The sequence below is a fragment of the Oncorhynchus gorbuscha genome, linkage group LG16 (genome assembly GCF_021184085.1).
Source record: "Oncorhynchus gorbuscha isolate QuinsamMale2020 ecotype Even-year linkage group LG16, OgorEven_v1.0, whole genome shotgun sequence".
In the NCBI taxonomy this organism is placed as follows: domain Eukaryota; kingdom Metazoa; phylum Chordata; class Actinopteri; order Salmoniformes; family Salmonidae; genus Oncorhynchus; species Oncorhynchus gorbuscha.
In genome coordinates, this window is record NC_060188.1 from 74961573 (window position 1) to 75105751 (window position 144179).

At 42.9% G+C, this 144179-nt stretch overlaps 3 protein-coding genes across 11 annotated transcripts; 2 read left to right on the forward strand and 1 right to left on the reverse strand.

Moving 5' to 3' along the window:
• Positions 1-11507: 11507 nt before the first annotated feature.
• Positions 11508-62415, reverse strand: LOC123999124 (AP2-associated protein kinase 1-like). Of its 8 annotated transcripts, none has more exons than XM_046304551.1 (21): positions 61446-62415; positions 41491-41609; positions 41121-41229; positions 38657-38799; positions 38004-38125; positions 36181-36262; positions 35672-35804; positions 31445-31548; positions 30580-30674; positions 26311-26471; positions 25374-25513; positions 24087-24482; positions 23468-23604; positions 22959-23182; positions 22669-22770; positions 20232-20324; positions 17969-18073; positions 17619-17720; positions 15933-16088; positions 15389-15490; positions 11508-14979 (listed from the first exon to the last, which is right to left on the reverse strand). In XM_046304551.1, exons 1-21 carry the CDS (start codon positions 61603-61605, stop codon positions 14879-14881), a joined length of 2886 nt encoding a protein of 961 aa, XP_046160507.1. In that variant the 5' UTR covers positions 61606-62415; the 3' UTR covers positions 11508-14878. The 8 variants fall into 8 exon arrangements, 6 of the variants coding, with proteins under 6 accessions (XP_046160507.1, XP_046160509.1, XP_046160510.1 ...); XM_046304553.1 differs by having other exon boundaries at positions 17619-17717; positions 20232-20327; XM_046304554.1 differs by having other exon boundaries at positions 11508-14058; positions 20232-20327.
• A 4752-nt stretch (positions 62416-67167) lies between these two features.
• On the forward strand, positions 67168-86055 carry LOC123999936 (annexin A4-like). Of its 2 annotated transcripts, none has more exons than XM_046305981.1 (13): positions 67168-67264; positions 68988-69032; positions 69792-69879; positions 74449-74543; positions 76245-76358; positions 78099-78189; positions 80474-80553; positions 80800-80856; positions 82531-82624; positions 82937-83032; positions 83758-83816; positions 85572-85694; positions 85799-86055. In XM_046305981.1, the coding sequence occupies exons 2-13, from the start codon at positions 69024-69026 to the stop codon at positions 85850-85852; spliced, it is 960 nt and encodes a 319-aa protein (XP_046161937.1). In that variant the 5' UTR covers positions 67168-67264; positions 68988-69023; the 3' UTR covers positions 85853-86055. The 2 variants fall into 2 exon arrangements, with proteins under 2 accessions (XP_046161937.1, XP_046161938.1); XM_046305982.1 differs by lacking the exon at positions 67168-67264 and adding an exon at positions 67324-67556.
• A 136-nt stretch (positions 86056-86191) lies between these two features.
• LOC123999935 (beta-1 adrenergic receptor-like) lies at positions 86192-90694 on the forward strand. The gene is made up of 2 exons (XM_046305980.1): positions 86192-88264; positions 88928-90694. The coding sequence occupies exon 2, from the start codon at positions 88965-88967 to the stop codon at positions 90372-90374; it is 1410 nt and encodes a 469-aa protein (XP_046161936.1). The 5' UTR covers positions 86192-88264; positions 88928-88964; the 3' UTR covers positions 90375-90694.
• Positions 90695-144179: the final 53485 nt, after the last annotated feature.

A 144179-nucleotide genomic window follows, 5' to 3' on the forward strand; every position in this document is an offset into this window, starting at 1 on the left:
ACTCCAATCAAGTTGTAGAAACATCTTAAGGGGAAAGCTGAGCTCAATTTTGCGTCTCATAACAAAGGGTCTGAATCAATACTACCCGCCAACGTGCAATCATTGGACAATAAACTTGAGGTGATGGATGAATGACAAGACAATGGGAGGTATCGATCACAATAAAATGCAAATATCCTACCAACGGGACATCCAAAACTATAATATTGTAAGGGTTAGGGTTAGGGTTAGGGTTAACCCTAATCCTCTTCTGAGGAGGAGTAGGAAATATCAGACCAATGCGCAACGTGGAAAGTGTCCATGTTGTTTATTATACCCGGAACACTGAAACAAAAACAAAAGTAGAATAAAATGCAACAGTTCTGTCAGGTACTCACACAAAACAGAAAACAAATCGCCCACAACTCAAAATGGGAAAACAGGCTGCCTAAGTATGGTTCTCAATTGCCAGCTGCCTCTGATTGGGAACCATACCAGGCCAAACACAGAGATAGAAAACATAGAACATAAAACATAGAATGCCCAACCCAACCAAACTAAAATAGAGACATAAAAAAGGAACTAAGGTCAGGACGTGACAAATATCCTATGTTTCACGGAATCGTGGCTGAATGACGTCATGGATATTCAGCTCGCGGGATATAAGCTGCACCGGCAAGATAGAACAGCACACTCCGGTAAGATGAGGGGGGGGGGGTTCTGTGCATATTTGTAAACAACAGCCAGCTGGTGTACGAAATCTAAGACAGTCTCTAGATTTTGCCTGCCTGAAGTAGAGTATATTGTGATAAATTGCAGGCCACACTACTTGCCTAGAGAGTTCTCAGCTATACTTTTTGTGGCTGTTTATTTACCACCACAGACAGATGCTGGCACTAAGACCGCACTCAGTCAGCTGTATAAAGAAATAAGCAAACAGGAAACCACTCATCCAGAGACGACGCTCCTAGTAGCCGGACACTTAAATGCAGGGAAACTTAATTTAGTTCTACCAAATTTCCACCAACACGTTAAATGTGCAACCAGAGAAAAAAAAAATCTAGATCTAAATCATCTGTACTCCAAACACAGAGACGCGTACAAAGCTCTCCCTCGCCCTCCATTTGATAAATCCGACCACAACTCTATCCTCCTGACTCCTGCTTACAACAAAAATTAAAGCAGGGATCACCAGTGACTTGGTCTATAAAAAAGTGGTCAGATAAAGCAGATGCTAAACTACAGGACTGTTTTGCTACCACAGACTGGAACATGTTCCGGGATTCTTCCGATGGCATTGAGGAGTACAGCACATCAGTCACTGGCTTTACCAATAAGTGCATTGAGGACATCATCCCCACAGTGACTGCAATTACATACCCCAACCAGAAGCCATGGATTACAGTCAACATTCACACTCAGCTAAAGGGTAGAGCTGCCGCTTTCAAGGTCTGGGACTCTAACCCGGAAGCTTACAAGAAATCCTGCCCTGCGACGAACCATCAAACAGGCAAAGCGTCAATACAGGGCTAAGATTGAATCATACTAGAGTGTGATCACTGGGAAGCACAGCCGCGAGCTGCCCAGTGACACAAGCCTACCAGACGAGCTAAATCCCTTCTATGCTCACTTTGAAGCAAGCAACACTGAGGCATGCATGAGAGCATCAGCTGTTCTGGACGACTGTGTGATCACACTCTCCGTAGCCGATGTGAGTAAGAGCTTTAAACAGGTCAATATACACAAGGCTGCGGTGCCAGACTGATTACCAGGACGTGTGCTCCGGGCATGTGCTGACCAAATGGCAGGTGTCTTCACTGACATTTTCAACATGTCCCTGATTTAGTCTGTAATACCAACATGTTTCAAGCAGACCACCATAGTCCCTGTGCCCAAGAACATAAAGGCAACCTGCCTAAATGACTACAGACCCATAGCTCTCACGTCCGTAGCAATGAAGTGCTTTGAAAGGTTGGTAATGGCTCACATCAACACCATTATCCCAGAAACCCTAGACCCACTCCAATTTGCATACCACCCAAACATATCCACAGATGATGCAATCTGTATTGCACTCCACACTGCCCTTTCCCACCTGGACAAAAGGAACACTTATGTGAGAATGATGTTCATTGACTACAGCTCAGCACCAACACCATAGTACCCTCAAAGCTCATCACTAAGCTAAGGATCCTGGGACTAAACACCTCCCTCTGCAACTGGATCCTGGACTTCCTGACAGACCGCCCCCAGGTGGTGAGGGTAGGTAGCAAAACATCTGCCACTCTGATCCTCAACACCGGAGCTCCCCAGGGGTGTGTGCTCAGTCCCCTCCTGTACTCCCTGTTCACCCACAACTGCATGGCCAGGCATGACTCCCAACACCATCATTAAGTTTGCTGAAGACACAACAGTGGTAGGCCTGATCACCGACAACGAGGAGACAGCCTATAGGGAGGAAGTCAGAGACCTGGCAGGGTGACCTATCCCTCAACGTAACCAAGACTAAGGAGATGATTGTAGACTTCAGGAAAAGGAGGATCGAGCACGCCCCAATTCTCATCGACGGGCTGTAGTGGAGCAGGTTGAAAGCTTCAAGTTCCTTGGTGTCCACATCAACAACAAACTAGAATGGTCCAAACACACCAAGACAGTCGTGAAGAGGGCACGATAAATCCTATTCTACCTCAGGAACTCAAAAGATTCTACAGCTGCAACATTGAGAGCATCCTGACTGGTTGCATCACTGCCTGGTACGGCAATTGCTCGGCCTCTGAATGCAAGGCCCTACAGAGGGTAGTGCGTAGGGCCCAGTATATCACTGGGGCTAAGCTGCCTGCCATCCAGGACCTCTACACCAGGCGGTGTCAGAGGAAGGCCCTAAAAATTGTCAAAGACCCCAGCCACCCCAGTCATAGACTGTTCTCTCTACTACCGCATGGAAAGCGGTACCGGAGTGCCAAGTTTAGGACAAAAAGGCTTCTCAACAGTTTTACCCCCAAGCCATAAGACTCCTGAACAGGTAATCAAACAGCTACCCAGACTATTTGCATTGTGTGCCCCCTCCCAGCCCCTCTTTTTACACTGCTGCTACTATCTGTTTATCATAGATGCATGGTCACTTTAACTATACATTCATGTCCATACTACCTCAGTTTGGCTGACCAACCACTGCTCCCGCACATTGGCTAACCGGGCTATCTGCATTGTGTCCCACCCACCAACTGCCAACCCCTCTTTTACGCTACTGCTACTCTCTGTTCATTACACATGCATAGTCACTTTAACCATATCTACATGTACATACTACCTCAATCAGCCTGAATAACCAGTGTCTGTATGCAGCCTTGCTACTTTTATAGCCTCACTACTGTATATAGCCTGTCTTTTTACTGTTGTTTTATTTCTTTACCTACCGTGGTGGCATTTTTCTGCTTTACCAAATGAGGAGAGTTACAAACTACACACCAGTCAGAGTTATCCTTAAATTACATTTTTAATAATAAGAGCTTTGCAATAGCCTTTTTTGGCTTTCAATGATGCACTATCTCTAATGAACCATTGAAAAGTGACTACAGAAAAATACAAAGATCTTTTATAGCCAAGATACACCCCTCTCAATTTACATGACGAACCACAGATCTTAGGAACTGTTCACAAAGAAATATTTTTTCTTGAGAAAGGAGTATCCCTTAGCCAGATAACATTCGCTATTAATTATCGTTGAGTTTGGTCCCTCGGACGAGGTTCTAATTTTGTTCCTGTTACTTCATAGTACAAAACCATTACCTCATCCAATCTGGAATGCTCTTTAGGTTTTATCACCCAAAGACATTGTAAATCTCCTCTGTCAGTGCTATATCATAGAGGCCCATCCTCAGTGGAACACACACACAATAATATATTCTGTCGAATAAAACAACCATTACAATGCAATACAAACATTATAACATAATCTTGCAATTTTCCGCGACACTACCTATTGTTCACCTTTTACCTTTTTTTCACTATTGGTTAGAGCCTGAATGTAAGAATTTCACTGTAAGGTCTACACCTGTTGTATTCAGCGCACGTGACAAACTTTGATTTGATAATAGAGTAGGCTTTTATTGTCCCCAACACAAGGTGTAATGATCATCTTCTTGATATGCCACACCTGTCAGGTGGATTATCTTGGCAAAGGAGAAATTTGATTCTTTGTCTTGAGGACAGCTTTGCACACACTTGGCATTCTCTCAGCCATTCGATCCAGCAACCTTTTGGTTACTCGCCCAACACTCTAACCACTAGGCTAGCTAGCACATGAAGTGCTCTCATTTCTAAATGATAAAGCAGATACTGTTGGTATGAAAACACCCTCAAATAAAAGCTGACATTCTGTACTGTCGCCTAATACGAAACATTCTATCTTAAATTGAAGATGCTGGAGTATAGAGCCAAAAGTATAATGCTGTCATATAATAACACTTTGAGAAGCAGACACAGCCACAATCCTGTGGAGGGAGAACTGAAGCGTGCCATGTGGCCAAACACAGAGCCAACTGTAACTACTAGCTGAGTTTGGTGGCAGAGGGATTGGAGGCAGTAAAAGAAAAGGCCCAACCATGATGACATAACCTCCTCTGCCAGGGCTACGAACCAGGCACACATACTCAAGGGAGAGCTGAGGTTCTGTGATCTGCCCCTCGATCAACTCCTTAAGTCTGATAGACAAGTAGATCACTCCACTACAGCTATTTCTGTTGCAATTTCAAAATGATGAGGGGGATGCTGAGGACACGCTTGCTCGCATTAGATTAATCACCCATATAAGACTCTTCAATTCCATTCTGTATTAAGCCTACATTTGTTAAAATACCCTTCTGACTGATTACTCTGGGATCCAAACAATAATCCAATCAACTGATTCATTAGAGGTAAGAAAGCCACTTGACAAATGATGTCTAAATAAGCATATTGTTAAAATGAATGTTCAAATCAGATTGGTAGACATGTCAAGTGACTGAATACATTATCAGTAATAGGCCTACTACAGCATTGCATGAAAAATCATTTTTAGATTATTTTTTTTTTTCTAAATCAAATTTAGAACCAGGAACAGATATATCCCTTGGTTCTCCCCAGACCTGACTGCCCTTAACCAACACAAAAACATCCTATGGCGTTCTGCATTAGCATCGAACAGCCCCCGTGATATGCAGCTGTTCAGGGAAGCTAGAAACCGTTATAAACAGGCAGTTAGAAAAGCCAAGGCTAGCTTTTTCAAGCAGAAATTTGCTTCCTGCAAAACGAACTCCAGAAAGTTCTGGGACACTGTAAATTCCATGGAGAATAAGAACACCTCCTCCCAGCTGCCCACTGCACTGAAGATAGGAAACACTGTCACCACTGATAAATCCACCATAATTGAGAATTTCAATAAGCATTTTTCTACGGCTTGCCATGCTTTCCACCTGGCTACTCCTACCCCGGTCAACAGCACTGCACCCCCAACAGCAACTCGCCCAAGCCTTCCCCATTTCTCCTTCTCCCAAATCCATTCAGCTGATGTTCTGAAAGAGCTGAAAAATCTGGACCCCTACAAATCAGCCGGGCTAGACAATCTGGACCCTTTCTTTCTAAAATGATCTGCCAAAATTGTTGCCACCCCTATTACTAGCCTGTTCAACCTCTCTTTCGTGTCGTCTGAGATTCCCAAAGATTGGAATGCAGCTGCGGTCATCCCCCTCTTCAAAGGGGGGGACACTCTTGACCCAAACTGCTACAGACCTATATCTATCCTACCATGCCTTTCTAAGGTCTTCGAAAGCCAAGTCAACAAACAGATTACCGACCATTTCGAATCTCACCATACCTTCTTCTGCTATGCAATCTGGTTTCAGAGCTGGTCATGGGTGCACCTCAGCCAAGCTCAAGGTCCTAAACGATATCTTAACCGCCATCGATAAGAAACATTACTGTGCAGCCGTATTCATTGATCTGGCCAAGGCTTTCAACTCTGTCAACCACCACATCCTCATCGGCAGACTCGACAGCCTTGGTTTCTCAAATGATTGCCTCGCCTGGTTCACCAACTACTTCTCTGATAGAGTTCAGTGTGTCAAATCGGAGGGTCTGCTGTCCGGACCTCTGGCAGTCTCTATGGGGGTGCCACAGGGTTCAATTCTTGGACCGACTCTCTTCTCTGTATACATCAATGAGGTCGCTCTTGCTGCTGGTGAGTCTCTGATCCACCTCTACGCAGACGACACCATTCTGTATACTTCCGGCCCTTCTTTGGACACTGTGTTAACAACCCTCCAGGCAAGCTTCAATGCCATACAACTCTCCTTCCGTGGCCTCCAATTGCTCTTAAATATAAGGAAAACTAAATGCATGCTCTTCAACCGATCGCTACCTGCACCTACCCGCCTGTCCAACATTACTACTCTGGACGGCTCTGACTTAGAATACGTGGACAACTACACATACTTAGGTGTCTGCTTAGACTGTAAACTCTCCTTCCAGACCCATATCAAACATCTCCAACCCAAAGTCAAATCTAGAATTGGCTTCCTATTTCGCAACAAAGCATCCTTCACTCATGCTGCCAAACATACCCTTGTAAAACTGACCATCCTACCAATCCTCGACTTTGGCGATGTCATTTACAAAATAGCCTCCAATACCCTACTCAACAAATTGGATGCAGTCTATCACAGTGCAATCCGTTTTGTCACCAAACCCCATATACTACCCACCATTGCAACCTGTACACTCTCGTTGGCTGGCCCTCGCTTCATACTCGTCGCCAAACCCACTGGCTCCATGTCATCTACAAGACCCTGCTAGGTAAAGTCCCCCCTTATCTCAGCTCGCTGGTCACCATAGCATCTCCCACCTGTAGCACACGCTCCAGCAGATATATCTCTCTAGTCACCCCCAAAACCAATTATTTCTTTGGCCGCCTCTCCTTCCAGTTCTCTGCTGCCAATGACTGGAACGAACTCCAAAAATCTCTGAAACTGGAAACACTTATCTCCCTCACTAGCTTTAAGCACCAACTGTCAGAGCATCTTACAGATTACTGCACCTGTACATAGCCCACCTATAATTTAGCCCAAACAACTACCTCTTTCTCAACTGTATTTAATTAATTGATTTATTTTGCTCCTTTGCACCCCATTATTTTTATTTCTACTTTGCACATTCTTCCATTGCAAAACTACCATTCTAGTGTTTTACTTGCTATATTGTATTTACTTTGCCACCATGGCCTTTTTGCCTTTACCTCCCTTCTCACCTAATTTGCTCACATTGTATATAGACTTGTTTATACTGTATGTTTGTTTTACTCCATGTGTAACTCTGTGTCGTTGTATCTGTCGAACTGCTTTGCTTTATCTTGGCCTGGTCGCAATTGTAAAAGAGAACTTGTTCTCAACTTGCCTACCTGGTTAAATAAAGGTGAAATAAAATTTAGTTTACAGCAGTGTGGCTGTTAAGAAAACATTGAACAGCAAGGTTGTTGTAGGGAACGGTAATCCTAGATTAGAGCACCAGACTGCTGTGCTTTCCTCAATGAATGGATTCATAGATCAATGCCAGGAATATGGATACATAGAGGGAGGGGTAACATGAAAGCATATTACATCTATACAGCATTCCTACAACATGACACATACTGAGTGAGAAAAAGGCAAATATGCCAGGATGTCACATCCATACAGCATTCATCTGAGGTGGATCCTTTGGAAAATGATAGGTCAGAGAGGTTCCTAATCTGTTTTGTCACAAGGCTCAACCTAAACTTGAAAGTATTACTTAAGTCGTTTTTTGGGGTATCTGTACTTTACTATTCATATTTTTGACTACTTTTACTCAACCACATTCCTAAAGAAAAGTATGTACTTTTTACTCCATACAGGAACATTGCCTAATTCACACACTTACTGTATAAGAAAACATCCCTGGTCATCCCTACTGCTTCTGATCTGGCAGAATCACTATACACATGCTTTGTTTGTAAATTATATTTGAGTGTTGGAACGTGTCCCTGGCTATCAATAAATAAATAAAAACAAGAAAATGGTGCCGTCTGGTTTGCTTAAAAGGAATTTTAAATTATTTATCAATTGACTTTTCATACTTAAGTATATTACATGTACTTTGATATATATATATATATATTATCAAAGTACAAGTATATTTAAAACCAAATACTTTTACTCAAGTAGAATTTTACTGGGGGACTTCCACTTTTACTTGAATCATTTTCTATTAAGGTATTTTTACTTTTACTAAAGTATGACCATTGGGTAATTTTTCCACCACTGGGCTCAACAAGTAAACTTTAATTTACTTTACAGGGACATACTGTAGTATTACATATTAATCCCTATTTAGGTAGCAGCCTTTGGGTGGTACATCGAGACCCATGTCTTTTCCTATGGTCTGTAGGTTGAAAAGGTTTTAGAATCATTGCTGTAGGTAGGTTATTTTGTATTATAGGTAAATAGGCATACAATACAAAGCTGCAGTCTGTTGGGCTCAACATAATGTTCCTCCTATATGTTAGAGTGCATTTTTATACATAGTCACTAAGACATAAAATTCAATATAGAGGCTGCTGCTATGGTTATGGACCAAACTTGAGTATCCTTTAAGATAAAGCCTTTCAAAGTCCTCTGTCTTTTGACAACATGTCTTTTTATTAGGACTGTCAAAATATAAAAACAATTAATTGATTTAATCACAGGGTTTGCTGTGATTATTCGTGATTCATTGCACATTAGAAATCTGCTCAAATTAAGATTTTTCATTTTGAAAAAACCTTTCATGAATATTGACATCTTGATTTTGTCTAAAGTAATGGTTTGCAAAATTTGGTGAATTGAGAAAGCACACTTTCTTTAATCTTAATGTCAACATTGCATTGTTGTTTTTAGCTGTATAGATGTATTGGGATGTTTTTAGTGTATTTTGACCGCTTTAAGACAATGCGATTAATCACCATTTAAAAAATGTGAACTCAAATTACAAAAAGTTAACTTGAGTAAACTGATTAACTCTGACAGCCCTACTTCTTATAAAACTGTTCCATGTTGACCTTTGAAGAAAGAAACTGCATAAAACAACGGTTACAATGTAAGGAATAGTAGATGTAGATTACATACGTTTCACACAGAGGTCAAATGTCACATGCTAATCAGGAAAATACTCAACTGATGTAATTTAGTACTTCAATAGTATATCAAGTCTAACCATATAAAAGCAGTGTAATTTACACAACATTAGTATATTATTAACATGGTGTTAAAAACAATGTGACAAAATTATATCAACATTTTAAATTAAAACCATTCAACAAAAAAACGTATTTCCCTTGAGCTCTACTTTACATGGGAGACGTCTCTAATTCAGAAAATGTAGATTACTATCAGTACTTTTAGAGTAAAACAATCCTGGACAATCTTCGGTTTCAAAATAGTTTAAATCGGTTCGATGTGTCCTGAAAATCCTAATGTATTGCAAATAAAGTGCCGCAATGCTTCATCTGAAGGTGAATCAGAAAGCTGAGGCAGAACAAGGGTGTAGCAAAACAGGTAGAATATGGGCAAGATAGAGCAAGTCATTGTTAATACTGCAATTGTACAGAAATACAGTCAGTCTACCTATAGTATCACATCCTCACCAGAGGGAGACAGAGCAATCTAGATTGCACACTGGTACTTGGATATGACCTCTACAGGTGGATATAGAGCAGGGCTGGCCTGGGCCAGGCTTCAACAGATCAATGGTCCAGGAGTGCAGGGGCCCCACAGTCACCGAGCCCACAGCAGCCTGCTGCCCCACACTGGAGACCACGCGGTGGGCTGCGACAGGCTGCTGGAACAGGGGGGCCTCGCGATCACCAGGAGTACCTGGGCTGGGCCTGCCATAACATGATGCAGCCACAAACCATGCTTGAAAATATGAAGAGTGGTACTCAGTGATGTGTTGACCCCAAACTTAACACTTTGTATTCAGGACATAAAATTAATTTCTTTGCCATATTTTTTTCAGTTGTACTTTAGTGCCTTATTGCAAACATGATGCATGTTTTGGAATATTGTTATTCTGTATGAGCTTCCTTATTTTCACTTAGTATTGTGGAGTAACTACAATGTTGAGCCATCCTCAGTTTTATCCCATGACAGCCATTAAACTCTAACTGTTTTAAAGTCACCATTGGCCTCATGGTGAGATCCCTGAGTGGTTTCCTTCCTCTCCAGCAACTGAGTTAGGAAGGATGCCTGTATCTTTGTAGTGACTGGGTGTATTGATACACCATCCAAAGTGTAATGAATAACTTCACCATGCTCAAAGGGATATTCAAGGTCTGTTACCAATAGGTGCCCTTCTTTGCAAGGCATTGGAAAACCTCCCTGGTCTTTATGGTTGAATTGGTGTTTGAAATTCACTGCTCGACTGAGGGAACTTAAAGATAATTATATTCAAAAATCATGTTAAACTCTATTATTAGACACTGAGTATATGGAACTTGTTAAAGCACTTTTTTAATTTACTCCTGAACTTATTTAGGCTTGCCATAACAAAGGGGTTGAATACTTATTGACTCAAGACATTTCAGCTTTTCAATTGTATTAAGTTGTAAAAATACATAATTCCACTTTGACATTATGGGGTATTGTGTGCAGGCCAATGACAAAAATAATCTGAAGTCAATCTTTTTCTTTTTTTGTGTGTGCAAAGCTATCATCAAGGCAAAGGGTGGCTACTTTGAAGAAACTCAAATATAAAATATAGTTGGATTTGTTTAATACTTTTTTGGTTACTACATGATTCCATAAGTTTTGATGTCTTCAATATTATTCTACAATGTAGAAGATCGTAAAAATAAATACAAATTTTAAAAAAACTTGAATGAGTAGGTGTGCCCAAACTTTTGACTGGTACTGTAAGTGCATGTGACAGATGGGAGCAATAATAAATATGCTATGTTGCAGTTGGCTCACCTTTCCTATATTAAATGGACTTTAAAAAGTATGTGATAGATTGCTTACTTTATTGAGATGAAATTTGCAGCTGAAATCTGGTCATAGAATGAATGACCAAAAAATACATATTTTCACCCTCTGTAAATTACGTCATTTCATTTTTCATTCAGAACCTAAAATTGACCTAACTTCAACGTTTGGAAAACACTTTTTTTCAACATCATTTTGCATAATGAGTATGAAATCTACTCAATGTCATCCCCCAAATGTAATTAAACCTCTGCGCATATGTAAATAAGATGATAATAAGTTGTGATTAATTCACAGTACATGATTTAATTGATTGTGCTTGAGTATTTGTATTTATTAAGGATCCCCATTAGTAGAAGTGAGTGTCTAAAAGATAACAGCTAGCTAAATGTGTCGCCCCTCTCCATCTGAATCAATCTGTCTACCAATAAATCACGTTAACCACATGACTACCATGACAGGGTCAAATTCTCAGTAATCAACTCCCTTCAGTCACTCAATCAATAGTCAAAACAAAAGTACATTGACATGTATATGTTTATTCAACATCCCTTTCTTTGTAATTCTTTAGTTATCTCACAAAAATAGAAGGTGCACACAGAAATGACTGCGCTGACGCAGGATTAGGTGTCATATAGACGGACAGAGATCCAGAACATTCAGAGGGATTAGGTGTCATATAGACGGACAGAGATCCAGAACATTCAGAGGGATTAGGTGTCATATAGACGGACAGAGATCCAGAACATTCAGAGGGATTAGGTGTCATATAGACGGACAGAGATCCAGAACATTCAGAGGGATTAGGTGTCATATAGACGGACAGAGATCCAGAACATTCAGAGGGATTAGGTGTCATATAGACGGACAGAGATCCAGAACATTCAGAGGGATTAGGTGTCATATAGACGGACAGAGATCCAGAACATTCAGAGGGATTAGGTGTCATATAGACGGACAGAGATCCAGAACATTCAGAGGGATTAGGTGTCATATAGACGGACAGAGATCCAGAACATTCAGAGGGATTAGGTGTCATATAGACGGACAGAGATCCAGAACATTCAGAGGGATTAGGTGTCATATAGACGGACAGAGATCCAGAACAATCAGGAGAACAATGGTCATCAGAAACAGCTTTTTCCACTTTTGGCAAAAACAACTGGGCAACATGAAGGATCTCTTTTTCACAACAACACAAGTTGAACTACCTGGAGGGCAAGACCTTTACCAAGAACAACAGCACAGTGTTGTCTACAGGAAGAAGCAAAGATTGCATAGGTCAATAGCCTCATGAGTATCTGCAGATGACTAGACTGTACAGTAGTGGAAGGGATAAGATGTGAACTTCAGCTTGAGATAGATGTGACACAACATTGAATTTTAGAATACTGCCAATAAGTGCTGTTGCTTGGCATGCATTGTTTGGAAAACTGCAGTAGAACAATTATCTGTAATTCCTTGAAATGTACAGTGAGCATTCCTATCTTCATAGGATCTGACGTGTATGTTGTCATAGTGTTGAAGCCTGTGTAGTGCTTGCCCCTCTCTGTCTGATAACCAATATATTCCTTTCCTCTAATTCAGTCAGATCACTGAGTCTAGTGGTCCACTCAGAGAGACACTGATGTGCTCTCAAAAACAGTGACTTCCTCTATGGGCAACAGAGTGAACTCAGCGCTATTTAATTAAGAGGGCCTGTGCTTTTCAAATGTGATGAAGTCAACACAAACATCATTGTAGATGTCACTTATTGCAGCGAGGTTAGACAACAACACAACCGCATCACATCCAACGAGTCAGACTGTATGTTCACACATTCACACACCGATGATAACACTGTCTACCAACACAACAGAACATTCAACAACACGGTCATGCTTCGATATGCATCTTTTTGATACTATAAAATCTGCGTGGAGAAAGCATGGCTTTGTAGAGCACTATTTCAACAACGACTGTAGTTCTCTGCCTTTTGTACAGCGTGATTAAGTATGGTACAGTATAAGACATGGTAAAGCTCCCTGGGTTGTGGTCCCAATGTACAACAAACTACTTTGTTTGCAATAAAACCCTCCTTAGGTCAAGGCAAGTTAATAGACACTACTTGAAGGAGAAATCCTACCCAACCCTCAACAACAGATCAAAGCTAAGATTGTCACAACTGTATGTTATGATAATGTCACAATAGGAATCTGGGGAGAAATATGGTGGACAAAACACAGCTGCACAGGAAAAACAAAGTATTTGTCTATAATAGTCATCTTAAGAATTATATTTAAATATATTAATCTTTATTTATAATGATATTAATGTCATACATTCATTCTCTAACACTCTATTCATATTCACATTTATTATTAGCTATATATGAAATCAACTTTTCTATATATTTTTTTCACAATGTAAGCTATGACGACCGATGAGTAACAGAGGACATACATGTTTTGTAACTTTATACACGAGAGGAACCACACGTATGATCACTGGATCAGAGTATGTGGGTATTGCAGATATAAATACATTCACACTATGTAGGGCTGATAAATTACTGGAATATAGGATCTATGTACAAGTAGGAATGGACTTTCTGTGGGAATGCATGTTTGAATAGAATGAAAGGATTGCGTGGGCACAAACAGGCTGAAATGAAAGGGATGATATTGACCGACGGTCTGTATAGTCAGGCTAAGGAGAGGTCAACGAGAGGAAAACAAGCAAATGCTTTAGAAAAGCATCAATGTTGTCAATGTGCAGCTGAGTCCCGAGCCAAGCTGGTGTTTTTAAATCTTAGCTTCTTCCTTTGGGATTGTTAGCTCCATATTTATGTTAATGTAGGCTTTAAAAAGTCTTAAGATATGTTGGTGCTAACTTACAACTTTTTTGAATAACTTCCTAGCTCATTTTGACCATAGACAGGTAACATGCCTGGTGGCTCTTACAGTGCTCTGCTAATGGCAGCTGGGAGGATGTGTCCACGGGGAGGCTCAATCTCTGGACCAGCTGGTGGAGTAATCAGTCCTTTTTGATAGTGACATCTATCCCATCACGCCGGCTATGATACCTCACGCTAAGGGTTAAAACACAATCCCTGAAAACTCAGCCACTGAAGTGTGGCAAACTAAATTGGCAGACAGACAACCATTTTTTCAACGTTCTACAGTACAACTCAAGATGTTTAGAAGAAATCAATGTTGTGATATTGTTGTTACCGAATGTGCGCAAATAATAATCCAAGTGAAATATAAATATAACCCTGGAGAAAGGCAGGAGACAAAACATCTACTTGTCCACCATAACAACATCTACTAACAACAAGACTGGAATTATCTGGGCTGCTTACAGGACAAGACTGACCAGAGAGAGAGGATTGAAACATGGTGAAACATTTGACCCTGGTCTACAGAAAGAAGAACTCTTGGATCAAGTTAGAGGGACAAATACAAAAGCTAGAAAAAGTTAGTGTGTCGTGAAAGCAAAAGTTATATTGTTAGGGTGCCATGAACGCAAAAGCTAGAAGCAGTGTGCCATGAACTTGTTTGCCATGATGACCGCAGAAGGCAACAGAACATAGGCCTAAATGCTGTGAGAGCATGAAATGAGAGGGCAAGAGGGGGGAAGAAGAAAAGTGGTGGACATGACGGGAATCAATATCAGAGGCATGATGGGACAAACACAGACAGGACAATGATTATGGATCTAGAACTCTATCGCCCAGTGCGTTCGGAATGACAGCAGGAGTTCCCATGGAACAAACGTTGGTGATGAATGGTGTAGGGGTGTAACGACTAACGGTGGGGTCTATTTTCCTCTCCAGCATCAATACTTCTACCTCGTCTCTCCATCCCCCCACTCCCCCTCTCTTTAGTGTCCCGGCTCCCCACCGGCCTCTACAGGTCGATGAGCTGGTCCACCATGAGCAGGGAGCGGGCCAGGCTGGGAAGGCTGGACTCAGAGCTGCCACTGTTACTTCGAGAGTGGCCTCCTGAAACTGTCCGGACAGAGAGGAGTGCGGTAGGGAGGTGGGCCAAGGCGAAGCAGGGGGGACACGGGGGAAAAGCAAGGGAGGTAAGTAAGAAAGAACAGGTGCCAGGGAAAAGAGGGAGAGAAGATAAGGTTACAGAAGACAGAGAAAGACAGGAAGAGGAATTTCTCTCCAGATACAATCTAAGAATGTTACGGAATAACTACACAAAGGATGCGAGGATGGCTACTCAGTTGAATCTACAAGGGTAAGAGGGAACAGGGTTTAATACACTACTGAGGACATTGACCGGAATCAAATCCCAGAGTTCCTCTGAACCTGGTTGAGGTATGAATGGCAATCTTAGTGGGACAGGACAGAGACTCCCTGCCTGTCCCTGCCTCTGGTCTGAAGGCTGGAAGCCCACTGGGCTTACCTTGGGAGGAGGCCATGACAGGGATGGGGTCAAACTCATCCTCGTTGGCTGTCTCTGCACTGGGTGGAGGCTCAAAGCCTGGGATCAGGAGATCAGAAGAGTCTGCAGAAGATGGAGCCGAGAAAGGAGGAAGGGGAGGTTAAGGTGTTTGGGAGAAGCATTGAATAAAGCAAGCAGCACAACCAAGAGTATAAAGGAAGAATAAGAAATGTCAGAAAGGGAGAGAGATAGAGGAGGAAGCAGATAAGGTGAGTTACAGAGCAGTGTGCCACACAACTACAGAGGGTTAGAGTTAGACTGCAAGTCAGTAGCCTGCTAGTGTAGTTGTCTCTCTTCACATGGAGAAGAACTAGCTTCCTAACAGGCAGAACAGCTAGCTTCCTAACAGGGAGAACAGCTAACTTCCTAACAGGGAGAACCAAACCATTTGTTCCTACGGTACACATCAAGTATAAGTGGCAGCACTTCTGCCTCTCCAATTGTGGGACTAAGTGGTCCAGTTTGGGCTTGTTATGGACGTGTGATTTTGGAAACAGAGCCTTACCTGACAGAAACTGGGTGGAACCCCCAGATGCCAGGTCAAACTCTTCCAGAACAGACCTAAAGCCAGCAGAAGCGGGAGCAGAGGAGAGAGAGGAGGCTCTAGAAGGGGGAGAGATGAGAGAGCAACCCAGCAGAGAGTCCTCCCCAAGCAGGGGATCTGTGGGAGGGAGGGCAGAGGAGTGGGAGGGGGGGCAAGGGTTAGACTGGAATGTTTAGTTCAGGATATCTCCAGGATATGGCCAAAATATATTACTGTATCATGTATAATATAATGGGGTGGCAGGGAAGCCTAGTGGTTAGAGCGTTGGACTAATAACCAAAAGGTTGCAAGTTCATATCCCCGAGCTGACAAGGTACAAATCGGCCGTTCTGCCCCTGAACAGGCAGTTAACCCACTGTTCCTTGGCCGTCATTGAAAATAAGAATTTGTTCTTAACTGACTTGCCTAGTTAAATAAAGGTAAATAATAGCTAGATTGTAAGCGCCAAGGAAAAGGGATGAAAAAGAATGTGTGTTCCTAATAGCTCTCAATGTCATGCTATAGTATATAATGTATGGTCATAGAGGCACTAAACATCAAAGCATCCAACCGTAAGTAGGGGTATGGGGAGGTTTCCTTTGAAACCATAAAAAATTGAAGTAACCATCTGCATCAGCTTTTTCAGTACTTCCAACATGAGGTATTCTTTTGGTGTTTCACAAACACTAATATGAAGTCCAGCATAAAAAAATGACTTAGCTTCAACTTCCTTTTATCAATTCCAAAACTGTTATTATTCGGTAGATCTACTTGAACGTTTGATTAGTTACTTTCAGTGATCATGTCTTATTGTTTTACATTGCTTTGTGGTTTTGATTATTAGCCATTTGAAACCACTTTCGCAGGCATTGTTGTGCACAGTGCTCAATCTACTAGCAGTAGCCTAAGTGGAGGTTGATCTGCACGCAATGGGCCTCAATGGGCTTGGCAACAGTAACAAGGCGTGATGTGTAACAAAAACATTTTTGGGAGGAGAATGTTTCTTTGGGACCATCAGGCAACGTCCTGACAACTGATACACAGGAATGTTTTTGCAACGTTCTCATGAAACGTGTTTAGAACATGAATATGGTATATTCTGAAAACAAGGCAACCACGTTCTGTGTATGTTTGATGTGATGTTGATGGAATATTCTCCTAAACCTGAGAAAACTGGACACAAATGTTCTTGCAACGTTCCATAAAACGCATCTAGAACGTTGTAGAATATTCTGAGAACATTGTAACCACATTCTAGACATTAAGGGAATGTTCTCCTAACTTTCACACCAAAATACGTTAAAAAGGTTGACAGAAGGTTTTTGCTAACATAGATAGAATGTTCCCCTAACGGAAAACTGGACACACATATGGGGAACATTACGGGTAACATTACATTCAATCTCCCTAGAACTGTTAGCTGGGTAGACAGACACTCAAAATATCAATCAGACAGTCTCGTTGTACTCAATGGGCTGGCTCCACTCCGTCCTCTGAAAACCTTATACAATGATCAAAGACCAGTGTCGAGGCAGGTGGTATTATCAGTAATAACAGAAACCAAAACATTTTGGTTTCGTCAGATCTAAATTATCTTCTTCCACTGTGGCATTCAATTTTGGAAGCATCTAGATTGTGTGTCGCATTGCCTGTGAGACAGAAACTAACCATGAAGCAGTGTAGAATCTGTCTCAGACTGGGACACAGGAGCCTCCAGACCAGGGATCAGAGAGTCCAGACTCAAAAGAGAGTTCTCTGCTGGACCCACTACTGTACATGTAGAGAGAGGGAGGAAGAGACAAAGACGAGGAGAGGGGGAAGCAGAGAGAGGGAGATGGGGAGGAAGAGAACGAGAAATGGAAGCAGAGAGAGGGAGAGAGGAAGAAAGGGTCCACTGAGGGCAGACAGAGGATATTGCGATGGAGCATTCCACGGTAAAACATTTACATTGGGAAAAACAAATGTAACAAAGTGTGTACAGCAATGAAATCTCCAGGAGTGAAAGTATTTTACTATACCATTAACAGCCTCCACCACCGTTCTGCCAAAGGGATCAGCCATGGACAGGAGGTCAGGGAGCAGGTGGTGTGTATCTGGGGACTTCAATCCCTCAATAAGCTTCTCTAAAGGCCCAGAGAGAAATGAAGAGCGAGGAAGAGTAAATGGAAAGGGAGAGAACAGTAAGAAAAAGTGAGTGGCAGCAACACTCTAGCTAGCAAATACTGCATTTGACATGGTCAAGCAATTAAGGAATTTGTAAGGATGGAGATAAGGGGTGAGGAAAGGAAGAGAGAGAAGGTGAAGGACAAATAATAAATAGGACTGAGGGCAAGGGAACTAGGCAATAGGGAATGTGAGAGGATGGAGATAAGGGGTGAAGAAAGGAAGAGAGAGAAGGTGAAGGACAAATAATAAATAGGACTGAGGGCAAGGGAACTAGGCAATAGGGAATGTGAGAGGATGGAGATAAGGGGTGAAGAAAGGAAGAGAGAGAAGGTGAAGGACAAATAATAAATAGGACTGAGGGCAAGGGAACTAGGCAATAGGGAATGTGAGAGGATGGGTGTTTAATGCAGGAACATGATGGTACAGCTGAGCCTCCAGCACATAATGTGATGCAAGGACAGAGACCACAATATCCTATACATTTTCATAAATATAGGCCTATATAGATAAGCTAATGTACATTTTTTGGAACTAATATGCACTCCATGGATGGACTCAGCTGCACGTCCTCCAAGCCTGTGTCATCTATTACTTTCAGAGAATGTACAGAACGTCCTTATTTATCGCTTACATATAGGCCTATACAGATAAGCTGTTGTACTACAACTATAACCACTCAACCCACTCATGTCGTTAAGGCCCGTTTCCTAGTTCATGGGGAGCAAACATTAAACATTGCTGATTAATTTATATTTACTGGCCAATTGTGTATCCTAGTTCCAAATAACCTGATACGGCTGAGATGTATTGTTTGTTTATCAAGTGCAGCTTTCCAGTCAGAAGTGATTTGACAGCCCCCATGGAGATAACCTGCCATGGTATTTACATTATCACCATTGATATTATTTTCATCAATAGGAGCCTGAAGGAACTGGAACGGTATTCAATTGTTTAATGAAGCTATTGACCTTTACATTAGCTTTCAAGGGTTTTGTAATCAATAATATAAGAAATGCAACTAAAACCATAGATTTGTTTTTTTTTACGTACCAGTAGCTTAAACAAAACAGAGATGGAGGGAATGAGAAAATTGGGAAATGAAAGAGGTTGGGGATAAATTAATGAATTACAGATGAATAAGACAAAGATAATAACAGAATGGCTGAAGAATGACATGAAGACAAAGAATTTGAGAGAGACACATTAGAATATAGCTAAATAAAGAAAATAATAGCGCCCTACAGATGAATGAAAGGTTCACCTCAAGCAGAGAAACTGTTTGCAGTGGAACCGTTCTCTTTGAAGAAAAGTGATAAAAAACCAACAAGGTCAACTTCCCATCACATTCCAACAAGCCAGTTAACAAGCGATTAGAATATCTTGCATACATCGAGACGTTTGTTCACACAGCCACCAAACCCGGAACGTTATTTTCACACCAGATGCATAACACAGTTACACAGACAGAGCCGTCTAGTAGCTACATCCACTATCTCGGGTTCCCCCTAAAGACCACTCTACACACCAGGTCATCTCTCAACACAACACATGCACACATCTGCTCTCTTCCTGCCTCTCCACTCTGTACTTACAGTTAAGTCATGGACCAAGGCACAGCACAAGTCCACTCTAGCCCCTTTAACTTGGGAAAGAGAGCACTGTACATCACTGCTAGCAACATGATTACCAGTACTTTGGCTTTCTTAGAGCAATATCCCACACGTTACAACATGAAGTACTGCATTATTTTGAGCTCCATTTTTGACTTAATTAAAAGAAGATTAGGCTTGGAATGGTTTTTGACAACCACTTGCTAAAACAGCCAAATGTTGCCATGACCACTAAGGAACAGTAATTGTGTGTGGATTCCAAGGGTGCGTTTGTTTTTCAGCCTGATGTTTACTGGCACCTGTCAAAAACAACAGGCATGACATGTTTTCGTAAATGCATCAGTTATTCTGCACTCTGGCACTCTCAAACCTGAGTGCTCTGAACTCGGAGTAGATTTCCAGAGTGGATTTACGAATGCAGCATCTCAGTATGTCGTGTTGATGCTCTATGTGGGGTAAGTGATTTGAAGTGTACTTTTAGAAATAAAAAGGGACACAACCTTACCTGGAGTGTCTGAGAGTGCTAGGGTGCTGAAAGGGACCAGAACAGTCAACAAAGACTCTCCTGTATCCAGTCCAAGGATGTCTTCAGATTGCTCTACTGGTGCAGCAGAGAAAAGACAACAAAACAGACGTAGACTAATGAACACTGCAGAGATACACAAAGCATGGCATGTTGTCCATCTGCATCTGATAAGTAGAGATGATTGGGCATGGATAGTTCAAGGCAAAGACACAGTGTTTTCTTGGCCAGTTATTCAGCGAAGACATCCCATTAAATGGCCAGCTAGCTAAGGATGTTGAGCTCGTTGAGTTAATGAAAGCTTTCAGAAAGGGATTTCTGCTGAGCTTAGAGTTCAGATTGCAACTGATGAGGTCACAGAGGACCATTCACTCAGCAGGAAAAAATATGCACTTTTATGAACTTCTCCTGTCCTCCAAGAGTTGCTGAACTTTCTCTTCATTTCAGTAGCTCCTCAGTTCCTCAGTTCCTACTTCCACCTTGGTTGGAGAGTGGAGGAGTAACAGAGTTCCCTTCATAAGTCCATAGTATGACATAGAATAGTGAATTATAGGATTTCTATGGGTGTGTCACTGGAGATTATTGTAATGGAGAATGGAGGATCTGATTGCTAAAGGAAGAACAAAGGAAGGGGAGCTATGGGAATATCTGAGAGATACAGCGTATTAGGAAAGTATTCAGACACTGACTTTTTGTTACATGACAGTCTTACTCTAAAATTGATTCATTTTTTTCCCCTAATTAAACTACACACAATAGCCAACATAACATTTGTTTTATTGTATATACAGTAAAAAAAAAACAGAAATATCTTATTTACATCAATAAGTATTCAGAGCCTTTGCTATGAGACTCTAAAATTAATCTCAGGGGCATCCTGTTTCTATTGATCATCCTTGAGATGTTTCTACAACTTCATTGGAGTATACCTGGGGACAATTCAATTGATTGGACATGATTTGGAAAGGCACACACCTGGAGTGCCAATAGTCGATGAGGAAATAAAAAAAGTGTGTGAACCTACAGTCAGAAGTTTACATACAACTTAGCCAAATACAGTTAAACTCAGTTTTTCACAACTCCTGACATTTAATCCAAGTAAAAATTCCCTGTCTTAGGTCAGTTAGGATCACCACTTTATTTTAAGAATGTGAAGTGTCAGAATAATATTAGCGAGAATTATTTATTTGGGCTTATATTTCTTTCATCACATTCCCAGTGGGTAAGAAGTTTACATACACTCAATTAGTATTTGGTAGCATTGCCTTTAAATTGTTTAACTTGGGTCAAACTTTCTGGTAGCCTTCCACAAGCTTCCCACAATAAGGTGGGTGAATTTTGTCCCATTCCTCCTGACAGAGCTGGTGTAACTGAGTCAGGTTTGTAAGGCCTCCTTACTCGCACACGCTTTTTCAGTTCTGCCCACATATTTTCTATAGGATTGAGGTCACGGCTTTGTGATGGCCACTCCAATACCTTGACTTTGATGTCCTTAAGCCATTTTGCAACAACTTTGGAAGTATGCTTGGGGTCATTGTCCATTTGGAAGACCCATTTGAGACCAAGCTTTAACTTCCTGACTGATGTCTTGAGATGTTGCTTCAATATATCCATATAATTTTCCTGCCTCATGATGCCATCTATTTTGTTTAGTGCACCAGTCCCTCCTGCAGCAAATCACCCCCACACCATGATGTTGCCACCCCCGTGCTTCACGATTGGGATTTTGTTCTTCGGCTTGCAAGCCCCCTCCCCCCCTTTTCCTCCAAACATAACAATGGTCATAATGGCGAAACAGTTCTATTTTTGCTTCATCAGACCAGAGGACATTTCTCCAAAAAGTATGATCTTTGTCCCCGTGTGCAGACACAAACCGTAGTCTGGTTTTTATATGGCGGTTTTGGAGCAGTGGCTTCTTCCTTGCTGAGTGGGCTTTCAAATTATGTCGATATAGGACTCGTTTTACTGTGGATATAGATACTTTCGTACCTGTTTCCTCCAGCATCTTCACACGGTCCTACGGTGTTGTTCTGGGATTGATTTGCACTTTTCGCACCAAAGTACGTTCATCTCTAGGCGACAGAACGCGTCTCCTTCCTGAGTGGTATGACGGCTGTGTGGTCTGCAAAAACTATCAAGCCATCGACTTTAATACATTTTTAGGCTGTAACATTAACAAAATGTGGAAATGGTCAAAGGGTCTGAATACTTTACGAATGCACTGTATACTGTAGGAAGATTAATATAATATTAATATATGCCATTTTTCAGACGCTTCAATCCAAAGTGACTTAGTCGTGCATGGGTGGCCCCAGTGGGAATTGAACCCACAACCCTTGGCGTTGCAAGCACCAGTCTCTACTGACTGAGCCAGAGAGGACTGAACCCCTATGAGTGATGGAGATGAGAAGGGTCTCACCAGCAGGTTGGGGGGTTGTTTCCCCAGGGGAGGAGACCTCCAGCAGGCCAGGTATCAGTTCCTCTGTGGGGGCCGTCTCCACCTCTGCTTCTGCAGCCACGTCTAATAGCGATAAGGTCAAAGTGAATGATACAGCTTTATCTGATTGGAAATACGATTACAACAGAGGATATGTCAGAAATGAGGTCTACGGGTGTATTTTTTGCACCTATCTCTTCACCTAGCTGAAAACACACGGTATTCCGTTGTGTGTGCAACACACACATGTCCACACACACAAACAGCCTCACCATCAGCCTGTTCATCAACCAGGTCTTTGTTAATCAGTTGCTCTGCACTGAGATTGGAGGAGTCATCATCACCAAAAGGGTTCCAGGCGGGCTGCGTGGGGGAACCCGTGGCAGGGCCAGGGGTAGGGGAATGGGCAAAGGCAGAAAAGTTGCTGTCTTGCGCTGGTTCACACACACTCTGCTGAAGGGACCGGGTGGAATTGGGTGGAGATGTACCGACAGATCTGGAAAAACACATAAATGCCGGAAGAGGTCAACTTGTTGTTACACACTGAAGCAGTGATGCCAAAATGTTGGTGGTTTACCCAATTCAATACTAGGAGTTGATATATAGAGTGTGCGACTCTATTTATTTTTATAGTTTACAGTTTATTCGTTGTTCGTCCGCAACTCTACACAAAACAATTTTCAGTGGGTGTGCGCCAGCTCATGATTTTTATTACACATTGAAAACTAGACATATTTATCTAAGGATGATATTTCTGGTGATGATGTCATGCATATCTTACATTAACTGATTGAGGTCATCCTCTGCTGTGGCCTCTTGCAGTAGTAGGCTGAAGTCACTTCCAGGTAGCCCACCGACTGCATTCTGGGTAACGTTACTCGGGGTGAGCTCTGCTGTCTTTGGAGAGTGGTGCGGAGTCTTGGACAGAGGGACAGAGAAAGAGAGAGGAAATAGAAGAAAAAATATAATATAAACAATACAGATCTCACAGTCTAACTGAAGGGAGAAGAATTCAACAGGACGACTCATGAAAAATAACAAATCCCAATAACACTCACTAATGATTCACTTTCAATGGCAAATACAAATACATACAACACTAAAGAAAATGAGGGAAACAAAGTAAAATGAAGTGAAAAACAGACAGGGAAAAAAAGGCTATCACACACAGAAATGAGGGTCATTCAAACATTCACATTGATGCAGAGTTTTTCAAGTTACTGAGAGAACAACACTAACAAGCAAAACTGAAAGACAGCAAAATGATGAAGGCTGATGGCATTGGCATGACGATAGATGGCTGGGTGGAACAATGGATGGCCTGATGTCATTTTCAAGCAGGCTTTGAGTGTGTCTGACAGCTCAGGGAGCAGACGTGGTGCAGGCTGCAGGTATGTTACCGTCTCAGTCTCAGCTGTGTTGTGACTGGTCTCGGCAGGAGTGGACTGGGTCTTGACAGGTGGATGCTGGGCCGCTTCTGTCTGAGCTACTGGTTGCTGGGCAACTGGTTGTTGAGGAACTGGTTGCTGCCGAGCTGTAGGCTGCTGTGCAGCTGAAGGATGGGCTGGAGTAGGCTGAGCAGATGGTTGCCGCTGGGTCTGGCTCTGGCTGGCCTGCTTACGACGTGCTGGGGCTTTGGGTGGGGCTGGGCTGGACAGAGCCTGGGCCTTCTGAGGGGAAGGACAGGCCACCGGGGGAGGCAAGGCCTGTTGAGGGGTGCTCGGGGCCTCCGCCATGGTCTGCATAGGTGGGACTCCTCCCACTGCTTCGATAGGCTGCTGCTGCAACTGTCCTGGCTACCACATAAAGACGTAGGACAGCACACATTGTCAAAAAACCGAGACAACGAAAACAAAGCTGCTTCACACACAGACAACACAGTGTGCCACTAAGAACGCATGTGGCTGTTATCATGGGTTCACCTGCATAACACTTCACTTTTTCACACAAAATGATATACCGGTATACCGTAAAACTGTCATACCTACCTAAAAACTAAGGACCAATTGTTGCAATAGGAGGAGACTGTAAAAAATGTAATCCCAGGAAAATATAATGGGGTGCAATTGTGTGGTAATGTTTTTTCCATCCAATTTCCTCCCTAATGCACATTTCTTCTCTGTTTGGTCAAGAGTTTCCTGCACTTCAATGACCTACTTATCTAAGCTTGTTCCATGATGACAGTCTATACAAAGGTTGGCTGAACAATAACACAACCCTGAGGCAGCAGCTTGTCACACAGATGGCACTTTACAGCTGGCATAAGTGGCTTTGTCACTAAGCAACAAAATCCTATGAAATAAATTAGCTATATTTCTTTGAAATACATTTTACCAGACCCGTTAGAGGGTAAAGAGGAACATTTTCTTTAGAATTTTTTTGTTGTTGTTGCTAATAACCATAATTATATTAACCCACTTAAATCCCTTTTTTTTAACTTGCAGGGTTTTGTACTGTAATTGATTAGATTCATTAAACGCTTCCAGATGCTCAGAAGATACGTCATCCACCTCCACCTGGTGATGGCAGTTATTTTTGCAGCAGAAACCTAGATCAGCACTCCTATTCTGAGACGCATGATACAAACAACCCCTGGTCGCCCATCCAAGGATTCAGAGAGAAGCCAGGAGTGGGAGGCAGGGTAGTATGGCTGTGGGTTTGGGTGTTAGCTGGCTGCCTGAGTTTACCTGCTTCTGCTGAGCACCACCCAGCTGGGGTGTTGCCTCACTGGGAGGGTTATGTGATTGGCCGGTCGCTGGCTGAAGTGCCTTCTGTGCCTTCTGTGATTGGAGGGCTGCCGCTTGCTGGGCAAGGTTTAAGTTCACTCCTGCAAGGAATACAGTATATGGTTACTATACAAGCCATGAAACTAAGAAAATATATTGCATGCTATATACATCACTGGCAAGACCTCATTAGATGAAACTGTTGAGAGACATTCTAAGCATACCAGTCATTTGTTTCTAAAGAGAGCCATATAATGTTTGACTAAATATAACTAAGATCAAATTTTTGTAATAATTCAACCAAATTTGGCTGGTATGTTCTGAACAGTTTGCACCCAAAGAGGCATTTCTTTGAGTTACCGAGAAAAGAGGGCAAAACAACTGTTTTAGGTCAGTGCAGGTCCAGCTCGATGTCAACTAGCTAGCTTATTTGGGTACATGCCCACTTAGGCATACATTTATTTATCATGGCTAGTGCCCACTGTCCGCCATCTTAATTTACTTCCATTTTCTCCAACTTAGCTATTGCCATTAGGGTAGAGAATCTACCTCAGTCACTTCTGTTTATCTCTTGAGTAGCTACAGTGCCTTCAGAAAGTATTCACACACTTAGATTTTTTCCAAATGCTATTGTGTTACAACTGACCTACACAATATGCCATAATGTCAGTGGAAATACATTATTTATTTATTTATTTGTATTAATAAAAAATGAAAACCTGAAATGTCTTGAGTCAGTAAGTATTCAACCTCTTTGTTAAGGCAAGCCTAAATAAGTTCAGAAGTACAAAGTGTTATGTTTGGGACAAATCTAATACAACACATTACTGAGTACCACTCTCCATATTTTCAAGCATAGTAGTTGCAGTAAATAGGCAGAGTGAGGGTGGGTACATACCAAGAGGAAGGGCCCCCCCGGCAGGTAGGTTGGCCCGTTTGCGAGGGGTGAGGGCAGCCGGCTGGATGGGTAGGATTCCAGCGCTGGGCTGGGCATGGCCCGCTTTGGGCCTCTGCCGGGGCGTGATGGAGGTCTCAGTGGTGGGGATGGGGTCTGTCAGTCTGGGGGGAAAAAGGTGAGAGTTGGTGAGACTTGTAGATAACCTGTAGCCAGTGGGTTTGGCCACGAGTATGAAGAGAGGGCCAACCAACGAGAGCGTACAGGTCGCAATGGTGGGTAGCGTATGGGGCTTTGGTGACAAAACGGATGGCACTGTGATAGACTGCATCCAGTTTGTTGAGTAGAGTGTTGGAGGCTATTTTATAGATGACATCACCAAAGTCGAGGATCAGTAGGATGGTCAGTTTTACGAGGGTTTGGCAGCATGAGTGAAGGATGCTTTGTTGCGATATAGGAAGCAAATTCTAGATTTCATTTTGGATTGTAGATGCTTAATGTGAGTCTGGAAGGAGAGTTTACAGTCTAACCAGAAACCTAGGTATTTGTAGTTGTCCACGTATTCTAAGTCAGAGCCGTCCAGAGTAGTGATGCTGGACGGGCGAGCAGGTGCAGGCAGTGATCGGTTGAATAGCATGCATTTAGTTTTACTTGCATTTAAGAGCAGTTGGAGGCCATGGAGGGAGAGTTGTCATTGGCATTTAAGCATTTAAGCTGGTCTGGAGGTTAGTTAACACAGTGTCCAAAGAGAGGCCAGAAGTATACAGAATGGTGTCGTCTGCGTTTGAGGTGTACTGGAGAATCACCAGCAGCAAGAGCAACATCATCGATGTATACAGAGAAGAGAGTTGGCCCGAGGATTGAACCCTGTGGCACCCCCATAGAGACTGCCAGAGGTCCGGACAACAGGCCCTCCGATCTGACACAGTGAACTCTATCAGAGAAGTAGTTGGTAAACCAGGCGAGGCAATCATTTGAGAAACCAAGGCTGTCAAGTCTGCGAATAATAATGTGGTGACTGACAGAGTCGAAAGCCTTGGCCAGGTCGATGAATACGGCTGCACAGTAATGTCTCTTATGGATGGCAGTTATGATGCTGTTTAGAACCTTGAGCGTGGCTGAGATGCACCCATGACCAGCTCTGAAACCAGATTGCATAGCGGAGAAGGTACGGTGGGATTCGAAATGGTCGGTGATCTGTCTCTTAACTTGGCTTTTCGAAGACCTTAGAAAGACAGGGTAGGATAGATATAGGTCTGTAGCAGTTTGGGTCTAGAGTGTCACCCCCTTTGAAGAGGGGGATGACCGCTGCAGCTATCCAATCTTTGGGAATCTCAGACGATACAAAAGAGAGGTTTAACAGGCTAGTACTAGGGGTTGCAACAATTTCGGCAGATCATTTTAGAAAGAGAGGGTCCAGATTGTCTAGCCCGGCTGATTTGTAGTGGTTCAGATTTTGCAGCTCTTTCAGAACATCAGCTATCTGGATTTGGCAGGTTGCTGTAGAGGGTGCCAGGCAGTTGACCGGGGTAGGAGTAGCCAGCTGGAAAGCATGGCCAGCCGTAGAGAAATGCTTATTGAAATTCTCCATTATAGTGGATTTATCGGTGGTGACAGTGTTTCCTAGCTTCAGAGCAGTGGGCAGCTGGGACTTTACAGTGTCCCAATACTTTTTTGAGTTAGTACTACAGGATGCAAATTTCTGTTTGAAAAAGCTAGCCTTAGCTTTCCGAACTGCCTGTGTATATTTGTTCCTAACTTCCCTGAAAAGTTGCATATTACGAGGGCTATTCGATGCTAATGCAGAACGCCACAGGATGTTTTTGTGCTGGTCATGGGCAGACAGGTCTGGAGTGAACCAAGGACTATATCTATTCCTAGTTCTAAATATTTTGGATGGGGCATGCTTATTTAAGATGGTGAGGAAGGCACTTTTAAAGAATAGCCAGGTATCATCTACTGACGGGATGAGGTCAATGTCATTCCAGGTTACCCCGGCCAGGTCAATTAGAAAGGCCTGCACGCAAAAGTGTTTTAGGGAGCATTTGACAGTGATGAGGGGTGGTCGTTTGGTCGCAGACCCATTACGGATGCAGGCAATGAGGCAGTGATCGCTGAGATCTTGATTGAAAACAGCAGAGGTGTATTTGGAGGGCGAGTTAGTTAGGATAACATCTATGAGGGTGCCCGTGTTTACGGATTTGGAGTTGTACCTGGTAGGTTCATTGATAATTTATGTGAGATTGAGGGCATCAAGCTTGGATTGTAGGATGACCGGGGTGTTAAGCATGTCCCAGTTTAGGTGACCTAGTAGCACGAGCTCAGAAGATAGATGGGGGGTAATCAATTCACATATGGTATCCAGGGCACAGCAGGGGGCAGAGGGAGGTCTATAGCAAGCAGCAACAGTGAGAGACTTGTTTCTGGAAAGGTGAATTTTTAGAAGTAGAAGCGCGACTTGTTTGGGTACAGACTTGGATAGTAATAGAGAACTCTGCAGGTTATCTTTTCAGTAGATTGCAACACCACCCCCTTTGGAGGTTCTATCTTGGCTGAAAATGTTATAGTTAGCGATGGAGATTAAGGTTTTTGGTGGTTTTCCTAAGCCAGGATTCAGACACGACTAAGACATCCAGGTTGGCAGAGTGTGCTAAAGCAGTGAGTAAAACAAACTTAGAGAGTAGGCTTCTAATGTTAACATGCATGAAACCAAGGCTTTTACGGTTACATTAGTCAACAAATGAGAGCACCTGGGGAGTGGAGCTAGGCACTGCAGGACCTGGATTAACCTCTACATCACCAGAGGAACAGACGGGAAGTAGGATAAGGGTACGGCTAAATGCTATACGAACTGGCCGTCTAGTACGTTCGTCACAGAGAGTAAAAGGATCAGGTTTCTGGGCACGATAGCATAGATTCAAGGCATAGTGTACAGATAGAGTTATGGTAGGATGTGAGTACATTGGAGGTAAACCTAGGCATTGAGAAATGATGAGAGAGATATAGTCTCTAGAGATGTTTAAACCAGGTGATGTCATTGCATATGTAAGAGGTGTGACAACATGGTTGGCTAAGGCATATTGAGCAGGGCTAGAGGCTCTACAGTGAAATAAGACATTAATCACTAACCAGGACAGTAATGGACGAGGAATATTGATATTAGAGAGAGGCATGCATAGCCAAGTGAACATATGGGTCCAGTGAATGGTTGGGCTGAATGGGAACACGGCGATTCAGACAGTTAGCAGGCCGATGCTAACACGATAACAGTTAGTAGGCCGAGGCTAAACAAGCTAGCAGTTAGCAGACCGGGGCAGGCAAGCTAGCAGTTAGTAGACCGGGGGACGTTGCGATGGGGGTAAGTCTGTTTTTGCCTCTTTGTGCGGTGACGTCGATAGATCAGTCGTGGAGTTAGTAGGGTTCCAGGTAGCTCTAGGTAGCTAGCAGGCCTAGCAGGTTAGCAGAATGGGCCTTCAGCGGGAATCTCACCTCAGGGGCCTGTTGGAATCCTCGGGCAGATTATGTCGTTATTCCAGTCATAGAGGATCGGCGGGGTTCCGTGCCCCGTACCGGCAGTAGAAGAGGTCCAGATATTGTAGCCCAGGAGTGAGCCGGGGGATGGGTCTAGCATGGGCTAACCCCAGGCTAGTTGGTGTTAGCTCCGGGACGGAAACGTTAGCCAGGAGTAGTCAACCCGGGTTGCGGTTAGCTAGCTGTGATGATCCAGATGAAAAGATTCAGAGTTTGTGGTAGGACTCCGGTGATATAGAGAGAAAAATAGGTCCGGTATGCTCTGGTTTGAAGCGCATTGTACAAACTGGTAAGAGCTTTCTGAGCTAAAGGTTAGCTGATGACCGCTAGCAGTGGTTAGCTGATTGATAGCTGGTAGCTAGCTAGCTTCAGTTGAGTTATTCCAGTTCGGAGGTAAATAGAAATACTTTAGGGAAAGAAAAAAAAGGATCCACACCACATTGGGTGAGGCGGGTTGCAGGAGAGTATTTTGAGGTTGCGGTTTAGGAAAAATATAAAAAAATAATGCGAAGGAAAAGATATATACACATGGGACGAGACAAGACAAAGACCCCTGACTGCTACGCCATCTTGGAACAAGATGTCAATGGTATGAAATTACCTTATGAATGATGTTAAAAGCAGAACAGAGAACACACAACTAAAAAAACATGGATACTGGCCTCAATACTGGTGCGTATAATAACAACAACTACAAGATTACTAAGGCAGCCCCCTGTATAACAAACACCACAAACCTACCTGGCCTTACTCTGTGTCTGGCTCTGGTTCTTCTTTGCTGCAGCAGCCTCGCTGGCTTTGATTGGCTCAGGGAGTTGAGCAGGAATTGGAGAGTTCTATATGATTAGAGGTAAAAGTATTGGAAATTCATATTTGGGAGGGAATGGATCCATATGACAAGCACATGCATTAGATTCAGGCATGGATTGAATAGAACATTGGTAGATCTGGCCCAGAGGCCAATCTCAGAGCAGAGAGAGAGACAAACATACAGGAAACACTAGAGAGAGACACCCTAGCACAGAGATTGACTGACCCACATAACACAGAGTGTACAAAACATCAAGGACACCTGTTCTTTCCATGACATAGACTGACCAGGTGAAATCAGGTGAAAGCTATAATCCCTTATTGATGTCACTTGTTAAATCCACTTCAAAATCAGTGTAGAGGAAGGGGAGGAGACAGGTTAAAGAATGATTTCTAAGCCTTGAGATAATTGAGATGTGCCATTCAGAAGGTGAATGGGCAAAACAAAAGTTTTAAGCGCCTTTGAGCGGGGTATGGTAGTAGGTGCCATGCGCACCGGTTTGAGTGCGTCAAGAACTGCAACACTGCTGGGTTTTTCACACTCAACAGTCTCCTGTGTCTCAAGAATGGTCCACCAATCAAAGGACACCCAGCCAACTTCACACAACTGTGGGAAGCATTGGAGTCAACATGGGCCTGCATCCCTGTGGAATGCGTTTGACACCTTGTAGAGTCCATGCCCCAATGAACTGAGGCTGTTCTTAGGCCAAAAGGCAGTGCAACTCAATAATAGGAAGGTGTTCCTAATGTTTTGTACACTCAGTGTAGACTTTCCGCAAAGCAGAGAAAGACTAACCTTAACATTCTGAACAGGGCAGTCCCGACGAGCGTGTTTAAAAGCAAAGTAGGACACCTGGTAGATGTCAGGTCTTTTGTCAGGGTCGGGCTCCAGCATGTACCCTGACAAACACCAACAGAATGAGAAGGAGAGGTGGAAATGAGAGAGAAAAAGTGAGACACCAATCAAACCACAACATAAGAGACAAAAGCAACACACTGACTATCCCACAATGGGTAGATTAAGCATGGTTAGATGAAGAGGTAACATGTTGTACAGAACTGATACTATATACACTAAGTGAACAAAAGTATGTGGACACCTGCTCATCGAACATCTCATTCCAAAATCATGGGCATTAATATGGAGATGGTCCCCCTTTGCTGCTATAACAGCCTCCACTCTTCTGGTTAAGGCTGTCCACTAGATGTTGGAACATTGCTGGGGGGACTTGCTTCCATTCAGCCACAATGTCATTAGTGAGGTTGTGCACTAATGTTGAGCGATTAGGTCTGGCTCACAGTCGGCGTTCCAAATCATCCCAAAGGTGTTCAATGGGATTGAGATTTACATTTACATTTACATTTAAGTCATTTAGCAGACGCTCTTATCCAGAGCGACTTACAAATTGGTGCATTCACCTTATGACATCCAGTGGAACAACCACTTTACAATAGTGCATCTAAATATTTTAAGGGGGGGGTGAGAAGGATTACTTTATCCTATCCTAGGTATTCCTTAAAGAGGTGGGGTTTCAGGTGTCTCCGGAAGGTGGTGATTGACTCCGCTGTCCTGGCGTCGTGAGGGAGTTTGTTCCACCATTGGGGAGCCAGAGCAGCGAACAGTTTTGACTGAGCTGAGCGGGAACTGTACTTCCTCAGTGGTAGGGAGGCGAGCAGGCCAGAGGTGGATGAACGCAGTGCCCTTATTTGGGTGTAGGGCCTGATCAGAGCCTGGAGGTACTGAGGTGCCGTTCCCCTCACAGCTCCGTAGGCAAGCACCATGGTCTTGTAGCGGATGCGAGCTTCAACTGGAAGCCAGTGGAGAGAGCGGAGGAGCGGGGTGACGTGAGAGAACTTGGGAAGGTTGAACACTAGACGGGCTGCGGCGTTCTGGATGAGTTGTAGGGGTTTAATGGCACAGGCAGGGAGCCCAGCCAACAGCGAGTTGCAGTAATCCAGACGGGAGATGACAAGTGCCTGGATTAGGACCTGCGCCGCTTCCTGTGTGAGGCAGGGTCGTACTCTGCGGATGTTGTAGAGCATGAACCTACAGGAACGGGCCACCGCCTTGATGTTAGTTGAGAACGACAGGGTGTTGTCCAGGATCACGCCAAGGTTCTTAGCGCTCTGGGAGGAGGACACAATGGAGTTGTCAACCGTGATGGCGAGATCATGGAACGGGCAGTCCTTCCCCGGGAGGAAGAGCAGCTCCGTCTTGCCGAAGTTCAGATTGAGGTGGTGATCCGTCATCCACACTGATATGTCTGCCAGACATGCAGAGATGCGATTCGCCACCTGGTCATCAGAAGGGGGAAAGGAGAAGATTAATTGTGTGTCGTCTGCATAGCGATGATAGGAGAGACCATGTGAGGTTATGACAGAGCCAAGTGACTTGGTGTATAGCGAGAATAGGAGGGCCTAGAACAGAGCCCTGGGGGACACCAGTGGTGAGAGCGCGTGGTGAGGAGACAGATTCTCGCCACGCCACCTGGTAGGAGCGACCTGTCAGGTAGGACGCAATCCAAGCGTGGGCCGCGCCGGAGATGCCCAACTCAGAGAGGGTGGAGAGGAGGATCTGATGGTTCACAGTATCGAAGGCAGCCGATAGGTCTAGAAGGATGAGAGCAGAGGAGAGAGAGTTAGCTTTAGCGGTGCGGAGCGCCTCCGTGATACAGAGAAGAGCAGTCTCAGTTGAATGACTAGTCTTGAAACCTGACTGATTTGGATCAAGAAGGTCATTCTGAGAGAGATAGCGGGAAAGCTGACCAAGGACGGCACGTTCAAGAGTTTTGGAGAGAAAAGAAAGAAGGGATACTGGTCTGTAGTTGTTGACATCGGAGGGATCGAGTGTAGGTTTTTTCAGAAGGGGTGCAACTCTCGCTCTCTTGAAGACGGAAGGGACGTAGCCAGCGGTCAGGGATAAGTTGATGAGCGAGGTGAGGTAAGGGAGAAGGTCTCCGGAAATGGTCTGGAGAAGAGAGGAGGGGATAGGGTCGAGCGGGCAGGTTGTTGGGCGGCCGGCAGTCAACAGATCAGAGCTCTGTGTAGGCCAGTCAAGTTCTTCCACACCAATCTCAACAAAACATTTCTGTATAGACCTTGCTTTGTGCACGGGGGCATTGTCATGCTGAAACAGGAAAGGGCCTTCCCCAAACTGTTGCACCAAGTTAGAATCACATAATCGTCTAGAATAATTCAGAAATGTCAAGACAGTCTTGAAGAGGGTAAGACGAAACCTATTCCCCCTCAGGAGACTGAAAAGATTTGGCATGGGTCCTCAGATCCTCAAAAGGCTCTACAGCTGCACCATCAAGCGCATGGTTGCATCACTGGTTGCATCACTTCCTGGTATGGCAACTGCTTGGCCTCCGATCTCAAGGCACTACAGAGGGTAGTGCGAACGGCCCAGAATATTACCGGGGCCAAGCTTCCTGCCATCCAGGACCTCTACACCAGGCGGTGTCAGAGGAAGGCCCTACAAATTGTCAAAGAATCCAGGCACCCTAGTCAGAGACTGTTCTCTCTGCTACTGCACAGCAAGCGGTACCGGAGCGCCATGTCTAGGTCCAAGAGGCATCTAAACAGCTTCTACCCCCAAGTAATGAGAATTCTTAACAAGACCGATAAATAGTTAAATGGCTACCCAGACTATTTGCATTCCCCCCCTCGTTTACACCGCTGCTACTCTCTGTTGTTATCATCTATGCATAGTCACTTTAAAACCACTTCCTACATTTACATATTACCTCAACTAACCGGTGCCCCCCGCACATTGAATCTGTACCGATACGCCCCTGTATATAGTCTCGCCATTGTTATTTTACTGCTGCTCTTTAATGACTTCTTACTAGTATTTCTTATTCTTATCCGTATTTTCTTTAACTGCATTGTTGGATAGGGCCTCGTAAGTAAGCATTTCACTGTAAGGTCTACACCAGTTCTATTCGGCGCATGTGACTAATCCAATTTGATTTAATTTTATACTGTAGCATTAAGATTATTATTATTTTTTTAATTGTACCTTTATTTAACCAGGTAAGTCAGTTAAGAACACATTCTTATTTTCAATGACTGCCTGGGAACAGTGGGTTAACTGCCTGTTCAGGGGCAGAACGACAGATTCGTACCTTGTCAGCTCGGGGGTTTGAACTCACAACCTTCCGGTTACTAGTCCAACGCTCTAACCACTAGGCTACCCTGCCGCCCCCCCTTCACCAGAACTAAGGGGCCTAGCCCGAACCATGAAAAACAGCCCCAGACCATTATTCCTCATCCACCAAAATGTACAGTTGGCACTACGCATTGGCGCAGGTAGCGTTCTCCTGGCATCGCCAAACCCAGATTAGTCCGTTGGACTGCCAGATGGTGGAGCATAACTCATCACTCCAGAGAATGCGTATCCACTGCCTTAATGGCGGCGAGCTTTACAACACTCCAGCCAACGCTCGGCATTGGGCATGGTGATCTTAGGCTTGTGTGCGGCTGCTCGGCCATGGAAACCCATTTCATGAGGCCCCTGACGAACAGCTTTGTGCTGATGTTACATCCAGAGACAGTTTGGAACTCGGTAGTGAGTGTTGCAATGGAGGACAGACGATTTTTAAACACGATTCGCTTCAGCAGTCCCGTTCTGTGAGCTTGTGTTGCCTAGCGCTTCAAGGCTGAGCCATTGTTGCTCTTAAACGTTTCTAATTCACAATAACACAGCTTACAGCTCTTCATTGGCAAACATTTAACAAACTGACTTGCTGGAAAGGTGGCATCCTATGACGGTGCCACGGGGAACGCCACTAAGCTCTTCAGTAAGGCCATTCTACTGCCAGTGTTTGTCTATGGAGATTGCATGGCTGTGTGCTCAATTTTATACCCGTCTGCAATGGGTGTGGCTAAAACAGCAGAATCCACAAATTTGAAGGGGTGTCCACATACTTTTGTAAATATAGTGTACTTCTAAAATATGTAATGGCACTGTAGAATCTACACTAATTTCCATAGCAGATACAGTGAGTGGTGGAACACTGACGGATGAGGCAGTGCAGGTCGTAGGAGTAGCGGGAATTGTCAGGAATGGTGAAACTGCCATCACAGATGGCCACCTGGCTCTCCCCAAAGGGTAGAGTGAAGTAGCACAGCTTATACAGCAAACAGCCCATTGCCTGGAGGGAGGGAACACACACACCACACAAACACAATGCTCTTAACCTCTAGGCTACCTGCCTCAACACACACTAATTAAGTTATATAACATTTAGAACAAACATCCAAATGCCTTGAGAAACAAGATGGGAAAGGCTTCTCCATACAAATATGTATTTTAAAATGTCCTACTGTACCAACTACCTGAAATTCCTATTGCCACTGGCCAAAGACTTGCTATACGTTTTCATTTAGTTTATTTATATTTTATAACATTTTCATGGGCATTCTGTGACAAATTGCTGAAAAGTGTATTGTAAAAAAGCACCATACAAATCAGAAGCTGGCACTGATACCATGACTAAAGCATAGAACTAAAATACAACATCCACTCACCCATATGTCAGCTTTAGTAGTGATAATCTTGCTGTTGTAGAGGTTAACCATCTCAGGAGCACGATATGACAGAGTGGTGTACCTGAGAGAGAACAGAACAAGGTCACAAACAGGAAGATGAACATCATAAGCTTTATCTAACGAACACTAATTTCGAAAAGGCTCGGCTCAGGTGGACTTTGAAAGGACTTTTCTATGGCTGTAAAATAAAATGTTTTTAAAAAATGAAATGGCAGGAGATGGTACGCATATACAGTTGAAGTCGTAAGTTTACATACTCTTAGGTTGGAGTCATTAAAACTAGTTTTCAATCACTTCACAAATTTCTTGTTAACAAACTATAGTTTGGCAAGTCGGTAAGGACATAATTGTTCCCACAGTTGTTTACAGACAGATTATTTCACATACAATACACTGTATCACAGTTGACTGTGCCTTTAAACAGCTTGGAGAATTCCAGAAAATTATGCCATGGCTTTAGAAGCTTCTGATTAGAAGCTTCTGGTTAATTGACATAATTTGAGTCAATTGGAGGTGTACCTGTAGCCTACCTTCAAACTCAGTGCCTGGTTGCTTGACATCATGGGAAAATCAAAACAAATCAGCCAAGACCTAAGAAAAGAGATTGTAGACCTCCACAACTCTGGTTCATCCTTGGGAGAGATTTCCAAATGCCTGAAGGTACCACGTTCATCTGTACAAACAATAGTAAGCAAGTATAAACACCATGGGACCACTCAGCCGTCATACCACTCAGGAAGGAGACGCGTTCTGTCTCCTAGAGATGAACGTACTTTTGTGCGAAAAGTGCAAGTCAATACAAGAACAACAGCAAAGGACCTTGTGAAGATGCTGGAGGAAACAGGTACAAAAGTATCTATATCCACAGTAAAAACAAGTCCTATATCGACATAACCTGAAAGTTCGCCCAGCAAGGAAGAAGCCACTGCTCCAAAACCGCCATAAAAAAGCCAGACTACAGTTTGCACATGGGGACAAACATCATACTTTTTGGAGAGATGTCCTTTGGTCTGATGAAACAAAAATAGAACTGTTTGGCCATAATGACCATCGTTATGTTTGGAGGAAAGAGGGGGAGGCTTGCAAGCCGAAGATCACCATCCCAACCGTGAAGCACAGGGTTGGCAAGATCATGTTGTGGGGGTGCTTTGCTGCAGGAGGGACTGGTGCACTTCACAAAATAGATGGCATCATGAGGTAGGAAAATTATGTGGATATATTGAAGCAACATCTCAAGACATCAATCAGGAAGTTGAAGCTTGGTCGCAAATGGGTCTTCCAAATGGGCAATGACCCCAAGCATACTTCCAAAGTTGTGGCAAAATGACTTAAGGACAACAAAGGCAAGGTATTGGAGTGGCCATCAAAAGCCCTGACCTCAATCCTATAGATAATTTGTGGGCAGAACTGAAAAAGCATGTGCGAGCAAGGAGGCCTACAACCCTGACTCAGTTACACCAGCTCTGTCAGGAGGAATTCACCCAACTTATTGTGGGAAGCTTGTGGAAAGCTACCCGAAACATTTGACCCAAATTAAATATTTAAAGGCAATGCTACCAAATACTAATTGAGTATATGTAAACTTCTGACCCACTGGGAATGCGATGAAAGAAATAAAAGCTGAAATAAATCATTCGCTCTACTATTATTCTGACATTTGACATTATTAAAATAAAGTGGTGATACTAACTGACCTAAGACAGGGAATCTTTACTAGGATTAAATGTCAGGAATTGTGAAAAACTGAGTTTAAATGTATTTGGCTAAGTTGTATGTAAACTTCTGACTGTCGGTTCACAAACTTTTTTATTTCCTCATCGACTACTGGCACTCCTTCGGTCTGTGGGTTCTGGAACTTATTGGTGGCGCTTCCGAAGTCACACAGCACGTAGTGACCCTTATCATGTAACAGGATGTTTTCCACCTGCAGAAACACAAAGGAGAAGAAGAGTCAAACAGAGCCAGAGAACTACAGAATGAGTCACGTAATGGTCATGCTATTTAAAAAATATATAATGTGAATTGGATAAAAAAAGTGTCTGCTGAATGGCATATATAAATACCGGTAACAGCTTGCCTATATAACAGCAAGACTAAGCCAATAAGAAGATGAGGAGAGAGGAACTAAGAGCAGAGAAGGGAGGTGGGAGAAAACACAGGAGAGGGTTCCTACAGATGTAGGATCTTAATTTGAGCCCGTTCACTACAGCAGGAAAATAATCCTGCAGCAACAGTGAATTTTCATGTGAATTATAATTAATGGAATTTCTTTGGGGGGGGTTGATACATTTTTCGTAAGGGAAAATCATGTCTGAAATATCAAAGTGGAAATTTCAAATTTCAGAAGCTTTTTTAAACCTCGAATACACTATAAGTTTTACATTTCCCACATTGCAGGAAAGTTCTCCTGCAACTGGGTGATCAAATTAAAATCATACATCTGTCCTCCACATACCTTAAGGTCCCTGTGGATGATGGGTGTCTTGCCCTGGTGCAGTCGAGACACGGCGTCACACGTATCACAGAAGATCTGCAGTACCTCTGCCTCGGTGAAGCCTGTCTGCAGACGCTGGTTCATCAGGTTCACCACCTGGCCTCCTGCAAAGATACACCACACAATTTCATTTCAACACACACTGGGAATGGAGCTTACAGCCACACTCAGTCACACCTATCTTGCACTCAGACTCAGTCTCTTGATAATCTAAAATGACCACTTCACAATAGGGGCCTCAGTGGTTGCACATGGTGTTATATAGCTGTGATGTGGAAGCTCACTAGGCTTGTGCAATATACCATATACCAGGGTGTTTCAAAATACCAATAATATGATTTTCAACATCGCAGTGGGCTGCTGGGGTGCATGCTGCGCCACTGCTTATAACTACCTATAAGTTAAGTAGAACTATAAAAAAATGTAAGATGTCTCAAATAAATTACATCCAGCTCAGGGGCTCCAGCTATGCATTTGGTTTGCTAACTTGCTAGCTAAGTGGCTAAAAGTGTAACGTTCATTCCCTCAAAGATAAATATGAATCTGAACCATCACCCCTGATGTGACAAAACCGCAATTCATCAAAGAGCAATTTTTGCCAGTCCTGTCTGGTCCAGCAACGGTGGGTTTGTGCCCATAGGCAAGTGAAGAGCACTTTTTGCCATTCCTGTCTGGTCCAGCGACGGTGGGTTTGTGCCCATAGACAACATTGTTGTCGGTGATGTCTGGTGAGGACCTGCCTTACAACAGGCCTACAAGCCGTCAGTCCAGCCTCTCTCAGCCCATTGCGGACAGTCTGAGCACGGATGGAGGGATTGTGCATTCCTGGTGTAACTCGGTCAGTTGTTGTTGCCATCCTGTATGTGTCGCGCAGGTGTGATGTTCGGATGCATCGATCCTGTGCATGTGTTGTTACATGTGGTCTGCCACTGCGAAGACGATTAGCTGTCTGTCCTGTCTCCCTGTAGCGCTGTCTTAGCAGTCTCACAGTACAGACATTGAAATGTATTGCCCTGGCCACATCTGTAGTCCTGCAGCATGCCTAAGGCACATTCACGCAGATGAGCAGGGACCCTGGGCATCTTTCTTTTTTTTTTTCTTCCCCCAGAGTCAGTAGAAAGGCCTCTTTAGTGTCCTAAGTTTTCATAAATGTGACCGTAATTACCTACCGTCTGTAAGCTGTTAGTGTCTTAATGACGGTTCCACAGGTGCATGTTCATTAATTGTTTATTGAACAAGCATAGGAAACCGTTTTAAAACCCTTTACAATGAAGATCTGTGAAGTTATTTGAATTTTTATGAATTATCTTTGAAAAACAGGGTCCTGAAAAGGGGATGTTTCTTTAAAATGTTTAGTTTTTTGTTGAAATAGCTCCCCTTGTGTGCACAATTGGTAAAATCGTGCACCCCGGTATGGTACAGAAACAGTATGGTATGAAAATCGGGATAAAGCTCACTGAAGAAAATGCAGTCTGAGTAGTAGGATCTACTGTACAGTATATCAAACAGTGTATTATCAACATGTTGATAGATTTATAAAACTGTCTCTACAGTATGTATGGTCTTCAAGGTTGAGCCACAGAGATCAAATTAAATAAAAAAATTGTCCAATACACAAAACTTAAAGATCCAATTCATAACCTCACAACTTTTTAATAATTTCAGACATGTGTTGTCTTTCAATGAACACTTAAGTGTCCTCTTCATTGTGACAGTTCTCCCAAAGAGTGGAAAAGGTTAGGCTGCTCTATCATTCCATTATTAAGAGCAAATTATTCTGTGAATGAAAGAAAGAATGAAATATATGACCCCAGATTGGCCGTGCTTGACTAGCTGTTAGCGTGATACGTAAAGTTAGCCTTGGAGTGAAAGAGTGCTAGAAACCCCAATGTCACAATGAATAACAACACTCGCAAAAGAATGGCAACATTCACAGTTCAAAGAAAACACATATTTTTCTTAAAGGGGGTAGGTTTTTAGTTCACGCAGGCCTATTTTATACATTCTTAGAACCGCAAGTTTGAACATACATTCACATCCTGGGAAAACAACCTGGTGCAGTACAGAAGTCAAATGAGTTGCAAAGATACAAAGACAGAAGTAAGAAATGTTTGATGTGAACAGTCCTGAAAAAAACAAGGCTTTGATTTAAAACAAGTATTTCCTAGAGATACGCTTAAACAATCACATTATCTACACCTTCACATTTTATGTGGAAAAACTGAACGGTTAAACACAACATTTAAAGAAATTCACCACCCCAGCCGTAGGCCTATATGGAGGACAGAATATAGTTAGACAGAAAGCGCCCTCATGTGGACTACAAGTGGAGTGACAGTGGCCCACCTTTATTTCTACCTTTCATAGTCACTTTTGAGGAATGAACTACACTTGATTGAACACAGATCCTTCAGTAAACACTCACCTTTACAGTAGTCCATGAGGATGAGCACTTCCCACACATCTCCTCCTCCACAAGTGGTGATACTAGAGTCCAGATAGCCAACAATGTTCTTATGGCCGACCAGGTCCTTCTGCGAGAGCACAAGGACAACCACATTGCAATAAAAGACAGAGTGAACATTATCATGCCACTCAAATTCAAACTTTGTCTCCTGAGGATAATTTGGTTGGAAATCATCGTTGCTGATACATAACATGCTGCAGTTTGTAGAGCTGCCTGTATGCGTGTCATGTATGTGTTTTCATGTGAGCAAAGGAGTGAGCAAAGGAGAGAACTAGACATAATAGCTCCCTTTTCAAGCATGCCGTGGGGTAATCCCACAGCAACTCACCATAATCTGGATCTCTCGCTTGCACACCTGCAGGTCGTGCTCATTGTTGACATACATCCTCTTGAGGGCACAGCGGAGCCCCTGGCTGGTTCGTACCAGGAACACAATTGCAAACCCCCCTGTGATATAGAGTGAATGAGACCAAATTAAATGTTCAGTGTTTGGAGGCAAGCAACCATTGGAAGTCTGAAGTAATAGAGAAAACTGAATATGACATATTCCACGTCAGGAACAAATCACTTTCAAGTGTATTCAGGAATCAAGAACTGCTTGCATTTTGTATTTATATGGATGTGTGTGTATTTACTATAATTTATGTAATTCAGGGCTCATCTGTAAAAGAGACCTTGGTCTCAGTATGACTGAGACCAACGCTAGTATAGTAATTATTTACCTTTACTTCACTAGGGAAGTCAGTTAATTAAGAACACATTCTTATTTACAATGACAGCCTTGGAACAGTGCCTTGTTCAGGGGAAGGGGAAGAACGACAGATCGGGGATTCGATCTAGCAACCTTTCGGTTACTGGCCCAACGCTCTAACCACTAGGTTACCTGCCGTCCAAATTACGGTTGTGGGATAAAAGGCTTTACTGGTGATTCCTCATGAAACTAGAACAAAAAGACACCATGATAATGTTTTGGGGCTTGGAAATTCGATGATCTTTAAAAGGAGGCAAATCATTTGTAGGATTTTTATTTGGCATTAAGCATGTTTAAATCCAACCTTTTTATGTGAGTAAAGTACATCAGATAAAAAAATGTCATGACAGGCCTAATGGAAACAGAACATTTTTCAGTAAACTTTCGAAATGTAGAGAGAACAAAATATGCTAGACAAGTTGGGATCTTTTTCTGTCAGTAAAATTAATTATGCGATAATTGTAAGTGAAAACACTAATGTGCAAATATTGATATAATAACCATCATAGCAAAGTAAACATGGAGTCATGCGATGACAGGAAAGAATGCAGTTTATTAAGCTATAGATGACAAATTATGAAGTTCACAGGGTGGTGAAAGTGCAAGGTGATGAGCTTGATACTCCTTTCCAATAAATATTGAGGTGTCTTATTCTGTTGACATGAAAACCGATGCTTGGCATATGACAAATAAAAATAAACTCGCTCCTTCGTCTATAAAATACTAATCTCATCATGTAAGCCAGGATGGGCAAAATGTGGCCCCCATTTTATAGGCTTGCAGACCAATATGACCAAAATAAGACCGTATTCAGACCGCTTGAATCTTTCAAAATTTTGTTACATTACAGCTTTATTATAAAATAGATTAAATCATTTTTCCCCCTAGTCAATCTACTACACACAATACCCAAAATTGACAAAGCAGAACAGGTTAACAAATTATCAAATTTATATAAAAAAATATATCATTAAATCACATTTACATAAGTATTAAGACCCTTTACTCAGTACTTTGTTGAAGCACCTTAGACAGCGATTACAGCCTTGGGTATGACGCTACAAGATTGGCACACCTGTGTTTGGGGAGTTTCTCCCATTCTTCTCTGCAGATCCTCTCAAGCTCTGTCACATTGGATGGGGAGCATCGCTGCACAGCCAATTTCAGGTCTCTCCAGAGATGTTCGATTGGGTTCTGAAAAACATCCCCACAGCATGATGCTGCCACCACCATGCTTCACCGTAGGGATGGTGCCAGGTTTCCTCCAGACGTGGCGCTTGGCAATCAGGCCAAAGAGTTCCGTCTTGGTTTCATCAGACCAGAGAATCGTATTTCTCATGGTCTGAGAGTCCTTTAGGTGCCTTTTGGAAAACTTCAAGGGGACTGCCATATGCATTGTACTAAGGAGTGGCTTCTGTCTGGCCACTACCATAAAGGCCTGATTGGTGGAGTGCTGCAGAAATGGTTGTCCTTCTGAAAGGTTCTCCCATCTCCACAGAGGAACTCTAGAGCTCTGTCAGTGACCATCGGATTCTTGGTCACCTCCCTGACTAAAGACCTTCTCCTCCGATTGCTCAGTTTGGCCAGGAAGCAAGCTCTAGGAAGAGTCTTTGTGGTTCTAAACTTCTTCGATTTAAGAATGATGGATTCCACTGTGTTCTTGGGGACCTTCAATGATGCATAATTGTTTTGGTACCCTTTCCCAGACCTGTGCCTCGACACAATCCTGTCTCTGAGCTCTACGGACAATTCCTTCGACCTCATGGCTTGGCTCTGGATAAGAGCGTCTGCTAAATGACTTAAATGTAAATGTAAATGGTTTTTGCTTTGACATGCACTGTCAACTGTGGGGCCTTATATAGACAGGTGTGTGCCTTTCCAAATCATGTACAATCAATGTAATTTACCACAGGTGGACTACAAAATCAAGTTGCTCAGCTGCTGATGTGTCAGCAAGTCTCCAAAACGACTCTGTGATGGTCAGATCTGTGGCGACATTATTTGCATCCCTCATCACTCTCACATATCGATAAACTTGTCTTAACTGGTCTACTCTAGATACAGGTGGTGTCCATTATAATAGACAAAAATGGGGCTTCCTGCAGCTCTCCCTGAATGTCACACTTCACTCGCTCTGCTAAGACATAAATCACCCCATTTTGGATTTAAAGACTGAGATATTTAACGGATCCTGCGGGGCGTTCTAAAAGTTATTTCAGAACTGGGTCGTAAAATGACAGCAGTTCAATTATACTGAGAAAATTCCCACTGTTGGCCTGCCCCAGCTTTCCACGGTGCCCTCTGAACGCCAATTACATGATGCAAGTGTGAGAGTTACATTAACTACGCGCTCCAGCATCTGTCGCCAGAAATCTTCTGCGTTACCCCACGCCTCTCTCCATTTCTGCATCAATAGTGCCATTGACCTTCATTACTCATATACCAAACAGGCACCCATGTGAATTTGGGATGTCTCATGACATGCTAGTATGGATGTTAGATGGCGCCAATCTCTCACCCCATTCACCCACGCAACAGAGAAGAAAAGGGCACTCTGATCTCCAAACAGGCAGAAAGGTTAACAATACGCGCAATCTAGCTTGACCGAATAACATAGCCATGTACGTGATAATTTGATTCCAGCCTTGGTTGTAGTGGTGTAATATGACTTGGAAAAACACTGCCTTTCATCAACCCCTGGAGAATGGGCCAGCAGGCTTACACGAGCCTAATGCAATAACATGCCGTTTAACTTTTCCACATTTGTTGCATAATGTCCCATCAGTTGGATAGGTAAAAAGGCTGTCTGTCCCACTTCCACCTGTTTCCTCAGCCGCCACGATTCTAGCCTCGCCCTGCTCCTCCCCGCCCGGGGATAGCTTGTCCGACCTAGCTTGTGCTCAGGGCTTGTGCTCACCGATACCTGACAACCTGTATCCTCCTCTGTCAAAGTTGCTTCTTCTGGCACGATGGAACAGCTTGGCCTTGGCTCACTTGACCCGCTAAAAGCTGCTGCTGGCGACGATAAACCTACATCCTCTTCTGGTCCCGCTACATTGCTTGTGCTAGCAATGGCTGCACTTGAACTGCATTTGAAAAAGGAATCCAATTTAACAAATTTTGATATCACCCTGGTGCGACCGCACCAGCTTCCCCGGCTGAAGCTACACCACTGATCTGAATACTTATGCAAATAAGGTATGTCATGATGTGACTATCATTAATGTGATGACTGTTATACATCTAATAATTAACTATGTTTAGTTGTTATTAGATTAAATTAATCACATAACAATGAACTCATTAGGAAATTGGGGCACCACGGAAAAAGTTTGTTTAACAGGTTACCGTCTCCCGAATTAACTTGTTTTTTTATTTAACTAGACAAGTCAGTTAAGAACAAATTCTTATTTACAATGACGGCCTACCAAGAGGCAAAAGCTCTCCTGTGGGGACGGAGGCCTGGAATTAAAAATAAATATAAAATGCAATACAAACCAAGTCACTAATTAATCATTTCCTCATATCAGTCTCCTTTTGAACATCTCAGGCTTCGTGAATCTGCAGAAATCTGAGTCTCACTGATCATTCTATACCACACAAATTGATTTATTTATTTACTGAGAAACTAAATGATAACATAGGATACACACACGGTATAGCTTATCGATTAGAAACATAATTCGATGACAACAGGTCCCTAATAGACTAACACAATATGACACTTGTTACACAAGATGGAGAGTTAGAGAGAGAAAGCGAGAAAGAGAAGCAACACTTGGATACATTTGCAAACTACACTTACAGTAGCCCTAATACCTTGCCCTGAAAGGCCGCTCTTTTGGGGAAGAAGTAATGCATGTATTTACGTGCATTATTTACGTAAATTGAGAAGGGTTTGATTGGGCCTTATTTCCGATGGCCTTCTTCTTCTCTGATTGCCCACAAGAGGTCACAATGTCCTTCTTCTTAGTTGTCTGTTTACTTGCACTCGTTCTAGAAGAGTGGTCTCCCGAGGACGGCTAATCAGCCGTGTCGATGATCCCAGAGTGGTGATGAAAGCAGTGCAGGCAACGATGATTTGAAGAGAATAACCGGTCCTACTAAAATGAATCTTCTTAGATACAGCTACTCAACCGTAGCATTGGATTGTTAGAGGTTCTTTTGTCTTCTTCAACCACGTATTGCGTTCTGTGGTAGTGACTATCCTAGACCTCGCTACAGCTGTGGTCTGTTTTAGTCTGATATGTTAATTTTTAACAGAACCCTTTATACCCTTGGGTAAAAAGGGGAGTTTCCGTCATGCTGACATGCTCTCTGGTTACGAGGTAATGTATGATAATTTACTATGTTCTTTTTAGAGAACTAAAATCACAATCTTAATCGTCACAAACACATTCTCTTTATCCTTGATATTTTCTACACAACGTAAAGGATGTAAACCAGATTAGAGGACGACTGATTATGATTTTTCAACGCCGATAACGATTATTGGAGGACCAAAAAAAGCCGATACCGATTATTGGAGGACCAAAAAAAGCCGATACCGATAAGTCGGCCGATTTTTAAAATGTATTTGTAATAATGACAATTACAACAATACTGAATGAAAACTTAATATACTACATCAATAACATCAATTTAGCCTCAAATAAATAATGAAACATGTTCAATTTGGTTTAAATAATGCAAAAACAAAATGTTGGAGAAGAAAGTAAAAGTGTAATATGTGCCATGTAAGAAAGCTAACGTTTACATTCCTTGCTCAGAACATGAGAACGTATGGAAGCTGGTGGTTCTTTTTAACATCAGTCTTCAATATTCCCAGGTAAGAAGTTTTAGGTTGTAGTTATTATAGGACTATTTCTCTCTATACCATTTGTATTTCATTAACCTCTCCTCGCTCCTCCCTGGGCTCGAACCAGGAACACAACGATAACAGCCACCCTTGAAGCAGCGTTACCCATGCAGAGCAAGGGGAACAACCACTCCCAAGTCTCAGAGCGAGTAACGTTTGAAACGCTATTAGCGCGCACCCCGCTAACTAGCTAGCCATTTCACATCAGTTACACGAGCCTAATCTCGGGAGTCGATAGGCTTGAAGTCATAAACAGCGCAATGCTTGACGCACAACGAGGAGCTGCTGGCAAAACGCACGAAAGTGCTGTTTGAATGAATGCTTACGGGCCTGCTGCTGCCTACCACCGATCAGTCAGACTGCTCTATCAAATCATAGACTTAGTTATAACATAATAACACACAGAAATACGAGCCTTAGGTCATTAATATGGTCAAATCCGGAAACTATCATCTCGGAAACAAGAAGTTTATTCTTTCAGTGAAATACGTAATCGTTCTGTATTTTATCTAAGGGGTGGCATCCATTAATCTAAATATTCCTGTTACATTGCACAACCTTCAATGTTATGTCATAATTACGTAACATTCTGACAAATTAGGCGGCCCAAACTGTTGCATATACACTGACTCTGCGTGCAATGAATGCAAGAGAAGTGACACAATTCCACCGGGTTAATATTAATATTGCCTGCTATCCTGGATATATTTTAGCTAAATATTGCAGGTTTAAAAATATATACTTCTGTGTATTGATGTTAAGAAGGGCATTGATGTTCATGGTTAGGTACACATTGGAGCAACGATACGCACCGCATCAATTACATGCAATGCAGGACACACTAGATAAACTAGTAATATCATCAACCATGTGTAGTTAACTAATGATTATGGTTAATTGATTGTTTTTTTAATAAAATCATTTAAATGCTAGTTAGCAACTTACCTTGGCTTACTGCATTCGTGTAACAGGCAGTCTCCTCGGGAGTGCAATGAGAGGCAGCTGGCTAGAGTGTTGGGCTAGTTAACTGTAAGGTTGCAAGACTGAATCCCCCGAGCTGACAAGGTGAAAATAAGAATGTGTTCTTAACTGACTTGCCTAGTTAAATAAAGATTAAATAAAGGTGTAAAAAATATATATATAATAATCCGCCAAATCGGTGTCCAAAAATACCCTAATTAATCGGCCATTCCGATTAATCAGTCGACCTCTAAACCAGATGTACACAGTGTAAAAACTCTTCAAGTAATGTAATTGCAATGTTTTGTTATAATGCCTTTATGACAATTTTAATGACATCACAAAATAGACTCATTTCCATATTCCACCCATTATCATTCCCAACATTCGGATGTTGAAATACATTGTCCCAGTGTTCATTGTTTGATGTTGAAGTTTTGGGAGGCAAACTCTTCTGTAACAAAGAAACATTCCATTCACCCAAACTAGAAACCACAAGGAATCGCCTGCTGCCTACAATTTACAATCGATGCGAGCTGTCATTTACCCCCCCCCCCCCTCTCACCCGCAGAGGGGGCTCTATTGAAAGCTCTTCCCCTGTAACCTGATCCTTGGATCCTCACAGGAGAGTAATGAAAGGTGTATCTGTTCTTTATTATTAATACATTTTCAAATTTCTATAAATCTGTTTTCAGTTTGTCATTATGGGGTATTGTGTGTAGATTGATGAGGAAAATTATAATTTAATCAATTCAAGAATAAGGCTGTAACGTGACAAAATGTGGAAAAAAGGAAGGAGTCTGAATACTTGTATATACAGTGGCTTGCGAAAGTATTCACCCATGGAATTTTTCCTATTTTGTTAAAACCTGGAATTAAAATTGATATTTTGGGGGGATTTGTATCATTTGATTTACACAAAGTGTTTACCACTTTGAAGATGCCATATAGTTTTAATTGTTTAACAAACAACAAATAACAACAAAGATGAAAACTTAAGCATGCATAACTATTTGTGCGTGCATAACGCCCCAAAAGGGAATACTTTTTGCAGCAATTACAGCTGCAAGTCTCTTGGGGTATGTCGCTATAAGCTTGGCACATGTAGCCACTGTGATTTTTGCCCATTCCTCAAGGCTAAACTGCTCCAGCTCCTTCAAGATGGATGGGTTCCGCTGGTGTACATCAATCTTTAAGTCATACCACAGATTCTCAATTGGATTGAGGTCTGGGCTTTGACTAGGCCTTTCCAAGACATTTAAATGTTTCCCCTTAAACCACTCAAGTGTTGTTTTAGCAGTATGCTTAGGGTCATTGTCCTGCTGGAAGGTGAACCTCCGTCCCAGTCTCAAATGTCTGGAAGACTGAAACAGGTTTCCCTCAACAATTTCCCTGTATTTAGTCATCTGACCAGAGCACCTTCTTCCATATGTTTGGGGAGTCTCCCACATGCCTTTCGGCAAACACCAAAAGGGTTTGCTTATTTTTTTTCTTTAAGCAATGGCTTTTTTCTGGCCTCTCTTCCGTAAAGCCCAGCTCTGTGGAGTGTTTGGCTTAAAGTGGTTCTATGGACAGATACTCCAATCTCCGCTGTGGAGCTTTGCAACTCCTTCGGGGTTATCTTTGGTCTCTTTGTTGCCTCTCTGATTAATTCCCTCCTTGCCTAGTCCGTGAGTTTTGGTGGGCGGCCCTCTCTTGGCAGGTTTGTTGTGGTGTCATATTCTTTCCATGATTTATAATGGATTTAATGGTGCTCCATGGGATGTTCAAAGTTTTGGATCTTTTTTTATAACCCAACCCTGATCTGTACTTCACAACTTGGTGGTGCCCCTTGTTTAGTGGTGTACCAGAGTCTGGGGCATTTTAGGGCAGGTGTATATATACTAAGATCCTGTGGAAAATCATGTGACACTTAAATGAAGTCCACCTGTGTGCAATCTAACTAATTATGTGACTTCTGAAGGTAATTGTTTGGACCAGATCTTATTTAGGGGCTTCATAGCAAAGAGATTGAATACATATGCCCGCACCACTTTTCCATTATTTTTTTTGATTTACAAAAAAAAGTTCAGTTCACCAATTTGGACTATTTTGTGTATGTCAATTACATGAAATCTAAATAAAAATCCATTCAAATGGACTCAGTCGGGATCTCAACTTACTGTTGAGAGTTAGAATAATCAAATACACAATTTCCACATTTGGTTGTGCATTAGCAGTCACTCAATTAGCCCACGTCAGCTAAATGTTTTTAGATTGATAAGTTAGTCTAACGGCCAGCTATCTAAACTAGTAAGCATGGTTGAACTACTGACCGGGGTAGGGCCTATTTGATCATTGGTTATCATATTGAAAACTTCAAAAATTTGCCTCCACCCTATGGCAAAATGTGTAGAATTGCAGGAAATTAGTTAGAAAATAGCTACATTCTCTCTACGCCCAATGGCAAAATGCACAGAAAAAGTACAAATGTTTTGCTCGCAAGCTGAGGTGTATGGATGTGGGTATGTACACCCAGGAGCCACTGCAGCCCCGCATGATGAGTTCTGTTACACATCCCTGATTTAGGCTATATGTGCGCACTAGCCAACATTGCACAAATACCAGAGTGGGCACCAGAGTGGGTACACTCGCTTATTAACACAAACTTGGCGCCAGAGGATATGGCCGCCGTTTTACTGTCTCATAACTAATTGTGCTATTATGTGGGTATTTTCGCGATATTTGTAAATTATTTTGTACGTAATGTTTCTGCAATCGTATCTTATGGAAGAAAAGAGCTTCTGGATATCAGGACAGCGATCACTCACCTCAGATTAGACAAAGATTTATTCAACAACAAAAACAACAACAAGCAGGACTCACACGATATTCTCCAAACACCCCACAGGGCAGACATAGCAATTATTCACAAAAGGAAGTGACGCAGAGGACGAAGAGCCGGATGCCTCGTCTGGACCCGCAGAAGCCAACTAGGAAAGCTGCCGTTACTGTCAATATTACTCGCCAACGTGAACTCATTGGACAATAGTCTAGAAGAGGTATGATCACGAATATCCTACCAACGGGACATAAAAAACTATAATATCCTATGCTTCACGGAATCGTGGCTGAATGACGATGTGGATATTCAGCTAGCGGGATACACGCTGCACCGGCAGGATAGAACAGCACACTCCGGTAAAATGAGGGGGGGAGGGGGTCTGTGCATACTTGTAAACAACAGCTGGTGCACAAAATCTAAGGAAGTCTCTAGATTTTGCTCGCCTGAAGAAGAGTATTGTGATAAACTGCAGGCCACACCACTTGCCTAGAGAGTTCTCAGCTATACTTTTCGTGGCTGTTTATTTACCATCTCAGACAGATGCTGGCACTAAGACCGCACTCAGCTGTATAAGGAAATAAGCAAACGGGAAACCACTCACCCAGAGGTGGCACTCCTAGTGGCCGGAGACTTTAATGCAGGGAAACTTAAATCAGTTCTACCAAATCTCTATCAACATGTTAAATGTGCAACCAGAGGGGGAAAAAATTCTAGATCACATGTACTCCACACACAGAGACACGTACAAAGCTCTCCCTCGCCCTCCATTTGGTCAATCTGACCGCAACTCTATCCTCCTGATTCCTGCTTACAAGCAAAAATAAAAGCAGGAAGCACCAGTGACTCGGTCTATAAAAAAATTGTCAGATGAAGCAGATGCTAAACTACAGGACTGCTTTGCTATCACAGACAGGAACATGTTCCGGGATTCTTCAGATGACATTGAGGAATACACCACATCAGTCACTGGCATTATCAATAAGTGCATTGAGGACGTCGTCCCCATAGCAACTGTACGTACATACCCGAACCAGAAGCCATGGATTACAGACAACATTCTTGTAAGGAAGCTTACAAGAAATCCCGCTATGCCCTGCGACGAACCACCAAACAGGCAAAGCGTCAATACAGGGCTAAGATTGAATCGGCTCCGACGCTCGACGGGGCTTGCAAACTATTACAGACTACAAAGGGAAGCACAGCCGCGAGCTGCCCAGTGACAGGAGCCTACCAGACGAGCTAAATCAGTTCTATGCTAACTTTGAGGCAAACAACAAGGAGGCATGCATGAGAGCATCAGCTGTTCCAGACGACTGTGTGATCACGCTCTCCGTAGCCGACGTGAGGAAGACCTTTCAACAGGTCAAAATTGACAAGGCTGCGGGGCCAGACGGATTACCAGGACGTGTGCTCCGGCCATGTGCTGACCAACTGGCAGGTGTCTTCACTGACATTTTCAACATGTCCCTGATTGAGTCTGTAATACCAACATGCTTCAAGCAGACCACTATAGTCCCTGTGCCCAACAACACAAAGGCAACCTGCCTAAATGACTACAGTAGCCATGAAGTGCTTTGAAAGGCTGGTAATGGCGCACATCAACACCATTATCCCAGAAACCCTAGACCCACTCCAATTTGCATTCCATCCAAATAGATCCACAGATGATGCAATCTCTATTGCACTCCACACTGCCCTTTCCCACCTGGACAAAAGGAACACTTATGTGAGAATGCTGTTGTTACGGATACAGGAATCCTGTGTGTGTGTGTGTGTGTGTGTGTGTGTGTGTGTGTGTGTGTGTGTGTGTGTGTGTGTGTGTGTGTGTGTGTGTGTGTGTGTGTGTGTGTGTGTGTGTGTGTGTGTGTGTGTGTGTGTGTATCCTGTGTTGTTTTCTCTCCTTCTCCCCTCACAGGTGAAAATCATCACTCCCCAGTCAGTCACCAATCCAATCATCAATCAGAAGACACACCTCCTCCTGTTTCCTACCCAATCACAGTTCCTTTCACTTGGTTTAAAAACCCCATCAGTTGTTTGCTCTAGAGCTCAATCTCTCTGTAAATGCCATGTCTGTAGGTATCTGTGTTTCACTCTCTCTTTGTGTATTAACCTCTCTTTTGTTTGAGCACTTCCATAGCACTTTGTCATCACCTGTGAGTATTGTTTTGGTTATGGTGTTTGTTTGCCGGTGGAAAAGGGGAAACCAAGACAAGTCGCCAATGGGCATACACTACCTGTAGGTAGACTTTGTTAAATACACTAGTTAGAACTGGGTGGACCACCCACTGTATTTTTGGTTAGTTAGTTAGCTGTTGTTAAAGTAGGCTAGTCTAGCTTAGTTTTTTTTTAAATAATTATTGTTTCTTTCCTTGGGTCCAGCTCAGCCCCTTTTCCTGCCCCCCCATTACTGTGTATTTTCAAATAAACCTTGAGTTTGACGGTAGATTTCAGTTGTCCTGGTTATTTCGTTCACACTTTTACTTTGTCACTATTATAATTTGCATGAGTTATGTTACGGGTCTCATTACCATCCCCCCTAGACTGTCGGGCCAAAAGGGATTCGTAACAGCTGTTCATTGACTACAGTTCAGCGTTCAACACCATAGTACCCCCAAAGCTCATCACCAAACTAAGGAACCTGGGACTAAACACCTCCCTCTGCAACTGGATCCTGGACTACCTGACAGGCCACCCCCAGGTGGTGAGGGTAGGTAGCAACACATCTGCCACACTGATCCTCAACACAGGAGCTCCCCAGGGGTGCGTGCTCAGTCCCCTCCTGTACTCCCCGTTCACCCACGACTGCATGGCCAGGCACGACTCCCAACACCATCATTAAGTTTGCTGACGACACAACAGTGGTAGGCCTGATCACCGACAACGACAAGACAGCCTATAGGGAGGAGGTCAGAGACCTGGCCGGGTGGTGCCAGAATAACAACCTATCCCTCAACGTAACCATGACTAAGGAGATGATTGTGGACTACAGGAAAAGGAGCACCGAGCATGTCCCCATTCTCATCGCCGGGGCTGTAGTGGAGCAGGTTGAGAGCTTCAAATTCCTTGGTGTCCACATCATCAACAAACTAGATTGGTCCAAACACACCAAGACAGTCGTGAAGAGGGCACAACAAAGCCTATTCCCCCTCAGGAAACTAAAAAGATTTGGCATGGGTCCTGAGATCCTCAAACGGTTCTACAGCTGCATCAGAGAGCATCCTGACCGGATGAATCACTGCCTGGTACGGCAATTGCTCGGCCCCCGACCGCAAGACCCTTCAGAGGGTAGTGCGTACGGCCCAGTATATCACTGGGGCAAAGCTGCTTGCCATCCAGGACATCTACACCAGGCGGTGTCAGAGGAAGGCCCGAAAAATTGTCAAAGACCCCAGTCATAGACTGTTCTCTCTACTACTGCATGGCAAGCGTTACCAGAGTGCCAAGTCTAGGACAAAAAGGCTTCTCAACAGTTTTTTACCCCCAAGCCATAAGACTCCTGAACAGGTAACCAAATGGTTTCCTGGACTATTTGTATTGTGTGCCCCTCCCAACCCCTCTTTTACGCTGCTGCTACTCTCTGTTCATCATATATGCATAGTCACTTTAACTATACATTCATGTACGTACTAGAGGTGGACTGATTATGATTTTTCTAAGCCGATACTGATTATTGGAGGACCAAAAAAGCAGATACTGATATTTGTACATTTATTTGTAATAATGACAATTACAACAATACTGAATGAACACTTATTTTAACTTAATATAATACATCAACAAAAATCAATTTAGCCTCAAATACATAATGAAACATGTTCAATTTGGTTTAAATAATGCAAAAGCAAAGTGTTGGTGAAGTAAAAGTGCAATATGTGCCATGTAAAAAAGCTAACGTTTGAGTTCCTTGCTCAGAACATGAGAACATATGAAAATTGGTCGTTCCTTTTAACATGAGACTTCAATATTCCAAGGTAAGAGGTTTTAGGTTGTAGTTAATATAGTATTTATAGGACTATTTCTCTCTATACCATTTGTATTTCATATACCTTTGACTATTGGATGTTCTTATAGGTACTATAGTATTGCCAGTGTAACAGTATACCTTCCATCCCTCTCCTTGCCCCTACCTGGGCTCGAACCAGGAACACATCGACAACAGCCACACTCGAAGCAGCGTTACCCATCGCTCCACAAAAGCCACAGCCCTTGCAGAGCAAGGGAAATAACTAATCTAAGTTTCAGACCGAGTGATGTTTGAAACGCTATTAGCGCACACCCAGCTAACTAGCTAGCCATTTCACATCGGTTACACCAGCCATTAGGCTGATAGGCTTGAAGTCATAAACAGCGCTGTGCTTGCAAAAAGCTGCTGTCAAAACGCACAAAAGTGCTGTTTGAATGAATGCTTACGAGTCTGCTGGTGCCTACCATCGCTCAGTCAGACTGCTCTATCACATCAAAGACTTAATTATAACATAATAACACACAGAAATACGAGCCTTAAATATGGTAGAATCCGGAAACGATAATGTCGAAAACAAAACGTTTATTTCAGAGAAATACGGAACCGTTCGGTATTTCATCTAACGGGTGGCATCCCTAAGTCTAAATATCCTTGTTACATTGAACAACCTTCAATGTTATGTCATAATAATGTTATGCCAGGCTGCCCCAACTGTTGCATATACCCTGCAATGAACGCAAGAGAAATGACACAATTTCACCTGGTTAATATTGCCTGCTAACCTGGATTTCTTTTAGCTAAATATGCAGGTTTAAAAATATATACTTCTGTGTATTGATTTGTGTATTGATTTTAAGAAAGGCATTGGTGTTTATGGTCAGGTACAGTCGTCCAAAGATTGTGCTTTGTTCGCAAATCTGCTGTTAAACCAATCCCCAGCGTTGCATCGATTATATCCAACGCAGGACACGCTAGATAAACGAGTAATATCATCAACCATGTGTAGTTAACTAGTGATTATGATTAATTGATTTTTTTTTTTATAAGATAAGTTTAATGCTAGCTAGCAACTTACCTTGGCTTCTACTGCATTCACGTAACAAGCAGTCTCTTTGTGGAGTGCAATGAGAGGCAGGTGGTTAGAACGTTGGACTAGTTAACTGTAAGGTTGCAAGATTGAATCCCCCGAGCTGACAAGGTGAAAATTTGTCGTTCTGCCCCTGAACAAGGCAGTTAACCCACCGTTCATGGATTGTCATTGAAAATGAGAATGTGTTCTTAACTGACTTGCCTAGTTAAATCAAGGTATATATATATATATATATATATATGTAAAAAAAAAAACTGCTAAATCGGCGCCCAAAAATACAGATTTCCGATTCTATGAAAACATGAAATCGGCCCTAATTAATCGGCCATTCTGATTAATCGGTCGACTAGTACATACTACCTAAATTGGCCCGACTTACCAGTGCTCTCGCACATTGGTTAACCGGGCTATCTGCATTGTGTCCCACCACCCGCCAACCCCTCTTTTTACACTTCTGCTACTCTCTGTTTATCATATATGCATAGTCACTTTAACGATACCAACATGTACTTACTACCTCAAAAAGCCTGACTAACAGGTGTCTGTATATAGCCTTGCTACTCTTTTTTCAAATGCCTTTTTACTGTTGTTTTATTTCTTTACTTACCTACACACACACAACTCTTTTTTTTCTTTTTTTGCACCATTGCTTAAGAGCCTGCAAGTAAGCATTTCACTGTGAGGTTGTAATCGGCGCATGTGTTGTATTAGGAGCACGTGACAAATAAACTTTGATTTGTTGTATTTATAAGAACCCATCAGTCGATTTGAAAATGTGATGGAAACCCATTTAACTTGCATCTTTTATTCGGTACATGGGAATTTAACAGCAAAAGGTAGTTTTGTGCACTACACAGAATGTACAAAACATTAAGGACACCTGCTCTTTCCAGGTGAATGAGATTCCAGCTTTGATCCCTTATTTGTCACACCCTGACCTTAGAGATCCTTTTTATGTCTCTATTTTGGTTTGGTCAGGGCGTGAGTTGGGGTGGGCATTCTGTTTTCTATTTCTGTGTGTTTGGCAGGGTGTGATTCTCAATCAGAGGCAGCTGTCTATCATTGTCTTTGATTGAGAACCATACTTAGGTAGCCTTTTCCCACCTGTGTTTTGTGGGTAGTTGTGTTTTTGTGTCTGCACCAGACAGAACTGTTTCGTTCATTCTCTTTGTTATTCAGGGTTCAGTTCTATTAATAAATCGTGAACACTTACCACGATGCGCTTTGGTCACTTCTTCATGCAACGATGACTGTAACATTATTGATGTAATTTGTTAAATCCACTTCAAAATCAGTGTAGATGAAGGGGAGGAGACAGGTTAAAAAAATATTTTTAAGTCTTGAGAAAATTCAGACATGGATTGTGTAAGTGTGCCATTCAGAGGGTGAATGAGCAAGACAAAAGATTTAAGTGCCTTTGAACGGGATATTGTAGCATGTGCCTGGTGCACCGGTTTGTGTCGAAGTGCAACGCTGCTGGGTTTTCACGCTTAACAGTTTCCCGTGTGTATCAATAATGGTCCACCACCCAAAGGACATCCAGTAAGCTTCACAAAGCTATGGGAAGCATTGGAGTGAACATGGGCCAGCATCCCTGTGGAACGCTTCGACACCTTGTAGAGTCCATACCCCAAAGAAATTAGTGCAAAAGGGAGGGCGGAGTGCAACTCAATATTAGGAAGGTGTCCTTAATGTTTTGTACACTTAGTGTACGTCATCACGCACATGTCTGGTGGGAAAATGTGCATTGTTTTATGTGGATTTTTGAATATTTACATGAAAATCTGGAAACGTAGCTATTGTGATGTCGTCAGATTGACTTTACATATCGTAAACATTGCCATCACTCCAAAGTAAATTTGATGACATCATAATGGTGGCAAAGTTGATTCCTACTAATTATTTGCCAACTCCTATATCATTGTATTTACAGACCAATGTAGTTTAATTTTGACAAAACAGTAATTAGCCCCCATTCAGAATGACTGAGCAGCAATATGGCAGAGGCATTTTGAGAACTTTCACAACAATGGCATGGACGCAACAGAGTGACGGAAGTGCAATCAATGAAAAGTAGGCTAGAGTTAGTACTGTAACATCTTATAAAATGTGCATCCACTGTCCCACAGCCCAGACAGTCAATTTATAAACTTAATCTCCCCTGGAAAAAAGCATCTAGACAATATTTCCTCATGCTACTAGGCTAGCATTTGGTTTGCAGCAGTTTGGGTTTGTCTAAACCTTGTAATTTGCTTCAATAATCCATAGAATTTGTTTAAGCACTCATGATGTTTTAGTTTGAACATTCTGATTTTTCCTTTTGTGGCCATGATTTCAGTTTAGAATGTTGTATCTTGCATTCCGCCATTGGAATTAATGGGGATAGAAGAGTGGAAGATTGAATAACTACTCTTATAATGGTGATTTTTACTGCTGCTCTAAATTTATTTATTACTTTTATTTCTTAATTAACATGTATTTTTCTTGATACTGCAATGATGGTTAACGGCTTGTAAGTAAGCATTTCACTGTAAAAGTCCATACCTATTGTATTCGACGCATGTAACAAATAACATTTTATTTGATTCCAGTCTCATTATGAAACTACAGTTGAAGTCGGAAGTTTACATACACTTAGGTTGGAGTCATTAAAACAAGTTTTTCAACCACTCCACAAATTTCTTGTTAACAAACTAGAGTTTTGACAAGTCGGTTAGGACATCTACTTTGTGCATGACACAAGTAAATTTTCCAACAATTGTTTACAGACAGATAATTTCACTTATAATTCACTATCACAATTCCAGTGGGTCAGAAGGTTACATACACTAAGTTGACTGTGCCTTTAAACAGTTTGGAAAATTCCAGAAAATTATGTCATGGCTTTAGAAGCTTCTGATAGGCTAATTGACATCATTAGTCAATTGGAGGTGTACCTGTGGATGGTGTACCAATTGGAGGTGTACCTGCGTTCTGTCTCCTAGAGATGATAGGAGTTTGGTGATAGGAGTTCAAATCAATCCCAGAACAGCAGCAAAGGACATTGTGAAGATGCTGGAGGAAACAGGTACAAATACATCTATATCCACAGTAAAATGAGTCCTATATTGACATAACCTGAAAGGCCGCTCAGCAAGGAAGAAGCCGCTGCTCCAAAACTGCCATAAAAAAGCCAGACAACGGTTTGCAACTGCACATGGGAACAAAAATTGAACTTTTTGGAGAAATGCTGCAGGAGGGACTGGTGCACTTCACAAAATAGATGGCATCATTAGGGGGGGAAATTATGTGAAGATATTGAAGCAACATCTCAAGACATCAGTCAGGAAGTTAAAGCTTGGTCGCAAATGCGTCTTCCAAATGGACAATGACCCCAAGCATACTTCCAAAGTTGTGGCAAAATGGCTTAAGGACAACAAAGTCAAGGTATTGGAGTGGCTCTCACAAAGCCCTGACCTCAATCACATAAACAATTTGTGGGTAGAACTGAAAAAGCGTGTGCGAGCAAGGAGACCTACAAACCTGACTCTTACACCAGCTGTCAGGAGGAATGGGCCAAAATTCACCCAAATTATTGTGGGAAGCTTGTGGAAGGCTCCCCGAAACATTTGACCCAAGTTAAACAATTTAAAGGCAATGCGATCAAATATTAATTGAGTGTATGTAAACTTCTGACCCACTGGGAATGTGATGAAATAAATCAAATCTGAAATAAATTATTATCTCTACTATTATTCTGACATTTCACATTCTTAAAATAAAGTGGTGATCCTAACTGACCTAAAACAGGGAATCTTTTCCTGTATTTAATGTCAGGAATTGTGAAATAAAGAGTTTAAATGTATTTTGCTAAGGTGTATGTAAACTTCTGACTTCAACTGTATATGACTAGAAGACAAGACAAGATATTGAAGTAAAGAAATCAAATTGGCCTAACCATTCCATACACCCCAATCTATAAACCATAAGAGCATTATTTGTCATCTTCTGCCAACTGTCTTTGTGGCATCATGTTAGATTAGTAATCTTCATTGCAACTGTAGGCTGTGAAATTTACAGTATATCTAGCTTAACTATCTTAGCATGGAATTTACAGTAAGTCAATGTTGATAGCCTACATGTTATACCATAATGGTGTTGAATTTCAATGTGTTTAAACTGCAGTGTACTGTGTAGATCTATACAATATTGCAGTGGGAGTTGCTGAGCTAAAACTGAGGCAGGGATAGGCTAGACTGTCTCCATTCACCATGTTTCAGACTCAGTGTACACTGCAAAGCGGCACTCTAAAAGGATGGACAGAATAGGCAGAAATCATGAGATGTAATTTGCCGTACTCGTCAACAAAAGCATTGGATGTGAGAAAGTGATAGAAACATTGTCATCATGAACTGAGGTTGTTAGAGCAAAGTTGAAGTCTTTAAGAAAGTTGTGCAAAGTAAATTAATTTTACAAGATGTCAGGGCTACATCATTACCATATCAGTGAACACAATCCACACAAATGACTCCACTGTGCAGGATAATGCAGACACTGCACCTTTCACTCAGGTGTATGATACAAAATGGTAGTGTTATGTGATAACTGGGGTCAGGCATTTATTTGTATTTAGATGATTGTGTTTATTTAGGCTAGGTTATGCATTTGCCATTTTCAAAGACTAAGCCCATTTATTTTTCTATTTTTTTATTAATTTAAAGGATTGACTGAGTTTACATGGAATTGAATCCAAGCCAGATGCTTAATGAGAAAAATATACTGTTTTGAGAGGTGATTTTACACCACTGCACAGGGAGTCAGGGATTAATGTCACATCACTTCCTCACATCAAGGCATTATGGTCGTGTGTGGCTAAGTTGGTATAGCATGGCGCTTGCGGAGGACAAGTAAGAAAATGTAGGCACTCACTACTGTAAGTCGCTCTGGATAAGAGTGTCTGCTAAATTACTCAAATGTAAATGTACAATTATCTTCAGATTCTTTGGATTTCACTACCAAGTACATGAGTGATATCAAACAATTAGCAACTTGATCTGCATGGTATTGGGTTGTCAAAATTACAAAAATGCCAGGATTAATGTGCCCAATTGGCTTTTGTTTAATAGTAAAAATTATTTGACACCCCAAACATCTCTCTCTGTGCTCTTCAGTACCTGAAAATTAGCTATCATTCCTAGTGAGCCTCTTCTCGTGCCCATGGTCACTAATTTTAATAATTCATAGAACACTGAAAACAGCCAGTTCCTGAGTCCATGGTCACTCATTTTAATAATTCATAGGACACCGAAAACAGACAGTTCTGAGTCCATTTAAGTGCCTAATACGTAAGGGGATTTCCTGACAATTAATTTACCAAATGCAGATGCTGCTCCAACAATGACAGAGCTGTCAGTCATTTGACTGATATGACATAAGTCACATCTTGCAGCAGCCACACACTTGATCCTCAAAACTGATGCCATGAAAGCCACACTACAAACAATATGGCACGATGGCTTATCCATCTACAGTGAAATAGTCATTGGCTGGGTGTGTCAGATGTAGGAGTGTCAGGAATAGGAGTACATCATGTGGAAAGTTGACACAACAGTATGTCTTTACCAATGGCATACAGTAGCCATATCACACTGAAACCTCGGCTTGCCTCTGGCTTGAGCATAAATGAGTTCCATCATTCCATATTTCATGCAGCAGCTAACTGATTGGTAATGACTGATTGATGTTGACCATTGTTGCAGTTTGCTGTCTGACTGAAAAGTCACATGACCATGTTCTTAGTCAACATGAACATCAAAACATTGTTTCCAAAAGACAAGCATCAATTCCTACATCTCACCTTCGGCCACTGTTTCTTCAATAGTGACTTGGTGCCGCCCAATTGTACATGAACGTCCAATTAAATTGCCACCTGCATGGCTGGATCCACTGCTACCCCCTCCAGAAGCAGGTCCAGAACTGACCAACTCCCGACGAGATGAATCAAAAAACTTCCTCATTATAGTTTTGTCAAGTCTCGATGATCAGGAAAAGGTATCCTCACTTCGATACAGACTGTTCAAATGTCCTTGTTTACAGTTGTGCCAGTTTCACAAATGTATGTATTGTGCCAGTTTCACAAATCTTGTATTTCTGGACAAGGCCGAAGGTTTGTCTGACACAGCCAGTCTTGTTGTTTGCAGATGCCAAAACAGCTGTGCTTTCTTCACCAGCACTGGCAGCAGATTGCTAGCTCCTTAGTCAATGATGAGATAGCTATCTCGGAATGACCCGTCTACTATTTGCTTAACAGACTAGATACAGAGACAAGATAACAGACTATAATAATTCCGCTAAACCTTGTGCAGTATTATATTTGCTATCGCCTCGGAGGACATTTCTCCATCAATACAGCTGTTCAGGAGGTTGTGGGTCCCTCCAACTCCGCGGCTAGTTTATGACATTTCATGTAGCTAAGGTTATCCAGGTTATCCTCTAAAAATGATGTCCGTTGCAATATATCCCCGGTGCAACGTGCAAATGTTACACGATCCTTCCATATTCAATGTCTTTCGGCAAATATGATTATTTCCAAGCCTACTACAACACATCATCTAGCTAGCTACAATTAGCTAACGGCTAGCAGGCTGCACACGAACCGCTAGCTAGCTATTTCGCAACAGGAAATTAATATCAAACTGACAGGAAATGGTCATTCCGATACTGAGTATACCGATTGGAGCTAGATACTTTCGATCTCAGTTTGGTTTGATAGCTCCGTTAGAAAATATAGATAAAAATAGCCAGCTAGTTAGTAGTTCATGTTATGTGCGCAAGCTAGGCTAATACAAGCTTCGGCTACTACGACAACATCACATAGCTGCCTGCTAAGGCTTACAGCAGTGGAGTCATGATATCTGTATTTCTACGATTGGGGGGCACTGGTGGGGAGCATCTATAGCTAGGTTTCTATCCAATTTGCGACAGATTTTAATGCGAATACTCTCAAATGCATAAAAAAATATGCAAATTTTCCCACCAGAGATATGTTTATATCAAACTGGCTTTTTACAGATGAAAGGCAGTGCGGGATGACGTAGTGCACATAAAACTTTTACCGTTACATTCCCATGAAGGCTACCGAATGAAAAATACAGGTTAAATGGGTTTCCATCGCATGTTCAACTCTACTGATGGTTTTGTCATAAAATTGTTATATTGAAAATGTGCCCAATCTTTCTTGGCACATGCGCTCTAGCCAACAACTCGCAGATAAAGTGCGTAGGCTACCCCATTATGAATGTATAATGATTGTGAGCGATATTATTTATATTTTTCAAACAGCAGCCAAGCTTCGATCATCATGTCACCAGAATAAGACCCTCGATATTTATTGGAAAAATTTGCATCAAGCTCATCACCTTGCACATTCACCACCCTGTTTTTGATTGGATTCATTAGGGTCCCCATTAGACGACGCCAATGGCGACAGCTAGGCTTACTGGGATCCGACATATAACGAAAAAAGACATTACAGACAAAATACTTTACTATTTACATTTAAAAACATTAACATGTAGTGTGTGTGCATCTATCAGTTTCACATACAGTGCATTTGGAAAGTATTCAGACCCCTGGACTTTTCCCACATGTTAAGTTACAGCCTTATTCTACAATTGATTAAATAAATACAAATCCTTAGCAATCTAAACACTACCATGATGACAAAAGGAAAACAGGGTTTTTAGAAATGTTTGCAAATGTATTAAAAATTAAAAACAGAAATACCTTATTTACATAAGTATTCAGACCCTTTGCTGTGAAACACGAAATTGAGCTCAGGTGCATCCTGTTTCTATGTATCATCCTTGAAATGTTTCTACAACTTAATTGGAGTCCACCTGTGGTAAATTCAATTGATTGGACATGATTTGGAAAGGCACCCACCTGTCTATATACAGTAAGGTCCCACAATTGACAGTGTATCTCAGAGGAATGTGGATGTGGTTCAGAAGATGTTGGTTCATCAGCGGGATTCATTTTCACAGAGAAGGCAGGCTGAATCACGACACGGGGATGGTGGTTGGGAAGAGCGCGCTTGTTTGAAATTGAAAAGCGTCACGGTAGCTTTTGATGAAGAAATTACATCAAGACAAAGCAGCTGCATTATAAGTGGGATGGCACTGTTGAACGCTACATCCCGAAGGGTTCGTGCTGATTTTACGGAGATTGACAGTCGGAATTTCGTCCCTTGAGAAAGTAATAAGTTGTGTCAGGAGAAGTTCAGTATTATCATATGCTCTAAAACGAAACGGTTCCTCGAGTATCCTTCTTCAAATTGAAACCTATAAGTTATTCTAGGAACCCCTTTTAATAGTTCCTCGAATAACCTTTTGAATCACTTTTGGGGGTTCGTTTTTTAACCCCTCCCCAATAATAATAATAACATATTTTAGTTGTCAGTGTTTTATTATGATTTTGGAGGGGGAAAGGAGAGGCAGAAGAGGTCTACGCGCAAGAGGGAGGAAGACGGTGAACTCGACTCGGTTAAAAATGGCTGGAAAAGGGGAGATGAGATGGTTTGTTAAAGAAGAATGGTAAAAAGTGTAAGTAGTGAGCTGAAGACAGAAGGAGAAATGGTGTGAATGAGGGCGAAGTATCGGAGGTGGTAGGTGTGGTGAAGTTCTCTGGGGCCAGAGGCTTGCACTGAGGGTCAGGATGAAGACCAATGGAGTGAATTGTCTTGAAAAAGTTGACCGTTGCCTTTTGGCTGATCCATTTGTGGTTTCAGGGTGTGTGGAAGCAGAATTGGGTACTGTGGAATCGGAGTGTAACCAGAAGTGGTCTTGTCATAATTGTTTGTGTTTCTGCTGGTCAGAGGGTGAAGGTGATCGGCGTTAAACGAATGGGAGGCGAGACATGTGAATTCTTCCGCTCTCAAAAGGGCGCCATTGAAAGAAGTGATTACTGGGGTAGCAGTACATGTAAAAGTTGACCAACTGAAGGGGAAGATTCCCGGTGTTTGTGATGCTCGTTGTGTGGTGCGACGCAGACAGGTTGGTGAAACAGAGTCATTGCCTGTTCTTTTGAGATTGTATGTTGTCTCTTTGCCCGATAAAGTGATGTTAAGATGTATGAGTTTTTGTGTCGAATACATCACGTTGTTACAGTTGTCAAGTTCATTGGCATGTGGCAGCAGTGTATAGTAGGGGGGTTCCTAGGTTTGAGAAGTGTGCAGAAGGGCATGAGTCAAATAAATATGTATTAATGGGGGAAAGTAGTGGTATGTGTTCATTGTAGGGGTGCCCATGGGGCTGGGGATCAGAAATGCCTCGTGCAATAGAGGCAGGTTGAGGTTTCCAGAGTTAGAGTAGTGCAGAAGTTGTTGTATGCTATTAAGAAAGTAGAAGAAGATGGGTCAAGGGTGAGGCAGTAGTGTGAGTAAAAGATCTGTACCAGTACAGAGGGATAGCCCAGTAAGTGATATGTTTCAGTAAGATTGGATTTTTAGCATTTATAGCCATGGTTATCAACTTTGCTGCTGGTCAGTCACAGAAAACTGAGGTTGTGGTGGCAGCTGCAAAGAGGTATTTGGGTGTGCAAGACTTGACATCAGAAGAGTTACCGGGTGTGTTAAGTGGTGTTGTCACGTCCTTTCAGGTTGTTGGCATTGAGGTAGGACTAAATAGATTTAAATAGTGGAGTAGGGTGATTTTATTTTTTTGTGAGTGTAATGTTAGATGGTAGGGTATTTATGTATTTACTTTTTCAAGCAAAGTATAAGGGAGTTGTACTTCAATCTACTAGGTGGTAGTAATGCAACATATTGGATGTCAACCACAAATAAAACTCATTGAAGAAGAAATGGTGCATGTCAGAGCGAAAACCAAGCCATGAGGTCAAAGGAATTGTCTTGTAGAGCTCAGAGACAGGATTGTGTTGAGGTACAGATCTGGGGAATTATACCAAAATATTTCTGCAGCATTAAAGGTCCCAAGAACACAATGACCTCCATCATTCTTAAATGGATGAAGTTTGGAACCACCAAGACTCTTCCTAGAGCTGGCCACCCGGCCAAACTGCACAATTGGGGGAGAAGGATAAGGGAGGTGACCAAGAACCTGATGGTCACTGACAGAGCTCTAGAGTTCCTCTGTGGAGATGGGAGAACCTTTCAGAAGGACAACCATCTCTGCAACACTCCACCAATCAGGCCTTTATGGTAGAGTGGGCCAGACGGAAGCCACTCCTCAGTAAAATGCACGTGACAGCCCACTTGCAGTTTGCCAAAAGACACCTAAAGACTCTCAGACCATGAGAAACAAGATTCTCTGGTCTGATGACACCAAGATTGAACTCCTTGGCCTGAATGCCAACCGTCACATCTGTGGGAAACCTGGCACCATCCCTACCGTGAAGCATGGTGGTGGCAGCATGCTGTGGGGATGTTTTTCAGCAGCAGGGACTGAGAGACTAGTCAGGATCGAGGCAAAGATGAATGGAGCAAAGTACAGAGAGATCCTTGATGAAAACCTGCTCCAGAGCACTCAGGACCTCAGTCTGGGGAAAAGGTTCACCTTCCACAGTACAGCAACCCAAAGCACACAGCCAAGACAACACTTGAGTGGCTTCGGGACAAGTCTCTGAATGTCCTTGAGTGGCCCAGCCAGAGCCCAGACTAGAACCCAATCTAACATCTCTGGAGAGCCCTGGAAATAGCTGTGCAGCAACGCTCCCCATCCAACCTGTCAGAGCTTGAGAGGATATGCAGAGAAGAATGGGAAAAAGTACCCTAATACATGTGTGCCAAACTTATATCTTCATACTCAAGAAGACTCAATGCTGTACTCAATCCCAAAGGTGTTTCAACAAAATACTGAGTAAAGGGTCTGAATACTTATGTAAATGTGATATTTAATATTTTTTTATTTATTTGTAATACATTTGCAAAAATGTCTAAACCTGGTTTTTCTTTGTCATTATGGGGTATTGTGTGTAGATTGAGGAACATATTTACATTTAAAATAAAGCTGTAATGTAACAAAATGTGGAAAAAGTAAAAGGGTCTGAATACCTTCCGCAAACCTGGTCTGAAAAACAAATAAAGGAACACCTCTCTCCCAATTAACAACACATCATTTCATCGCGTGACTCCACTATTACTTCTGGTTATTATATCAATATTTGCGCATAAAGGCGTTTCCACTGCCCCCATTCTCACATTATACATTTCACCGACACAAATATCCAGCAATTTTCTGTCAGCATTTATAAATTGTACTTAAATGCATTTAATGTTTACATCACTTTTTCATGCGTCAGGTAATTCATTCGCACGAAATGGTTGGATGGGAACCTGGTTAATGAAATTAACGTTTTTTCCCTATTTGTATATTCCAATCTAGTATATGGGATGACTGGCTATTTGTCTTCTTGTCGCATAATACAAATACAATACAATCAATACAAGTCTGTTGCAGAGAGATCTAGGTGGTAAGCAAAAGGCCAAGGTACCATTAAGAGAGATATGAAGCTCTTGACTGAAATATAATGTGGCCTGTGTAAGTATAAAGGGGTGGGACCGAAAATCTTTCTGTGTCAGCCCCTGGGCTGCGTTTTAAAGCCGACGTTCCGTTCTCAGAAGAGTTCCGTTTTGTCACCACTCCATTCTTCCTCATTGTAAGTAAATATTTTACTGTCATTTTAGGGTGAGGTTAAAATAGGCACCAATAAGCTATAGATTCGTGTTTTCGGTTGTTGTTTTTACTCGAAGCTTTAGAATATTATTTCTGACACATTCAAGGGTGTGTCTCGAACATAAACTAAACCTCAGAAGTTATTCTTCCATTGTTGGCCGCCAGCTGACAGACATCGCTTCCTGAGACCTATTGTTGGGTTGATTTAATTTATCCTTAACATTACACCCACAAACAGGGAAACAACTAACGAACAATTATAAGAACTGTGTTGGGTAACAATGTCTCCATATTTACCTATATTTACGATAGATTTGTAGTGCCTACGTTGTGGTAATTTTGTGAACTGCATTTCATTGGTTGCATTTACTCTAGTGGGCTAATGGTCATTTTGTCGTAAAAGTGCTCTAAATGCACCAACCGCATTATCTGCATAATGTGCAGGGGTGATCATATTGAAATAATGTACTGTATATCTAGTAGGCTATTTCTAATGTTTTGAAGTGGCAGTTGGACAGAGGCAGAGGCAGATGTCAAAAGGGTTCTTGTTGTACCAGGTATTTTCACGCCAAACTAACATAACCCAGCAGGCATTAACGGACCAGTTAACGGACAGTGAAAGCGTTGTTATCCTTGACTAATGTTCCAGCGGCACAATATGGATAACACCCCTGGACTAAAATATATATTTTTGCATTTGAAGTGAGACTATAAAGATTGTTGGCTCCCTATGTTATTAGAAACATTATCAACATAAACTAGTGACTGCCTGAAGCAATATGCCCTGCCCAGAGACTGATGTATTTTGTCTCAATTGGACTTTCGGGGAACTGTCGTGAGCTAATTTTTTCAGTGGGTAAAGCTGGTCTCTTAGAATAGAACACTAGCTAAATACCCACTGGCCCTCTCTTACTGAATAGTGTAATTACAGGTGTGTGTGTAATTAGTTGACATGTGAAGATTGTTCCACTGGGAAGACTGGATGATGAAATGTGTTTTGGGTAATCGCATACAGTCAGTAGTGGAAAAAGTATCCAATTGTCATACTTGAGTAAAAGCAAACAAAAATGACTCAAGTGAAAGTCACCCAGCAAAATACTAATTGAGGAAAAGTCTAAAATTCTAAAAGTATTTGGGTTTTAAATATACCTTAGTATCAAAAGTAAATGTAATTGGTAAAATATACTTCAATATCAAAAATCAAGTTATGAGTCATTTTAAATTCCTTGAATTAGGAAAACAAGAAGGCACAATATTCTTGTTTTTTTATTTATGGATAGCCAGGGGCACACTCCAACACTCAGACATAATTGACAAATTAAGCATTTATGTTTAGTGAGTCCACCAGATGAGAGGTAGTAGGGATTACCAGTGTTGTTCTCTTGATAAGTGTGTGAATTTGACCATTGTCTGTCCTGCTAAGCATTTAAAATGTAACCAGTAATTTTGGGTGTCAGGGGAAATATATGGAGTAAAAGGTACATTACTTTCTTTAGGAATGTAATGAAGTAAAAGTTTTAATAATACCCCAAAAAATGATATAAGTAGTACTTTAAAGTATTTGTACTGAAGAACTTTTCACAACTGTATATAGTATTAATTAGAGAGCAATGCTGTTTCATCTGCTTTCCAAGCTCACCACATTGTTCAATGAAGAACGCATTACTAAGAATCCTAAGAAGTAATAACAATGTTTCTTTTCATAGCTTTCCCATCTCTTGATTAAGTTTTGAAACTCTACAATGGCAGCGGTAAGTCCCAGCACACAACGTGTGTACTGTAGTACGCTTTGACTGGACTAGGAATGATAGTGGTCAACATTTCCATACATTTGCATGCATGCTCACATTTGAATTAGGTTTTGTTTGCTTAGTCTTGGAGTTTATTTTCTGATCAAGTTTTATTTGTTACATGCGCCGAATACAACCGGTGTAGACCTTACCGTGAAATGCGTACTTACAAGCCTTTAACCAACAATGCAGTTAAAGAAATCGAATTAAGAAAATATTTACAGCTTAGTCTAGGTCATTTCTACACGTAGGTACTGCAGCTGTAAAGTGACTATGCATGGATAATAAACAGTGAGTAGCAGCAGTGTAAAAACAAAGGAGGGGGGGGGGTCAATGTAAATAGTCCGGATGGCCATTTGGTTAATTGTTTTGCAGTCTTATAGCTTGGGGGTAGATGCTGTATCAACAGTGTATTCATTCAAGTTTGCAGAAAGATAGGTGATGGAAATAGGCCCTAAAAAGACTAAATCCTTACTGCTGTAGGCCTACTGACAAGCCTGCTTTTTGAAAATATCAGCCATAGAGCAGGCGAGGTAGTCTGGCATACACTGTAGACAGTAGATACCAGTGGCGGCAGCTGAGGGGAGGGCTGCTCTTAATGGCTGGAATGGAGCAAATGAAATGGCATCAAACATGTGACTGCGATACCAATGGAGAGTGACTGCGATACCAATGCATGGGCCGTTTAAACATATGCCATATAACTTTCTCCCACTGTAGATTGGCAACCGTGGAACCGTGGTTGAAGCCGCTGCTTTCAATGTAGAGGAGGATGTGAACCGTCTGAGAGGAGCCATGAAGGGGGCTGGTGAGTGATCAGAATGAGGTGTCAGATAGGCCGGATGTGAGCGTTAGTGTCACTTTTTTTATTCTCAGAAAGCGTTATATCCTAAAATATTTTGTCCTTTCCATGAGAGCCCCAACCTACCTTCCTGTTATACAGTATGCTATGCAGTGCCTTCGGAAAGTATTCAGATCCCTCAAATTTTTCCACATTTTGTTAGGTTACAGCCTTATTCTAAAATTGTTTAAATAGTTTTCTTTCCTCATCAATCTACACACAGTACCTATAAAGAGAAAGCAAAAATGGGTATTTCGATATTTTTGCTATTTTAACGACATATTTTCACCTTGTCAGCTCGGGGGGATCCAATCTTGCACCTTACAGTTAACTAGTCCAACGCAATAACGACCTACCTCTCTCTCGTTGCACTCCACAAGGAGACTGCCTGTTACGCGAATGCAGTAAGGCAAGGTAAGTTGCTAGCTAGCATGAAACTTATACTATAAAAAACAATCGATCATAATCACTAGTTAACTACATGGTTGATGATATTACTAGATATTATCTAGCGTGTCCTGCGTTGCATGTAATCTGACTGAGCATACAAGCATACAAGTATCTGACTGAGCGGTGGTAGGCAGAAGCAGGCTTGTAAACATTCCTTCAAACAGCACTTTCGTGCGTTTTGCCAGCAGCTCTAAGTTGTGCGTTAAGCATTGCGCTGTTCATGACTTCAAGCCTATCAACTCCCGAGGTGAGGCTGGTGTAACCGATGTGAAATGGCTAGCTAGTTAGCGCGCTAATAGCGTTTCAAACGTCACTTGCTCTGAGCCTGTGGTTGTTTCCCTTGCTCTGCATTGGTAACGCTGCTTCGAGTGTGGCTGTTGTCAATGTGTTCCCAGAGAGGGACGGAAGTTTTACTGTTACACTGGCATATACTAAAGTGCCTATAAGAACATCCAATAGTCAAAGGTTAATGAAATACAAATCGTATAGAGGGAAATAGTCCTATTATTCCTATATTATCTAGACTACCAGCTGTCATATGTTCTGAGCAAGGAACTGAAACGTTAGCTTTCTTACATAGCACATATTGCACTTTTACTCTCTTCTCCAACAATTTGTTTTTGCATTATTTAAACCAAATTGAAATAATGTTTCATTATCTACTTGAGGCTAAATGGATATTATTGATGTATTATATTAAGTTAAAATAAGTATTCATTCAGTATTGTTGTAATTGTCATTATTACAAATATAAATAAAATAAAAATCAGCCGATTTAATCAGCATCGGCTTTTTTGGTCCTCGGCGTTGAAAAATCATAATCGTTCGACCTCTAGCTGAGACAGGAGTGTTGGGGTCAGAGCATATGCCCACCAGCTGCAACCTGTTCCATAATCAAGACCTCTAACAAATTCGCATTCCTGCCAGATCGTAATCTCTGCTCATTCTTCACGCTCTGACTCTGGTCCCTGTCTCCAGTCTCACATCTCCTTATCCCTTGGGTTCCGCTCTGGATCTTCTTACCCTGTCCCAACCCCTTTCGCTTCAGCCTCAGCCTCAGCACCTGGTTTCCTGCCTGCCCGAGGTTCCCCTGGCCTGCACTTCATCTTCCCCCTGTGATTCAATAAATTCCTTGGAAATGGTTGTACTTCTGGAAGGTTCTCCCAACTCCACAGAGGAGCTCTGTCAGAGTGACCATCAGATTCTTGGTCAGGGAGGTGACCAGAGATGAACAGAGCAAAGTACAGACCGATCTCTGCATAACAGTTGTCCTGTTGGAGGGTGAACCTTCACCCCAGTCTGAGGTCCTGAGTGCTCTGGAGCAGGTTTTCATCAAGGATCTCTGTACTTTGCTCTGTTCATCTTTGCCTCATTCCAAACTAGTCTCCCAGTCCCTGCCGCTGAAAAACATCCCCACCCTGCTTCACCATAGGGATGGTGCCAGGTTTTCTCCATACCTCCTTGCTCGCACACACTTTTTCATTTCTGCCCACAAATGTTCTATAGGATTGAGGTCAGGGCTTGTGATGGCCACTCCAATACCTTGACTTTGTTGTCCTTAAGCCATTTTGCCACAACTTTGGAAGTATGCTTGGGGTCATTGTCCATTTGGAAGACCCATTTGTGACCAAGCTTTAACTTCCTGACTGATATCTTAAGATGTTGCTTCAATATATCCACATAATTTTCCTACCTCATGATGCCATCTACTTTGTGAAGTGCACCAGTCTCTCCTGCGTCAATGCACCCACACAACATGATGCTGCCACCCCCATGCTTCACGGTTGGGATGGTGTTCTTTGGCTTGCAAGCCTCCCACTTTTCCCTCCAAACATAATGATGGTCATTATGGCATAACAGTTCTATTTTTGTTTCATCAGACCAGAGGACATTTCTAATGATGTCAATTAGCCTATCAGAAGCTTCTAAAGCCATGACATAATTCTCTGGAATTTTCCAAGCTGTTTAAAGGCATAGCCAAATTAATATGTGTAAACTTATGGCCCTTTTGGAATTGTGACACAGTAAAGAAATTTGGCGTGGTTAAAAAACAAGTTTTAATGACTCCAACCTAGGTGTATGTAAACTTCCGACTACAACTGTACCTGAGCTCAATTTCGAATCTCATAGCAAAGGGTCTGAATAGTTACATGAATAAGGTATTTCTGTTTTTTGTTTGTAATAGATTTGCTAAAATGTCTAAAACTGTTTTTGCTTTGTCTTTATAGAGTATGTGTAGATTGTTGAGGAAATTTGTTTTATTTAATCCAAAAGTAACAATGTGGAAAAAGTCAAGGGGTCTGAATTATTTCCGAAGGCACTATAAGTGCAGTCACAATTTGTATTTCTTCTAGACCTCAATACAGGCGCCCGACACGACTGTAGTTCCTGTACTTTCCATTTTGATGATCTCATTTATTCCTCTAATTGTGCCCCGAGAGTACTTTCTTTATACTTGACTCATCCGTAGCCTTTACAGTATTTTGCTTTTCTCTTGTTCTATTTGAAAGTTAGGATTGCATTATCGTTGCCTTGCTGATGTGCAGTACCATTCAAAATGTTGGACTCACCTACTCATTCAAGGGTTTTTCTTGAAACCCTTGATGAAGACATCAAAACTATGAACTACCACACATTGAATCATGTAGTAACCAAAAAAAGTGTTAAACAAATCAAAATACATTTTATATTTAAAATTCTTCAAAGTAGCCACCCTTTGCCTTGATGACAGCTTTAGACACTCTTGGCATTCTCTCAAACAGCATCATTCACCTGGAACAGGTGTGCCTTCTTAAAAGTTAATTTGTGCAATTTCTTTCTTTCCTTCTTAATGCATTTGAGCCAATCAGTTGTGTTGTGACAGGGTAGGGTTGGTATACAGAATATAGCCATATTTGGTAAAGGACCAAGTCCATATTATGGCAACGACAGCTCAAATAAACAAAGAGAAAACGGCAGTCCATCATTACTTTAAGACGTGAAGATCAGTCAATTCGGAAAATTTCAAGAACTTTGAACGTTTCTTCAAGTGCAGTCACAAAAACCATCAAGCGCTATGATGAAACTGGCTCTCATGAGGACCACCACTGGAAAGAAAGACCCAGAGTTACCTCTGCTGCAAAGGATGAGTTCATTAGAGTTACTAGCCTCAGAAATTGAAGCACAAATAAATGCTTCACAGAGTTCAAGTAACAGACACACCTCAACATCAACTGTTCAGAGGAGACTGTGTGAATCAGGCATTCATGGTCAAATTGCTGCAAAGAAACCACTTACAATGACCCAAAACACCTCCAGGCTGTGTAAAGGATATTTGACCAAGAAGGAGAGTGATCGAGTGCTGCATCAGATGGCCGGGTCTCCACAAACACCCCACCTCAACCTATTTGAGATGGTTTGGGATGAGTCTGAACGCAGAGGGAAGGAAACGCAGCTAACAAGTGCTCAGCATATGCTGGAACTCTTTCAAGACGGTTGGAGAAGCATTCCAGGTGAAGCAGGTTGAGAGAATGCCAAGAGTGTGCAAAGCTGTCATCAAGGCAGTGTGGCTACTTTGAAGAATCAAAATATATATAATATGTTTTGGATTACTACATGATTCCATATGTCTTATTTCATAATTGTAATGTTTACACAATTTGTCTCTAAATGGGTGAATCTTGGCACCATGTTTGGAATGCTAATGCTTCACCTGGCTCTAATGTGAGATGTATTAGAAACTGATGGCACATACATCGAGAAACGGGTATGCCCATGGGTCCAAGGAGAGGAGCTTGGAAACAGGAAGTGTGTCAGTTCAGCGTTCATGTAGAACTCTGGTTGAGCACTTTCTAGCTGTGATATCAGGGAGATATTTCTGTCCATTATTTCTATTGAAAATGCAGCCACACTATGGACAAGTGCCATTTAATGTCAAAGTTCTGTCAGTGTCAAGTTTTAACATTGGTTGAGATGTCAATGTGTGAAAAATTGTATTCTTAATTGCAATGGTGATCAATTTTGTCAATAGCAAGTTATTTTATCTTATAATGCAGCATTATAATGTGAAGGTATACAGTAATGTTAGTCTGGGATGTTTTCTTATAGGCACTGATGAGGCAGCTGTCATTGAGGTCCTGGCACGTCGTACCATTGCTCAGAGGCAACTCATCAAGGAGGCTTACAAGCTGACCGTGGGGAAGGTAATAAGTGTTAATTTTTACTTATATCAGATGAAGTGACGCACCTGTCAAAGGCAATGGACAACACCTGTGTTTATGACATTTCTCATATCCCAGTTTGAATTATCAGACTATTCTTAAGTTTTCCAAAGCCAAACAATGCCAGCTACAGTAATTGAGGAAGACTATTTAGATATTCTTATATTAGATATAGTTCAAGTGCATGGCAGGAGTATGCAGGGATTGTGTAAATAGTTACATTTATCATCTTCATTCCTGGTGTGTGGTTTTGTGTGTTACTATGGGTGTGGTGGTGTCTGTCTGGTGTTAATGTTTACTTTGTGTTGACAGTTGGTGCCTCGGGTTCATCATTAACTCTTACAAAACAGATTGTGTTGTGGACAGAGGATAGAGAGAGGATTATCTAGGACTGGCCACCCCTCATAGCCTGGTTCGTCTCTAGGTTCTGGCCTTTCTAGGGAGTTTTTCCTAGCCACTCTGCTTCTACACCTACATTGCTTGATGTTTGGGGTTTTAGGCTGGGTTTCTGTACAGCACTTTGAGATATCATCTGATGTAAGAAGGGCTATATAAATACATTTAATTTGATCTACCTTCAAAGATTAGGTGAATAATACTCCTCATGAGGGTTGAAGACCAGTTTCAGTCAGGATACTGCATTGTGTGTTTAAGTGAAGTCGGAAGATTACAAAGTGATAGACCCTATGTTAAGTTATTATTTAACTCGACATTTAAAACCGAAAGGGAAGTCTGATCAATGTTTACTCTACTGGTGGGTGCTTATCTGCCCTATTTCACATGTACAAGTGTCGAATTTATATGTGTGAATTGTTAATGTCTTTTTTGCATATCTCACTCTCCCTGAAACAATGTCTCAGCCATTATCAACAGCGCCCCTCAAGGGCACATCAACAGCTTTTTCACCTTATTAGCAACCTTTCGGGTTACACTCAAACAGCTAGGCTACCTTCTGCCCTACTGAAACAGTGAGATAGGAGCTGTCATGTGGTCTGGCATAAAATGAATTGTTGATTAAGTTATCTAGACCCCCTTTGGGTGACGGACACAATTTGCCCAGTGTCGTCCAGGTTAGGGGAGGGTTTGGCCGGGGTGCTTTACTTGGCTCATCGCGCCCTAGTGACTCCTTGTGGGGGGCTGGGTGCCTGCAGGCTGATCTCGGTCCTCAGGTGAACAATGTTTCCTCCGACACATTGGTGTGGCTGGCTTCCGGGTTAAGCGAGCGGGTGTTAAGAAGCGCGGTTTGGTGGGTCATGTTTTGGAGGACACATGACTCAACCTTTGCCTCCTGAGCCCGTTGGGGAGTTGCAGCAACGAGAAAAGATCGAAATTGGGGGGTAAAATACAATAAAATTAATTAAAGTTATAAAGACCCATGGTTGAATGAGAATGCTTTCCAAAGGGAAGGGCAAATATTGCTAGTGAAATCCTCCTGGTCAGAAACAGGGAGACATATAGTGTGTGTGGACGCCCAGACAGACGAGGTCACTCTTTACTAGCTGTGTCGTTTGTTCAACTCCTCTGCAACCACACCCTTCTGGCAATTGAATTGTATCTAGAATGTGCTAGTTTAAACAATCGGAGATATGAGTGTATTGAGAAATCGTGAATGCTAGGTTGAGCACTCGGCAGGGGATTGTATCCATTGGACCCATTTTAAATGTCTGTGTAATGCCACTGTAGGACCTGGCAGATGATCTGCAAGGAGAGCTGACGGGGAACACTGAGAAAGTGGTGCTGGGCCTCCTGATGATCGCTCCTAAGTATGACGCTTACGAGCTGAGGACTGCTATAAAGGTCAGAGGTGACCGTCACAATGGGGATATACAGTGGGGCAAAAAAGTATTTAGTCAGCCACCAATTGTGCAAGTTCTCCCACTTAAGATGAGAGGCCTGTAATTTTCATCATAGGCACACTTCAACTATTACAGACAATATGAGAAGAAAAAAAATCCAGAAAATCACATTGTAGGATTTTTAATGAATTTATTTGCAAATTATGGTGGAAAATAAGTATTTGGTCACCTACAAACAAGCAAGATTTCTGGCTCTCACAGACTTGTAACTTCTTCTTTAAGTTGCTCCTCTGTCCTCCACTCGTTACCTGTATTAATGGCACCTGTTTGAACTTATCAGCATAAAAGACACCTGTCCACAACCTCAAACAGTCACATTCCAAACTTCACTATGGCCAAGACCAAAGAGCTATCAAAGGACACAAGAAACAAAATTGTAGACTTGCACCAGGCTGGGAATACTGAATCTGCAATAGGTAAGCAGCTTGGTTTGAAGAAATCAATTGTGGGAGCAATTATTAGGAAATGGAAGACATACAAGACCACTGATACTCTCCCTCGATCTGGGGCTCCACGCAAGATCTCACCCCGTGGGGTCAAAATGATCACAAGAATGGTGAGCAAAAATCCCAGAACCACACGGGGGGACCTAGTGAATGACCTGCAGAGAGCTGGGACCAAAGTAACAGCCTACCATCAGTAACACACTACGCCGCCAGGGACTCAAATCCTGCTTAAGCCAGTACATGTCCAGGCGCATCTGAAGTTTGCTAGAGAGCATTTGGATGATCCAGAAGAAGATTGTGAGAATGTCAGATGAAACCAAAATATAACTTTTTGGTAAAAACTCAACTCGTCATGTTTGGAAGACAAAGAATGCTGAGTTGCATCCAAATAACACCATACCTACTGTGAAGCATGGGGGTGGAAACATCATGCTTTGGGGCTGTTTTTCTGCAAAGGGACCAGGACGACTGATCCGTGTAAAGGAAAGAATGAATGGGGCCATGTATCGTGAGATTTTGAGTAAAACCTCCTTTCATCAGCAAGGGCATTGAAGATGAAACGTGGCTGGGTCTTTCAGCATGACAATGATCCCAAAAACACAGCCCGAAGGAGTGGCTTCGTAAGAAGCATTTCAAGGTCCTGGAGTGTCCTGGAGTGGCCTAGCCAGTCTCCAGATCTCAACCCCATAGAAAATCTTTGGAAGGAGTTGAAAGTCTGTGTTGCCCAGCAACAGCCCCAAAACATCACTGCTCTAGAGGAGATCTGCATGGAGGAATGGGCCAAAATACCAGCAACAGTGTGTGAAAACCTTGTGAAGACTTACAGAAAGCGTTTGACCTCTGTCATTGCCAACAAAGGGTATATAACAAAGTATTGAGATAAACTTTTGTTATTGACCAAATACTTATTTTCCACCATAATTTGCAAATAAATTCATTAAAAATCCTATAATGTGATTTTCTGGATTTATTTTCTTCCCATTTTGTCTGTCATAGTTGAAGTGTACCTAATAATGATAAATTACAGGCCTTTCTCATCTTTTTAAGTGGGAGAACTTGCACAATTGGTGGCTGACTAAATACTTTTTTGCCCCACTGTATGTAACACTTTTCAATACTGTACGTCTCAGAGCTATTGTATGGGGCTATTCACCTCATTCACCACCCATGTGTTGCCTCACACTACTCAATGAAGTATTAACATATCTCTCTGCATCTCTTCTACTGAATGCTAGGGTTCTGGAACAGAGGAGGCTGCTCTCATTGATATCCTGGCCTCAAGGACAAATGCTGAAATTAGAGCTATCACGGAGGTCTACATGAAAGGTATATCACAGCACACAGCCTCTCTGTGCAATGTATTGAATCTCCATCTGTGTAAGAGTGCTGTATTTAAACAGGCAGCCCAATCAGATGTATTTATTTTACCTTTATTTAACTAGGCAAGTCAGTTAAGAACAAATTCTTATTTTCAATGATGGCCTAGGAACAGTGGGTTAACTACCTGTTCAGGGGCAGAACGACAGATTTGTACCTTCGGTTACTAGTCTAACGCTCTAACCACTAGGCTACCCTGCCTTTGGCATATATCACACACACCACACACACACAGTTGAAGTCAGAAGTTTACATATACATTTAAACTCAGTTTTTCACAATTCCTGACATTTAATCCGAGTAAAAATTCCTTGTCTTAGGTCAGTTAGGATCACCACTTTATTTTAAGAATGTGAAATGTCATAATAATAGTAGTGATTTTATTTCAGCTTTTATTTCTTTCATCACATTCCCAGTGGGTCAGAAGTTTACATACACTCAATTATTATTTGGTAGCGTTGCCTTAAAATTGTTTAACTTGGGTCAAACGTTGCGGGTAGCTTCTCACAATAAGGTGGGTGAATTTTGCCCCATTCCTTGTGACAAGAGCTGGTGTAACTGAGTCCGGTTTGTAGGCCTCCTTGCTCCCACACGCTTTTTCAGTTCTGCCCACAAATTGTTTATGGGATTGAGGTCAGGGCTTTGTGATGGCCACTCCAATACCTTGACTTTGTTGTCCTGAAGCCATTTTGCCACAACTTTGGAAGTATGCTTGGGGTTATTGTTCATTTGGAAGACCCATTTGCGACCAAGCTTTAACTTCCTGACTAATGTCTTGAGATGTTGCTTCAATATATCCACATAATTTTCCTATCTCATGATGCCATCTATTTTGGGAAGTGCACCACCCTCCTGCAGCAAAGCACCCCCACAACATGATGCTGGCACCCCCACATGATGCTGGCACCCCCGTGCTTCACTGTTGGGATGGTGTTCTTCAGCTTGCAAGCGTATCCCTTTTTCCTCCAAAGATAACGATGGTCATTATGGCCAAACAGTCCTAATTTTGTGTCATCAGACCAGAGGACATTTCTCCAAAAAAGTACTATCTTTATCCCCATATGCAGTTGCAAACCGTAGTCTGTTTTTTTATGGAGCAGTGGCTTCCTCCTTGCTGAGTGGCCTTTCAGATTATGTCAATATAGGACTCGTTTCACTGTGGATATAGATACTTTTGTACCGATTTCCTCCAGCATCTTCACAGGGTCCTTTGCTGTTGTTCTAGGATTGATTTGCACTTTTCGCACCAAAGTACATTAATCTCCAGGAGATAGACCGCGCCTCCTTCCTGATTGGTATGATGGCTGTGTGGTCCCATGGTGTTTATACTTGCGTATTGTTGTTTGTACAGATAAACGTGGTAGCTTCAGGCGTTTGGAAATTGCTCCCCAGGGTGAACCAGACTTGTTGAGGTATACAATCTCTTTTCTGAGGTCTTTGCTGATTTTTCTTTTGATTTTCCCATGATGTCAAGCAAAGAGGCACTGAGTTTGAAGGTAGGCCTTGAAATACATCCACAGGTACACCTCCAATTGACTCAAATGATGTCAATTAGCCTATCAGAAGCTTCTAAAGCCATGACATCATTTTCTGGAGTTTTCCAAGCTGTTTAAAGGCACAGTCAACTTAGTGTAACAAACTTCTGACCCACTTGAATTGTGATACAGTGAATTATGAGTGAAATAATCTGTCTGTAAACAATTGTTGGAAAAATTACTTGTCATTCACAAAGTAGATGTCCTAACCGACTTGCCAAAACTATACTTTGTTAACAAGAAATGTGGTTGAAAACTTGTTTTAATGACTCCAACCTAAGTGTATTTAAACTTCTGACTTCAACTGTATATTTGGCATTTTGACCAATCAGAGCAGCTCTGAAAAAGATCTGTGATTGGTCAAAAGACCAATTAGTGGAGAAAATATCATAATTGGATGCCTTTGTAAATGCAGCCCATTTATCACATGTGGTGTGTGGTAGAAGTCGATACCTTAGTATTGATCACTGTGTATAAAGAATAAACCTGATATAAGATATCGGTGTCTAGTCGTCTTTAGAGTGTATGAGAATTATTGTTTTCTATACAGCAATATTAAACTTTTGTTACCTGCCAAAGCTATTGACAGGGTGTTCACAAACCGTTTCAAGTGTTGTGATTAGAACTGCCTAGTCAGACCACTGGGACTTAGATAATTCATAACTTCTACTTAATTTTACTCAATCATGTGACGACAGAACATGGGACGAGCCTGGAGGATGATATTGAGGCTGATACCTCTGGAATGTTCAAGAGGGTTCTGGTCTCTTTGCTCACGGTGAGAATCTTCCAGTATTGATCTCTCTAAATGCATTCCAACAGTCAAAGCAAACAGAACTACAGTACATGGATTGTTGTAATGGAAGTAGTTTGTCCTCCTTCACTTCATCCATTATGTACAGTTTAACACATAGTGGATGATTTGTAGTTTTTAGAGGTCTCTTATAACCAGGTAATGATCATGTTATTGTCTGACTCATTGCTAACATGGCCTCTGCCTCTGCCTCTGTGCTTTGACTGACAGGCAGGGCGAGATGAGAGCAACACTGTGAATGAGACTCAGGCTGTGCAGGATGCTAAGGTGAGGATATGGACCCAGAGAGGAGGTGATCTGGCGCTGTCTAACTCAGTAGCACATGCTGGGGTATCAGGATCAATGTGCAATAATAGTGTTTAACATGATTTATAATGACTACCTTATCTCTCTACCCCACACATACAATTATCTATGAGGTCCCTCAGTCAAGCAGTGATTTTCAAATACTGATTCAACCACAAAGACCAGGGAGGTTTTCCAATGCCTCGCACCTATTGGTAGATGGGTAAACAATTAAAACAGCAGACATTGACTGTCCCTTTGAGCATGGTGAAGTTATTAATTACAGTTGGAATGGTATATTAATACACCCAGTCACTACAAAGTCACAGGCGTCTTTCCTAACTCAGTTGCCGGACAGGAAGGAAACCGGTCAGGGATTTCACCATTAAGCCAATGGTGACTTTAAAACATTTAGTTTAATGGCTGTGATGGATGGATCAGCAACATTGTAGTTATCCCACAATAGTAACCTAATTGACAGAGTGAAAAGACGGAAGCCTGTAGAATAAAAATATTCCAAAACATGCATCCTGTTTGTAACAAGGCACTAAAGTAATACTGCAAAAAAAGTGGCAAAGCAATTCACTTTTTGTCCTGAATACAATGTTTTATATTTAGGGCAAATCCAATACAACACATTACGTCATGCCGCTCCATATTTTCAAGGTTGGTAACTGTTGGTAACTGTTATGTGCTTGTAATCGTTAAGGACTGGGGAGTTTTTCATAATAAAAATAAATGGAATGGAGCATAGGCAAAATTCTAGAGGAAAACCTGGTTCAGTCACCTTTCAGTAGGACAATAACCTCAAAAAGAACAAATCTACACTGGAGTTGCTTACAAAGAAGACCGTTCATGTGGCTGAGTTAGACTTTCAAGCAGATTTAAGTAAGATCTGTGGCAAGACCTGAAAATGGTTGTCTAACAATGATCAACACCAATTTGACAAAGCTTGAAGAAATTTGAAAAGAATAATGGGCAAACTTTGCACAATCTAGGTGTCAAATCAAATTGTATTAGTTATATGCACCGAATACAACAGGTAGACCTTGCAGTGAAATGCTTGCTTACTTACGAGCCTCTAACCAACAATGCAGTTGAAAAAAGTAACAAGTAGTTAAAGAGCAGCAGTAAAATAACAATAGCGAGACTATATACAAGGGGGTACCGGTACAGAGTCAATGTGCGAGTGCACCGGTTAGTTGAGGTAATATGTGTATGTAGGTAGAGTTATTAAAGTGACTATGCATAGATGATAACAGAGTAGCAGTGGGGGGGGGGGGGCTTCAGAGTTGAAGCAGAGAGAACAGTCTATGACTAGGGTGGTTGGAGTCTCTGACAATTTTTGTGGAAAGCTCTTAGACTTACCCAGAAAGACTCACAGCTTTATTTGCTGCCAAATGTATAGACTCAGGGGGTTGAATACCAATCAAGATATATTAGTGTTTTATTTTTTACATTTTGTTAAAAATTGTCTTCCACTTTGTGTTTAGGTCATTGACAACAAAATCACAATTAAATCCCACTTTGTAACACAACAAAATGTGGAAAAAGTAAAGGAGTGTGAATACTTTCTGAAGGCACTGTATGTCCCAAAAACAGTGTTCGGAGATTGTCCTTTTGGGTTTGTGAAATGCTTTTGCTCTGGGTTCTCAGGATATCTACGAGGCTGGGGAGGCTTGTTGGGGAACAGATGAGGTCAAGTTCCTCACTGTGCTCTGTGTGAGGAACAGAAACCACCTACTCCGAGGTAATTATATTACATTATAGCAGAGTTTGTTAGATCTTGTTTTGGGAGTGGGAAGTGATCAAATTTTCCCTTTGTTTTATGATTCAGTGCAACATTCAAATTGTTCATTATTCTTTACAGTGCTCTACTTTAATAAAGAAAAGATATACTTCCAAATAGATTTTGCTACAGAAATTAATGTACAGACACGGTTCTGCTGTCCTCTTGTGGTGATTTGGGGAACAAATATTTTATAATGGCTTACTCATTCAAACAGTGGCTTACTCATTCAAACAGTGATTCCACATCTCTGCCCTTCTCTCGTTCCCTCAGTGTTTGAGGAGTATCAGAAGATCTCTGGGAGGGACATCGAGGATAGCATTAAGAGGGAGATGTCTGGATCTCTGGAGGATGTTTTCCTGGCAATAGGTCTGTCAGACCGATACAATTTGTTTCACTGCCTCTTGTAATAATGTACTGAAGACGGATCCCATTGGGGGTCGAACTGGTTGAATCAGCGATGTTTCCACGTAATTTCAACTGAAAAATTCACTGTGATGACTTTGAATCAACGTGGAATATTTATTACATTTTTTTCCCACCTGACTTTTGACCAACATTTTTTTTAACTACATTTTACTTGATTTCACATTAGTTGACAACACAACCAACTGTAAATAATAACTAGACGTTGAACTGACATCTGTGCCAAGTGGGATAAGCCTTGACTGAGAAACAGATCAGTTCTGATGAAAATAAGCACATAAAGAGTATCCTGAACCGGACTAAGGGCACAGTGCTATAATTAAGCAATAAGGCACGAGGGGTGTGGTATATGGCCAATATACACAGCTAAGGACCGTTCTTAGGCACGATGCAACTGAGGTGCCTGGATACAGCACTTAGCCGTGGTATTTTGGCCATGTACTACAAACCCCAGAGGTGCCTTATTGCTATTATAAACTGGTCACCAACGTAATTAGAGCAGTAAAAATAAATGCTTTGTCATATCCATGGTATACGTTCTGATATACCATGGCTGTCAGCCAATCAGCATTCGGGGCTCGAACCACCCAGTTTATAATACTAATTTGGAACTAAATCTTGTTCAGGTACCATGCCTGATATATCGCTTTTTTTCTTTCTTTTTGCAGTGAAGTGTCTCCGAAACAAGCCAGCATTCTTTGCAGAGCGGTTATACAAATCCATGAAGGTGAAGCCTTTTTTACATACTCTCCCATGAAGTGTGCATATCTCAAATCAAATCAAATTTGATTTGATTTGTCACATACACATGGTTAGCAGATGTTAATGCGAGTGTAGCGAAATGCTTGTGCTTCTAGTTCCGACAATGCAGTAATAACCAACAAGTAATCTAGCTAACAATTCCAAAACTACTACCTTATAGACACAAGTATAAGGGGATAAAGAATATGTACATAAAGATATATGAATGAGTGATGGTACAGAGCGGCATAGGCAAGATACAGTAGATGGTATTGAGTGCAGTATATACATATGAGATGAGTATGTAAACAAAGTGGCATAGTTAAAGTGGCTAGTGATACATGTATTACATAAGGATGCAGTCGATGATATAGAGTACAGTATATACGTATACATATGAGATTAATAATGTATGGTATGTAAACATTATATTAGGTAGCATTGTTTAAAGTGGCTAGTGATATATTTTACATAATTTCCCATCAATTCCCATTATTAAAGTGGCTGGAGTTGAGTCAGTGTGTTGGCAACAGCCACTCAATGTTAGTGGTGGCTGTTTAACAGTCTGATGGCCTTGAGATAGAAGCTGTTTTTCAGTCTCTCGGTCCCAGCTTTGATGCACCTGTACTGACCTCGCCTTCTGGATGATAGCGGGGTGAACAGGCAGTGGCTCGGGTGGTTGTTGTCCTTGATGATCTTTATGGCCTTCCTGTGACATCAAGTGGTGTAGGTGTCCTGGAGGGCAGGTAGTTTGCCCCCGGTGATGCGTTGTGCAGACCTCACTACCCTCTGGAGAGCCTTGTGGGTGGAGCAGTTGCCGTACCAGGCGGTGATACAGCCCGACAGGATGCTCTCGATTGTGCATCTGTAGACGTTTGTGAGTGCTTTTGGTGACAAGCCAAATTTCTTCAGCATCCTGAGGTTGAAGAGGTGCTGCTGCGCCTTCTTCACGATGCTATCTGTGTGGGTGGACCAATTCAGTTTGTCTGTGATGTGTACGCCGAGAAACTTAAAACTTACTACCCTCTCCACTACTGTTCCATCGATGTGGATAGGGGGGTGTTCCCTCTGTTGCTTCCTGAAGTCCACAATCATCTCCTTAGTTTTGTTGACGTTGAGTGTGAGGTTATTTTCCTGACACCACACTCCGAGGGCCCTCACCTCCTCACTGTAGGCCGTCTCGTCGTTGTTGGTAATCAAGCCTACCACTGTTGTGTCGTCCGCAAACTTGATGATTTGAGTTGGAGGCGTGTGTGGCCACGCAGACGTGGGTGAACAGGGAGTACAGGAGAGGGCTCAGAACACACCCTTGTGGGGCCCCAATGTTGAGGATCAGCGGGGGGAGGATGTTGTTGACTACCCTCACCACCTGGGGGCGGCCCGTCAGGAAGTCCAGTACCCAGTTGCACAGGGCCGGGTCGAGACCCAGGGTCTCGAGCTTGATGACGAGCTTGGAGGGCACTATGGTGTTAAATGCCGAGCTGTAGTCGATGAACAGCATTCTCACATAGGTATTGCTCTTGTCCAGATGGGTTAGGGCAGTGTGCAGTGTGGTTGAGATTGCATCGTCTGTGGACCTATTTGGGCGGTAAGCAAATTGGAGTGGGTCTAGGGTGTCAGGTAGGGTGGAGGTGATATGGTCCTTGACTAGTCTCTCAAAGCACTTCATGATGCCTACACTTATGGGTTATCAGACAGAATTGGTCAGAATGTTGACGCTCCCTCCCTCCTGTCTCCTCAGGGTCTGGGAACTACAGACAGCATCCTGATTAGAGTCATGGTGGCTCGGGCCGAAATTGACATGTTGGACATCAAGACCGAGTTCTCTAAGGCGTATGGGAAGACTCTCCATTCCTTCATCAATGTGAGACCCTGGTCACTAGAGATTGAGTAATGATTTAAAATGTAGATTTGTGCCCATTTCTTTCTGTTATCTTGAAGTAATCCGAGTGTCTCTGTATTGTTAAGGGAGACTCATCTGGAGATTACCGCAAAATCTTGCTGGAGTTATGTGGAGAGTAGGGCATTGAACATCTAGGACATCATTCAACGATGACTTCACTCTGCAACAACACCATTGGTGCATCTCCTATCTGCTGTTTCCTTTGCTTCCAGCTCTCTCAATATCCTCAGCTCTTCTGTGGCCCAAACATTTCAGAGACTAACCATGATGCCTTTTTTCACAGTTTGTATTACTAATTAAACCAAAGACAAGTTACATTTTACAGATGCCTGCATGTCTTTATTGATCCCCTGCTTCAGCTTTAATTCATGTTGTTTAGAGAGAGAGAGCTGTTGCCACACATCTCAGGAAGCATAATATATGGACCTTATTGACCTCTGCCTTCCACCTCTGTCTCAGCAGAAGGACATTTTCATCTCTGATTGAAGTCTGTTTAATTCATTTGTTTGAATGGCTCGTTTGTTGAGTCAGCTCTGAGTCATTTGACTTTTTGGATGATTCTTCATTTCCATCCAAATCAGACTATGTAGTTAATCATTTCACCCAGGCCCTCATACGCCTACAGCCTAATCACAGAGAGTTGTGAGAATCAAACTCTGAAATGTTGAATCCTTTATAAGGGAAGATGTGGTAGTACCTGTTAATACCATGGGGTGGCGCCGTTACCGTTCTCTGGTGTGGGATAAACTCAGGAACGAGTTAAGATTGATCTAAATGCAGCTTCTCTGTTTCGGGAAATCTTAGGTGGCTGGAAACATAATTTGTAGTTTATTTGTTGGGTCTAAACTAAAGATTATTCCATAAGCTTTACAGTTGGTGGATCACTTCACTGGCTCTGAGAAGAGAGACCTTATACTGTTAAAATATTAAACTGCATGACTTTGGAAACAGTTGCATCATTCTATATGGTAAATTGTCTTGAATACAAGCTTTTGTACAAGTACACAGCCTTGTTGGGAATTTAACAGGAATTTCATCAGTACACGCATCTAGTTAACTTCATTCTATAAGCATATTTTGTGGTTTGTTTTCACAATGCCAAAGCTCAATGGGAATTTTGTGTTTTGTTTGGGTTGTTTTGAATCATACCTGGGTTTTAGTGTTCTGTGAGGTTCCTATATATCAAGTTCCAAGTCCAGGCTGTTATACAGGCTATTGTAATGAACCTGATCAGACCACCACCCTATCACACCTACAGTCAACATCCTGTTGACACAAATAGCCAGAACAACACATTTCCAACAGGGTTTGGGGTCTGCAGCTGGATGATCCAGTGTTAACAAAGCACTAATTACACCATGTCGTGTCTCCACTTCACACAATATGGGGTCGATACTGTACGTCCATCTTTATACCAGGTGATGGATACCCAGGTTGGTGTTCCATGTCGGGGTACAATTACCACTAAGACAAACATGTCTCAAAGGGAAGCCAGACAGGCAAACACTTGATTTGAATTCCTCCACAGAGGAGACATGCTCTGACTCTAGTCTATTCAAAAGATTAAGAAGACAAAATGCAAGATTTTCTCTGCACTGAGAACTGCTGCCTAATTTAACGTCACTGCAGCTTAACCCCATGATGAGATGTGAATAGCTATGGTCATTGAATTCACATGAGATTATAAGGTCAATACCATCAGCAAAAAAAATTAAACGATCTTCAATTTAAGTTTTTCAGTCACCGTGAGGTCTGAGGGGGGGAAAAGTCTGAACTCCTAAGATAAGGGTTGAAAGGTCAGTGAAAATGGTGTGCCTGGGTTCTGTCTCTCCCCTGGCACAGCCAGAAGAGCACTGGCCACCCCTCAGAGCCTGGTTCCTCTCTAGGTTTCTTCCTAGGTTCCTGCCTTTTTATAGGGAGTTTTTCCTAGCCACCATGCTTCTGCATTTGGGGTTTTAGGCTGGGTTTCTGTATAAGCACTTTGTGACATCTGCTGATGTTAAAACAGCTTTATAAATAAATTTGATTTGAAATGGTCTGTGAGGAAAGTTTATCCACAGCCTGAACCTGAACCGCACACTGGTGGACTGGAGATAGGAACAAAAGTCAGGCATATAAAAGTTCCATGGAACAGAAGTCAAAGTCTCCAAAAGCCAAGGCAGAAGAAAATGGGAAGAATCATCAGTTTGCTATCTGAAGTTTCTGAAGACTGTCAACCTATAGCATCAGCTTATACCATGGGAAAACTGGTGAAGACTTAGATGTTGTTTCATCTGTCACACAGAAAGCAAAAATAAGAGAAGCCCTTTTGCAATAGACAAAACCACAGAGTTGGCTCTGCAAGATACATTTAGGTCACACTGCATGTGCATGGAGAGAGATGAGCTAGAAGGCTGCTCTGCATGAGCAACTTCCGTACCAGAGATCATAACTTGTTGAATGTTTTGAAGTGGGACTGTTTTTTTTATTATGTCCACCACCAAGGTGACATCAAACCAAAAAACAAACTCTCCGGGAGCACCTTCACTCAGGTATGGTTGTTGTGATGTATTCACTTTTCTCTACTGATAGAGTTGTTATTATTGGCTTATTAGTTTATTTTATAACAGTTAATTCATCATAATTAATCATCTATAATAGAGTCAGTAGAAAACAGATATGCAGTGTACATATTAAAATGCTTGAGTTTAATAAATTGAAATTTAAAAAAGAATTGGAGGTACTAAAAGTTTCCTTATAAGCATTATTTATTTAGGACGCTTTTGGATTATCCAAACCTTGTTTTTGTCTTGCTATTGTTGTTCTCTTTGTCAAGAAAAAAACTGAACAAGGTCCAACAGTGGAGAAGACATTTTGCGGCATATCTAACTTGTCTGCTGTGAGCTGCTGCAGTTTGACAAACTTCTCCTTATTTTCCTTCGTCTTGATGATCAAGCCATCAAATCTGGATTCCACCTAGTCAAAGTGCTATGATGCAAGCATATTATAACAGTTAATGCACTTTGCTCATCAAAATCATATCACTTCAAGAATATAATGTAATACTCTGAAAGAACTGAAAGTGGATTAGGAGAGTGAGAGAGAAGCTATTGAGGAACAGACTGCATGCTTTTATTTCACCTGTTTGACCTGCTAACTAGAAACTGAGCAATCACTTAACATGTGATTAAATGATTCCCTCTCGTGTCCTTCAGGGCTTTCTTAGTGGTCGTCTGACTGACTGTGTAGAGTATGAACAACCACAGTTCTGGATCGTACCACCCTCCGGCTGAACCATTGGTGATGCCTGTTCTGGTGGTAATTATCTTCGTGACGGTTGCTGGCAACCTACTGGTCATCCTCACCATCGCCCGCACCCTCCACCTCCAGACCACCACCAACATCTTTGTCATCTCCCTGGCCTGTGTTGACCTTATCATGGGCTGCCTGGTGCAGCCTCTGGGGGCCTCCCTAGTGGTGACGGGGGACTGGCTCCTTAGCGGCACAGCCTGTGAGCTATGGACATCCATGGATGTCCTCTGTGTGACAGCCAGCATTGAGACGCTGTGCACCATCGCTGTGGATCGCTATATCGCCATCACACGGCCTCTCAGGTACCAGTCTCTGCTTGGGAAACGTCAGGCGTGGCTCATGGTGTGTGTGGTGTGGGGTGTGGCAGCCCTCATCTCTATAGTCCCAATCATGAGCCAGTCGTGGCGTGCTCATAACGACACCGGGAGCATGCAGTGCTACGAGGATCCACACTGCTGTGACTTCATCACCAACATGCCCTACGCCATCGTGTCCTCTGTTGTGTCCTTCTACGTCCCCCTGCTGATCATGATCTTCATCTACAGCAGAGTCTTCCTCATCGCCACACGGCAGGTCAGGCTTATGAATGAAAACAATCTGCGTTTCCTCAATTGGTGTGACATCCCCCCATCAGAGTGCCAAATAGTCAGCCCTGGGAGTCCCAATGGCAGGGATGGGAGCATCACTGGCAGGGCTGTGAGTCCCACTGGTAGTATCACTGGCAGGGCTGGGAGCACCACTGGCAGAGCTGGGAGCATGAACAGGACTGGGAACAATGGCAGGGCTGGGAGCAGCTTCATTTTCGACTCCATACAGTGGAGAAGCCAGGGCCGCAGGCACACTCGGGTAACTGTCCTAAAGGAACACAAAGCCATCAAGACCCTGGGGATCATCATGGGGACCTTTACTCTGTGCTGGTTGCCCTTTTTTGTGTCCAACATCATCAAGGTGTTTGACCCAGATATCCCCACCAGGGAAGTTTTTATTCTGCTCAACTGGCTGGGCTACCTGAACTCAGGCCTCAACCCCATCATCTACTGCCACAGCCCAGAGTTTCGCTCAGCCTTCCGGAATCTTCTATGTTGCCTGTGGCTCTCTAAGGTGGGGCTCAACAGAGTCTTCAAGGGGCTGTGGACTAGTGCCATGTTGGAGGAGAGTAGAGCCAATGCAGGGACACACAGCTGCCAGGGCCTGAGACAGGGGCAGAGGCAGGGGCAGAGGCAGGATCAGGAGCATGGACTGGGGCAGGATCAGGAGCATGGACTGGGGCAGGAGGCACTGTCTCTGCCGGTAACACCCATTCAACACAGTCCAGACGGAATGGATGTCACTGACACAGCGACAGTCTGAGAGAAAGTCACACCTATATGGTATATACAGCATGAATGCCCTAGCTCTATTTGGTTGATTGCATTGTTGGCTTCATCAAATTTACATGATACACAAGGGTTCAAAAAGGTTTTTTTCGGCTGTCCCCATAGCATAACTCTTTTTTGTTCCAGAGAGAACCCTTTTTTGGTTCAATATAGAACCCTTTTGGGTTGCATGTAGAACCCTCTGTGGAAAAGGTCCTACATGGAACCCAAAGGGGTTCTTCAAAGGGTTCTCCTATGGGGAAGGCAAAAGAAGCCTTTTAGGTTCCATATAGGACCTTTTTTTAAGAGTGTACAATTCACTGTCATGCAGGTGAAAGAGGACCCAAAAGCGACTTAACAGAAACAGAGTTTATTCAAGTCCAAACAGGGAATAACAGAAATCCTCTAGTCTGTAGAGGGGAATAACAAGAGAAGCGGCCACAGACTGCAGGTCGCTTCGGGTAGGCGCAGGCCGTAGTTGACAGAGACACCTGCTCACACGCAGCATCTGATGAAGGCAAAAAACACGACAGGACAGGGCGATACACAATCACAGCAAAAACACGACAGGACAGGGCGATACGCAATCACAGCATGGTGAATACTAAACAAGGAACCGACGGGACAGGAACGGAACACAAAGGAATAAATAGGGACTCTAATCAGGGGAAAGGATCGGGAACAGGTGTGGGAAGACTAAATGATGATTAGGGGAATAGGAACAGCTGGGAGCAGGAACGGAACGATAGAGAGAAGAGAGAGCGAGAGAGTGAGAGAGGGAGGGGGAGAGAGAGGGATAGAAGGAGGGAAAGAACCAAATAAGACCAGCAGAGGGAAACGAATAGAATGGGGAGCACAGGGACAAGACATGATAATAAATGACAAACATGACAGTACCCCCCACTCACCGAGCGCCTCCTGGCGCACTCGAGGAGGAATCCTGGCGGCAACGGAGGAAATCATCGATGAGTGAACGGTCCAGCACGTCCCGAGACGGAACCCAACTCCTCTCCTCAGGACCGTAACCCTCCCAATCCACTAAGTATTGGTGACCCCGTCCCCGAGAACGCATGTCCATGATCTTATGTACCTTGTAAATAGGTGCGCTCTCGACAAGGACGGGAGGGGGAGGGAAGACGAACGGGGGTGCGAAGAAAGGGCTTAACACAGGAGACATGGAAGACAGGATGGACGCGACGAAGATGTCGCGGAAGAAGCAGTCGCACAGCGACAGGATTGACGACCTGGGAGACATGGAACGGACCAATGAACCGCGGAGTCAACTTACGAGAAGCTGTCGTAAGAGGAAGGTTGCGAGTGGAAAGCCACACTCTCTGGCCGCAACAATACCTTGGACTCTTAATCCTGCGTTTATTGGCGGCGCTCACCGTCTGTGCCCTGTAACGGCAAAGTGCAGACCTCACCCTCCTCCAGGTGCGCTCACAACGTTGGACAAACGCTTGAGCGGAGGGAACGCTGGACTCGGCAAGCTGGGATGAGAACAGAGGAGGCTGGTAACCCAGACTACTCTGAAACGGAGATAACCCGGTAGCAGACGAAGGAAGCGAATTGTGAGCGTATTCTGCCCAGGGGAGCTGTTCTGCCCAAGACGCAGGGTTTCTGAAAGAAAGGCTGCGTAGTATGCGACCAATCGTCTGATTGGCCCTCTCTGCTTGACCGTTAGACTGGGGATGAAACCCGGAAGAGAGACTGACGGACGCACCAATCAAACGACAGAACTCCCTCCAAAACTGTGACGTGAATTGCGGGCCTCTGTCTGAAACGGCGTCTAACGGGAGGCCATGAATTCTGAATACATTCTCAATAATGATTTGTGCCGTCTCCTTAGCGGAAGGAAGTTTAGCGAGGGGAATGAAATGTGCCGCCTTAGAGAACCTATCGACAACCGTCAGAATCACAGTCTTCCCCGCAGACAAAGGCAGACCGGTAATGAAGTCTAAGGCAATGTGAGACCATGGTCGAGAAGGAATGGGGAGCGGTCTGAGACGACCGGCAGGAGGAGAGTTACCCGACTTAGTCTGCGCGCAGTCCGAACAAGCAGCCACGAAACGGCGCGTGTCACGCTCCTGAGTCGGCCACCAAAAGCGCTGGCGAATAGACGCAAGAGTGCCTCGAACACCGGGATGACCAGCTAACTTGGCAGAGTGAGCCCACTGAAGAACAGCCAGACGAGTGGAAACAGGAACGAAAAGGAGGTTACTAGGACAAGCGCGCGGCGACGCAGTGTGCGTGAGTGCTTGCTTAACCTGTCTTTCAATTCCCCAGACTGTTAACCCGACAACACGCCCATAAGGAAGAATCCCCTCGGGATCAGTAGAAGCCACAGAAGAACTAAACAGACGGGATAAGGCATCAGGCTTGGTGTTCTTGCTACCCGGACGGTAAGAAATCACAAACTCGAAACGAGCGAAAAACAACGCCCAACGAGCTTGACGGGCATTAAGTCGTTTGGCAGAACGGATGTACTCAAGGTTCTTATGGTCTGTCCAAACGACAAAAGGAACGGTCGCCCCCTCCAACCACTGTCGCCATTCGCCTAGGGCTAAGCGGATGGCGAGCAGTTCACGGTTACCCACATCATAGTTGCGCTCAGATGGCGACAGGCGATGAGAAAAATAAGCGCAAGGATGAACCTTATCGTCAGACTGGAAGCGCTGGGATAGAATGGCTCCCACGCCTACCTCTGAAGCGTCAACCTCGACAATGAATTGTCTAGTGACGTCAGGAGTAACGAGGATAGGAGCGGACGTAAAACGTTCTTTTAGAAGATCAAAAGCTCCCTGGGCGGAACCGGACCACTTAAAACACGTCTTGACAGAAGTAAGAGCTGTGAGAGGGGCAGCAACTTGACCGAAATTACGAATGAAACGCCGATAGAAATTAGCGAAACCTAAAAAGCGCTGCAACTCGACACGTGACCTTGGAACGGGCCAATCACTGACAGCTTGGACCTTAGCGGAATCCATCTGAATGCCTTCAGCGGAAATAACGGAACCGAGAAAAGTAACGGAGGAGACATGAAAAGAGCACTTCTCAGCCTTTACGTAGAGACAATTCTCTAAAAGGCGCTGTAGAACACGTCGAACGTGCTGAACATGAATCTCGAGTGACGGAGAAAAAATCAGGATATCGTCAAGATAGACAAAAACAAAAATGTTCAGCATGTCTCTCAGAACATCATTAACTAATGCCTGAAAAACAGCTGGCGCATTGGCGAGACCGAACGGCAGAACCCGGTACTCAAAATGCCCTAACGGAGTGTTAAACGCCGTTTTCCACTCGTCCCCCTCTCTGATGCGCACGAGATGGTAAGCGTTACGAAGGTCCAACTTAGTAAAGCACCTGGCTCCCTGCAGAATCTCGAAGGCTGATGACATAAGGGGAAGCGGATAACGATTCTTAACCGTTATGTCATTCAGCCCTCGATAATCCACGCAGGGGCGCAGAGTACCGTCCTTCTTCTTAACAAAAAAGAACCCCGCCCCGGCCGGAGAAGAAGAAGGCACTATGGTACCGGCGTCAAGAGACACAGACAAATAATCCTCGAGAGCCTTACGTTCGGGAGCCGACAGAGAGTATAGTCTACCTCGAGGAGGAGTGGTCCCCGGAAGGAGATCAATACTACAATCATACGACCGGTGAGGAGGAAGGGAGTTGGCTCGGGACCGACTGAAGACCGTGCGCAGATCATGATATTCCTCCGGCACTCCTGTCAAATCGCCAGGTTCCTCCTGAGAAGTAGGGACAGAAGAAACGGGAGGGATGGCAGACATTAAACACTTCACATGACAAGAAACGTTCCAGGATAGGATAGAATTACTAGACCAATTAATAGAAGGATTATGACATACTAGCCAGGGATGACCCAAAACAACAGGTGTAAACGGTGAACGGAAAATCAAAAAAGAAATAGTTTCACTGTGGTTACCAGATACTGTGAGGGTTAAAGGTAGTGTCTCAAATCTGATACTGGGAAGATGACTACCATCTAAGGCGAACATGGGCGTAGGCTTCTCTAACTCTCTGAAAGGAATGTCATGTTTCCGAACCCATGCTTCGTCCATGAAACAACCCTCAGCCCCAGAGTCTATCAAGGCACTACATGTAGCACCCGAACCGGTCCAGCGTAGGTGGACCGACAAAGTAGTACAGGACTTTGATGGAGAGACTTGAGTAGTTGCGCTCACCTGTAGCCCTCCGCTTACAGATGAGCTCTGGCTTTTACTGGACATGAATTAACAAAATGTCCAGCAACTCCGCAATAGAGGCACAGGCGGTTGGTGATCCTCCGTTCCCTCTCCTTATTCGAGATGCGAATCCCTCCCAGCTGCATGGGCTCAGTCTCAAAGCCAGAGGAGGGAGATGGTTGCGATGCGGAGCAGGGAAACACCGTTGATGCGAGCTCTCTTCCACGAGCCCGGTGACGAAGATCTACCCGTCGTTCTATGCGGATGGCGAGAGCAATCAAAGAGTCCACATCTGAAGGAACCTCCCGGGAGAGAATCTCATCCTTAACCACTGCGTGGAGTCCCTCCAGAAAACGAGCGAGCAGCGCCGGCTCGTTCCACTCACTAGAGGCAGCAAGAGTGCGAAACTCAATAGAATAATCCGTTATGGACCGTTCACCTTGGCATAAGGAAGCCAGGGCCCTAGAAGCCTCCCCACCAAAAACTGAACGGTCAAAAACCCGAATCATCTCCTCTTTAAAGTTCTGGAACTTGTTAGAGCAATCAGCCCTTGCCTCCCAGATAGCTGTGCCCCATTCTCGAGCCCGGCCAGTAAGGAGTGAAATGACGTAAGCAACCCGAGCTCTCTCTCTAGAGTATGTGTTGGGTTGGAGAGAGAACACAATCTCACACTGCGTGAGAAAGGAGCGGCACTCAGTGGGCTGCCCGGAGTAGCAAGGTGGGTTATTAACCCTAGGTTCTGGAGGCTCGGCAGGCCAGGAAGTAACAGGTGGCACGAGACGTAGACTCTGGAACTGTCCAGAGAGGTCGGAAACCTGAGCGGCCAGGTTCTCCACGGCATGGCGAGCAGCAGACAATTCCTGCTCGTGTCTGCCGAGCATGGCTCCTTGGATCTCGACGGCAGTGTAACGAGCGTCTGAAGTCGCTGGGTCCATTCCTTGGTCGGTTCCTTCTGTCATGCAGGTGAAAGAGGACCCAAAAGCGACTTAACAGAAACAGAGTTTATTCAAGTCCAAACAGGGAATAACAGAAATCCTCTAGTCTGTAGAGGGGAATAACAAGAGAAGCGGCCACAGACTGCAGGTCGCTTCGGGTAGGCGCAGGCCGTAGTTGACAGAGACACCTGCTCACACGCAGCATCTGATGAAGGCAAAAAACATGACAGGACAGGGCGATACACAATCACAGCAAAAACACGACAGGACAGGGCGATACGCAATCACAGCATGGTGAATACTAAACAAGGAACCGACGGGACAGGAACGGAACACAAAGGAATAAATAGGGACTCTAATCAGGGGAAAGGATCGGGAACAGGTGTGGGAAGACTAAATGATGATTAGGGGAATAGGAACAGCTGGGAGCAGGAACGGAACGATAGAGAGAAGAGAGAGCGAGAGAGTGAGAGAGGGAGGGGGAGAGAGAGGGATAGAAGGAGGGAAAGAACCAAATAAGACCAGCAGAGGGAAACGAATAGAATGGGGAGCACAGGGACAAGACATGATAATAAATGACAAACATGACATTCACACATTTAGAGATGAGGAATAAGGAACAAATGCAAATACCTGTATATATACACACAGGTATCTGTTGGTTATCACTACGGCAACAGCTTCCAGGAACGAAACAATATTTACATAATACAGTTATTCGGAAAATAAGCAAAAGGAATAAAACAACAAGATGTACATACTGCCAAGTGGTACAGTATATATAAATATACAGTGGGGATAACAAGTATTTGATACACTGCCGATTCTGCAGGTTTTCCTACTTACAAAGCATGTAGAGGTCTGTAATGTTTATCATAGGTACACTTCAACTGTGAGAGACGGTATCTAAAACAAAAATCCAGAAAATCACATTGTATGATTTTTAAGTAATTAATTAGCATTTTATTGCATGACATAAGTATTTGATGCATCAGAAAAGCAGAACTTAATATTTGGTACAGAATCATTTGTTTGCAATTACAGAGATCATACGATTCCTGTAGTTCTTGACCAGCTTTGCACACACTGAAGCAGGGATTCTGGCCCACTCCTCCATACAGACCTTCTCCAGATTATTCAGGTTTCGGGGCTGACGCTGGGCAATACGGACTTTCAGCTCCCTCCAAAGATTTTCTATTGGGTTCAGGTCTGGAGACTGGCTAGGCCACTCCAGGACCTTGAGATGCTTCTTACGGAGCCACTCCTTAGTTGCCCTGGCTGTGTGTTTCGGGTTGTTGTCATGCTGGAAGACCCAGCCATGACCCATCTTCAAATGCTCTTACTGAGGGAAGGAGGTGGTTGGCCAAGATCTCGCGATACATGGCCCCATCCATCCTCCCCTCAATACGGTGAAGTCGTCCTGTCCCCTTTGCAGAAAAGCATCCCCAAAGAATGATGTTTCCACCTCTATGCTTCACGGTTGGCATGGTGTTCTTGGGGTTGTACTCATCCTTCTTCTTACTCCAAACACGGCGAGTGGAGTTTAGACCAAAAAGCTATATTTTTGTCTCATCAGACCACACAACCTTCTCCCATTCCTCCTCTGGATCATCCAGATGGTCATTGGCAAACTTCAGACAGGCCTGGACATGCGCTGGCTTGAGCAGGGGGACCTTGCGTGCGCTGCAGGATTTTAATCCATGATGGCGTAATGTGTTACTAATGGTTTTCTTTGATACTGTGGTCCCAGCTTTCTTCAGGTCTTTGACCAGGTCCTGCCGTGTAGTTCTGGCTGATCCCTCACCTTCATCATGATCATTGATGCCCCACGAGGTGAGATCTTGCATGGAGCCCCAGACCGAGGGTGATTGACCGTCATCTTGAACTTCTTCCATTTTCTAATAATTGCGCCAACAGTTGTTGCCTTCTTACCTTGCCTATTGTTCTGTAGCCCATCTCAGCCTTGTGCAGGTCTACAATTTTTCACCCTGATGTCGTTACACAGCTCTCTGGTCTTGGCCATTGATGAGAGGTTGGAGACTGTTTGATTGTGTGTGTGGACAGCTGTCTTTTATACAGGTAACGAGTTCAGTTAATACAGGTAATGAGTGGAGAACAGGAGGGCTTCTTAAAGAAAAACTAACAGGTCTGTAAGAGCCAGAATTCTTACTGGTTGGTAGGTGATCAAATACTTATGTCATGCAAATGCAAATAAAATGCAAATGAATTACTTAAAAATCATACAATGTGATTTTCTGGATTTTTGTTTTAGATTCCGTCTCTCACAGTTGAAGGTTACCTATGATAAAAATTACAGACCTCTACATGCTTTGTAAGTGGGGAAACCTGCAAAATCGGCAGTGTATGAAATACTTGTTGTCCCCACTGTATACACAGTACCAGTCAAAGGTTTGGACACACCTACTCATTCAAGAGTTTTTCTTTGTTTTTTTACTATTTTCTACATTGTAGAATAATAGTGAAGGCAGTAACTGCTCATTTGGTCAAATTAGTTCATGTCTTTTTTGCTACATTAAATACATGCTTAATCATGTGGACAAGTATCCTGCCTATTGTTTTGTTTTTTGTTAGCAGGAACTGCAGAAAGTTACTGTGAAACAAAGGGAGAAAAAAATTATTTTTTCTCAGTTCCAATCTGAGTAATTACTGCCTTTTTGCTTTGTAAGGCAGAATATTGGAATGATTTTCCAACAGTTATGTAGAAATTCCCACATATGCTGAGCACTTGTTGGCTGCTTTTCCTTCACTCGTGTTCAAATCAAATCAAATGTATTTATATAGTCCTTCGTACATCAGCTGATATCTCAAAGTGCTGTACAGAAACCCAGCCTAGAACCCCAAACAGCAAGCAATGCAGGTGTAGAAGCACGGTGGCTAGGAAAAACTCCCTAGAAAGGGCAAAACCTAGGAAGAAACCTAGAGAGGAACCAGGCTATGTGGGGTGGCTACTCCGAAGCTCACAAAGACACGGCTGTTGGAACCAAAAATCTCAAATTTGGACTCATCAGACCAATTGACAGATTTCCATCGGTTTAATGTCTATTGCTCGTGTTTTTTTGGACCAAGCAAGTCTCTTACATTTACATTACATTTAAGTCATTTAGCAGACGCTCTTATCCAGAGCGACTTACAAATTGGTGCATTCACCTTATGACTCTTCTTATTATTGGTGTCCTTTAGTAGTTGTTTCTTTGCAGCAATTCAACCATGAAGGCCTGATTCACTCAGTCTCCTCTGAACAGTTGATGTTGAGATGTGTCTGTTACTTGAAATCTGTGAAGCATTTTTTGGGCTGCAATTTCTGTGTCTGGTAACTCTAATGAACTTATCCTCTGCAGCAGAGGTAACTCTGGGTCTTCCTTTCCTGTGGCGGTCCGCATGAGAGACAGTTTCATCACAGCGCTTGATGGTTTTTACGACTGCACTTGAAACTTTCAAAGTTCTTGAAATGTTCAGCATTGACTGACCTTCATGTCTTAACGTAATGATGGATTGTCATATTCTCTTTGCATATTTGAGCGGTTCTTGCCATAATATGGGCTTGGTCTCTAACCAAATAGGGCTATCTTCTGTAAATCACCCCTACCTTGTCACAACACAACTGATTGGCTCAAACACATTAAGAAGGAAAGCCCCACTTTCATTCCGTTGGCTTGAATCCGCACTATGCAGCTCTTGCAAGGGCATATTTTGTACTGGCTGTGCACTGGTTTCAAAAACAATGATTGATAATGTCATGTCTTTGGCTATGCCGGATTAAGTGATATGACATGCTATTCTATAAAATAATTTCTCTGTAATTAATATTAACTGATTGGGCAAATCATGTAAATGTAATTAACTAGAGAGTCGGGCACCACAAAATAATATTTATAGAGCTGTTATCTTCCGAATAAACTCTTAAAGACCTAGTAATATTTTACATCAATAGCAGTCAATTTTTTATCGTCATCTTAATTCAGTCTCATCTGAAAGTTGTAAATTCTTGGTTCTCTTCACGAACCCTGGCAAACAAGTTGAACCAGCAATACAAAATTGGGTTTAATTATTTATTTACTAAAATACCTAACTAATCACACAGAATTACACATACACATAATTAAATCATAACTTGATTACAAATTACTTCGTAAAGGAAAACGTCCATAGCGGACAGAACAGATATGACAGCTTGTTACACAAAAGAAAATGGGCTGGGTTTGAGTGAAAGAGCGGGAAGACTGAGGAACGAAGGGTGAAGCTGTGCTATCGTAAATACAGTATCTTATGCATTCTAAATTACCGCCCATTTGGAAAAGGAAAATGCAATAAATATTTGCTCTGAGCTGCGCTTCGGTAGGTTGGTGGTAGATGGAAGGCCGTGTTGTCCAACCGAGTCCTTTGTCCTTTGAAGAATGTCTCTGGTTGTCAATTGGATACGTTGTAGTAACGTCGTTGTGTGATAGACGGGATACTCTGTCTGTTCCTTCCTAACCCTCATTTGCATCTGCTGTTGCTAACTGAACGGCTAGGAGATATCACTTCTGTAGGGAATAAGAGTTCAAAGTTCATACCATTCACAACCAAAGCTCACGCTGATGTTGGCTTCATTCTGCAGTTATTATCTGAACCATTCTGACATCGGACTGTCGTCCTCACGTCCTCGGAACTGTCATGCAGGTGAAAGAGGACCCAAAAGCGACTTAACAGAAACAGAGTTTATTCAAGTCCAAACAGAAAACGACAAATCCTGAATCCTTAACAGGAAATGTCCAAACAGGGAATAACAGAAATCCTCTAGTCTGTAGAGGGGAATAACAGGAGAAGCGGCCACAGACTGCAGGTCGCTTCGGGTAGGCGCAGGCCGTAGCTGACAGAGACACCTGCTCACACGCAGCATCTGATGAAGGCAAAAACACGACAGGACAGGGCGATACACAATCACAGCACGGTGAATTCTAAACAAGGAACCGACAGGACAGGAACGGAACACAAAGGAAGAAATAGGGACTCTAATCAGGGGAAAGGATCGGGAACAGGTGTGGGAAGACTAAATGATGATTAGGGGAATAGGAACAGCTGGGAGCAGGAACGGAACGATAGAGAGAAGAGAGAGCGAGAGAGTGAGAGAGGGAGGGGAGAGAGAGGGATAGAAAGAGGGAAAGAACCTAATAAGACCAGCAGAGGGAAACGAATAGAATGGGGAGCACAGGGACAAGACATGATAATAAATGACAAACATGACAGTACCCCCACTCACCGAGCGCCTCCTGGCGCACTCGAGGAGGAATCCTGGCGGCAACGGAGGAAATCATCGATGAGTGAACGGTCCAGCACGTCCCGAGACGGAACCCAACTCCTCTCCTCAGGACCGTAACCCTCCCAATCCACTAAGTATTGGTGACCCCGTCCCCGAGAACGCATGTCCATGATCTTATGTACCTTGTAAATAGGTGCGCTCTCGACAAGGACGGGAGGGGGAGGGAAGACGAACGGGGGTGCGAAGAAAGGGCTTAACACAGGAGACATGGAAGACAGGATGGACGCGACGAAGATGTCGCGGAAGAAGCAGTCGCACAGCGACAGGATTGACGACCTGGGAGACACGGAACGGACCAATGAACCGCGGAGTCAACTTACGAGAAGCTGTCGTAAGAGGAAGGTTGCGAGTGGAAAGCCACACTCTCTGGCCGCAACAATACCTTGGACTCTTAATCCTGCGTTTATTGGCGGCTCTCACCGTCTGTGCCCTGTAACGGCAAAGTGCAGACCTCACCCTCCTCCAGGTGCGCTCACAACGTTGGACAAACGCTTGAGCGGAGGGAACGCTGGACTCGGCAAGCTGGGATGAGAACAGAGGAGGCTGGTAACCCAGACTACTCTGAAACGGAGATAACCCGGTAGCAGACGAAGGAAGCGAATTGTGAGCGTATTCTGCCCAGGGGAGCTGTTCTGCCCAAGACGCAGGGTTTCTGAAAGAAAGGCTGCGTAGTATGCGACCAATCGTCTGATTGGCCCTCTCTGCTTGACCGTTAGACTGGGGATGAAACCCGGAAGAGAGACTGACGGACGCACCAATCAAACGACAGAACTCCCTCCAAAACTGTGACGTGAATTGCGGGCCTCTGTCTGAAACGGCGTCTAACGGGAGGCCATGAATTCTGAATACATTCTCAATAATGATTTGTGCCGTCTCCTTAGCGGAAGGAAGTTTAGCGAGGGGAATGAAATGTGCCGCCTTAGAGAACCTATCGACAACCGTAAGAATCACAGTCTTCCCCGCAGACAAAGGCAGACCGGTAATGAAGTCTAAGGCGATGTGAGACCATGGTCGAGAAGGAATGGGGAGCGGTCTGAGACGACCGGCAGGAGGAGAGTTACCCGACTTAGTCTGCGCGCAGTCCGAACAAGCAGCCACGAAACGGCGCGTGTCACGCTCCTGAGTCGGCCACCAAAAGCGCTGGCGAATAGACGCAAGAGTGCCTCGAACACCGGGATGACCAGCTAACTTGGCAGAGTGAGCCCACTGAAGAACAGCCAGACGAGTGGAAACAGGAACGAAAAGGAGGTTACTAGGACAAGCGCGCGGCGACGCAGTGTGCGTGAGTGCTTGCTTAACCTGTCTTTCAATTCCCCAGACTGTTAACCCGACAACACGCCCATAAGGAAGAATCCCCTCGGGATCAGTAGAAGCCACAGAAGAACTAAACAGACGGGATAAGGCATCAGGCTTGGTGTTCTTGCTACCCGGACGGTAAGAAATCACAAACTCGAAACGAGCGAAAAACAACGCCCAACGAGCTTGACGGGCATTAAGTCGTTTGGCAGAACGGATGTACTCAAGGTTCTTATGGTCTGTCCAAACGACAAAAGGAACGGTCGCCCCCTCCAACCACTGTCGCCATTCGCCTAGGGCTAAGCGGATGGCGAGCAGTTCACGGTTACCCACATCATAGTTGCGCTCAGATGGCGACAGGCGAAGAGAAAAATAAGCGCAAGGATGAACCTTATCGTCAGACTGGAAGCGCTGGGATAGAATGGCTCCCACGCCTACCTCTGAAGCGTCAACCTCGACAATGAATTGTCTAGTGACGTCAGGAGTAACGAGGATAGGAGCGGACGTAAAACGTTCTTTTAGAAGATCAAAAGCTCCCTGGGCGGAACCGGACCACTTAAAACACGTCTTGACAGAAGTAAGAGCTGTGAGAGGGGCAGCAACTTGACCGAAATTACGAATGAAACGCCGATAGAAATTAGCGAAACCAAAAAAGCGCTGCAACTCGACACGTGACCTTGGAACGGGCCAATCACTGACAGCTTGGACCTTAGCGGAATCCATCTGAATGCCTTCAGCGGAAATAACGGAACCGAGAAAAGTAACGGAGGAGACATGAAAAGAGCACTTCTCAGCCTTTACGTAGAGACAATTCTCTAAAAGGCGCTGTAGAACACGTCGAACGTGCTGAACATGAATCTCGAGTGACGGAGAAAAAATCAGGATATCGTCAAGATAGACAAAAACAAAGATGTTCAGCATGTCTCTCAGAACATCATTAACTAATGCCTGAAAAACAGCTGGCGCATTGGCGAGACCGAACGGCAGAACCCGGTACTCAAAATGCCCTAACGGAGTGTTAAACGCCGTTTTCCACTCGTCCCCCTCTCTGATGCGCACGAGATGGTAAGCGTTACGAAGGTCCAACTTAGTAAAGCACCTGGCTCCCTGCAGAATCTCGAAGGCTGATGACATAAGGGGAAGCGGATAACGATTCTTAACCGTTATGTCATTCAGCCCTCGATAATCCACGCAGGGGCGCAGAGTACCGTCCTTCTTCTTAACAAAAAAAAACCCCGCCCCGGCCGGAGAGGAAGAAGGCACTATGGTACCGGCGTCAAGAGACACAGACAAATAATCCTCGAGAGCCTTACGTTCGGGAGCCGACAGAGAGTATAGTCTACCTCGAGGAGGAGTGGTCCCCGGAAGGAGATCAATACTACAATCATACGACCGGTGAGGAGGAAGGGAGTTGGCTCGGGACCGACTGAAGACCGTGCGCAGATCATGATATTCCTCCGGCACTCCTGTCAAATCGCCAGGTTCCTCCTGAGAAGTAGGGACAGAAGAAACGGGAGGGATGGCAGACATTAAACACTTCACATGACAAGAAACGTTCCAGGATAGGATAGAATTACTAGACCAATTAATAGAAGGATTATGACATACTAGCCAGGGATGACCCAAAACAACAGGTGTAAACGGTGAACGGAAAATCAAAAAAGAAATAGTCTCACTGTGGTTACCAGATACTGTGAGGGTTAAAGTTAGTGTCTCAAATCTGATACTGGGAAGATGACTACCATCTAAGGCGAACATGGGCGTAGGCTTCTCTAACTCTCTGAAAGGAATGTCATGTTTCCGAACCCATGCTTCGTCCATGAAACAACCCTCAGCCCCAGAGTCTATCAAGGCACTACATGTAGCACCCGAACCGGTCCAGCGTAGATGGACCGACAAAGTAGTACAGGATTTTGATGGAGAGACTTGAGTAGTTGCGCTCACCTGTAGCCCTCCGCTTACAGATGAGCTCTGGCTTTTACTGGACATGAATTAACAAAATGTCCAGCAACTCCGCAATAGAGGCACAGGCGGTTGGTGATCCTCCGTTCCTCTCCTTAGTCGAGATGCGAATCCCTCCCAGCTGCATGGGCTCAGTCTCAAAGCCAGAGGAGGGAGATGGTTGCGATGCGGAGCAGGGAAACACCGTTGATGCGAGCTCTCTTCCACGAGCCCGGTGACGAAGATCTACCCGTCGTTCTATGCGGATGGCGAGAGCAATCAAAGAGTCCACATCTGAAGGAACCTCCCGGGAGAGAATCTCATCCTTAACCACTGCGTGGAGTCCCTCCAGAAAACGAGCGAGCAGCGCCGGCTCGTTCCACTCACTAGAGGCAGCAAGAGTGCGAAACTCAATAGAATAATCCGTTATGGACCGTTCACCTTGGCATAAGGAAGCCAGGGCCCTAGAAGCCTCCCCACCAAAAACTGAACGGTCAAAAACCCGAATCATCTCCTCTTTAAAGTTCTGGAACTTGTTAGAGCAATCAGCCCTTGCCTCCCAGATAGCTGTGCCCCATTCTCGAGCCCGGCCAGTAAGGAGTGAAATGACGTAAGCAACCCGAGCTCTCTCTCTAGAGTATGTGTTAGGTTGGAGAGAGAACACAATCTCACACTGCGTGAGAAAGGAGCGGCACTCAGTGGGCTGCCCGGAGTAGCAAGGTGGGTTATTAACCCTAGGTTCTGGAGGCTCGGCAGGCCAGGAAGTAACAGGTGGCACGAGACGTAGACTCTGGAACTGTCCAGAGAGGTCGGAAACCTGAGCGGCCAGGTTCTCCACGGCATGGCGAGCAGCAGACAATTCCTGCTCGTGTCTGCCGAGCATGGCTCCTTGGATCTCGACGGCAGTGTAACGAGCGTCTGAAGTCGCTGGGTCCATTCCTTGGTCGGTTCCTTCTGTCATGCAGGTGAAAGAGGACCCAAAAGCGACTTAACAGAAACAGAGTTTATTCAAGTCCAAACAGAAAACGACAAATCCTGAATCCTTAACAGGAAATGTCCAAACAGGGAATAACAGAAATCCTCTAGTCTGTAGAGGGGAATAACAGGAGAAGCGGCCACAGACTGCAGGTCGCCGGGTAGGCGCAGGCCGTAGCTGACAGAGACACCTGCTCACACGCAGCATCTGATGAAGGCAAAAACACGACAGGACAGGGCGATACACAATCACAGCACGGTGAATTCTAAACAAGGAACCGACAGGACAGGAACGGAACACAAAGGAAGAAATAGGGACTCTAATCAGGGGAAAGGATCGGGAACAGGTGTGGGAAGACTAAATGATGATTAGGGGAATAGGAACAGCTGGGAGCAGGAACGGAACGATAGAGAGAAGAGAGAGCGAGAGAGTGAGAGAGGGAGGGGGAGAGAGAGGGATAGAAAGAGGGAAAGAACCTAATAAGACCAGCAGAGGGAAACGAATAGAATGGGGAGCACAGGGACAAGACATGATAATAAATGACAAACATGACAGGAACAGGAGGTTACATTGTCATCAAGGCTTTATATAGGAAGGGAGAGGAGGGTGTGTTTGAAAAGTTTTATAGCCCATGTCCCTTCACAGGGGCCACTGATTGAGCAGAGCCCTACCTTATGAAAACCCAAATCTCACATTTTAGAAGCTAAATTCACATTTCATCCCATCAAGAATAATTTCATATTCAAACATTTAAATTGAACAACAATTCCATGTGAATCCGATAACTCTGATGTGTAGACTTTCCACTGTAGAGTTTATGTCATCTTATTATTGATGAGAATGTCTCTGATGACAACCGAACTGACATCATATTCATTCAAGTACCACCGCATATGTTCAATTGGTCGGATTACCAGAATATAGTTCAATTCCCCCCACCTTTTGATGTTCCCAGAATCTCTATGTTAACCAAAGGGGTTTGCAAATGTAACATCAGTAGGGTAGAGAGAGGAAAAAGGGGGGAAGAGGTATTTATGACTGTCATAAACCTACCCCCAGGCCAACGTCATGACAATAGGCAGATTAAACTTTTTCAATTCAACCATTATTGGGTTCAAATACACATTTAGATTTGCGAACAGCCATCCACAACAACCCCAATCAATAAGCTGCAAATAGCTAATTGAGAGAGCAATAGTGTGATTCAAATCAATGCGATATGTAGATATCAATAATAAGTTATATCCGTATCGCAGTAGACTACACCACTGCTGTCATCATTACCTCCAAAAAGAATTTTCAAATTGGATAAACTTTGAATGCCATACTGTAGCTTGGACTATAGCGTGCAAAAATCTGTTCCTTCCTCTTTCCCCGCGATCCATCAAACACGTTGGTTGTGTCATCATAGGGGTCTCTGACTTGTGGTCAATCTCTGCTGAGGTGGAACAAACTTAAACTTGCGCCTTTTGTCAATGCTGATTTGAATGTCATTGAGAAAACAGAAGTGTCCAAGATTTTTTTTTCTCGCAAACATCGTTTCTTAATTTAAAAGTAATCCTTGAAGTAATCCTCTAGTTTTTCAAAGTATCTGTAATCTGATTATAATATTTCTGCTAGTAATGTAACGGATTACAGTTACCGTTTTTTGTAATCCCTTACATGCAATGTTACTCCCCAACACTGGAGATACAGTAACTGTGGATGGATAACATAAATTAACATAAATATAACATAAACTAACATAAATTACAGAGTGAAAAGAAGGAAGCCTGTACAGAATACAAATATTCCAAATATTCCAAAACATCCTGTTTGCAATAAGGCACTAAAGTAATACTGCAAAAAAATGTGGCAAAGAAATGTACCTTTTCTCCTGATCACAAAGTGGTATTTTTGTTGCAAATCCAACACAACACATCATTGGGTACCACTCTTCATATTTCATATACAGATCTGGGTAAGGACACCAAAACATTTTTGCAGCATTGAAGGTCCCCAAGAAAGTGGCCTCCATCATTCTTAAATGGAAGAAGTTGGGAACCACCAAGACTCTTCCTAGAGCTGACCGGCTGGCTGGCCAAACTGGGCCATCGAGGGAGAAGGGCTTTGGTCAGGGAGGTGACCAAGAACCTGATGGTCACTCTGACAGAGATCTAGAGTTCCTCTGTGGAGATGGGAGAACCTTCCAGAAGGACACCCATTTCTGCAGCACTCCACCAATCATACCTTTATGGTAGAGTGGCCAGACGGAACCCTCTCCTCAGTAAAAGGCACATGACAGCCTGCTTGGAGTTTGACAAAAGGCACCTAAAGGACTCTCAGACCATGAGAAACAAGATTCTCTGGTCTGGTGAAACTAAGATTGAAATCTTTGGCGTGAATACCAAGCATCACATTTGAGGAAACATGGCACCATCCCTATGGTGGAGCATGGTGGTTGTAGCATCATGCTGTGGAGATATTTTTCAGCGGCAGAGACTTGTCAGGATCAAGGGATAGATGAACGAAGCAAAGTACAGAGAGGTCCTTGATGAAAACCTGCTCCAAAGCGCTCAGGACCTCAGACTAGGGTGAAGGTTCACCTTCCAATAGGACAACGACCCTAAGCCCACAGCCAAGACAACGCAGGAATGGCTTCGGGACAAGTCTCTGAATATCCTCGAGTGGACTACATAGAGCCCGGACTTTCACATTCTTAAAATAAAGTGGTGATCCTGACTGACCTAAAACAGGGAATATTTACTCTGATTAAATGTCAGGAATTGTGATAAACTGAGTTTAAATGTATTTTTCTAAAGTGTATGTAAACTTCCGACTTCAACTGTATATTTGTATATATTTTTTAATCAATGTTTGAATAAGGCTGTAACGTAACAAAATGTGGAAAAATTCAAGGGCTCTGAATACTTTCCGAATGCTCTGTAAACACAACATGTCAAATGTGCCATGATTTAATTGTGTGTGTGTGTGTGTGTGTGTGTGTGTGTGTGTGTGTGTGTGTGTGTGTGTGTGTGTGTGTGTGTGTGTGTGTGTGTGTGTGTGTGTGTGTGTGTGTGTGTGTGTGTGTGTGTGTGTGTGTGTGTGTGTGTGTGTGTGTGTGTGTGTGTGTTTGTTTGTTTAACCAAACACAATTTTCTGGTTTATCTTCAAGTAGACTCTGCATTCCAGACAGGTGGATGTTCGGTTTCTCAAGCATGATGACAGGATGAATATTCTCTCCACAAACGCTTGGGATGTAGGGGCAGAAACCAGATCCAGCACCACAGGGTAGAGCTTTGGATAAACAGCCATCCTTGCCTGACAAAACTGGAGACTTGAATCTGTAACCATGCCCCATTTACCTCTTCCAGGTATTTTCGCAGCTCACACGGGGCACTTAATTCCCGGCCAGGTTGACCCTCCTCCTAAGACACAATCTTTGATGCAACAAAGCTATATTTCTGAAAAACTGTGGTCGAGATGCTTGCTGGATTCAAGGTGCTGGCACCTTTGGGGGTCCTACTGCTCCACGGCTGTACTCTCTGATTTGCTGAAGTACAAAGACTCTGCTTCCCTCATCAGTGGCTCCATCTCTGTTGAGCAAAGTGCCAGAGACACTCTTGGGTCCATCAAGCAAGCTGCTGCAGGGGTTGGATCGAAGATGGATGCCAGAGGATTCAGTTTGAAGTTGGTCGATGTAGATTGTAAAGAGTTCCAGCAACTTCACAAGCTGCTCTAGCTTGCCCCAGTCAAGCTCTGTGCTCGCCCTTGGATTTCTTCCATTAGCTAGTGATAGCTAGTGATGATGATGCACAAACTAGGCCTATTTGAAATATTTGCATCAAACTTGCAGCATTTACCCACCATATTTACAAGCTCAAAAACCACATTAGAAAAAATGCTTGTAAGCCCCATTTGATTTTAGCCAGGTAGAAAAAACTCAAACTAAACATAATTTATGATGGTTTTTATTTTATTTTAGTTCAATTTGCAGTCAAATATAATACTTTCAGGACATGTTTTTCATTTTAATTTTTACTTTAGTTTACTAAATAGTTATTCAATTTGAGTGTTTATTTTAGTTTCAGTTTTCATTTTATAGAATAACCTTGGTACCAATATTGTAGTTACACTGCATTGTAATAATAATAATATATGCAATTTAGCAGACGCTTTTATCCAAAGCGACTTACAGTCATGTGTGCATACATTCTACGTATGGGTGGTCCCGGGGATCGAACCCACTACCCTGGCGTTACAAGCGCCATGCTCTACCAACTGAGCTACAGAAGGACCACGTGCATGTCAATAATTTTAGTGCCACTATATTACCGGTACATATCTTAGCATTCTAATAAAGGAAGTGGTTGAGTGCTGAGAATGTTAAATACATCAACTTCCCACGCCTCTAAATGTGTATGTGGGTGGTTTGTGTAGTCAGTGGACTTGAACAGTGGGTGAGTTTCAGTTGATAAACCACAGTAGTTCTGTTTGTCCCTTCAGTGCCACCTGGGCATGTGCAGTGTATATACAGGAGGGCAAAAAAGTATTTAGTCAGCCACCAATTGTGCAAGTTCTCCCACTTAAAAGATGAGAGAGTCCTGTCATTTTCATCATAGGTACACTTCAACTATGACAGACAAAATAAACAAAAAAATCCAGAAAATTACATTGTAGGATTTTGAATGAATTTATTTGCAAATTATGGTGCATCACAATTGGTGGCTGACTAAATAATTTTTTGCCCCACTGTATAACAGGCTTAACAGACATAAGAAAACCCTGTAGGGCCAATGAACTGTGTGTTTTCGTAAGGGTATAAAACGAATCTTTCATTTGGAAGCAGGAAATATCACTACTTTGCTGATAAGTACTGTAAGTAATTGTCATGACCTGTTGGGGGGGGGGGATATTTGGAAATCCTTTGTGTGATATGTTATTAAAGGTGTGTATTTGTATTTATTTTATATTAAGGCACAGCTACTCTTCCAAAATTAAGGCAGTTGTACCATTTTTTTAAAATTACAATACATTTGCACAACAGATTTCACAACACATTAAGTGTGTGCCCTCAGGCCACAACTCTACTACCACATAATATGTAGTAGAAGAGTAGTGGCCTGAGAGCACACACTACAATATCTACAACAAAAAACCAGGTGTACATGTGTATGTAGTGCATATGTTGTCGTGTGTGTGTGTGTGTGTATGTTTGTTCACAGTCCCCTCTGATCCATAAGGTGTATTTTATCTGTTCTTTTATCTCTATCACATGGTGTTCAGATATGAGCCTCTCTATCTATACCTATATACATCAGAGTATCTGAGAGAAGTTTTCATACATTCAAACTAAAAACACCACAACTTTCCGTTTATTCTGAGCATGGATTTCTAACACCAGGGATCAGACAGAATAATGTTTGTTAGTTATAGCTGTGAGTACATCTTGTTTTTGTTGTGCTCTCATATAAGACTAATTGGGCACTCACTACCCTGTGGTTTGGATCGTACTGTAGATCAGAGGAAACCCTGTCTAGTTGATTTCTAGAAGTTTCATTAGGCCACTAGACTAGTTAGCTGCAGAATGCCTTGAGCATAGCAGAAGAGGTATCGATCGAGACAACTTACAACACGGAGTCATTTTATTCTCTTCATAATGACAGCATGTCTAATGTATGTGAGAAACATTTAAATGATTATACACTGTCACAGACAATTGTCTAATTTTGAAATTGTGATAAATAATTTGAGAATAGGCAACAAAAGTTAGTTTACATTAATTGGCAGTACATGTTTCATGAGAACAGTCTTTCCAAGGATGTAGATACATCAATGCCACTATTACAGCGTTGCCAATATTTGTCACGATCGTCTAAGGTGGAAACAGTGGACCAAGGTGCAGCGTGGGGAGCGTACATACTTCTTTATTTTAAGCTGTCGCCAAAAAAACAATAAACATCAAACGAAAACGTGAAGCCCACGTAGTGCTCACAGGCAACTATACATGTACAACTACCCACAAATACATGTTGGAAAAATGCTACCTAAGTATGGTTCTCAGAGACAACAATAGACAGCTGCCTCTGATTGAGAACCACACCTGGCCAAACACACAGAAATACAAATCATAGAACAAGGAACATAGAATGCCCACCCAAATCACACCCTGACCAAACCAAAATAGAGACATATACAGCTCTCTACGGTCAGGGCGTGACAATATTAATGTGCTATGTCTTTTAGAATGATAATTGAGCTGCATTACAAGGTCCACTTAGGAATGGGAGTGTGAAGGATGGAACAAGGATAAATGTAGTATTCAAATAATATTTGACAGAATGACAGCAGAGTTATCACAGGCACTAAGTCTGATGTTTGCTGCCTGGTCAAGGCAGAATGTAAGCGATTGGAGTCAGACAGGGAAATTAACTCTCCAAAGATGAACTGTTGTTATAGGCTGGGTGGTTTGACACTGATACTGCAGTCAATGAATTACCAGCCAGCCAGTGATACAGTGTATGTTGGAATTAACCTGAATATTAGGTTGTATGAAAGGTCAATTGCAATAGTAAAGGTTATACAAGTATGTTTAATGATTGCACTTGCTGTTTTGGAAGATATTAGAATGTGAGTATAAGATGTTATGTGTGTCAGATTTTTCAATGTGTTAATTGTCCATTGTTTTCCACAGAATAAATTTAATATCTACTGAAGTGCAAATACACAGGGGCGGCAGGGTAGCCTAGTGGTTAGAGCGTTGGGCTAGTAACCAAAAGGTTGCAAGTTCAAATCCCTGAGCTGACAATGTACAAATCTGTCGTTCTACCTCTGAACAAGGCAGTTAACCCACTGTTCCTAGGCTGTCATTGAAAATAAGAATTTGTTCTTAACTGACTTGCCTAGTAAAATTCCTCTATAATTACTCAATACCATGTGAAAATGCATACAAACAATAGATGAGCTGGAACATCTTACAAAACAATTAAGAATGTTATTATTAGATGATACAAAGATACAACATAAAAATAACTATTCTAGTGGTGAATGAAATGTGTAGCCTATAGAGTGAGCCTATATAGTTAATTTAGAAAATGGGATTGTCCTATTCTCCCCTTTTTAACATTAGAAGTAACAATGGAAATCAACAACTCTGTCTTCATCTGTTTCTTTCTTGTAAGCATTTTTCCACCCGAGAGTCTGAGACCTTGTGGAAATCTGTGTCAGAGAGGAAGAATGTATGACAATTTAGCATTCGTTAAAAATACATAATGACAGCTGGAATTATGTATGATAAAGTATCTCTACCTCTATTTTCCAACGTTGCATCAATTAATCATCAGTTCAATCACTGCAGTATTTGCCAGGGCCATACAACCAATGGCTCCAAGACAAGTAATGAGTGGGCTAAAAAGCATCAGTACTAAAAGCCTGCAACCCATCTGTTCAATCATCAATCCATCTGCGTCCGACGTTACAACACTGCTTTACGAGCTGTGAGTAAGTTTACTTATGGGGGGGGGGGGGTTGACCAACACTATGCTAATGTCTTATTTTTCCACTACTCCCAAGATTGTTTTGGACAACTGAGCCTTTAACAAGATTGTGAAATGTTAGGCTGCCACACCACCTCCTCCAGATTTGACCACCATTCTCAGAATGTGAGCACATATACAATTTCCCCATGGGGTGGTGCTTAAGAGTATGGCTTTGCCATACTGGTATCTGTACCAGTATAGCGTCTGTGACAGCATGGGCAGCACCGTTTTGAGTCCCACCCAGTTGGCTACATTAAAATGGCATGCCCATGCAAGGCATGCCCATGCTAAAACGGCCTATTGGCCACTGGAGGCCTCTATCATTCTCTATGGGCTTTGCCCATTGAGTTGAGCTTGCAATGGTTGTTGGCCTCTACACAGATGTACTATCTTAATTTGATCACTCTGTTACAACAGATAATGTTCCTGTGCAGCAATAAATGCACATTTTAGGGTATTCAAGGTTTAAAAAGGTTTCTAAAGTTTGTCATTTCCACTTTAAAATGTCAGACTTGATTTATCCTAACTAAAAATGTATTGAGCCCTACAAAAATGTCAGTTAATTATAATACACATAAAAATTCACACGTCCTTTTAAGGGGTTGTTGTTACAGTGTAATTACATGTGTAACTACACTGTAAAAAGTATTGTAGTTAAACTGTAACAACTCATAGAAACAATGTAATAACAACATGTAATTGGTAGTAATTACTGTCCTTCTTGTTTCGGGCAGCGTTCGGCGGTCAAAGTCAACGACCTTCTAGCCACCGCTTATCCACTTTTCATTTTCCATTGGATTTGTCTTTTCTTCCATCACACCTGGTTCCAATTCCATCAATTACATGTTGTGTATTTAACCCCTCTTTAACCCTTTCCTCCTGCTTGGTTGCACCTGCGGCCTGCGTCTGGGGTCTCGATCAGCCTTACTTCCTTACATGTTACAGCCTTACATGTTGTGTATTTAACCCTCTGTTTCCCCTCACGTCCTTGTCGGTAATTGTTTCTTGTAGTGCATATGCACGGTATTCTGGTATTTACCGGGTTTTGTTTGACCCATGTATTGTATTGTTCTGTTGACGGTGGTTTATGGATATTAAATGGCACTGCTGTAAATCAGTTTTCACTCTCCTGCTTCTGACTTCTCTGCCGCCAGTACGCACCTCACCACAAATTACTGTCTGTAACTACAGAAGTGTAACAACAAATTATTTTTATCATGTATGTTACAAATGGACAGGTTTCCACTAAAATCACAAACTTACTTTTCGGGGTATTCACAGCTGCATCCGATTCCTTAACAAGTGTGACTGAGGTTGGGATCCCTTGTGGTTGTGCTGGGTGTCTGGGAGATTATAGCCTATGCTATTATGGCCTACCCATGAATGTGAACTGCTGAAAATATATCGCCAGTCAAAGTTGTTGCTAGCACTTGTCCCCAAAATAAAGCCATATGGGTTAATTAAGTCAGTTGAGCTTATGAAAACAGATCTAATATGAGTGTCATCCCAGGTGAGGAATAAGACACTACTCAAATCTGTAGCCTATGACAATTCAGCATTAGACACTACCTTACCCAATACTAGATATCACCTTCTACCCCCAAGCCATAAAACTGCTATCCCCCACCCCTTTGTTTTTACAGTACTGCTACTCGCTATTTATTATTTATGCATAGTCACTTTACCCCTACCTACAGTACATGTACAAATTTCCTCAACTAGCCAGTACCCCCGCACATTGACTCGGTACCGGTACCCTCTGTATATCGCCTCAATGTTTTTTTTATTATTGTGTTGCTTTAAAAAATATTTAAAAATTCTGCTTTAGTTTATTTAGTAAATATCTTCACCATTCTATTTATTGAGCTGCGCTGTTGGTTAAGGGCTTGTAACTAAGCCTTTCATGGTAAGGTTTCGTTGTGTTCGGCGCATGTTACCTAGCTAGCTACCTAGCTGGTCCTTGTGTTATCCAGATAGCTATAAGCGTGCATGCTAACACCAACTAACTAAATTTTCATATTTCCATTAGGTAACACCTAGTCTGTGAAGTGCGTGTGGGCAATAACTCTTGTCCTCGCACTCCTTCTGAACAACACCATTTTTACAAACTCTGGCAAATTGTAAAGTCTAAAAAACTCAGTCTACTGAGTCTGTTCATAACATATTCTAGATTTGGGAATAGAAACTGTATAGAGCCAGATAGAACAATGAGTTCCACCACTGGATGTTGGTAAACTATAATCACAAGTACTCCTCAAGATACACTTCATTTTAACTAGCCAAATCCTATGTAACACCTAGTAATTACATTGTACACTTGCAGATATTACTTGTATTTATCATCCCACTTGGATCGCACTTCCAGAAGCTTGAAAATGAGGGCCAGGATGTCATGATGGGTAATGTGCTGTATAATTTCGAAAATTTAGTGGAAACTTGCCCATTTGTAATAAGCATTCGTTGTTACACTTCTGTAATTACAGACAGCAATTACTACCAGTTACATGTTACATGTTACATGTTACATGTTACAATTACATTGTAACTATGAGTTGTTACAGTTTCCTACAATACTTGTTACAGTGTAATTACACATGTAATTGCACTTTAGTAAGGACCACTTAAATGGAGGTGTTACCATCTTTTTCTTTGTCCAAATGAATTACTTTTAAAAAGGTGAGAGATAGGATTGGGGCAGATGAGTCATGGAACCATCTGTGCAATCGCTTAATTCATTGCCTCTTTGAAGCATTCATTAATTTGTTGTTTATCTGTCTACCAGACTTCCCTCATATAAAATATAGTGTCTTGGCAGTAGTAGGCCTACATGTCTGTGTACCACAGATAGCTGGCTATAATGTCTAAGTTTACGGCTGTCATTGCTGATTCAGAATGAATGATTCTGTGTTGAGGTAAATCAGGTCATCTAGACTGGTGTGTTTTGGTAGGAGTGTGTGTGTGTGTGTGAGTGTGTGTGTGTGAGTGTGTGTGTGTGTGTGTGTGTGTGTGTGTGTGTGTGTGTGTGTGTGTGTGTGTGTGTGTGTGTGTGTGTGTGTGTGTGTGTGTGTGTGTGTGTGTGTGTGTGTGTGTGTGTGTGTGTGTGTGTGTGTGTGTGTGTGTGTGTGTGTGTGTGTGTGTGTGTGTGTGTGTGAGAGAGATATGATTTGGATGTAAAATACTGTTTACTCTTTGTGCATATTTTGCTTATGGTTTACACTTGTGTAGACATGAAGGAATGCTAATTATTCACACTTGGCAAGAGGAATTAAAATCAAGTGCAACTTTTCTGACCACACAGAACCCTTGACAAAATCTTAATGCCTGTGTTTAAGAATACAATAACGAGGGTAATTTGCTGATAAATCTAATAACTGATATCCTGGCAACACTGAGGAACAAATAATTACATTTTAGGAAAAGAGTAATAACTGAATCCCCATCAAAAGAGTCGAGAGGAGAATGCAGCCACAACTAATCTTAGTCAAAGTGCTTTATTTAGGACAGGGTCAGACCTTTTCCACATAGCCTTCATTATGTGCACCACCTCCATCTAGACAGAGAAAGACCCAGTCAAAAATACATATACTATTGATGTTCAAATTAAACGATTCATCTACGGTGACCTATCACAGGAAGACACATGGCAGACAAGACTGTATGCATTATGTCTACCAACCAGAGAGAGTAAATGACGGCATCAGAATTCTACTCCTCTCCTTTTACAGACATGTTCCATCAAACAAAAAATTGAAAATTGTCTGAGTGTATGACTAGAAAATAGTCACGTTTCATAACCCATCTTATATACAATTTCAATCTCTCCAATCTCCCATGACTCCATTCACAGCTCAAATGTTCACATGGATATATCAATCAGATGTCCTGCTGGGGAAAGTAATGTACTCCTTCCATCAAGATAGTGTGAAGTGAAGTGAATGGGCTATGCTGGGCATGGGCTGGAGGAAGCATTGATTCTACTCCATTCTGTTCTGATGAATGCAATGCAGTGGTTCTGCTGACAATCAAGTGGAAAACATTTCTAGCTGCTCAGAGGGGAGGAGAAAGCAGCTATTGAAATTTCTGATTACTCACAATCAGTATCTGAGCTCTGATTGTGTCCATCAGGCTGAACTGAGAACCCAAGAGAGAGTGCATATGTGAGGTGACTAAGCAGAGCAAAATGATCTAAGGATTTGGTAGCGTGAGTGCAAGAGAAACAGGAGAAACAGGAGACGAAAGATCATGAGCTCTGTTATCAATCGTTTCTGCTGCTTCCCCAATGATTCTCAGCCAGGTCTGAAGTTGTATTTTTATCTGTGATTAAAAAAACTTGAGATAATTGTTCTCATGAAATATGAGATGAAATTAGATAATATATACTGTAGTTTGGTCATTCATCAGGAATCTCTTTGGTCTCTACATTCAATGTCAGATGCTCTTGAGTTGGCCTGTTTGTTGACATTAAGTAGAAAGACCATCTTGAGTAGAAAGTAAAGGATAAGATTGCTGGTATTGAACAGTGTGAAGAGTGTTATGATAAATGGAATAACAAGCAACGGCGAATGACTCCAATTTAGAAAAATAATAAAGACCAGGAAGAAAGTAGCAAATGTGTTGTTTACTTTGAAAGACACACAGCACAGTTATACAACATGAGACATAGACTTAACTGGCATGATCTGATGATTGCATATATATAACATATTTGCTTTTGGATGCGTACCTGATTCAAATAAATTCATTGAAATCTTGTGGGCAACCGAAAACATGTTAATTTTGCAGCTATTTCATCAATTCTGACTGCGACCAAAAAGCCTTTGAATTAGATTGGATCATGGACAAAGTATGCCATCCTTTCAGCCAGACAAAGCTGCTTTGCAATTATGTTTTAGAAAACATGAAACACTAGTTGTTACGGCTCTCGTCGGAATGAGGATCGGACCAAAGGGCAGCGTGGTAAGTGTTCATGATTCTTTATTACTCAAAAAACACTAACAAAATAACAAAGAGAAAAAAACAGTTCTGTAAGGCAAATAAACTATACAGAAAACAACTACCCACAAAACACAGGTGGGAAAAAAGGCTAACTAAGTATGATTCCCAATCAGAGACAACAATAGACAGCTGCCTCTGATTGGGAACCACACTCGGCCAAAAAGAAATAGAAAACAGAAATAAAGAAATTAGAATGCCTACCCTAGTCACACCCTGGCCTAACCAAAATAGAGAATAAAAGCCTCTCTATGGCCAGGGCGTGACAATAGTAGACAATGAGTATGAGTAGTAGAGCTATGACTCTGTTGAAATGCTTGCTCTTACTTCAATCACGGAAAAATATGAAAGTTATCATTAAAAACAATGTATATTTCATGTTAGGATTGTTTTCCCCATGGTCAGAGTAACGAACTATTGGTTTCCATGATACTGTAGTTTCTTAAATAGCACCATTAGTACTGAGTCTGTTTGACAGCCTGTTCTCGCCAGCAACAAACTGCTACTCGAACAAGATGTGTGCCTTGACAGACTGCACCCCAAAGGAATGACAAATCTAAGTTCTTTGATGGACAAAGTAACACAGGAAGTTTTGCAAAGAACATTTAGTCCTTTCTTGTATGCAGCTCCTAAACTGTCACAGTGCCTGCTACTGTAAGTGAATATTTTATAATTACATTATGTAGAGTTGACTAGCATAGTACAGGTAACTGCCAAAATAAAGAAAACATGAGTAAATTAGGGATACAGTTAAGAACAAATTCTGATTTACAATGATGGCTTAGGACCAGTGGGTTAACTGCCTTGTTCAGGTGCAGAACAACAGATTTTGACTTTGTCAGCTCTGGGATTCGATCTGGCAACCTTTCGGTTACTGGCCCAACGCTAGGCTATGTCTATTGCAAAAACAGGGGCAGGCAAACGGCAGGTCAAGGCAGGCAGGGGTCGATTATCCAGAGTAGCGGCAAAGGTACAGGATGGCAGGCAGGCTCGGGGGCAGGCAGGCTCGGGGGCACAGGCAGGCTCGGGGGCAGGCAGGCTCGGGGGCAGGCAGAGTGGTCAGGCAGGCAGGCTCAGAGTCAGGAGAGGCAAGGGTCAAAACCAGGAGGATTAGAAAAGAGAGACTGGGGAAAAACAGGATCAGAGAAAACACTGGTTGACTAGAACAAACAAGATGAACTGGCACAGACAGACCTTGTCGGTTTAGGGATTCAAACTGGCAGCCTTTTGGTTATCTGGCCCAACACTCTAACCACTAGGCTACTTGCTGCCTAGGCTACCTACTCTGTACTCGGCATGAGGTTAAATTTAATTGAAGAGCACTGCACTCAGTTTTAGTACATTTTAATATACTGAGCAATGTCAACGTTTTACACGCAGAATCTTTCAATCTCCCCTTTGTTCAATTGCAACCATGTGTTTTCTGCCTCTATGTGAATATCCTCAGGAAACTCACAAAACGTACTTTTTTAACACTGCTTCCCTGCTCTTATTTAGTCATACAGACCTTCCCTCTTTGAAAGAACAGACTCTCTCAGCAGGGTAACAAGTTCTTGTCTCTGATGGAGTGTTGAGTGTTTATTTGGGCTCCTGAGTGGTGCAGCGGTCTAAGACACTGCATCTCAGTGAGGCATTAGAGCCATTACTATAGACCCTGGTTTGAATCCAGGCTGTATCACAACCGGCTGTGATTGGGAGTCCCATAGGGCGGCGCACAATTGGCCCAACATCGTCCACATCTGGCCGGTGTAGGCCGTCATTGTAAGTAATAATTTGTTCTTAAATGACTTGTCTAGTTAAATAAATGTTAATAAAAAGGCAAAAAATGTAATGGTGAATAGTAAGTGGATGATGCGCCATGTGACCTAAATGGACTCAAAATGTGCAGTTTCACACTGGGCAACTGAGAAAAAAACAGTAGATGCATGAATATGTCACATATAGTCAATAACCTCTGTGAGAAATAACAACCACTATTGGGAGACAAACATCAATTGTAGAAAGCCATTAAAACCGACTGTTTTGAATCAGGGGTACACAGGGTCATTGTCGTCTTTACTGTACCAACCTGGACTCAGGGGTGGAATACTAAATGTTCTGAGACCAGGTTGCAAGAACATAGCAAACAAAAATCCAGGACACTCAAATTAGTGTGATATGGTATGTTTGGTAGGGTATGTATTAATTTCTGGATGTCGAGCATGAATTGTTACAAATTACAATTAGTATTATACAGTTGAAGTTTACATACACTTAGGTTGGAGTCATTAAAACTTGTTTTTCAACCACTCCACAAATTTCTTGTGAACAAACTATAGTTTTGGCAAGTCAGTTAGGACATCTATTTTGTGCATGACACAAGTACTTTTTCCAACAATTGTTTACAGACATATTATTTAACTTATAATTCACTGTATCACAATTCCAGTGGGTCAGAAGTTTATATACACGAAGTTGACTGTGCCGTTAAACAGCTTGGAAAATTGCAGAAAAGGATGTCATGGCTTTAGAAGCTTCTGATAGGGTAATTGACATCACCAATACCTCAGAAAAGAGATTGCAGACTTCCACAAGTCTGGGTCATCATTGGGAGCAATTTCCAAACACCTGAAGGTACCATGTTCATCAGTACAAACAATAGTATGCAAGTATGAACACCATGGGACCACGCAGCCATCATACCACTCAGGAAGGAGACGCGTTCTGTCTCCTAGAGATGAACATACTTTGGTGCAAAAAGTGCAAATCAATCCCAGAACAAGAGCAAAGGATCTTGTGAAGATGCTGGAGGAAACGTGTACAAAATTATCTATATCCACAGTAAAAATGAGTCCTATATCGACATAACCTGAAAGGCCGCTCAGCAAGGAAGAAGCCACTGCTCCAAAACTGCCATAAAAAAGCCAGACTACGGTTTGCAACTGCACATGGGAATAAAGATCTCACTTGTTGGAGAAATGTCCTCTGGTCTGATGAAACTGTTTGGCCATTATGACCATCGTTATCTTTGGAGGAAAAAGGGGGAAGCTTGCAAGGCGAAGAACACCATCCCAACCGTGAAGCACGGGGGTGGCAGCATTATGTTGTGGAGGTGTTTTGCTGCAGGAGGGACTGGTGCACTTCACAAAATAGGTAGGAAAATTATGTGGTTATATTGAAGCAACATCTCAAGACATCAGTCAGGAAGTTAAAGCTTGGTCGCAAATGGGTCTTCCAAATGGGCAATGACCCCAAGCACACTTCCAAAGTTGTGGCAAAATGGCTTAAGGACAACAAAGTCAAGGTATTGGAGTGGCCATCACAAAGCCCTGACCTCAATCCCATAGAAAATATGTGGGGAGAACTGAAAAAGCATGTGCGAGCAAGGAGGCCTACAAACCTGACTCAGTTACACCAGCTCTGTCAGGAATAATGGGCCAAAATTCACCCAACTTATTGTGGGAAGCTTGTGGAAGGCTACCCGAAACGTTTGACCCAAGTTAAACAATTTAAAGGCAATGCTACCAAATACTAATTGAGTGTATGTAAACTTTTGACCCACTGGGAATGTGATGAAAGAAATAAAAGCTGAAATAAATGATTCTCTCTATTATTATTCTGTCATTTCACATACTTAAAATAAAGTGGTGATCCTAACTAATCCAAGATAGGGAATTGTTATTATGATTAAATGTCAGGAATTGTGAAAAACTGAGCTAAGATATATGTAAACTTCAGACTTCAACTTTATGTTACGAATTCCAATTAGTGTAATATGTTACAAATTACAATTCGTATGATATGTTATGAATTGCAATATGTATGATGTGTTCCAAAATCTTATTTGTGACTAACGTTGGCTAGGCTATGGGTTAGGGTTAGGGGTTAGGGTTAGGGTTAGGTTTAGGGTTAGGGTTAGGGTTAGGGTTAGGGTTAGGGTTAGGGTTAGGGTTAGGGTTATGAGTTAGGTTAAAGGTGTTAAGGTTAGGGTTAGGGGAAGAGTTGGCTGACATGCTAAGTAGTTGCAAATTAGCTATAAAGAAATAAGTGATTGCAAAGTTGCTAATTAGCTAAAACGCAAAAGTTGTCTGTGATGAAATTTGAAAACGTAACCTTTAGGTTGCTAGATGTTTGCCATCCTCTCTCCCTAAAATAATGCTTTGTCTGCCATTTGTCATTGGTGTTACTCACATCTTAAATGACAATTCTGGCTTTTCATAATGTTTTTCTGTCAAATTAATTTGTGCATGTAAATAGTAATGGAGATAAATGATAATGGTAATTTGAAAAAAGGTTTTTATTATTTTACTTTAACATAGTAAGGGACGGTATGTATACAGTTTTATCTATACTGTTTTTGCTGTATCGTCAACAATAATTGAAGTTGAGTCATCAAAATGTAATAGTTATTTCCTTAAAATTTTTACTTTTGAATAATATAACAATTAGGTTGGTAAAATACCAATAATCTGTGCTGTTACACTGCACATGATGTAACACCAATGACTTGACACATGATTATCAGAATCAACTTCAACCATTTATTACATTTTAAAACTGAAAATGCCATGGAATATGTTACAATTTCTCTCCCGACACTCAATTGAAATACAAAAGGAAGATTTTTGCAGTTTCCCTGTGTTTTCTGTAGAGCTGGTGTTTCTCTGCTGCGCACAATTTGTTCATACCTGACAAAATAAATACATAGGATTTGGTTAAGATACTTTCTTTAACCATACTGAATGCTTTTGTGTTGATAGCATATTTGTAGGAACTTGATAATAACTTGCTTAAACAAAAACTTAATTGAATCTTAATTGTTTTGTTAATAATTCTGTTTTCCTTTACATACAAATGACAAACACCAATGACACATTTCATTTAGACACATGAAAGATATTTTTTAATTGGTAATATATGAAAAGAGTATGCAGACTCCCTATGTGCTTCCATAAATGTCCCCCATCAATAAACCATTTGCCACAGGACGTACTTTATAGGATTTTGTATGTTAAAAAAATAAAATAATAATTTGCAGGTACAACACCAATGACATTACATTTCGGGACAGGTATTCCTTTTTCATTATTGTCACGTGTGCTCCCTCTCCAGCCTCTAGGTCACCAAATTGGGACAAGCCAATTTGCTGGACCCCAGTATGTTCATAATGCATACAAATAGACGTGTTGCAACATAAAGGACTTCCATGTGTTTAGTTATTAATTAACAGTTTAGTAAACTAAAAATGTACTATTTGTAAAAAATAAAATTTAATTTTAAAGTGTTTTTACATGATGCCAATGTTCGGGGACATCATTACCACCGCAATTCAAGAATTACCCTTCTAGATGATTTTACAAGAATGTGTTTTGCTATGGTCGAAAAATAATTGGATGGATTTAATGAATTTAAGAGTTGTCACTGTCAAGTTCGTTAAATCCGTGAAGAATTTACAAAACAGGAAAGTGTCAAAGGAAGATTTTGACTGGGCCTCATGGGGGCCTCGGTGACACAAGTGAAGGCTGGTATTGGATGAAAACACTGAATCTGTGTGTGCCCACACTCACCAAAGTCTTATTCTAGAGATGCTTCCACTGAAGAGAGCCAAAAATCTGATTTGAATTGATATTCGGTCTTCCATTGTGAGGACAGAATATGGATATGCTTAAGTCTGGAGGTGTTTGTGATTGTATGAAGAAAAGAAACAAATAAGGACAGTAATCAACCTTTTGTAAATATAGTACTAGAATATGGTACTGATTTGAATGGCGCCGGAGGGGATGGCTGCCGTTTTGCAGGCTCCTAACCAACTGTGCTATTTTGTTCATTTTTTTGCATTGTCTGTAACTTATTTTTTAACTTCTTCTGTACATAATGTTGCTGCTACCGTCTCTTATGACCGAAAATAACTTCTGGACATCAGAACAGCGATTACTCACCTCGAACTGGACAAATATTTTTTTCTTTAACAAAGGATATACTGTTTTCTCGGGAATGGGCCCAAATCCCAGTCATTTACATGAAGAAATGACAAAGAAAAGGGATGCCATTTTCCTGAAGAAAATACAGAGAAAAAGGAAGTGGAGGTCAGCCGCTTACTGAGAATTCGTAAGCCAGTGAGTAAACCTCCACTACCATTTGTTCTATTGGCCAACATGCAATTACCTAATTTCTACCAGCATGTGCAACCAGAGGGAAAAAAAGCTCTAGACCACATTTACTCCACACAGAGAGATGCGTACAAAGCTCTCCCTCGCACTCCATTAGGCAAATATGACCATAATTCTATCCTTCTGATTACTGCTTACAAGCACAAATTCAAGCAGGAAGTACCAGTGACTCATTCAATACAGAAGTGGTCAGATGACACGGATGCTACTCTACAGGACTGTTTCACTAGCACAGACAGGAATATGTTCCGGTATTCATCCAATGGCATTGAGGAGTATATGTCCCAACCAGAAGCCATGGATTACAGGCAACATCCACACTGAGCTAAAGGCTAGAGCTGCTGCTTTCAAGGAGTGGGACACTAATCCGGATGCTTATAGGAAATCCCTCTACGCCCTTAGAGAAACCATTAAACAGGCAAAGCGTCAATACAGGATTAAAATTAAATCCTACTACACCGGCTCTGACGCTTGTCGGATGTGGCAGGGCTTGAAAACTATTATGGACTACAAAGGGAAACCCAGCTGCGAGCTGCCCAGTTACGCGAGCCTACCAAATGAGCTAAATGCCTTTTGTGCTCTCTTCGAGGCAAGTAACACTGAAGCACGCATGAGAGCACGAGCTGTTCTGGACAACTGTGTGATGTTGCTCTTGGTAGCCGATGTGAGCAATATCTTTATACAGGTCCACATTCACAAAGCCTCGTGTCCAGACGGATTACCAGGATGTTTACTCAAAGCATGCGCGGACCAACTGGCAACTGTCTTCACTGACATTTTCAACCCCTCCCTGACCAAGTCTGTATTACCTACATGTTTCTAGCAGACCCCCATAATCCCTGTGCCCAAGAAAGTGAAGGTAACCTGCCTAAATGATTACCGCCCCATAGCACGCACGTCGGTAGCCATGAAGTGCTTTGAAAGGCTGGTCATGGCTGACATCAACAGCATCATCCTGGATAACATAGACCTACTCCAATTCCCATACCGCCCCAACAGATCCACAGATGACGCAATCTCAATCGCACTCCACACTGCCCTTTCCCACCTGGACAAAAGGAACTCCTATGTGAGAATGCTGTTCATTGACTACAGCTCAGCATTCAACACCATAGTGATCAAAAAGCTTAATAATAATCCAAGGACCCTGGGACTAAACACCTCCCTCTGCAACTGGATCGTGGACTTTGTGACGGGCCGTCCTCAGGTGGTAAGGGTAGACTACAACACGTCTGCCACGCTGATCCTCAGCACAGGGGTGTATGCTTAGTCCCCTCCTGTACTCCCTGTTCACCCACGACTGCGTGACCAAACACAACTCCAACACCATCATTAAGTTTGCTGACGACACAACAGTAGTAGTCCTGATTACCAACAACGATGAGACAGCGTATAGGGAGGAGGTCAGAGAACTGGCAGTGTGATGCCAGGACAACAACCTCTACCTCAATGTGAGCAAGACAAAGGAGCTGATCGTGGACTATAGGGAAAGGTGGGCCGAACAGTCCCCCATTCATATCAACGGGGCTGTAGTGGAGTGGGTTGAGAGTTTCAAGTTCCTTGGTGTCCACATCACCAATGAACTATCATGGTCCAAACACACCAAGACAGATGTGAAGAGGGCACGACAACACCTTTTCCCCCTCAGGAGACTTAAAAGATTTGGCATGGGTCCCCAGATCCTCAAAAAGTTATACAGCTGCAACAACGAGAGCATCCTGACCGGTTGCATCACCGCCTGGTATGGCAGTTGCTCGGCATCTGACTGTAAGGCGCTACAGAGGGTAGTGCATACGCCCCAGTAAATCTCTGGGACCAAGCTTCCTGCCATCCAGGACCTATATACTAGGCGGTGTCAGAGCAAAGCCCAAAAAAATCATAGACTCTTCTCTCTGATACCGCACGGCAAGCGGTACCGGAGCACCAAGTCTAGAACCAAAAGGTTCCTTAACAGCTTCTTCCCCCAAGCCATAACACTGCTACATTGACACTATGTGTACAAAATACCTAGACTAACCTGTACCCTTGCACATTGACTCGGTGCCGGTACCCTCTGTATATAGCCTCGTTATTGCTATTTTATTGTCTTACTTTTTATAGTTTTTTTTACTTTATTTTATTTGGTAAATATTTTCTTAACTCTTTCTTGAACTGCATTGTTGGTAAAAGGCTTGTAATTAAGCATTTCACAGTACAGTTGTATTCACGTGACAAATAATGTTTGATTTGATTTGAAATAGACTGAAACTGTATCACAACTTGAAACTTGAAAAGAGAGTTGTGAGAACCAAGAAAATTAGCTTGGCAACAGTTGAGTTTAAAAACTGAGTTGTGAGTAGGCAGGAAGGTTGAGGCGATCTAGAAGAGAAGCTATCGAGATGCTCTGTGAATCATGACTGACAAGCTGTCAGCTCTCTGCCCTTCTTGGCTCTGCACAGATAACCAAGAAGTCTTTACCTGTCTGCATATTCACTATACTGTAGTTTCAAAATACTCTAGATGAGTTTGAGTTTGAGTTTATTTTTTATTTTTACAGGGACAGTGCACATTAATCAACGTTTCAGTAAAAGTGACGGTTTTACCCAGCCGGCTACTTTTCAACCGCAGTCCCTGGGCAGGTTTTTAAAAACAATTACAATATAGACAATAGCAACATAGAACAAGCGAGACATAGCAACATAGGACAAGCAAGACATAGCATACAGACAGAGCAACATAGGACAAGCAAGACGTAGCATACAGACAGAGCAACATAGAACAAAAAGCAGCAAGACAAAATTCATAAAAGCAACAAAGTGTTTCCACACCTCACAAGCTACAGACAACAGACAACAAGGAAGGCGGCAACAAACAGCTAGTGACCATGTTCACAAATCTGATTGACCTTTAGCCATGTCTTCAAGCATTTTGTGTGATATGTGTGATATGTGGTGCAGTTATGTGTGTCTGATGGCAGTGTATTCCAGACATGGGAAGCTCTCACAGAGAATGCAGATTTACTAAAGGTGCTTTTCCTTAGGGGAACTATACAGTCACCTCTCATGGCAGACCTTGTGGATCTGCTGCCATATGTCTGGGTTTTCTGTTTAACAAAAATATTGAGTGGAGGGGGAGCCAGGCCATTAAGGATCTTGAATACAAAACATGCGTCGGTGTATTGCACAAGATTTTCCCAACTCAAGAGCTCATGCTTTCTAAGGATGTGACAATGATGATGGCTATTGGGCTTCCTATCAAGCACTTTGAGAGCCTGTTTGTAGACAGACTGAATATGTTTTAATGTTGTACAGCAAGCTTGGGCCCAACTAGTCAAGCAGTATGTTAAGTGGGGGAGTATCATAGAGTTGAAGTAGTTTTGCTACCTCTGTAGTCAAACAATTTCGTATAAATCGGAAATTAGCTAGGTTGAATTTAGTTATTTGAATGACCTTTTTCACATGCTTTTTAAAAGAGGTTGGAATCAAGGTACTTAAAATCGGATACCACCTGGAGCTTCTCCTCTGACACATAGACATCTGGCTCAGGAGCATCTGTTGCCCTCTTTGTGAAGAACATGCAAACAGTTTTTTTCACATTGAGCTCAGTGTGTGAATATGGTAAGAGCAAACGTGTGATTAGTGCTGACAAATTAAGATTATACTTAACCCAACAATCAAAAGTGTGGGATTACTTTGCTTTTCTCTCAATTGGATTCTTTGCAGCTGTGCATGCTAATGTTATTCCATAATTACATTATTTTTTTTCAATTTAACTGGGCCCTCTCTCTTTGATCATTCTCCCCCTCAGCTCATACCTCAGTAATAGCCTGAGGCAGACAGAAGATAATTCGTTTTGAGACCACAAGACAAAAACACAGACTATATAAAAAAATATATTGAATAGATATATTTGAAGTTAAAATACAAAACAAGTGTGTCTGTGTATGCCACTACGCGCTGAAAGACCTGGGATGTTTGTCATCTCGTGCTTTTGCTGATGTGAATAGTTTCAATTTAGGAATTCTACATTTGATTGCCTGTCAAAACAACGAACACTTCAAGAAACCCATGTCATGTGTATTGCCATTCGTCTTACCGTTCTTGGAGGATAAATAAATGATACCTGAAGGAGATTTGTGGTTCAAATAGAGCTATACAATCCACACAGTGTGGACAGCGCATCTGCCCAGCTAGCAATGTAAATCTTCCCGTTGGTCGACACTTAGACACATTATGGACACAGTTCAATACAGCTGCCCCCAGATTTGAGCAGCACATCTGTGTTTAGTCCCCTGTGTCATAGTCTTGACCCTTGATGGAGATCTTTGCGGTCCGAACTCGGCCATCCACCCTAGGGTACGTTTCAGTGATCTTTCCTATAGGCCATGAAGCCCGAGGCTACTGAGGGTCCACAATCGGAGCAATCTGGCCTACATCAAGGTTTACCCTGCCAGTTTCCCATTTCTGATGTGTCTGAAGAGTAGGGAGATAGTTGCAGATGAAAGCAGCTCAGAAGTTGACAATCAAGAAGGTCACTAGAGTAAAAGATGGCTTGTGGGAGAGAGGAATCATTAGCTAAATGTTTGGTGTGACTGGATCTGGGTCAGCCAGGTCAGAGGATACTGTGCATGTCCCAGTGGTTTAGAATTAAGGATTTCCTCTACCTCTACCAACACAGACTGCTTCTGCTGTTGATTCCCTAGCACCAAATGAAGAGCCGTTTTCACAAGTTTGATTTCATGCTCCCAGCTTCCACCAAAATGAGGAGCGGAGAGAGGATTGAAGGTAGCACAGCTGTCATCTAACACAGGAGGCAGACAAGTGTAATACCCTGTTAAAACCATGTATTAGAAACACTACATTTTATTACAGCCTTTGCTATTGAGACTATGTTGTTTGCGTTGCATCAAACACATGTGAAAGCTTCAAAGAAACAATCTGTCAATATTTTAAGAGGTACTCTAGGTTTAATTATTTAATGTGCCGTCACATTGATGTGAACTAAAGTAACCTGGTTTGGTTTAGCCAATAAGAAGTCTTATTCAGTTTTTGAGCCAATCATGTGATCTCTTTATATGAACCTTGAGGCTATTCACGATGTGAGAGAAAAGAGGCAACACTGTTGTTGAACTTAAATTTTTACATTTGGGAAGATTTATGAATTGCATTTAGCAAAAAGACTGTTGTTTAATTTTAATTACCTGTTACAAGTCTAGAGAAAGTCTAGTTAAACATCTATCTATGAAATTTACCTGAATTCACCGGTTGTGGATCATTTTGCCATCGTCGCTTCAAGAGTGGTTTTTGTTCCGAGATAACCTGAAAACTTATTTTGTGACGATGGACATCTCTTCTATTTCATGCAGTGTATTTTCCGCCATTGATTATAGATTATAGATAGGCATCAGCCTTGGAATGATTGTTTCGAGGAGTTTGCTACGGTATTCAAATCAAAATAAAATCAAATCAAATTGTATTTGTCACATACACATGGTTAGCAGATGTTAATGCAAGTGTAGCGAAATGCTTGTGCTTCTAGTTCCGACAATGCAGTAATAACCAATAAGTAATCTAACTAACAATTCCTAAACTACTGTCTTATACACAGTGTAAGGGGATAAAGAATATGTACATAAGGATATATGAATGAGTGATGGTACAGAGCAGCATAGGCAAGATACAGTAGATGGTATCGAGTACAGTATATACATATAAGATGAGTATGTAAACAAAGTGGCATAGTTAAAGTGGCTAGTGATACATGTATTACATAAGGATGCAGTCGATGATATAGAGTACAGTATATACGTATGCATATGAGATGAATAATGTAGGGTAAGTAACATTATATAAGGTATCATTGTTTAAAGTGGCTAGTGATATATTTACATCATTCCCATCAATTCCCATTATTAAAGTGGCTGGAGTTGAGTCAGTGTCAGTGTGTTGGCAGCGGCCACTCAATGTTAGTGGTGGCTGTTTAACAGTCTGATGGCCTTGAGATAGAAGCTGTTTTTCAGTCTCTCGGTCCCAGCTTTGATGCACCTGTACTGACCTCGCCTTCTGGATGATAGCGGGGTGAACAGGCAGTGGCTCGGGTGGTTGATGTCCTTGATGATCTTTATGGCCTTCCTGTAACATCGGGTGGTGTAGGTGTCCTGGAGGGCAGGTAGTTTGCCCCCGGTGATGCGTTGTGCAGACCTCACTACCCTCTGGAGAGCCTTACGGTTGAGGGCGGAGCAGTTCCGTACCAGGCGGTGATACAGCCCGCCAGGATGCTCTCGATTGTGCATCTGTAGACGTTTGTGAGTGCTTTTGGTGACAAGCCGAATTTCTTCAGCCTCCTGAGGTTGAAGAGGCGCTGCTGCGCCTTCTTCACGATGCTGTCTGTGTGAGTGGACCAATTCAGTTTGTCTGTGATGTGTATGCCGAGGAACTTAAAACTTGCTACCCTCTCCACTACTGTTCCATCGATGTGGATAGGGGGGTGTTCCCTCTGCTGTTTCCTGAAGTCCACAATCATCTCCTTAGTTTTGTTGACGTTGAGTGTGAGGTTATTTTCCTGACACCACACTCCGAGGGCCATCACCTCCTCCCTGTAGGCCGTCTCGTCGTTGTTTGTAATCAAGCCTACCACTGTTGTGTCGTCCGCAAACTTGATGAATGAGTTGGAGGCGTGCGTGGCCACGCAGTCGTGGGTGAACAGGGAGTACAGGAGAGGGCTCAGAACGCACCCTTGTGGGGCCCCAGTGTTGAGGATCAGAGGGGAGGAGATGTTGTTACCTACCCTCACCACCTGGGGGGCGGCCCGTCATGAAGTCCAGTACCCAGTTGCACAGGGCGGGGTCGAGACCCAGGGTCTCGAGCTTGATGACGAGCTTGGAGGGTACTATGGTGTTGAATGCCGAGCTGTAGTCGATGAACAGCATTCTCACATAGGTATTTCTCTTGTCCAGATGGGTTAGGGCAGTGTGCAGTGTGGTTGAGATTGCATTGTATTGTGAGTAACATTGGGTTTCCCATTCATTTGCTGAATCATTCTATCTTCATTGAGCTCCAACGGGTGCAAGACTGAGTTATCAGAGTGCACTCAAATACCAGAGGGTTTTTATTTCTATAGCGTGAATTCATTTTTATTTATTATACATAAATAAATAATTTACTGAGATGTCCTTTTCACCATTATTCCCATGCGGATCTATCCCAGTCTTTGGTGAGAGGGTTACACAAGCTATATTCAATATGTTGTCAGGGCAGAAGATGAGGGTAAAATGAATGGAATTTTCTTAATTGCAACCATTTCATTGACCTTGTTTTATTCTGTTTTAGCTAATTCCACATCTTGAGATGTCTCAGCCTCAGGAAAACTAAACTTCCGGAGGACCTATCATCCTTTCACTCCATCCTCTCTACCTTCTCTCCCTCTGTATCCGTTGTTAAACCCAGTTTCTATCACTCTGAATTCCAAGCTTCTGCCTCTCACCCTAGAAATATATTTCCCACCTTCTCCTCCCTCATTAATCCTCCACCCCTCCCCTTCCCTCCTCCCTCTCTGCAGACAACCTTGTCAAGACTTTGAAAAGAAGGTTGACGACTTCCGCTCCTCATTCACTCAGTCAATTAAGTCCACTGGTCTCACTCACACAGAACTACCCTATGCCTTGACTTCTTTCTCCCCTCTCTATCTAGTGAGGTCCTGCCACCTGACAAACTGCCTTACCGACCCCATTCCCTCCTCCCTTCTCCAGAACATCTCTGGAGACCTTCTCCCATTCCTCACTTCCCTCATCAACTCATCCCTGACCACTGTCTGTGTCCCCTCTGTCTTCAAAATGGTCAGAGTCACTCCCCTCCTCAAGAAACCAACACTTGACTTCTCTGACGTCAAAAACTACAGACCAGTATCCATTCTTTATTTTCATTCCAAAACACTTTTGTGTGCTGTCCCTGACCAACTCTCTAGCTATCTCTCTCACCATGATCTTCTTGAGCCTGACCAGTTTGGCTTCAAGACGGGTTACCCAACCAAGACTGCTCTTTTCTGTGTCACGGGGGCTCTCCGCATTGCCAAATCTGACTCTCTCTCCTCTGTTCTCATCCTCCTAGATCGAGCCGCTGCCTTCGAAACCGTGAACCATCAGATCCTCCTTTCACCCTCTCAGGGCTGGGCATCTCAGGCTCTGCACACTGTTGGATTGCATCCTACCCTGCAGGCCGCTCCTACCAGATGACGTGGAGAGGATCTGTGTATGCACCACGTACAATCACTACTGGTGTCCCCCAGGGCTCGGCTCTAGGCCCTCTCCTCTTCTCTCTATACACCAAGTCACTCGGCTCTGTCATATCCTCACATGGTCTCTCCTATCATTGCTATGCGAATGACACTCAACTACTTTTCTCCTTCTGCCCTTCTGACACCCAGGTGGCGGCACACATCTATATGTGCCTGGCAGATATCTCAGCTTGGATGTTGACCCACCACCTCAAGCTCAACCTCAACAAGATGGAGCTGCTCTACCTCCCGGGGAAGGCCTACCCGCTCCAAGACCACTAATTCACAGTTAGTAACTCCATGGTGTCCCCATCCCAGAGTGCAAAGAACCTTGGCGTGACCCTGGACAACACCCTGTTCAGCTCTGCAAACATCAAAGCAGTGACTAACTCCTGAAAATGCATGCTATACAATATCCGAAGAGTACAACACTAACTAACAGAGGAAGCAACGCAAGTCCTAATCCAGGCAATTGTCATCTCTCTTCTGGACTTCTACAACTCGCTGTTGGCTGGGCTCCCCGCTTGTGTCATCAAACCCCTGCAACTTATCCAGAACGCTACAGCCTGCCTGGTGTTCAACCTTCCCTAGTTCTCTCATATATCAAATCAAATTTCATTTGTCACATGCGCCGAATACAACTTATTGTGAAATGCTTACTTTCAAGCCCTTAACCAACAATTCAGTTCAAGAAATACAGTTAAGAAAATATTTACTAATTGAACTAAAGTAAAAAATAAAATAAAAAGTAACACAATAAAATAACAATAACGAGGCTATGTACAGGGGGTACCGGTACCGAGTGAATGTGCAGGGGTACAGGTTAGTCAACTTAATTTGTACACGTAGGTAGGGGTAACGTGACTATGCATAGATAATAAACAGCAAGTATCAGTGTAAAAACAAAGCATCTGCTTCCTCTGATCACTTCTGTATTGAGCGAGTCACTGGTACTTCCTGCTTTAGTTTTTGCTTGTCAGCAGGAATCAGGAGGATAAAATTATGGTCAGATTTTACAAATGGAGGGCGAGGAAGTGATTTGTATGCGTTTCTGGGTGTGGAGTAAAGGTGGTCTAGAGTTTCCTCTGGTGGCACATGTGACATGCTGGTAGAAAGGAGGTAAAACGGATTTAAGTTTGCCTAGATTAAAGTTCCCAGCCACTAGGAGTGCCGCTTCTGGATGAGCATTTTCGTGTTTGCTTATGGCCTTATCCAGCTCGTTAAGTGTGGTCTTAGTGCCAGCATTGGTTTGTGGTGGTAAATAGATGGCTAAGAATAATATAGATGAGAACTCTCTTGGTAGATAGTGTGGTCTACAGTGTATCATGAGGTTCGAGCAATACCACAAGACTTCTTTATTATTAGACATTGCGCACCAGCTGTTACTGACAAATAGACACACACCCCCGCCCCTTGTTTTACCAGACGTAGCTGCTCTATCCTGCTGATGCATGCAGTCAGCTCTTTATTTTCCGTTGCGTCGCCATGATTCGGTAAACTTAAGATATAACAGTTTTTAATGTCCCATCGGTAGGATATTCTTGATCATCGATCATCCAGTTTTTTCCCCCAATGATTGCATGTTGGCCAATAGAACGGATGGTAGTGGTGGTTTACCCACGCGCCTACGAATTCCCATAAGGTACCCCAACTTTTCTTTACGCAAATGACAGGGATTTGGGCCTGGTCTCGGGAAAGCAGTATATCCATCGAGGCGGACTTATTAAAGAAAAAATCTTGGTCCAGTTCGAGGTGAGTAATCGCTGTTCTGATGTCCAGAAGCTATTTTCGGTCACAAGAGACAGTAGCAGCAACATTATGTACAATTTAAGTTACAAACAAAAAATAAAAAAATACCACAGTTGGTTAGGAGCGCGTAAAACTTCCAGTCGAAGCTTGCATCCACTACAAGACCATGGTACTTGCCTACGGACCAGCAAGAAGAACTGCCTACCTTCAGGCTATGCTCAAACCCTACACCCCAACCTAAGCCCTCCATTTTGCCACCTCTGGTATCTTTACCTCTACGGGAGGGCAGCTCCCGCTCAGCCCAGGCCAAGCTCTTCTCTGTCCTGGCATCCCAATCGGTGAACCAGCTTCCCCCTGCATCCTTTTCTCTCTTTTTTTTGGCCTCTCTGTCTTTTTCTCTCTCAAGCACAGTGGAGAGGGACAATGATATGTGGGCATAATAAAGGCCATATGGCAATTATGAAATACTGAATGAGTAATAAAGCCAATCACGTCTCCAATATCATTTTGAGATGTAATCTATTTAACTAAAAAAGCAACAAATTGTGTTTGATAACCAGACAGACCAGAGAGACGTGCTGCGCATCAACACTTTGATCACAGCTGAGAGAGAAAGAGAGAGAGAGAGAGAGAGAGAGAGATATATCCTTGAATGCATTTCATGCCAATAATGGGAGACATAAAGCATTTAATTTTGATTTGGAGGTAGGTAGGGTTGACACCTACACACCTACATCTCTGGGAATCCTAATTGGGAATCCCCCTTTGCCCTCAGAACAGCCTCAATTCGTTGGGGAATGGACTCAACAAGGTATTGAAAGCATTTCACAGGGACGCTGGCCCATGTTGACTCCAATGTTTTCCACAGTTGGGTCAAGTTGGCTGGATGTCCTTTGGGGGGTGGACTCTTCTTGATACACACAGGAAACTGCTGAGCGTGAAAAACCCAGCAGCGTTTCAGTTCTTGAGACAAACTGGTGTGCCTGGCACCTACTACCATACCCCGTTCAAAGGCAGTTAAATCTTATGTCTTGACATTCACCCTCTGAATGGAACACAAACACATTCCATGAGTCAATTGTCTCAAGGCTAAAAAATCATTCTTTAACCTGTCTCCTCCTCTTCATCGACAATGATTGAAGTGGATTTAACAAGTGACATCAATAAGGGATCATAGCTTTCACCTGGTCTGGGTGTTGAAGAACTCTTAACCTCGGGCTAGTGAAATTGAACTCAGCTTTCCAAAAAATGTGATTAACCACAGTAAATTCATGATTTAACAAGGGGGAGAGGGGGCAATTACTTTGTCACATACGGTTCGGATAGCTTTTTCCCCTTAATTACATTTACATTACATTTAAGTCATTTAGCAGACGCTCTTATCCAGAGCGACTTACAAATTGGTGCATTCACCTTATGACATCCAGTGGAACAGCCACTTTACAATAGTGCATCTAAATCTTTTAAGGGGGGTGAGAAGGATTACTTTATCCTATCCTAGGTATTCCTTAAAGAGGTGGGGTTTCAGGTGTCTCCGGAAGATGGTGATTGACTCCGTTGTCCTGGCGTCGTGAGGGAGTTTGTTCCACCATTGGGGGGCCAGAGCAGCGAACAGTTTTGACTGGGCTGAGCGGGAACTGTACTTCCTCAGTGGTAGGGAGGCGAGCAGGCCAGAGGTGGATGAACGCAGTGCCCTTGTTTGGGTGTAGGGCCTGATCAGAGCCTGGAGGTACTGAGGTGCCGTTCCCCTCACAGCTCCGTAGGCAAGCACCATGGTCTTGTAGCGGATGCGAGCTTCAACTGGAAGCCAGTGGAGAGAGCGGAGGAGCGGGGTGATGTGAGAGAACTTGGGAAGGTTGAACACCAGACGGGCTGCGGCGTTCTGGGTGAGTTGTAGGGGTTTAATGGCACAGGCAGGGAGCCCAGCCAACAGCGAGTTGCAGTAATCCAGACAGGAGATGACAAGTGCCTGGATTAGGACCTGCGCCGCTTCCTGTGTGAGGCAGGGTCGTACTCTGCGGATGTTGTAGAGCATGAACCTACAGGAACGGGCCACCGCCTTGATGTTAGTTGAGAACGACAGGGTGTTGTCCAGGATCACGCCAAGGTTCTTAGCGCTCTGGGAGGAGGACACAATGGAGTTGTCAACCGTGATGGCGAGATCATGGAACGGGCAGTCCTTCCCCGGGAGTAAGAGCAGCTCCGTCTTGCCGAGGTTCAGCTTGAGGTGGTGATCCGTCATCCACACTGATATGTCTGCCAGACATGCGGAGATGCGATTCGCCACCTGGTCATCAGAAGGGGGAAAGGAGAAGATTCATTGTGTGTCGTCTGCATAGCAATGATAGGAGAGACCATGTGAGGTTATAATAATATAATAATATAATATGCCATTTAGCAGACGCTTTTATCCAAAGCGACTTACAGTCATGTGTGCATACATTCTACGTATGGGTGGTCCCGGGAATCGAACCCACTACCCTTGCGTTACAAGCGCCATGCTCTACCAACTGAGCTACAGAAGGACCCAAGTGACTTGGTGTATAGCGAGAATAGGAGAGGGCCTAGAACAGAGCCCTGGGGGACACCAGTGGTGAGAGCGCGTGGTGAGGAGACAGATTCTCGCCACGCCACCTGGTAGGAGCGACCTGTCAGGTAGGATGCAATCCAAGCGTGGGCCGCGCCGGAGATGCCCAACTCGGAGAGGGTGGAGAGGAGGATCTGATGGTTCACAGTATCGAAGGCAGCCGATAGGTCTAGAAGGATGAGAGCAGAGGAGAGAGAGTTAGCTTTAGCAGTGCGGAGCGCCTCTGTGATACAGAGAAGAGCAGTCTCAGTTGAATGACTAGTCTTGAAACCTGACTGATTTGGATCAAGAAGGTCATTCTGAGAGAGATAGCGGGAGAGCTGGCCAAAGACGGCACGTTCAAGAGTTTTGGAGAGAAAAGAAAGAAGGGATACTGGTCTGTAGTTGTTGACATCGGAGGGATCGAGTGTAGGTTTTTTCAGAAGGGGTGCATCTCTCGCTCTCTTGAAGACGGAATTGACGTAGCCAGCGGTCAGGGATGAGTTGATGAGCGAGGTGAGGTAAGGGAGAAGGTCTCCGGAAATGGTCTGGAGAAGAGTGGATGGGATAGGGTCAAGCGGGCAGGTTGTTGGGCGGCCGGCCGTCACAAGACGCGAGATTTCATCTGGAGAGAGAGGGGAGAAAGAGGTCAGAGCACAGGGTAGGGCAGTGTGAGCAGAACCAGCGGTGTCGTTTGACTTAGCAAACGAGGATCGGATGTCGTCGCCCTTCTTTTCAAAATGGTTGACGAAGTCATCTGCAGAGAGGGGGGAGGGGGGGGAGGGGGAGGGGGATTCAGGAGGGAGGAGAAGGTGGCAAAGAGCTTCCTAGGGTTAGAGGCAGATGCTTGGAATTTAGAGTGGTAGAAAGTGGCTTTAGCAGCAGAGACAGAGGAGGAAAATGTAGAGAGGAGGGAGTGAAAGGATGCCAGGTCCGCAGGGAGGCGAGTTTTCCTCCATTTCTGCTCGGCTGCCCGGAGCCCTGATAATAAATAAAATGATCACTTAACTGCATTTTGTGTTTACTTGGATTGTCTTTCTGTAATATGGAAATTTGTTTGATGATCTGAAACATTTAAGCGTGACAAATGTGCAAAAAAAAAAATAAGAATTGTGCAAATACTTTTTCACAGCACTGTATTTAGAACTCTCACACCCCAACCATTCCACCAGTCATATATATATATGCCATTTAGCAGACGCTTTTATCCAAAGCGACTTACAGTCATGTGTGCATACATTCTACGTATGGGTGGTCCCGGGGATCGAACCCACTACCCTGGCGTTACAAACGCCATGCTCTACCAACTGAGCTACAGAAGGTCATCTGATAGTATAAAATCAATTATGAGATAAATATACAGAAATAATCAATTGTCATACACATTCTAACATCCTTCACATAGAGGACATTGTTACATTCACTCACAACTGGCCGCTGTCCCAACTGCATTGGATAGATAAACACATATACAATGCAATTTACGTTGCATTTAGCAGTCCAACAGCACAAAGAACTAATAAATGTTTGAACACATTCTTTTTGGCCATGGGCATTCTGAAGCGCTGGCCAGAAGGAAGCCTCTCTAAGTGAAGGTGTAGAAGGTGGGAGGGGTCGCCAATGACAGTTAGTGCTTTCTTTTTGGTTGCCTTGTAGAACAGCCTGCTCAAATATGCCTGTGGCTGACGAATTACTTTGCTGGTATGTGTTTACTATTCTGGTAAGTTTGTTTTACTGAACAATACATCACATAGTCTCATAAATACTAACAAATTATAGAGCTGCATTTCTGGATGTATTGGTCCGTTGGATAAGAGTTAAGAAAGTTCAAATACATTTTATTTGTCATATTCACCAAATACAACAAGTGTAGTCTTTACCGTGAAATGCTTACTTAGGATCCTTACCCAAAAATGCAGATTTAAAAATGTGCTAAATAAAATTTGGAAATAGTAACACAAGAAAATAACAATACCGAGGCTATATACAAGGAGTACCAGTACAGAGTCAATGTGCAGGGGTACGAGGTAGTTTATGTAATTGAGGTAATATGTACATGTTAACACTTTCAATTGTATGTCAACTCTCCATAAGAAAATAGGCAGACACACTATATATACAAAGGTATGTGGACACCCCTTCAAATTAGTTGATTCGGCAATATCAGCCACACCCGTTCAGCCACACCCAGGTGTATCAAATCGAGCACACAGCCATGCAATCTCAGTAGACAAACACTGGCAGTAGAATGACCTTTCTGAAAAGCTTAGTGACTTTCAACGTGGCACCGTCATAGGATGCCACCTTTCCAACAACTCAGATCGTCAAATTTCTGTCCTGGTAGAGCTGCCCAGTGCCACTGTAAGTGCTGCTATTGTGAAGCGGAAATGTCTAGGAGCAACAACAGCTCAACCACGAAGTGGTAGGCAGCACAAGCTCACAGAATGGGACCGCTGAAGCGAGTAGCAAGTAAAAATAATCTGTCCTCGGTTCCAACACTCAGGAGGAATAATGGTCTGGGCTGTTTTTCATGGTTCGGGCTAGGCCCCTTAGTTCCAGTGACGGGAAATCTTAACACTATAGCAATAGCTATAACAATGACATGCTAAACTACTCTGTGCTTCCAACTTTTTGGCATGCACTTTCCTGTTGCAGCATTGCAATTACACTTTTTATTTGAACATTTATTTAACTAGGCAAGTCAGTTAAGAACAAATTCTTATTTACAGTGACGGTCTACTCAGGCCAAACCCGGACAAAGCTGGGCCAATTGTGCGGACTTCCAATCACAGCCAAATGTGATTCAGCCTGGATTCAAACCAGGGAATGTATGTATGCCTCTTGCACTGAGAGGCAGTGCCTTAAACTGCTGCGCCACTCGGGAGCCCTCATGCACAAAGCGAGGTCCATACAGAAATGGTTTGTCAAGATCGATGTGGAAGAACTTGACTGGCCTGCACAGAGCCCTGATCTCAAGCAGGTCCCAGCAGCAATGTCCCAAGATCAAGCAGAAAGCCTTCCCAGAACAGTGGAGGCTGTTACAGCAGCAAAGGGGGGACCAACTCCATATTAATGCAAATGATTTTGGAATGAGATGTTTGACGATCAAGTGTCCACATACTTTTTGTCATGTAGTGTATGTTGGCTGGTGCCGAGGGGTACTTCCATGCATAAAGCAGTATGCAGCATTTGCCTAATGTTGCTGTCACCCTGTCTCTGAGTTGGAGGAAGGAGTAGAGGTATGGGGAAATGGGGGCAAGTGGAAAATGCCTCTCTCTCAATCCATAAACACTGGAGATTTGATCTGGTCACACAGACAGCAAAATGAACAGGCACACTTGAAATCCATGCTGTGGCAATGACAATATAAAATTAGAGTGTACTTCTCAAAGAACAAGGAGATGCCAGCTGGAAATATAATTAGGCCTACCTTTCACACAACACAAAGTGTGGCAGCTTAACAGTACAGATCCATTAGTTACATATGTTTAAACAGTCAAGTTAGCCGTCTCTTTTAGTATGATTCAATTATCAATCTACGTTGTTATATGACATGAAAACAGATGCAGAGAGTATGTTCTTCTAATGGACATAGGCAGAGATGCTTTGGGTGATAAGATGTGTTGATTTTTGAAGTAATGAATGCATTTACAAATTGAGCCCCTGGTTACATGGGGTGGATAGCATTCACCACAGTGATCAGGCTGCTCTTATTATCTAATCCACTGGTTCATGATTCAGAGAGGAACCACTACCAGTTTTCTCAGAACAGAACCATTGGAATAGCTTTCCTTCTTTCTTTTACAGAGCTATCCACACAGTGTTCTTGGAAACCATTCAAACTGTGTTTGTTTGTGAACTGGGTTGCTTTTTTAATCCCTGATGGTTCTCAGAACAACCATATCTTACGGCAAAAAAAGAGCTTCTGGATATCAGGACAGCGATCACTCACCTCGGATTAGACTAAGATTTTTTCTACATCAAGACATTCTTCAAACACCCCACAGAGCGACATCCTCTTTATTTGCAAGAGGAAGCGACACAGGTACAGAGGACAAAGAGCCAGATGCCTGGTCAGGACCCGGAGAAGGCGAGTGGGAAAGTTGCCATTACCGTCAATCCTACTCACCAACGTGCATTCTAGTAACCGGAAGGTTGCAAGTTCAAATCCCAGAGCTGACCAGGTACAAATCTGTCGTTCTGCCCCTGAACAGGCAGTTAACCCACTTTTCCTAGGCTGTCATTGAAAATAAGAATTTGTTCTTAACTGACTTGCCTAGTTAAATAAAGGTTAAAAAAAATTCATTGGACAATAAATTAGACGAGGTTCGATCACGAATATCCTACCAACGGGACATCAAAAACTGTAATATCCAATGTTTCACGGAATCGTGGCTGGATGACAACATGGATATTCAGCTAGCGGGACATACACTGCACCGGCAAGATTGAACAGCACACTCCGGTAAGACGAGGGGGGGAGGTCTGTGCATATTTGTAAACAACAGCTGGTGCACGAAATCTAAGGAAGTCTATAGATTTTGCTCGCCTGAAGTAGAGAACATTGTGATAAACTGCAGGCCACAACACTTGCCAAGAGAGTTTTCAGCTATACTTTTCGTAGCTGTTTATTTACCACCACAGACAGATGCTGGCACTAAGACTGCACTCAGTCAGCTGTATAAGGAAATAAGCAAACAGGAAACCACTCACCCAGAGGCAGCGCTCCTAGTGGCCGGAGACTTTAATGCAGGGAAACTTAAATCAGTTCTACCAAATTTCTATCAACGTGTTAAATGTGTAACCAGAGGGGGAACAATTCTAGATCACCGGCACTTCACACACAGAGGCGCGTACAAAGCTCTCCCTCGCTCTCCATTTGGTTAATCCGACCAAAACTATATCCTCCTGATTCCTGCTTACAAGCAAAAATTAAAGCAGAAAGCACCTGTGACTATAAAAAAAACGATCAGATGAAGCAGATGCTAAACTACAGGACTGTTTTGCTATCACAGACTGGAACATGTTCCGGGATTCTTCCGATGGTATTGAGGAGTACACCAAATCAGTCACTTTATCAATAAGTGCATCGAGGACATCATCCCCACAGTGACTGTACGTACATACCCCAACCAGAGGCCATGGATTACAGGCAACATTCGCAATGAGCTGAAGCGTAGAGCTGACGCTTTCAAGGTGCGGAACTTTAACCCGGAAGCTTAAAAGAAATCCTGCTATGCCCTGAAACAAACCATCAAAGAGGCAAAGCGTCAATACAGGGCTAAGATTGAATCATACTACACCGGCTCTGACACTCGTATTATGTGGCAGGGCTTGCAAACTATTACAGACTACAAAGGGAAGCACAGCCGCGAGCTGCCCAGTGACACGAGCCTACCAGACGAGCAAAATCACTTATATGCTCGCTTCGAGGGAAGCAACACTGAGGCATACATGAGAGCATCAGCTGTTTTGGATGACTGTGTGATCACACTCTCCGTAGCAAACGTGAGTAAGACCTTTAAACAGGTCAACATACACAAGGCTGCGGGGCCAGACGAATTACCAGGACGTGTGCTCCGGGCATGTGTTGAACAACTGGCAGGTGTCTTCACAGACATTTTCAACATGTCCCTGATTGAGTCTGTAATACCAACATCTTTCAAACAGACCACCATAGTCCCTGTGCCCAAGAACACAGTGACAACCGCCCAAACAGATCCACAGATGATGCAATCTCTATTGCACTCCACACTGCCCTTTCCCACCTGGACAAAAGGAACACTTATGTGAGAATGCTATTCATTGACTAAAGCTCAGCATTCAACACCATAGTACCCCCATAAAGCTCATCACTAAGCTAAGGATCCTGGGACTAAACACCTCCCTCTGCAACTGGATCCTGGACTTCCTGACGGGCCACACCCAGGTGGTGAGGGTAGGTAGCAACACATCTGCCACGCTGATCCTCAACACTGGAGCTCCACAGGCGTGTGTGCTCAGTCCCTTCCTGTACTCCCCGTTCACCCACGACTGCATGGCCAAGCACGACTCCAACACCATCATTAAGTTTGCAGACGACACAACAGCCTGATCACCGACAACGACGAGACAACCTATCCCTCAACATAACCAAGACAAGAGAGATTATTGTGGACTACAGGAAAAGGAGGACCGAGCACGCCCCCATTCTCCTGGACTGGGCTGTAGTGGAGCAGGTTGAGAGCTTCAAGTTCCTTGGTGTCCACATCTACAACAAACTAGAATGGTCCAAACACACCAAGACAGTCGTGAAGACAAAGCCTATTCCCCCTCAGGAAACTGAAAAAATTTGGCATGGGTCCTGAGATCCTCAAAAGGTTCTACAGCTGCAACATCGAGAGCATCACTGCCTGGTATGGCAATTGCTCGGCCTCTGACCGCAAGGCACTACAGAGGGTAGTGCGTACGGCCCAGTACATCACTGGGGCTAAGCTGCCTGCCAACCAGGATCTCTACACCAAGCGGTGTCAGAAGAAGGCCCTAAAAATGGTCAAAGACCCAAGCCACCCCATTCATAGACTGTTCTCTCAACTACTGCATGGCAAGCGGTACCGGAGTGCCAAGTCTAGGACAAAAAGGCTTCTCAACAGTTTTTACCACCAGCCATAAGACTCCTGAACAGATTTTCAAATGGCTACCCGGACTATTTGTTTTGTGTGCCTCCTCCCAACCCCTCTTTTACGCTGCTGCTACTCTCTGTTAATCATATATGCACAGTCACTTTAACTATATATTAATGTACATACTACCTCAATTTGGCCGACCAACCAGTGCTCCTGCACATTGGCTAACCGGGCAATCTGCATTGTGTCCTGCCACCCACCATCCACCAACCCCTTTTTTACGCTACTGCTACTCTCTGTTCATCATATATGCATAGTCACTTTAACCATATCTACATGTACATACTACCTCAATCACCCTGACTAACCGGTGTCTGTATGTAGCCTCTCTACTTTTATAGCCTTGCTACTGTATATAGCCTGTCTTTTTACTGTTGTTTTATTTCTTTATTTACCCATTGTGCAGCTTTTTGTACTATTGGTTAGATCCTGTAAGTAAGCATTTCACTGTAAGGTCTACCCCTGTTGTATTCGGCGCACGTGACCAATAAACTTTGATTTGAGTAGTAGGCACTCTTTCCTCTGGTCTAAAAAAACATCCCAATCCCCCCAGGGCAGTGATTGGGGACATTTTCCTGTGTAGGGTGCTGTCTTTCAGATGGAATGTTAAACAGTTGTCCTGATTCTCTGTGGTCACTAAAGATCCAATGGCACTTATCGTAGGGGTGTTAACCCTGGTGAGCTGGCTAAATTCTCAATCTGGCCTTCATACCATCTTGGCCACCCAATTGGCTCCCTCTCACCTGTAAATATTCCCCATGTTGTTGCTGTAAATGAGAATGTGTTCTCAGTCAACTTACCTGGTAAAATAAGGGTTAAATATAAAAAGATGAACAGAGGCAGCTGCTGTCTGTCTTGTGCTTTCTCGCAGAGTTGTAAAAGCAAGCAGAGCAGAAACTGGCTACTCTTTAGTTGACTGACAAGGTAACTGCTGTTTGACAGAAGAAACTACGATTTATTCCCAGTGTCGAGCTAGTAGTGTAACTAACATTTTACGTTAGCTAATGTTTCATCCCCTCTTGACTGAAGTGAATGAACTACTAGAAGCTAGTTAGCTAGCAGCTACTACAGCCAGTTCAGCTCCAGCTAGCCTCTAGCTTTCTGTCAGGTAGCAGTATTTAACAGCTGTTGTGTGTATGGAAATGTTTTGTAGCCTTTGTTTTGTCCCGTTTCAACATAAGTACATTTGATGATGTACCATTGTACCATTAGCTAGCAGAGCTAGCCAAAAGTTGT

Bases quoted from the DNA above. Each gene is read 5' to 3' on its own strand.
- LOC123999124 (XM_046304550.1), bottom strand. From the start codon at position 61,605: ATGAGGAAGTTTTTTGATTCATCTCGTCGGGAGTTGGTCAGTTCTGGA. The intron at 18,074-20,231 runs GTAAGGTTGTGT...CTGGGCCTTTAG, and splicing joins AGCACTCTCAGACACTCCAG to AGAAGCTTATTGAGGGATTG. The intron at 17,721-17,968 runs GTATAGTAAAAT...CTACATGTACAG, and splicing joins GGTGGTGGAGGCTGTTAATG to TAGTGGGTCCAGCAGAGAAC.
- LOC123999936 (XM_046305981.1), top strand. The intron at 80,554-80,799 runs GTGAGAATCTTC...TTTGACTGACAG, and splicing joins TTCTGGTCTCTTTGCTCACG to GCAGGGCGAGATGAGAGCAA. The intron at 80,857-82,530 runs GTGAGGATATGG...CTGGGTTCTCAG, and splicing joins AGGCTGTGCAGGATGCTAAG to GATATCTACGAGGCTGGGGA.
- LOC123999935 (XM_046305980.1), top strand. From the start codon at position 88,965: ATGAACAACCACAGTTCTGGATCGTACCACCCTCCGGCTGAACCATTG.